Raw genomic sequence first — 139,997 nt, 5'->3', positions numbered from 1 at the left:
TTTGGGGGGTGGCTCAGTTGTTGAGCATCTGCCTTCAGCTCAGGTCATAACCCCAGAATCCTGGGATCAAGCCTGCATTGGTCTCCCTGCTCAGGGAGAAGAAGCTTGCTTCTCCCTCTCCTATTCCCGACCCCAGTTCCCTCTCTTGCTGTGTCTCCCTCTGTCAAATAATTAAAATCATTTTTAATAAAGAGGTTTTTTTAGGGGCTCCTGGCTGGCTCACTTGGTAGAGCACGCAACTCTTGATCTCAGCGTTGTGAGTTCAAGACCCATGCTGGGTGTAGAGACTACTTAAAAATAGTCTTTTTTTTTTTTTTTAGATTTTACTTACTTATTTGACACACAGAGAGAGCTAGTGAGAGAGAGCCCAAGCAGGGGGAGCAGTAGGCAGACAGGCAGAGGAAGAGGGAGAAGCAGGCTCCCTGCTGAGCAAGGAGCCCCATGTGAGGCTCCATCCCAGGATCCTGGGGTCAAGACTTGAGCCGAAGGCAGCCACTTAACTGACTGAGCCACCCAAGAGCCCCCAAAATAAAGTCTTTTTTTAAAAAAAGTTTGTTGTGGGGTGCCTGGGTAGCTCAGTTGTTCAGCTTCTGCCTTCGCCTTGGGTCATGCGTGATCTCAGGGTCCTGGGATCAGGCCCTCTCCCTCTCCCACTCCCCCCTGCTTGTGTTCTCTCTCTCGCTGTGTCTCTCTCTGTCAAATAAATAAAGTAAAATCTTTAAAACAGAAAAACAAAACAAAAGTTTGTTGGGATGCCTAAGTGGCTCGGTTAAGTGTCTGCCTTTGGCTCAAGTCATGATCCCAGGGTCCTTGCTCAGTGGGAAATGTGTTTCTCCCTCTGCCTGCTGCTAGCCCTGCTTGTGCTCTCTCTCCAAATAAATAAATAAAATCTTTAAAAAAAAAATGAATAAAATTTAAAATATTTTTAAAGTTTATTAAATAAACCTTCTTTCACATATTATGCCTTTAACATACTTATAGACCTCCTTACCTTAAAAAGCTTATGTACATAACTTCTCCATTGTTTTTTGTTTTTTTTTTCTTCACCAGGTAATTGTGACTGACTTGCAAAGATTGAACACATCAAAACCTGAAAGTAAATCACAATCATGTGAACCAAAAATAATGAATATGTAACATGGAGTGATAGCTTAACAACCATCCCAGCACAGTGTATTTTACTATTAAGGACAGAGCCTTAGAGACAAACCACACTGATATTTCTTCATTATGCAATGGCCTACATTATATGACTTCTTATTTGTCCCTGAATTCTAACAATAACCTCATGGCTGATACAAAATAATAGTGAAAGGGAAAATAGATGACACAAAAAGGAAAGATTATCATGAGATCAGCGTGATACTTTGGCCTCTTAATGTAGACCAGGTAACAATAACGCCTTTCTCAGCAAGTAATTTCTCAATGTTCTATCATTTGTAAGGGAAACAAATTCACTACTAACTTTCCCTGCTAAGTAACTACTTTTGAGTACTGTGTCAGCATCAAAACAATGCTGAAAATATAATCTCTCAATATAGGAGGGGAGGAAACTTCCGCCCAAATATTTACTCTGTCAAAAGGAAAATTGTTTTCGAAGAAATGCTGTTACCCAACAGAAAATCTTGGCTTCTTAAAATACAGGTATGTTCCCATCTCTTGCTTTAACTGAAGAAGTTGGTCTTCATTTAATCCAGTTTTGTGAGCATTTTATAAAAGCCATTGAAAAAGTTTGAGAAAGTAGTGACGTGAGATTTACTAAAATTAAACATTTACAGGGGCACCTGGCTGGCTCAGTAGGTAGAACATGTGACTCTTGATCTCAAGGTTGTGACTTCAAACCCCATCTTGGATATAGAGATTACTTAAAAATAATTTTTAAAAAATTAAAGGATGGGTCTATGTTTCTATAGAATTAGCAACTATAAATTTTTTGTAAGATCTTACTTTTAAGTAATCTCTACACCCAACATGGGGCTCAAATTCACAACCCCAAGATCAAGAGTCACATGCTCTATGAACTGAGCCAGCCAGGTGCCCCAGTGTCCTTTGGTATTTTATAAAAACTGTGTACACCCAAATATTATCTGAAATGTGACTTACTAATCCCAATAAAAGTATAATTTGATGAGTTTTTCTTCAATAGTTTGAGACGCTTCTAACAAACTCCAGTTTAGCTGCCCCTGCCCAAAGGAAGAAAAACTTGAGTCCTTAGCTGCTGCCCTTTGCAAACTTCCCCACTGGAAGGATTCTTTCCTTTCAGGAGAAAGAAAAAAAACAAAACAAACAAATTCTCAACCTATGTTAAACCTCTTTATCATTTTACATGTGGCCTAAGTGTCATTTTCCAGTGCTTTGTCTATGAGTAGCTGGTAGCTCTAATACTTTCCAGAATTGATTTGCCCTTAGGTACCAACTTGACTGAACTCTTAAGACTAGGATCCAGCAATTTTGGCTTTAAATAGGGAAAATGAAAATAGGAAAACCATAAAACAGCTGGCTAGCTCCTAGAAACAAGCAGTAAAGGTCACGGAACAAAGGTCACCCGAGTGCAAACTTAAGCATGCACAAAGAAACAGCAGCAAAGTGTCCTGAGCTCCAGTTGCCTTTCCACCTTAGAAATCTTGAAAACGGGGGCGCCTGAATGGCTCAGTGGGTTAATCCTCTGCCTTTGGCTCAGGCCATGATCCCAGGGTGCTGGGATCGAGCCCCGAATCGTGCTCTCTGCTCAGCAGGGAGCCTGCTTCCCTTCCTCTCTTTCTGCCTGCCTCCTTGTGATCTGTCTCTCTGTGTCAAATAAATAAATAAATAATCTTAAAAAAAAAAAAAAGGAAATCTTGAAAACGTACAGAACACACCAATGTTTATACTTGCTAACTTGGATGTGATGTTCATGAATGGGAGCCCAAGAATAATTCAAATTTCAGATTAAGGAAGAAATTAATTCAGATTAGGGAGAAATCAGAAACTCTGTAAATCCTCAAGCGAGGGATGGAAAATGGAAAACAAACAAAAAGAAAAATGGATGAAAAGGACGGTCCTAAGGAAGGACCCGGCCGGCGAGTTCCTGTCCGCGTTAGGGTAGCCGAGCGGACCCAAAAGAGGAAAGAAGCGGAATAAGGACCACGGGCGCTTTTCCGACCGATGGTTGGCGCGCGAGCTGCGGGTGACTTCGCCACTCACTACCCCCGCGCCTGCGCAGCTCGCTGACTGGAAGTTGCGGGAGCGCGCCAGACCTCACTTATCTAGGGGATGGGAGGGGCGGGAGGGGCGAGGTCACGTGACAGGGATTGCGGCGTTTCTGGCCCAATCCAGGGCATTTCGGAAAGCGCCCTTGCAGAGCAATTCGGGTAGCCCCGGTTCGACCAGAAGCTTGACCTCTTTTTAATATCCTGGCTGTTCGAGTCTCTTCTTGGATCTAAGAATCTGGTTTTGTGCAACTTTCTGTCGTGCGTCTTGCAAGTCAAATTAGGGGCACAGTCTGGAGTGATGGGCGCTTTTTATTTCCTTTTCTCCATAATTAGAGGGTCAGCTCTTTAACTTCAAGGCCTTTTACCGTCTCCCCAAGACGCTCAAATCCGATTCCTACTGCTGGAGACTCCAGCATCCCTGGAGGGCGTATTGTTGTAAAAATAATACTCTAAGAAAAGAAAAACTGGTTTATCTGTATCTCAAGGCTTGAGGATTGGGGAAATTAAAGTAAAAATTTTAAAAGGCAGGTGTTCCATAGGACTCCAATAGATAACTTACCTCAAAAACGCACCCCCAGGGCGCCTGGGTTGCTCAGTGGGTTGAAGCCTCTGCCTTAGACTCGGGTTGTGATGCCGGGGTCCTGGGATCCAGCCCCGCGTTTGACTCTCTGCTCACTGGGGAGCCTGCTTCCCTTGCTCTCTCTTTGCCTGCCTCTCTGCCTAATTGTGATTACTGTCTGTCAAATAAATAAATAAATGGTTTTTTTTATTTTAAAGATCATTTATTTATTTATTTATTAGAGAGAGAGAGAGAGCACAGGCAGACAGAATGGCAGGCAGAGGCAGAGTGAGAAGCAGGCTTCCTGTTGAGCAAGGAGCCCGATGTGGGACTCGATCCCAGGACGCTGGGATCATGACCTGACCCGAAGGCAGCTGTCTAACCAACTGAGCCACCCAGGCGTCCCAATAAATGTTTTTTTTTTTTTTAAACGCACCTCCATAAACCCCCCCCCTTTTAAAAAAGATTTTATTTATTTATTTGACAGAGATCACAAGTAGGCAGAGAGGCAGGCAGAGAGAGAGAGGAGGAAGCTGGCTCCCTGCTGAGCAGAGAGCCCCCAGGACGCTGGGATCATGACCTGAGCGGAAGGCTTTAACCCGCTGAGCCACCCAGGCGCCCCCCATAAGATCCCTTAATCTCAGTTTAAGCATTTAGGGATCTCTGAGTGGCTCAGACGGTTAAGTGTCGGCCTAGGGCTGTAGTCATGATCTCACGGCTCTGGGACTGAGTCCCTAGTCAGGCTCCCTGCTCAGTGGAGAGCCTACCTGTCCCTCTGGTTCTCCCCCTACTTGTGAGCTTGCGCTTACTCTCTCTCTCTCTCTCTCTCTCGTTCTCTCTCAAAATTTTTTAAAAAGGGATTGATATAAAAATCTCTCCGTCTTGTTTTCTTAGGCCTTCTATCAAGAATCTAAAGCAGCGATGCTGGGATAAGATTACCTGACGATGTTGTTGGTAAGCCCCAGAGGAGTGTGAAAGGAAACAAGGCCTTAGAGAAGCTCCATCTTAAGGCTAGAGCCCTTAAAGTGAAAAGGAAGTGGGGTAAAAGAAAAATGGTTTGAGGCTGAGTTCTAACGTTCTAATCCTTCACCTGCTGACTGCTACAGCTACAGCCCAGGAACCTTGGCAGTGGGGAACCAACAGTGCAAAAAGGAATCAACAGTATAAAAGGATAAAATGTCAAATAATAAAAATAAAATAAATATAAAATAAAATGTCAAATAAAATGTCAAAACAATTAAAAAAAAAAAAAAAAAGGATAGCACCCTCCACATTTCCTATTACAGAGAGCTTGGTAAAAATAAGCACCCCCTCGACCTGGAATCCTAGTCAGAAAATTTCACTCATTTCCTATAAATGCTAAATCCTTAACACAGCAGAAATGAATTCGTTCTTAACTCAGAATATTCTCGTAAATGGTATGAGGTGGGGCGAGTGCAGAACTAAAAATGCTGGACTTGCACTGACTTCTCTGCCAGATTTGCAGAGTGATTGTAATTGCTGCTTCCCTTGCAGATGCTAGTTTTCCCTGGTGCTGCTCTCATTGGTTCTTAAGTATAGTTGCTTCAACTGCAGTTCCTTCCAGTACACTTACAGGTTCTTCTATGAAGCCATCTTCCTCAGTCACAGCTGTCCATAGAAGTGATACTGAGCTCCCCTGAGCACACTGTGCTTCTCTGTGCTAGCTTCTCTGTACCAAGAGAAGACTGGGAGAAAATGCCTAGACACAGAGAAACTAAGTCACCTCAGGGAGCTAACTCCGGGGCTGTGGAATGAGTTTATCCAGTTGAAGTGGAAGCACAGATCATGGCTATCATCTTGCAAAATGGCGCCATCTGAAAATTTAATAGGAGAATCACAGAAAATAGGGAAGTGTTGGATGTCAGTTACTTCTTAACAGCTGGAATGGGTTGTTTGTGGTTTTGGGTTTTTTTCTCGCCAGCATTGCGTGCCTATTGATGGCCTGTGTCAGGACTGACCAGTAATGTGGATGTGTCCATTTGTCAAATGATGGCCTTAAGCAAAAATTTGAGTTATTTGTAAATATTCATACATTTGAATAAGTCATAGTTGCTTCTGGGGCGCCTGGGTGGCTCAGTGGGTTGAAGCCTCTGCCTTCGGCTCAGGTCATGATCTCAGGGTCCTGGGATTGAGCCCTGCATCGGGCTCTCTGCTCAGTGGGGAGCCTGCTTCCCTTTCTCTCTCTGCCTGCCTCTCTGCCTACGTGTGATCTCTCTCCCTCTGTGAAATAAGTAAATAAAATCTCTTTTTTAAAAAGTCATAGTTGCATCTGATTCTTAGAATTGCTCTTATGGGGTAACCCTGCTTCAGGCTTATTTCCTGAAACAGTGACTAGATTTGTATGAAATAAAACTATTTTACCAGTATATATGCTATTTTTAAAGATGCTCCTGGAGATCAACCCAGTTTATAACTTCCATTTTGTGGTATAACCTATTCTCATCCTTCAAGTTAGGACTGATCAACAGACTAACACAAGTCACTACCTCGGGCTGATTAGTACATGAAAGAGGAATGCAGTAGTAGAATGCTATTATTAAGTAACAGCTGTAGAAGATCATTGCATCCAATACTAGGAACTGAGGGGAAATTTTCAGCAACTGAGAGAATGTCACATGTTCCAAAGTCTCTCTTTAAAATACAGAAGGAATAGGGGCGCCTGGGTGGCTCAGTGGGTTAAGCCGCTGCCTTCGGCTCAGGTCATGATCTCAGTGTCCTGGGATCGAGTCCCACATTGGGCTCTCTGCTCAGTAGGGAGCCTGCTTCCCTCTCTCTCTCTCTGCCTGCCTCTCCATCTACTTGTGATTTCTCTCTTTAAAAGAAATAAATAAAATCTTTAAAAAAAAAATACAGAAGGAATAAACACTACTTAAGTGTTTTGAATCACAGTCTCACAGAATTGCTTCATTATCTACCACCTCCAAAAACATTTAGTGTAGTTCTATCATTTTCTTTAACCAAGGGGAAAAAGGCTTTAAATCTTTTAAGACGTAAAACACACGCACACAAAAATATTAATTTTAATAAACAATTTCTATAGTTGAGATATACTTCAATATTTTCCATATCTCAAGGAGCAGAGTTCTGTAATTAAAATACCTTTTCAATATTAAACCATAGGCAATCATGAAAACATTACTTAACATATTTGTGCCTTGACTTTGTAAGATACATTCCAGAGTTGTCTATAAATGAAACATGATGAAGATATTTTTTAATTTGACAGAGAGCACACAAGCAGGGGGAACAGCAGAGGGAGAGGGAGAAGCAGACTCCCCATTGAGCAGGGAGCCCAACAAGGGGCCCGATCCCAGAACCATAGGATCATGACCTGAGTCCAAGGCAGACACCTAGCTAACTGAGCCACCCAGGCGCCCCAACAAATGAAACATGTTAAAAATCAGTTTTCCGGGGCGCCTGGGTGGCTCAGTGGTTTGGGCTGCTGCCTTTGGCTCGGGTCATGATCTCAGGGTCCTGGGATCGAGCCCCGCATCGGGCTCCCTGCTCCGCAGGAAGCCTGCTTCCCTCTCTCTCTCTCTCTGCCTGCCTCTCTGCCTACTTGTGATCTCCGTCTTTCAAATAAATAAATAAAATCTTTTAAAAAAAATTAAAAAAAAAATCAGTTTTCCCTTGAAATACAAAAGACAGCAGAAAAAGTGTTGGTTCAGGTTTCAATCAAGGTGAACACGCAAGAATTGTTTGTATTATATTATCTAAGGATTCTGAAGAAAAAACTCTGCAATATAAATGACTTTATTTTTATTTTTTTTTTAAAGATTTTATTTATTTATTTGACAGAGAGAAATCACAAGTAGATGGAGAGGCAGGCAGAGAGAGAGAGAGGGAAGCAGGCTCCCTGCTGAGCAGAGAGCCCGATGCGGGACTCGATCCCAGGACTCTGAGATCATGACCTGAGCTGAAGGCAGCGGCTTAACCCACTGAGCCACCCAGGCGCCCTATAAATGACTTTAGATTCATTCGTTAAAACTATTGGTTGGGGTGCCTGGGTGGCTCAGTGGGTTAAGCCTCTGCCTTCGGCTCAGGTCATGATCTCAGGGTCCTGGGATCAAGCCCCGCATCAGGCTCTCTTCTCAGCAGAGAGCCTGCTTCCTCCTCTCTCTCTGCTTGCCTCTCTGCCTACTTGTGATCTCTCTCTCTCTGTCAATAAATAAAAAAAAATAAAAATAAAAAAAAATTTTAAAAAAACTATTGGTATACGGGGTGGCGGGGGTGCTGAGTCGTTAAGTGTCTGCCTTCGGTTCAGGTCATGATCCCGGGGTTCTGGGATCGACCCCCATGTTGGGCTTCCTGCTCAGCAGGGGCCATTCTTCTCCCTCTCCCCTTCCCCCTGCTGTGTTCTCTCAAATAAGTAAATAAAATCTTAAAAAAAAAAAAACTGTTTGTGTACAGCGGATTTATAATCACCATAGTTAACTGTAGATAAGTTACTTCAACTATAGTAACAAAGTTACTACTTCACACTAAAATACAGAAAGTACTGGCTCATTTGCCACAAAGTGAATGGAACTAGAGGTTATTACACTAAGTAAAGTAAGTCAGAGAAAGAATTATCATATGACCTCACTCTTATGTGGAATTTAAGACACAAAACAAGAGGATCATAGGGGAACAGAGGAAAAAATAAGATGAAACCAGAGAGGGATTCAAACCATAAGACTCTTAAATCATAGGAAATAAACTGAGGGTTGCTGGAGGGGAGTCGGGGTAATGGGGTGATGAACATTAAGGAGGGCATGTGATGAAATGAGCACTGGGTATTGTATATGACTGATGAATCACCGACCTCTACTTCTGAAACTAGTAATACATTATATGTTAGTTCACTGAATTTAAATTTTAAAAAATTTAAAAGTACTGGCTCAGTTTGCAACTCTGAAAGGAAAATTAAGGGAATCCAGAACTTTTTCTGCTTCTTGGACAAAAAAAAAAAAAAAAAATAAGGCAGATGATGGGTTAAATTATTATATTATAATACCTCTTGACATCCAAGTGTTTGAGAACTTCAAGCTGTTTTTTTTTTTTTTTTAAGATTTTATTTATTTATCAGAGAGAGAGGGGGAGAGAGCGAGCATAGGCAGACAGAATGGCAGGCAGAGGCAGAGGGAGAAGCAGGCTCCCTGCCGAGCAAGGAGCCCGATGCGGGACTCGATCCCAGGACACTGGGATCATGACCTGAGCCGAAGGCAGCTGCTTAACCAACTGAGCCACCCAGGCGTCCCCCAAGCTGTTTGTTTTTAAAAAGACTTTCAAAAAGCCCCCAGTGGTGGTGTTCAAGAAGTGAATGTCATACACTGAAACTAATAATTAACAACAAATCTTCCATTTATTTGAAGCAATTCAATTTCAAAACTTTAAGTTACAGCAGTCACAGAAAAAAATAAAACCAGGGAACGGTCAGAAACAATAAAAGAATAATCAGGAGTGCTGCATTTTTTTTAACACTGTCATGGCTTTATTCAAAACACAGTTGCACAAAAGTATTAACTTCAAAGTTTTTAAAGGAGAGTTTTGAGGAAATTTAACACACTATATACATACTGTCATACAAAGAGCATTAAAATAGGACCAAAAACTTCTACAAAATATAAAACCCACCCTTACTTATTTGCATGAAAATACCACCCACAAAGCTAAGTAAGTCTTAAAAAGTTATCTGGAGGCTCTAAATGCTGTTTTCAAACCAAAGAACTCTAATTTTGATTGCACAATAAGATGATTGGTAAGAAAGTCATTATATAGATTTCATTCTAAAAATAAGTATTTTATAGTCTGGCATATACAATGCAATGAGAATTCTTAGGGACTAAAACAGTGCTTTTTAAGTGTTAAAAAAGGAGTAAAATGTTAGCCTTTTGGAAATACCCGTCCCCCCCACTAAACTTATTCCATGAGTTTTATTTCAGTCACTTGTACAACTTTTTTAGTTTACCCACAAATAACTTTGTAATTTTTACTTTAAAACCCCAAGTCATACATCTGAAACTAAAAAAGAATCTCTTCACTCCGTAATTTAAATGTGTCCCAGTATAGAAGTATAACTTCAATTAATTTGCTGATACTAACTTTAAAAAACTCAGATATTCAAAACAGCGGAAAAAAATTAAGCCAAGATTTGAAAAGCAATTGCCTTGAACACGGAGCCTCCGCAACAAAAATGGGAATGTACTTGTCTACTTATATTATCATATTTAGTAACTGTAAAAAGAAACACACCCAGCCTAAATAGTTTTCTACTTTTAGTGGGTTTCCACTTGAAAACAAATCTTAATTTTAGCATTTAGTTTCAAATATTTTTCCAACTGTCCAGTGTATTCCAATTAAAAGTTACATCTGGTAATACCTTAAAACTGTAGGAGGAATAATTAAAGGTTCTACTCCGAAAAATTAGAAATACTTTGCAAGTGTAGTATCTAAACCATTTGGGAAGCTAACCTCCCCCCAGATTTGACCTGAATGTCTCACTAATTATCAACAGGCAATTGTTCTAACTTTTGTGGAACAGCAATGCTACTTATGAAAGCTTGCTCTGCTTTTCTTTCTTCGCCCTCTTAATACAGTCTGTACATCTTGTCAACCAAGAGAGTTACAATAACCAGAATCTGTTGCATAAAACTGTATTGATAATAGTATTCATAGCTCAGAAAATACTCAATTTCTTTCATTTAACTTGTTTAATGAGACCATCTGAAAAGGTTGCTGAGGTATAAAAGACTAAATAAAGGTCTTCCTGGAGAGCCATAAGTTCCCCAACTTGTTTTGGAGATAGAGGGAGGGGAGTGAAACAAGAAATGAAAGTGATCAGAAAGGAATTGCTGGGAAGAAGAAAAAGAATGCACACTTAAAAACAAAACGAGGGGCGCCTGGGTGGCTCAGTGGGTTAAAGCCTCTGCCTTCAGCTCAGGTCATGATCCCAGGGTCCTGGGATGGAGCCCCACGTCGGGCTCTCTGCTCTGCAGGGAGCCTGCTTCCTCCTCTCTCTCTGCCTGCCTCTCTGCCTACTTGTGATTTCTCTCTCTCTGTCAAATAAATAAAATCTTTAAAAAAAAAAAAAAAAAAAACGAAATTAACAACCGCTGACATGTCGTGATTTTCAGTGAGAAAAACAAAGGGCTCACCTGCGTATCTCTGAACTTAGTACAAGCATTTTTCCTTCAAAAATAAAATCTTATTAGTCACCTGGCTTAAAAGGTTTCAGAAGCCTCCACAAAAGCCTTGAACTATATTGTTGAACAGAACCTTTGCTATTTTGCTCCTACTTTCTATGTTAATCATGTGACCAAAAAAGCACCCAAATACCCATACCCCAAAAAAATAAAAACAAGTCATTGCCTTCAAACTAAAGATCTCTGGGCCACCTCTAAAAATATAACCAACTTATCAGTCAAGAGACTATTTTCATTTCATATTCTAGCTGGCTGTGATTTCAGTTAACTTATAAATATTTTTATAACCTTATGAATGAAATGCACCAAACTACGCCTGTGTAAAAGTGATCATGTTTTAATTATGGACTAAAAATAACTAATACAGTGAGCCTGAATGAGAAAAATGAAGATTCTAAATAAATTTCACAATGGGGACAATGAAAATTTTTTCTCTACATATGATATGATCATTAACAAACTAGTAAATCTTATTTGGAATGATAAGGCAAAAATAGTAAAACCACACTTTTCCTATAAAAAGTTACAGGTTATCTTCCGTAGGGATCGCTATGGTACATGAAGAAACAAAGAAGATGGGATCGATCACTCTATTGCACACCCAGGAACAATAGGGAAACTGGTCTTAGAATGATCTAGTCATCTTCTTCATCTCCATCATCTTCAGCATCTCGTTTCCTTTTTTCCCCTCGAAGACCTTCTTCTGAAAGAAGAATGAAAGAAAAATTTACGATGTATTTTTTACAAATGAATTATTTGTCAAATTACAGTTGTGAATCTATCTTATTGAAAACTTAATGGCATAAAAAATCATACATCAAGTTTCCTCTCTGAATTTCTTTCAATTTTGGTGTACTGAACAGACTTATAGACTTAGAAATCCATAAATAATGATAGCTTGCTGTGCACCCTTGTGGCCAAATCATGAAGTACCGACCAAGAACTAGGGGTCGGTCATTAAGAGTCATTAGCAATGGGGTGCCTGGGTGGCTCAGTGGGTTAAGCCTCTTCCTTTGGCTCAGGTCATGATCCCAGAGTCCTGGGATCAAGCCCCGCATTGGGCTCTCTGCTCAGTGGGGAGCCTGCTTCCTCCTCTCTCTCTGCCTCTGTGCCTACTTGTGATCTTTGTCTGTCAAATAAATAAATAAAATCTTTTAAAAAAAAAGTCATTAGTAAACTTTTAAATTTATTTTGAAAGGGCTAGGTAAAGAGTACTAGAGAGCAAATCTCAAAAGAACATTATCTGGGAGTTCAACTGCTCTTCTCTTAGGGACAAAGCTTCATTCATCCTCTTCAAAATGAAAGACCTTAGAAAATAATAAATTAAGCTCAAGGTTATCTCATCTCTTCATACCAGCTTTGAAAATAAATGTTATAGGCTGGGTGGGTTTTTTTAAATGAAATTATTGAATGCCTTGAGAAAATTACTTTTTTTTTTTTTTTTTAAGATTATTTACTTATTTGACAGAGAGAGAACACAAGTAGTCAGAGCAGCAGGCACAGACAGAGGGAGAAGCAGGATCCCCACTGAGCAGAGAGCCCCATGCTGGGCTCAATCTCAGGACCCTGGGATCATGACCTGAGCCAAAGGCAGACGCTTAACCAACTGAGGTACCAAGGTGCCGCAGAAAATTACTCTTTTAAAAAGGTTTTATGGGGCACAGTGACTTAGCCAGACATCTGCCTTCAGCTCAGGTCATGATCTCAGGATCCCGAGATAGAGCTCCACATGGGATCCATGCTAGGCCTGGAGCCTAAGATTCTCTCTCTGAGGGCACCTGAGTGGCTCAGTTGTTAAGTGTCTGTCTTCAGGTCATGATCCCAGGGTCCTGGAATCGAGCCCTGCATCAGGCTCACTGTTTGGCAGGAAGCTTGCTTCTCCCTCTCCCACTCCCCCTGCTTGTGTTCCCTCTTTTGCTGTCTCTCTCTCTCTCTCTGACAAATAAATAAATAAAATCTTAAAAAAAACAAAAAACAAAAATTCCCTCTCTCCCTCTCCTTATACAACCCCCACTACCACTTGCATGCTCTCTCCTTTCTCTTAAAAAAAAAAAAAAAAAAAAAGAAGAAGAAGAAGGTTTTACACCTGTCAAGGCACTCTATGTTACCAAAAGCAAATCAGGGGCCAGTAATAATTTGAATTATTATAAACACATTCTTTAAAGCATGTGAATAATAGCTCTAACTTTAATGTCAGGATTCCTTTTATGGCAAATGCAACTTACCCTCTTCTTCTTCTTCTTCCCCTTCTTCAACATAGTCATCATCATCTTCTTCATCCTTGAAAACCAAACATTCAGTTTGAGAATAAAAAGCCTTGACATACTTTTCACCATTTGGTAGTAATACATTCCAACAAAAGCAAAAAAACTATGGTTATTCTGTGAATGTTCTAACAACCTCTGCCTAACATATGTCTTTTTTAAGAACGCAACTAAATCTAGCTTATGAAAATAAGTTACATTTTAGACCAGCACTGTTAAAAAGAATTTTCTGGAACAATGGAAATGTTCTGCATCTGTGCTGTCCACACGTGGCCACTGAGCATTTAACATGTGATCAGCACAAGGGCGCCTGGCTGGCTGAGTCAGTAGAGCATGCAACTCTTGATCTCAAGGTTGAGTTCGAACTCCACGGTGAGTGGAAAGATTACTTAAAAATAAAAAATCTTTAAATAATTATAAAATAAAATAAGGGCGCCTGGGTGGCTCAGTGGGTTAAGCCTCTGCCTTTGGCTCAGGTCATGATCTCAGGGTCCTGGGATCGAGTCCCGCATTGGGCTCTCTGCTCAGCAGGGAGCCTGCTTCCCTCTCTCTCTCTCTCTGCCTGCCTCTCTGTCTACCTGTGATTTCTCTGTCAAATAAAGAATAAATAAAATCTTTAAAATAAATTAAAATAAAATGGGGCCAGTACAAATGAGGAACTCAATTTTTCATTTTATTATATTTTAACTTAAGTAACCGAAATGTGCCCAGTGGCTACTGTAATGGACAGAGTTAACATGACAATTTCAAAGAAAGGTTTCCTATTTTATAGAGTGAGACAGAAGTTACCTGAATCCTAGCCCCAACATAGTTACATGCATTGAATAAGTCACTTAATGTCCCTGGACCTCATTTTTCCAATCAATAAAAGAAAGTGTTCATCTAGAAAGATCTATAAGTTTCTCCTATACCTAAAAATCTACACTTCAAAATAGCAATGTCAATAAAACCACAAAACTTGATCTACAACTTTTACGGAAAGAGCTATTCTGGATAGCTAAGATGTAAACACAGCCTTGAAACATCATAACAGGTTTTTTTGTTGTTGTTTTTTGGTTTTTTACTTTAACCAATTGGGATAGAAATCTCTAAAGTGCCCTTCTACCATTTTATGCTAAACCTAACAAACCTTTTTCTTAAATAATCAGTCATAATCATTTGATCATGAACATAACACTAATTAGTATTTCCTGATTCCCTCAAGGCCTATCAAAATTATGTAGGATGGTTTTCTCCTTTTAAAAACGACCCTGAGGGTGCCTGGGGGACTCAGTTGGTTGGGCGACTGCCTTCAGCATGGGTCATAATCCCGGACTCCTGGGATCAAGTCCCACAATGGGCTCCCAGCTTCATGGGGAGTCTGCTTCTCCCTCTGACCCTCCCCCCTCTCATGCTCTCTCTCTCATTCTCTCAAATAAATAAAATCTTTAAAAAATAAATATAATTTATTATATTTATTATTTATTTATTTTATATTTTAAAAAATAATAAATAAAAATGACCCTGGCCTCTACTTTAAATTGTATCTTTTCCTAGTTTTCATGCCTTCTTTTTTTCAATTTCACTACTTCAATTTTAATCTGCTATGGATTCAGAAAATAGACTGTCAAGGGGCGCCTGGGTGGCTCAGTGGGTTAAGCCGCTGCCTTCGGCTCGGGTCATAATCTCAGGGTCCTGGGATCGAGTCCCGCATCAGGCTCTCTGCTCAGCAGGGAGCCTGCTTCCCCTTCTCTCTCTCTCTGCCTGCCTCTATGCCTACTTGTGATCTCTCTCTGTCAAATAAATAAATAAAATCTTTAAAAAAAAAAAAAAGAAAATAGACTGTCAAGCTTATTAGAGAATTGAATATAAGAGAAAATAGGTTTAGAATAACAGCTTGAACACTCACCTACATAGAAAGAAAATGTCTTTTGTTGCTATAGTTTGGCTAATCAGAGATCTTTTACACTTACCACCATGTTCTAAATAGTTGAGTTCTACCATATGTTTGAAAAAAAAAAAAGAACCAATCAAGGGTCTCCCCTCCAACCCCACAAAAGTTTAATGCTCCTTAAAAATACTTTTAAGTGGCAAATGTCAAGAACTCCTGGGTAGTTAGGGGAAAACTTGGACAACTCATCCTTTCATAGTATCCACAGCCCCATTTGTGTCTAGAAATACTAAACTGAACCTGATGTCCCAGCATGTAGGTAGAATCCTCTGAGAAACCTGACTGTAGGAAACTTGTATCAGAAAACAATCTTATAGAACCAATTCAAACACTGAAAAGCATTCTGTACCAGAACACTATCAAGATACAAAGAGGAGAAGGAATAAATGGGGTAGTCAGTAGCATAAAAAGGAATCACAATAAAAATCAGAGAGCCTATAGCTTTAAACTAAAGCAGAAAAGAAAGGAAGAGAGGGTAGAGGAGAGGGGACAGGGAAGGTGGAGGGAGGGGAAGGAAAAGGAAAGAAAGAAAAAAGAGAGAGAGAAAGAAAGATAAGGGACACATTTTAAACATCTCAAATCTGTGGAGAATGATAAATGAGGATGTTTAAGTATTTGTGATTTTTTAAAAAAACACCTGAGATACTAATCACATTTATACTTTGACAATTTAGAAAGCCCCAAGTCTCAAAATCTAATTGCTTCTCCGGATTTTGTTTTAAACAAAATATGCTCAGATTACTTGAGTCATGCTTTTAAGCCTTTCTTAAAATGGGAAGTACAGCTGACATACAGTATTATGTGAGTTTCAGGGGCACAACACGGTGATTCCACAAGGCTGCACCTTAAGCTTTTGCTCACAAGGACAGCTATCATTTAAGCCTTCAGTGTTTAGTGTCATCTATTAGATGATATCCCTCAATAAAAACAGCTTTCACCAGAAGCCTGTTCAATAAAAACTATGCTTTTCCCTAACTAATGGGAAAGAACTGTTTGCTCATTGTACTCTGTATAGTCCAGAGGGATTACAATTCCCAATTCTTCTAAAGTCCCCATCCCCATTTTTTTTTTAATTTTTTATTTTTTATAAACATATATTTTTATCCCCAGGGGTACAGGTCTGTGAATCACCAGGTTTACACACTTCACAGCACTCACCAAAACACATACCCTCCCCAATGTCCATAATACCACCCCCTTCTCCCAAACCCCCTCCACCCAGCAACCCTCAGTTTGTTTTGTGTGATTAAGAGTCACTTATGGTTTGTCTCCCTCCCAATCCCATCTTCTTTCATTTATTCTTCTCGTACCCACTTAAGCCCCCATGTTCCCATCCCCATTTTTAAAGAAATATACTACACAAACATAAAGCCCTTCTTTATACATATTAATTTCTGACCTCTGAAGAGTAACTGAAATAAAAATGATACTCAAAGCAAAAACAGCTACTCAATTCCCATTTCCATCTCCTTTTACTTTCTTTTTAAATCTCAACAGTCTCGGAAGCTTGTACTGACTTTCATCTTCTAGAAAATATGTTTAAAACGTAACTAATTAAAAATACTAAAAACATCATTAATATTCAAACCATTCATCATGTTTGAAAGCTTCTGGTGCGTGCTAGCCAGGTACTATACTGACCTGACGTTGTGGTTATCATCTCAGAGATTTTTTTTTTTTTTAAAGATTTATTTATTTATTTATTTGACAGATGGGGATCACAAGTAGGCAGAGAGGCAGGCAGTGAGAGAGGTGGAGGCAAGCTTCCTGCCGAGCACACAGCCCGATGCGGGGCTCAATCCGAGGACCTGGAATCATGACCTGAGCCGAAGGCAGAAGCTTTAACCCACTGAGCCACCCAGGCGCCCCAAGAATCTTTTTTATTTTTAAGATTTTATTTATTCACTTTTGCAACAGAAAGAGAGAGGGAGAGGGAAAGCATGGGCAGGGGGAGGGACAGAGGGAGAAGCAGATTCCCCACTGAGCAGGGAGCCCCACTGGGGACTCAGTCTGGGAGGAAGCCCCACCTGGAACTCAATCCCGGGACCCTGGGATCATGACCTGAGCCAAAGGCAGATGCTTAACCAACTGAACCTCCCAGGGACCCTGACTATGTCACTTTTAGTTAATGTTCCCCAAAATTCAATGGAATGATCAACACAAACATTTGCAGTTGCTTGAAAGTCATTTTTAAACTACTTAATACTATACAGACTTAATGAAGAATTCCTGACAAAGACAAAAGCCAAATAACATGAGTCTATTATTTTATTAAATAACTTAAAACTTAGACACCTGGGTGGCTAAGTCAGTTAAGCATCTGCCTTTGGCTCAGGTCATGATCCCAGGGTTCTGGGATCAAGTCCTACTTCTAGCTCCTTGCTCAGCAAGGAGCCACTTCTCCCTCTGCCTGCCGCTTCCCCTACTTGTGTTCTCTCTGTCTATCTAACAAATTAACTCTTTTATAAACAAACAAATAAACAAACAGGGGCAAAATATTCATGCTGCATGCTGATGTGTAAACTGAACAGGCTGATTTTCTCTAGGAATGCTTAAATGCTTATTGTACAGCTGCTGACTCACTAAGGCCCCAAACAAGTTTAAGTTCTATTTTTCCACATTAGTTTCATATTTAAAATGGTATCAGAAAAAAATTATCATTGATCAGCGATATTATCTATCTAACCAATGTAAAAGTCATTAGGAGAACAAATAAGAATACTAACAACTTCTAGTCTAAATAAGACATATTATTTTTGATAATAAAAAACTTGAATTATGAAAATAAAACTCAGTAATTTAAAAACATTAGGAGGGAACAGTCATTCCCAGGAGCTAAAGATCATTTGTTCAAGTCAACTGACACTTCCTGTGAGCTTACTATGTCCCTGTCAGTGTACCGAGATGCTGATATACAAAGACAGATGACCGCCCCCTTAAAGAACTCACCATCTAGGAGAAAGTGGCCAAATAAACAAGGTTTTACAAAAGTGCCTACAGGCAACAGAAGACTAACTGAGATTCAAAGGTAACAGAGGAAGGAGAGATTATCTATAAAAAGTTACACAAAGCTTCTATAAAAAGTTACAGAAAGCTTCTGACAACTCCAGAACTAAGTTTTTAAAGAGCTCACAAAGCATGATCTAAGTTTTTAAAGAGCTCACAAAGCACGCACAAAGGCACAAAGCGTACTCTCTCTCTCTCTCTCTAGTATATACATAAGTAAAATGTTACTAATGTGTACATAAAATCAGTGCACTTTCCTGGCTTCAACTATACTTATGTTTACCTTCGTAAAAAAGAAAACAAAGTTGATCAGAAAGCATCGGTAGAAAGTCATTTCAGATAAGAGCAAACAATGTATCTACAGACAGAAAGGCAAGAAGCAGCCTAGTATGACAATTAAATTTGGCATTGAGGGAGAAGAGGCTGGAGAAGGAAGCAGGGGCCAGATAATGATGGGCCTTATACACCTGGGTGGCAACAGGGAAACATTAAAGTGTTTCAACATTAAAGTGATACCATCACATCTGCATTCAGGCTAGGCAGGCACAAACCGAAACATGCAAGAGACACTTAAGTGGTGACACTGTATTCAGACAGGCCATTTGGAAAGCTACTACAAAACTATAAGCAAGAAATCATCAGGGCAACGAAAGTTTTCCCGACTGCCTACAATGTGCCAGTGACTAGACACTTGACATATATTATCTTGTTAAATCCTTCAAAGAAGCCTAATAGGTTGATACAATCTTTGTTTTACAAAGAAGGAAGCTGAGGGTCCAAAACTTTTATAAAATGTTTCCACCACACTTTGAATTCTGGGCAGAATGGATTTGAAAGATATCTGGGCAGTAAAATCAATATGCGTTTAGGATTATCTGGATACGGTCTGAGCTGGGGGACAGTGGGAAAAATGACAGGCAAGACAGATACACTCAGACCCACACGTTAGGAACAACCTTCAGACTTCTACACAACTCACTATTTATAGTACTTGGCCCTATGCCTAAATAATTAATTTTCAGCACACATAAAAAGTTCCTATTCACCTGGATTTCTTCTTTCATTAAGTATGAGAGGCCCACTTCCTCTTCTCCCTCTCCCAGCTCTGAGCCTGCTTCATCTTCATCCTCATCTTCATCCTCCTCCTCTTCCTCCTCCTCTTCTTCATATTCTTCAGGTGGACCAGCTTCATCTTCCTCTTCCTCTTCATCATCTTCATCTCCATCTTTAAAAATATTTTAAAAGATGAGCAAGTGGCTGAGCAATTTTTCTTGCAAGTATGTTGATCCTATCCACCCTTGCCCCAGTCACTTCAAATTCTTAAGCCTACGAGTAGGTAGAAAGTATCTCAGGGTGATTTTCTTTTTTTAAGATTTCCCTTTTAAGGGGTGGGTGGCTCAGTTGGTTAAGCGTCCGACTCTTGATTTCAACTCAGATCATGATCTCTTTTATTTATTTATTTGACACAGAGAGAATGAGGGCAAGCAGGGGGTAGGGACAGAGGAAGAGTGAGAAACAGACTCCCCACTAAGCAGGGAGCCCGAGGATGTGAAGCTTGATCCCAGAACACTGGGATCATGACCTGAGCCAAAAGCAAACACTTAACCAACTGAGCTACCCAAGCACCCCAAGAAATACAGTTCCTATTTTTTTTTTTACTTTTTTTTTTTCCTAAGATTTTATTTATTTGAGAGAAAATGCAAGCAAGCTAGAGCATGAGCCGGGGAAGGGAGAGGGAGAAACAGACTTCCCTGCTGAGCAGAAAGCCCAATGTGGGACTCAATTCCAGGACTTTGGGATCACGACCTGAGCCGAAGGCAGATGTTTAACCCACTGAGCCATCCAGGTGCCCCAAAATATGGTTTCTAAATACTGAAATATTTCCAACATACAGATTTTCATTGAAACATTACATGCACTAAAGTTTGTTTTACCTTGTGGACATTTCAAAACCACCTTCTCTTTCATTCTGTCATTTTCTATCAGATTTCTTTTTACAGTAAAAAATTTTCAACCAAGAGTAACAGTGTCCCATTACTAACAAGAGCCATTCCATCATTTGATCTGTTAGTCACCCATTTATCCAATAATATATATTCACCATCTAATTCTAGAACATTTCCATCACCCCCCACACCCTCCGCACTTCAAAAAAACCCATAGTCATTAACAGTCACTCCCCATTCTCCTCTCACCCAACCCTGGCAACCACTACTCTACTTTCTGTTTCTATGAATTTGCCTATTCTGGACATTTCAGACAAATGGAGTCACACAAAATGTGGCCTTTTGTGTCTGGCTTCTTTTACTACACAGAATGTTTTCAATGTTACAGCATGTATCAGTAGTTCATTCATTCTTATGACTAAATATTTCATTGTATGGCTATATTGCATTGTTTATCCATCAATTGACAGACCATTTGGGTTGTTTCTATTTCTTGACTGTTACGGATAACACTACAAAAAAGAACGATTCCTTTTTTTAAAAAAAAGATACTATTTAACAAGTTCCCACTTTTACCAGGTAGTGGTTAAACAAGTTTATATGGAATAAAATTTCACAGAGCTTGACAGTATAATAATCATTTAATTCCCCAAAGGTATCAGAAACCTGAAAGAAGAAATACAGGATTAGGGCTGTGGGTTTTCTAATTTTTCTTGTCTTACTGACATCTTTTTTTTTTCAACACCTAAATATCCAAGCCCAATCGAAATGGGCAGCAAGAATGATTACCTTCATCCTCCTCTTCTGAGTCTGGAGCTTCATTATCCTCCTGATCAAATCCATCTAAGTAGGTGATTTGCTGCAGCAGCTCAAAAATACTTTCTCTGTAATCTTCCAGATTTGTGATCTCACAGTTAAACAAGTCGAGACTTTTCAAATTTTTAAGATTTTGCTGGAAAAGTAAAAGGTTAAAACTTAAACATTTCAAGATTTTAAATACTATGTTCTTTCTTTTTGATTCATGAACCAGAAAATATATATTTGAAATCGAAAGAATGACTTGGGGGTTTTTCAAATTTTATGATGAAGAGTTTTGGTATCAATTATCTCTCATTTTTAAAAGATTTATTTATTTGAGAGACAGAGAGAGGGAGGGAGCAAGTGAGCACAAGGGGGGGAGAGAAAAGGGAGAAGAAAAGGCAGGGAAGCAGGATTCCCATTGAGCAGGGTAGGGAGGGGGCTCAATCAGATCTGGGACCTTGGAATCACACCTTAGCTTGAAGGCAGAAGCTCAACCAGCTGAGCCACCCTCGCACCCCACCCCAACCCCCAATAGCAATTCTCTTAATGAGGCCCTGTATGTAAACTCCATAAGAATAGGAACTTTGTTTTTTCACCACTGAATCTCTAGCACCTGGCTTAATGCCTTACTATAGAAGCCCTTTAATATATTTTGTTGACCAAGTAGGTACATAAATAGGCAACAACAATAATGTATTTAGCTTAAATCCAGTCAAGCTCATTGTCAACAATATCAACCTTCACCCAAGCTTTTTTAAATTGGAGCAACAATTTTTGTGAGTTTCACTTCATCTCATACCAGGAAAGAAAGGAGCAAATAAAATAACTAAAAAAAAAATCAAGAAGGAAGGAAAAAGAATAGAACTTAATACTAGGAAATTTAAAACCAGATATTCAACTCCTTAAGTTAATGATAAATAAATTTCTCTTAGATTTAAAAATTTATCTGTTTCACTTTAAGAGAAAACAGTAAAACATATAGATACATATAGATAAAAACCTGTAAGAAATTCAGAAGTTTCAAAGAGTGAAATATAAATCAGCAAAAAAACACAAGCAAATCTCAGCATATCAGCCAAAAAATACCAAGTTCAGAAACTTTCCACTCACCAAAGCTTCTACTGTACTGAGATCTTTGATTTTGTTTCCACTCAGATTGAGGTAGGTAAGATTAGGACATTTCTCTGCCAGGACTTCCAAACCTCCAGAAATTATATTGTCACTAAGTTCCAACTATATATTCAACATGGAGGAAAAACAAACAATGATGAAGGCTTAGAGCAAATCAGATTTTTTTAAGGTTTTTTTTTTTTTTTTAATTTTTTAAATAATCTTTACACTCCATGTGGGACTCAACCCACAATCCTGAGATCAAGAGTTGCAAGTTCTGAGTCAGCCAGGTGCACCCAGATTTTTAAAATATACCAATTTAAAGAAGAAAAACAACTGTCATTCTCTCTAGCTTCAAGAGACTGTCACAACTTATTAATTTCCAAATTCCTACCCATAATCACCAAATACTGTATTAGAACTCCTATATAATAAGCTTCTAACACAAGTTTGGTTCCAGATGTGTTACAGATAGATTTTATGTTTCAGAGAAAAACACTTGGTAGATATTAAACCCAAATTGATATCATAAAACAATTTCATTATTAAACTTATTTTTAAAAGCTGTATTAGAGCTGATTCTAAAAATCCTACATAACCCATTCTCTTATCTCTAGAAATTCAGAACCTTCTAATTAAAAAGCAGAATGGTTGTTTCATTTGGCCAAAACCTAGACATACTAGCCCTGGGCATCAAAACTATGATGATTTTGCACTTAATACCAACTTACCTTTCGAAGTTTATTTAAGCTGGGCAACCGGGCCAGTGAACTTAGTTCCACATTAGCCATACTCAGAAACTCTAGTTTTTTAAAAGTATCATTCAGACCTTCAATTTCCCCATTGACACAAAGGCAATTATCAAGGACTAACTCTGTCACCTGTAAGACAGAAAATGAATGATTCTTTACTTTGAGTCTGTTTAGCAAAAGACCTAGGTCAAGACACACTGGAAATGTGAATATTAAAACCATGAATCCCCCTCATACAGATCCTTTTCATTCTCTCCTCCCCCATTAAAAATTTAAATGCAATCTAAAGTCATCATTATAAGTTAAACTTTTAAATTTAAACTTAGACCAAGTAGTTCAATGCCTGCTCAAATGCCTGGTGCATAAAAAAATAAAACTTTGGGGACGCCTGGGTGGCTCAGTTAAGCCACTGCCTTTGGCTCAGGCCATGATCCCAGCATCCTGGGATTGAGTCTCACATCGGGCTTCTTGCTCCGCAGAAGCAAGTGACTCTGCCTGCCACTCTGCCTGCTTCTGTGTGCGCGCGCTCTCTCTCTCTGACAAATAAATAAATAAAATCTTTTTTTTAATAAATAAATAAAACTTTGAAAAAAAGTCCCATGTGAAACTTGCTTCTGCCCCTGATAAGAAGGATTCTGAGGGCATATATTTACGTAGTGAGGGGACACCCAGACTACTGGGAAAGGATTCAAGTGAGCTGCCCTAAAACAGCAGGGAGAAGAAAGGAAACTATTTTGTTCACATTAAAACCCCCTTATCTTTAGTTGATAAATGCCACCGTAACTCAAAAATACCTTGTTACCTTTCATGAAGAAATGTTAGAAAGCTCATTTTGAGAAAGCTGGCTTTCGGTGGTTACTTGTTCTTAATGGCAGGGCCAAACAATGTCACCCAGAACAATACATCCTTGACAAGATGTTATTTCTCCGTAACACCCTGGTAGCATTTTTGTGGACTTCTCCCCATTGCGGGGTGGACGGGGTAGTTAGGCTGCATCCCCTTATCACATCAGAGCTGTAGAACAAAGCCTCCTGTTTTGTTAGACTCAATCTAAGGGGAAGACAGGAGATCCTGTATCTCCACTCCCAGTGCAAAAATATGTTTGAGGAATTCTGAGGGCTAAAAACTAAACAAGGAATGCCACCTTCTTTATTTGAATATGACTTTGACATAATTATTTTAGAGACCAGAGTAGACATATAATCTCTGTTTAGAAGTAAGGAAGCCAAGGGGCGCCTGGGTGGCTCAGTGGGTTAAAACCTCTGCCTTCAGCTCAGGTCATGATCTCAGGGTCCTGGGATAGAGCTGAGATGGAGCTCTGTATCAGGCTGTCTGCTCAGCAGGGAGCCTGCTCCCCCCCACCTCTGCCTGCCTCTCTGACTACTTGTGATCTCTCTCTGTCAAATAAATAAATAAAATCTTAAAAAGAGAGAGAGAGAGAGAAGAAAGGAAGCCAAGGCCCAAAGGGTAAGAATGACTTGGCTAGGGTCACACACTTAGTATGACAGAGCTGTGCTTCCACTCTAAATTTTCTGATTCCTAGTCCAGGTGAATGGAGGAGAGAGGGCCAGCAGATTTGGTGTCAGAAAACCAGTTCTTCCACTTGAGTAAAGAACTTCACTGCTAGGGACACCTGGGTGGCTCAGTTGGTTAAGCAGCTGCCTTCGGCTCAGGTCATGATCCCGGCGTCCTGGGATCGAGTCCCACATCGGGCTCCTTGCTCAGCGGGGAGCCTGCTTCTCCCTCTGCCTCTGCCTGCCATTCTGTCTGCCTGTGCTCTCTCTCTCTGATAAATAAATAAAATCTTAAAAAAAAAAAAAAAGAATGGTTGTTCCTTATATCATTTAAAAAAAAAAAAAAAGAACTTCACTGCTAATTTGGATTCTAGAATAAAATCCATCTTACAAGTCTGTCTGAAAGAGAAAGGTAAATAACAAACACAAAAAGTGTTTTGTAAACGATAAAGAGCTATACAAATATAAGAGATAGTTATTACACCCTAAGGGAGGAAGGAGAGGCTGCAAAAAGTCAACGTCTGGCACCCCCCAAAATTGTAGAGGAAATTCCTATGGGTAGGTAAACAAAAGAGGGTGGGGGAGCAAATCTACTTTTCCAACCCAAGACATACAAAAAAGCATTCTAAATCTGTGCTCCTGAGAGGAAGTTTTTAAAGTTTGATTTTGTTTTCCTGCAGCCCCCGAAGAGTAGGCCCTGGAAAACTCCCAGCTCTCTCTAGATGATAGTACCGACTCTTTCCTTCTCCTTGCCTTTTGCTAATTTCAGGGAAACCAGAGACTTAAAAAAGGAAAAGAAAAGAAAAGAAAAAAGTATATAAAGACCTTGGGTTCCCACTCCGCGCACGTCGCCACAGCACACCAAACAGACCTACTCGTCTTCTGCCCTGGAGGGCACCGGCACCACCCTCACCCCTGTTGAAAACAACTACATCCCTAGAATCCACTTCTAGTGTTAATTTCAGAGGCCTCAATTAACAAGACTCTTGACGCTCTCATCTGCGGTCTGAAGTGCCAGGTTCCTAGCTGGCCAGCTGCCGCGCTCTCGGCAGTAGCCGCTCCGACCCACGGGAAACCCCACACGGGGCGGGGACTCCTCAAGAGAAAGAGGGGTCGCCTCCCCGCCGGCGTTCCCAGCGCCTCCGCCCCGGGCGGGGAGGACTGGGAAAAACCGAGGAGGGTGACCTAGAAAAGGAGGCGGAAACGCCTCCCGTCCGACCCCCGAAAAGTTGGCGGCGACCAGCTTCACGTGGCCCCTCCCAAACCTGTCTCTTTAACTAAGGGGACAGCAGCCAGAGAGCATCATTTCGTTTCGCCGAATCCATCTTTAAAGCACAAAACTACTACGACCCATTTGAGTTTTTTGAGACCTTCTCCAGGGATCAAATTCGGAATTGCGGCCACTACGACAGGACACGCCGAATATCGTGACACCGCGGGGGGACGAAGAGGATTACGCCTCGCGTCCCCTCCTCACCTCCAGTCTCTGCGGCGACTCCCAAAACTTACTCGCGGCGGGGAACCGACCGCTGACCCAGATTCCGCCCCACAGCGGTCAGCGCGCGCCGCTTCCCGGGGGAGTGGGCGCCGCCAGCAGCAGGCGGTCCTCAGACCGCCGGGGACCCCATCCCGCGCCCGGCGCGACGTCAGACACCCGGGCCTCGAGGAGGGGGGCACCCCCCCCCCAAAAAAAAGAGAAAAAGAGTTGCAGCATTGCACAAAAGTTGGACTAACTTCTCAGGCGACGATGGCTGCGGCAGGGGCAAGTGGGACTGGGGGGTCGCGCCCACGCCGCCGGCCCCGGGGAGGAGAAGGGAACCAAGCGGCGGAGCGGACCCCAGCACCCCGCTATCCGCCCCCACCAGGCCTGGACTCCCGATTTGTAGAGAGTCTAAAGAGGCTAAGACCCCCAGGCACACACAAAAACGCCCCTAGAAACTTAAACCCTTCGCCATTTTAAGTAGAAGATTTTAATGATTTAACACTTAAAATTAAATATCCCCCAACCCTAACCCCAGGTGGGGAATAATTCATTACCCCTCCGCACACACATACCCGGACCCCCAGAAACCCGATCCTATGAATACAGGTCTGTGGGGAAGGGGAGGGGGCTGAGTCATCTCACCTCCTCCGGGGCTCTGTTCCTTAACTCCAGGTTAATCCTCTTCTTCATCTCCATGTCCTCCTCCTGCTCTTCTGCTACTACTCCCTTCCCTTGCCTTTTCCTGCCTTTCCCACTACCCCAACCCTTAAATTTTAAAAGATCTGGAAATGAATGAAAAGAAAAGCAAATATAAACGCCCACCACCTCCAGATAGGTGTGGGGGAGAAAGAAGAGAATAGCAAATGGAGTCCAAGGAGTTGGGACTCTAACTCGGCTGCCCCCACCTCCTTGTCCACACACTCGCGCGCACTCACACGCACGCATACACACACAAGCACGCACACAGACGCGCGCGCGCGCACCCCCCCACACACATACACACACACAAACGCGCGCGCGCGCACACACACACACACACGCGCGCACACACACACACACACACACACACACACACCGCAGTTCCTTCCCCTTCAATGGCTGCTCTGAGACTGAGCCTCCATGACACGGCACCGCCAACCCCCTGGCCTACACTCCACCCACCTCCCGAATGTATTGGTTAATTCTTCAGCATCGCCCTGCTTCATTGGACTGCATAAGTGTCCATCAGTCGTCTGGGTGGACCTGAACCAGAAGCGCTGTATCTATTGGCTACAACCAAGCGCGCAGTTAACTCCGATAGGTTCGGGAGGGTGTTCGTCCTGGGGAAAGGATTTTGAATCCCAGTAGCCCCCCTTCTTTTCTTTGTGTGGTTGGCGCGCTTTCCCCGGGCGTACGGGCGGTTTTGATACCTGCTGGATTTGTTTTTTTCGGTTTTGTTTTTAGTGTGAGATGGAGGAAGAAAGCAACCTTATTATGGGCCCAGGTTGCAGGACTGATCATTTTGCACACAAATACGCACTAGCTCTTGGCTGTTTTAAAGCCCCTTGCAGCCGAGGTGCACGTGAGCTTTCGTGGCACTGCCCGGCTGGGGATAGGCTTCTGGTGCAGAGCCAGACGCTGGATAAAGATAGTATTTTAACTTCCAACATGAAGGACTGAACGTTTTTGAAAACAGTTGGGTGAAGTATATAAGTTAGGCATCTTTAAACAAAACTAGCCTGGAGGAATTGTTACTGAGGTAATTGTTGCTGTAATGAACACTAAACAAGACCTTGGAGGAAAAACAGTGCTGGACTAGTTCGCATGGAAATGGTACTGCAATGCCGCTCCTTTCTCATTTCCCTTTGGTTGGTTTCCATGGATATCTCTAGGTTAAATGTGCTTTTATATTTTTTAAGTCTTTTTTTTTTTTTCTTTAAGATTCTATTTATTTGACAGAGCGAGAGAGCACAAGCTGGGCGGACAGTGGGGAGATAGGAAGAAGCGTACTCCCCGCGGAGCAGCAGCCGGTTGTGGGGCTTGATGGGGGGTTCCATCCTAGGACCCTGGCATTACGACCCCAGCGGAAGGCAGACGCCCAACCATCTGAGCCACCTAGTCGCCCCTTAAATATGCTTTTAAAAGCCTATGAATGGGAGTTATAAAAGAGCAGGATAAAAAATGACTTTTTTAAAATTTTGTTTTGAGAGTCTAACTTCTTAGTTCTTTTTTTTTTTTTTTCAGCGTAACAGTATTCATTGTTTTTGCACCACACCCAGAGCTCCATGCAATCCGTGCCCTCTCCAATACCCATCACCTGGTTCCCCCAACTTCCCAACGCCCCCGCCCCTTCAAGACCCTCAGATTATTTTTCAGAGTCCATAGGCTCTCATGGTTCACCTCCCCTTCCAATTTCCCTCAACTCCCTTCTCTCCATCTCCCCTTGTCTGCCATGCTATTTGTTAATGCTCCACAAATATGCGAAACCATATGATAATTGACTCTCTCTGCTTGACTTATTTCACTCAGCATAATCTCTTAGTTCTTGCTTAAATTTGCTCTTTTCATTCCCTTAATCCATTTTCAAGATAAATGCCCAAAGGAATTCCAAATGATTTGGGGAGAAAGTGGGTGCGTTAGTCCAACCCCTCTCAGAGCAGGGTGCTTGCTTGCAGTTTTCATTTGTTTGGCGTTTTCATTTTCTCTGGTTAGAGACCGTAGCCTTTCAAAGAGACTCATCACCACTTTGCCACCACCCCTCCTCCTCCCACACAGAGACACCCAACTCCTCAATTAGGCTTACATTTAAAATGTAGATATTTGGTAGTTAGCATGTTAAATACTTTAGGAAAACAAAATAGTGATTGTCTCTCCTGGATAAGTGTTTCCTTTAAATTCTTGAAAAGGAAATTTTGTGAAGATGAAAACAGGGAGAGGGAGAGCTTTTGGTATAAAATGACATCTTTGCAGGGCAATTTGGTGTCAGTTAAGTTTATTTGTTTTCACACAGACTAAAGGAAGCCAGATAATAGGAAAACAAGGAAAAGGGATTGAGGAAGAGTTTTAAAAGGGAGAGGGGGGCAAAAGAGATAAAAACAACCCTGAAAATGTATTTTAGTACCAGCTTGGGAAGAAGTAGTGTGGTCTCATACCACTAGCCACTGGAACTCTGGAATGGAATCCCAAAGAGAGTTCTGAGTTAGGAGTCATAGACATATGAGTGATAGTTGGCCCTATGAGAAAAAAAATAAGATGCCCATAGAGAATATATTTAGTAAGAAGGCTATCAGTTAAAGGGGAGCAAAACATGATTGAGGGGAAAGAGGAGAGAGGGATTGTCTACCAAAGTAATGGAAGAAACTGAGAAACAGGTAGAAAAGAATGAAGTGAATTTGGGGTTGGATGTGGGAGACTGTATGAAGCCAAAGAGTTTCAAGAAAGACATTATTATTGAGGTTAAATGGTAGGACTTTTATATCAGAACACATTAGACAGAATGGGAGAGTATGTTGGAAATAATGAATGTGAAGATAGGCCATGAATTCATTTTACCCTTGGATAATAGTTTTGCAAAGTACACTGTAGCAAGCATAGACAGGGGTCCACCAAAGTGAGCCTTCCCCCCCCATACCGATGGACCCTACCCTCATGTCATCTCTCAATGCCTCACCTCAATACCTTGTAGCCCACCTCTTTCTAGTCTTTTTTTTTTTTTTTAAGATTTTAGGGAGGGAGAGTATGAGAGGAGGTAGGGTAAGAGGGAGAAACAGACTCTCCACGGAGCCAGGGAGCCAGATGTGGGCCTCCATGCGGGGCTCAATCCAGCGACTTCAGGATCATGACCTGGGCGGAAGGCAGATACTTAACCCACTGGGTCACCCAAGTGCCCCTCTTTCTAGTCTTAATCAAGAAGCCAGGATAAGGGGACCCTGAATGGGTTAGTCATTAAGCGGTTGCCTTCAGGTTGTGTCATGATCCCAGAGTCCTGGGATCAAGCCCCGCATCAGGCTCCCTTGCTGGGGGAGCGTGCTTCTCCCTCTCCCACTTCCCCTGCTTGTGCTTCCTCTCTCGATGTGTGTCTCTCTGTCAAATAAATAAATAAATTTTTTAAAAAAATTTACACCCAAAAGGACAGAGAGAGTGAGCAAAGAGAAGAAAGCTGATGAGAGAGTGCAAAAACATCTTTTTTAAAGATTTTATTTATTTATTTGAGAAAGAGAGCACAAGAGGGTGGGGAAGGAACAGAGGCAGAGGGTGAAGAAGCAGACTCCCTGCTGACCAGGGAGCCCAATTCGGGGGCTTAACCAGAAAACTCGGAGATCATGCCAGGAGCCGAAGGCAGATGCCTAGCAGACTGAGCAACCCAGGTGCCCCAAGCGCAACAAAATCTTAACATCTGGAAAGTGATGTACCATGTAGTTTAGAAAGGCTTGCTTACTCCTCAGGTCTTACTTCTTGTGAAAAGAGCTCAGGTAGTGTAACTGGTCTTTCTGACATTTTTTCACCCACCCTAAGTGGAATGTTCTGCCCTGCTCCATCCTCCTTGCTCTTGGGAGAGGGAGCCTGTTCCTCAGAACACAAAATTCTGCTTTGGTCCTCCACAGGGAACCCTGACTCTGTCCAGACTGTCTGGTTCTGGGCACAGTTAGCAGGCCCATTAACTCCCATACTAAAGTACACCTCCAATCTGGTCTCTAACAGTAATAAAGATGGTATGTTTACCTCCATATTTGCCTTATTGATTTATTTCTCGACTTGTTCAGGACCCCTGTATCAAAGAAGGAATGCCATTATTGGGATCCCCTTCAGAGATCCCGGTAGATTAGAAGTAATCAACTTAGAAAAGGAGAAAGTTGAAACCTAACAGCCTGCAGGAGATTGAGGTACAAACTAATTCACATTAGAGCTACACAAACATTTGGAATTTGGAAGCACTAAGAACCCTTGAAGATGAGGGTGAAGGGAGGACTGAAATAGATTTGGTTGAAGTTCATTATTTTTTTTTTAATTTTATTTATTTATCTCAGAGAGAGATGGGGAGAGAGTGAGCACAGGCAGACAGAATGGGAGGCAGAGGCAGAGGCAGAGGGAGAAGCAGGCTCCCTGCTGAGCAAGGAGCCCGATGTGGGACTCGATCCCAGGACGCCGGGATCATGACCCAAGCCGAAGGCAGCTGCTTAACCAACTGAACCACCCAGGCGTCCCATCATTTTTTTTTTTTTTCGAAGATTGTATTTATTTGTTTGACAGAGAGAGACAGTGAGAGAAGGAACACAAGCACAGGAAAACTGGAGAGGGAGAAGCAGGCTCCCCGCTGAGCAGGGAGCCCAACTTGGGGCTCATTCCCAGGAGGATGGGATCATGACTGGAGCTGAAGGCAGATGCTTCATGACTGAGACACCCAGGGGCCCCTGAAGTTCATGTTAAAAGTAACTGAATTCCTTCCCAGCTCTGACCCACAGAGGTCAAAATAAGGTATTCTAAACTCAAAGACACCTGCCATAAGTTAAATGTAATGAAAATTGGGGTGCCTGGGTGGCTCAGTGGGTTAAGCCGCTGCCTTCGGCTCACATCATGATCTCAGGGTCCTGGGATCAAGCCTCACATCGGGCTCTCTGCTCAGCAGGGAGCCTGCTTCCCCCCTCTTTCTCTGCCTGCCTCTCTGCCTACTTATGATCTTTCTCTCTGTCAAACAAATAAATAAAATCTTTTTTTAAAAAAAATGTAATGAAAATTGGCAGGAAAAGCAAAAAAATCTATATTTCAGTGAGAACTCACCGCCACAAACCAACCTCTTTCTGTCCTCCATCCATCATACAATTGGGTGTACCTTCAGGTTAAAAGTTAAGCTTTCCGGGGCGCCTGGGTGGCTCAGTGGGTTAAGCCGCTGCCTTCGGCTCAGGTCATGATCTCAGGGTCCTGGGATCGAGTCCCGCATCGGGCTCTCTGCTCAGCAGGGAGCCTGCTTCCCTCTCTCTCTCTCTGCCTGCCTCTCAGCCTGCTTGTGATCTCTCTCTGTCAAATAAATAAATAAAATCTTTAAAAAAAAAAAAAAAAAAAAAGTTAAGCTTTCCTGTCTGGAGAAACTGATCAGCCTTACAGAAAAGTCCAGAAGTATTGACAAAACAGTAGGAAATAGCCAGATACCTGTCCCATCCCCTCACAGTACCGTCTACCGGTCAACAAACTTCCATGTATGGTAACACACACCCCTTAAGTGCCTCACTCTTAAATGTAAATGGATAGGTAAGGATCACCAAATATTTTTCTCACATAAGTGAGACCAAAAATAAACAAACTGAAAAAAAAACTAGAGGAAAAAGAGAGAAGCAGAATACAATTTTTAAAAGAAAGCTTAAATTAGCATAATACAAGATAATGTATTTGTGAAAGTTTAAAAAAAAATAGTGCTATAGAAAAAACATTCATGGGACACCAGGGTGGCTCAGTCAGTTAAGCATCTGCCTTCAGCTCAAGTCAACATCTGTGAGTCCTGGGATTGATTCCCACATCAGGCCCCCAGCTCAGTGGTAGTCGGCTCCTCCCTCTCTCTCCCACTCCCTCTGCTCATTTCCTCCTTTCCCTAACTCATGCTCTCTTTCTCTGTCAAATCAATAAATAAAATATTTTTTTAAAAAGAACATATGTGGAATAAAGAGCTTATGAAAATTAAATAATGAATGCAGAAATTAATAATTTAATAGAGGTGACAAAGTCGAGCAAATCTCCTTGAAAGTAGAATAAGCAAAAATATGGAGGGGAGACTGACTGGCTCAGTTGGTAGAGCATGCAACTCTTGATCTTGATCCTGATGAGTTCGAGCCCCACATTGGGTGCAAAGATTACTTAAATAAATAGATAAATAAGAAACAAAAAGATGGAAAATAGAAGAAAAAGTTGGGAATATTAGAGACCAGTCCAGAGGGTTCAACATACAATTAATAGGAGTTTCAGAAGAAGAAAATATATAAAACAAAATTATCGGGGCGCCTGGGTGGCTCAGTGGGTTAAGCCGCTGCCTTCGGCTTGGGTCATGATCTCGGGGTCCTGGGATCGAGTCCCGCATCGGGCTCTCTGCTCAGCAGGGAGCTTGCTTCCCTCTCTCTCTCTCTACCTGCCTCTCCATCTACTTGTGATCTCTCTCTGTCAAATAAATAAATAAAATCTTTAAAAAAAAATTATCAAAGAAAAATTAAGGAAACATGGCAGAGCCAAAGTGCAAAAACTTTTAGGCAAATAAGCTCACAAAACAATCTTCCAAGAAATAAAAAAGCCCTACACCATGATACATTTTCATGAAATTATAGAACATCCAGGGTAAAGGAAATATATTCAAAGCTTCCTGAAAGAAGTCAGTCTAACTTCAGAACTGAAGGATAGAGAGTTCCATGAGGAATATTCCTTTTAAAAAATGATATGACCAGTTACTTGATACACTTGAACATGAAAGAGTTACATTTTCAACAGTGAGTTTAGAGATGAGTAAGCAACTATTAAAGCAAAGAGAAGAAGGAAGGGCATTATCAATTCAAGGGAAATTAAAAGTTGTACAAGAAAATGCACTGCTGTGAGTAAATATTGATGATTTTCTAAATGCTGACTTAGCTAAAATTATGATTCAATAACTAATCACTAGGGAAATGCAAATCAAAACCACAATGAGATATCTCACACCTGTCAGAATGGCTAGAATCAAAAAGACAAGAAATAACAAGTGTTGGGAAGGATGTGGAGAAAAAGGAGTCCTCAAGAACTGTTGGTGGGAATGCAAATTGATGCAGCCACTGTAGAAAGAGTATGGAGGTCTTGGGGCGCCTGGGTGGCTCAGTGGGTTAAAGCCTCTGCCTTCCGCTCAGGTCGTGATCCCAGGATCCTGGGATTGAGCCCCGCATCGGGCTGTCCGCTCTGCGGATAGCCTGCTTCCTCCTCTCTCTCTTTCTACCTGCCTCTCTGCCTCCTTGTGATCTCTGTCAAATAAATAAATAAATAAAATCTTTAAAAAAATTAAAAAATAAAAAAAAAAAGAAAGAGTATGGAGGTCTTTCAAAAAATTAAAAATCGAATTACCATATTATCCAGTGATTCCACTATTGGCTATCTACCCAATGAAAACAGAAACACTAATTCAAAAAGATATATGCATCCCTATGTTTGTTGCAGCATTCTTTACATAGCCAAGATATGAAAGCAACCCAAGTGTCCATCCATGGATAAAGAAATTGTGGTGTATGCAGTATATAATGTAATGGAATAGTTTTTATCCATTAAAACAAAGAGAGAGAGATCTTGCCATATCAACTATATAGATGGACATGGAGGGTAGAATGCTAAATGAAATGTCAGACAGAAAAGGACAAATACTGTATGATTTCACTCATATGTAGAATTTAAGAAAGAAAACAAAAGAGCAAACAAAGAAACCAAAAAAAAACAGACTTTTTTTTTGTTTGGTTCCCAAGTTTTATTCAAGAACTCATATAAAACATTCCAGATAGGGGCGCCTGGGTGGCTCAGTGGGTTAAAGCCTCTGACTTTGGCTCAGGTTGTGATCCCAGAGTCCTAGGATGGAGCCCTGCATCTGCTCAGCAGGAAGCGTGCTCCCCCTCCCCTCTGCCTGCCTCTCTGCCTACTTGTGATCTCTGTCTGTCAAATAAAATCTTTTTAAAAAAATATTCCAGGTAAATGAGTTTTAATCTCCATCTTCCTCCTTTTCCTCGCACTGATAAGTCTAGACGTAACAATTCTTAATTGCTGTTAGCAACTAGACACAACCAATCACGTAGATTATTTTTCAAATATTTTTCAGGAAATATTTCAAAAGTCTGCTGGAAAAAGACACCTCAAAAGGTAAAATAATCTTGCTCTTGTTCCCTTCCATGGTTACAACCCCTCCCCCAAGATTCCCAGCTTTTCTATTCACTTTGAATCTCTCTTGAATAAACTGCTCAAAAGGGGCAGCATCCATGATTCCATCTTCTACAGGGTGAGTGCAGTCACAGGGTAAACTTCAGAACTTGCTTCTTTTCTTGCCCCCTTCCCCACAAGCTTTTCCAGGGGTCTCAGTGGTGTCAGTGGAGGCAGAAAGGGAAGTGGGCATACTACACAGAGGCAAAAAGCTCACCAAAAAAAAAAGGGTGATTTTTAAAAAATATATTTTATTTATTTATTTGAGAGAGAGAGAGAAAACAAGCAGGGGGAGAGGCAGGCAGAGGGAGAGGAATAAGCAGACTCCCTGTTGAACAGGAAGCCTGATGTGGGGCTCCATCCCAGGACCCTAGAATCAATACCTGAGCAGAAGGCAGATGCTTAACAACTGAGCCCCCCAGGTGCACAAAAACAGTTTTAAATACAGAGAACAATCTGATGGTTTCCAGGGGGGAAGTGGATGGAGGGATGGGTGAAATAGGTGAAAGGGATTAATAATACACTTACCTTGCTGAGCACCGAGCAATGTACAGAATTGTCAAATCATGGTATTGTACACCAGAAATTAGTGTAACATTGTTATGTTAATTATACTTCAATTAAAAATATAATAACTGTGAGTGCCTGGGTGGCTCAGTGGGTTAAGCCACTGCCTTCGGCTCAGGTCATGATCTCGGGGTCCTGGGATCGAGTCCCGCATCAGGTTCTTTGCTCAGCGGGGTGCCTGCTTCCCTCTCTCTCTCTCTGCCTGCCTCTCTGGCTATTTGTGATCTCTGCTTGTCAAATAAATAAATAAATAAAATCTTTAAAAATATATAAAAAAATATATATATATACATATATTATATATATATATAATAACTATATCAGGAGGATAGGGTAGAAATGTGTTGGGGAGTAACACATGATGAGGTAAATCCTGATCTTTTGTAGTTGGAAATTAAAAGGTGATAATATCTGGGGCGCCTGGGTAGCTCAGTTGGTTAAGCTTGAACTCTTCATCTCAGTTCAGGTCTTGATTTCAGGGTTGTGAGTTCAGGTCCCACACTGGGCTCCACTCTGGTCATGGAGCCTCCTTAAGGAAAAAAAAAAAAAAAAAAAAAAAAAATATATATATATATATATATATAAAGAGAGAGAGAGAGTGAGAGAGAGAGAGAGAGAGAGGCACCTGGGTGGCGTCCTGGGATCCAGCCCCACATCATGTTCTCCAGGGAGCCTGCTTCTCCCTCTCCCTCTGCCTGCAGCTCCCCCTGATTGTGCTCTCTCAATCTCTCAAATAAATAAATAAAAATATTTTTAAAATTAAAAATATTAAAAATGTCTTTTAAAAGATAATATCTAAAACTGAAAAATCAGGGCACCTGGGGGCTCGGTGAGTTAAGGCCTCCACCTTTGGATCCGGTCGTGATCCCAGGGTCCTGGGATCAAGCCCCGCATGGGGCTCTCTGCTCAGCGGGGAGCCTGCTTCCCTCTCTGTCTCTCTGCCTGCCTGTCTGCCTACTTGTGATCTCTCTCTGTCAAATAAATAAATAAAATCTTTTAAAAAAGAAAGAAAGAAAGAAAGGAACAGCAGCATAAACATGCTTTTGGAAAATTTGGAGTTCTAGGGGTACCTAGGTGGCCCAGTCATTGCACATTTGCCTTCAGCTCAGGTCATGATCCCAGGGTCCTAGAATCCAGCCCCACAACAGGTTCCCTACTCAATGGGGAACCTGCTTCTCCCTCTCCTCCCCACTTATGCTATCTGTCTCTCTCTCTCAAATAAAAAAAATAAAACAAAATTTAGAGTGTTAGACTGCAAGACACCATTAAAAAGTTGCAATTATTGAGGAAATACAAGTTGGATATGAGAATAGAGTATTATGATTTTTAGCAATCTATTTGGCTTTTTAAACTATGTACCTATACTGCTTTGATAAAATTAAAAGTTAAATATAAAAAATTAACATGAGGTAGCAATTCCTGGGTGGCTCAGTCGAGTAAGTGTCTGACTCTTGAATTCAGCTCCAGTCATGAGTTCACAGTTGTGAGATTGAGCCTGCGCTGAGCTCCAAGCTGGACATGGAGCCTGCTTAAGATTCTGTATTTGCCCCCCTCTCTCTGCCCCTCCCCACTCCTTCCCCATCTAAAAATAACAGCAACAACAACAACAATAATGTACGAGGTATCAAACAACTGACTTGTGGATCTTATACAAAGAAGAAAATAAATTGAGTGTTTTAGCTATCTTTAAGCCAACATTTGCTTTTCTTATTCTGTAGTAAAAGATAAGAATATACATATATTTTGTTACAGAGGAGTTTACCATGCCAAAGCCAAACTCCCAGTTACAGGGTAGAGAGCTTATTCAATGCACAATGCCTGTTGACCGGATTTTGGTATTTTCTTCTGCCATGTGTTTGGATAAGTGTGTTCCTCTGTTTATTTCTCTTTTTTTCTTTTTTAAAGATTTTATTTATTTATTTGACAGACAGAGATCAAAAGTAGGCAGAGAGGCAGGCAGAGAGAGAGAGGAGGAAGCAGGCTCCCTGCTGAGCAGAAAACCCGATGCGGGGCTCGATCCCAGGACCCTGGGATCATGACCTGAGCCAAAGGCAGAGGCTTTAACCCACTGAGCCACCTAGGCGCCCCCTCTGTTTATTTCTTAATACAGTCTGGATTTTTGCCAAGGCTGTATTTGGGTTTCCATTTAACTTTAGTTCAATCATGTCAACAGCTTCCACAAAATACCAAAAACCAAGTCATAATAACCCAAGAGTTTAATGCAATCCTATGGAAATATATTGAAATTTGACAGAAGCTGAGTGAACTGGTGCAATGTGGTTCATTGAATTCAGGTTTTCTCCTGCTTGGTTATTTGAGCTGCTTTGACAAGCAGTATTTTGCATTAATATAAATTATTTTGGTGTTATGACTTCTTAGAATGTGGTGGGTTTACTTTCAATATATGTCTTTTATTTGTTGCTTTGTTTTTGTGCCTTTTTTTGTTGTTGTTTCTTCTTCATTGTTTCAATGTGTCTTCGAGCAGCTTGCTACACTCTCTAATGTAGACTTTACTCACCTTTAAACCAAAATTTCCTCCAATTGAACATATCTCTCACTTTATGCTGAAAATCCATGAAAAGATGGGATTTGTTGTATAAAAATTTAACCATGGTACAAGTGAATCTTATTTCTGCAAAATAGCTAAAAGGTTATGAGGGAGAGAAAAATACTAAATTTTTGCCTAGCCATGGAACACCAATTGTAGGGTCCTTTCTCTATCTCTCCAGAGAAAGAAGGAAAGAGTGACAACTTATGTATACACCATTGGAGGAATATGACCTTTAAGGAGGGCAATATTACAATAAATATAGAAGAAGAAAAAACTCAAAAGGAGCACACCCCAAATTAAAAAGAAATACTGCAACAGACCTATTAGGATGGCTACTTTTTGTTGTTTTGTTTTATGTATATACACATGCATATACATATATAGATATATCACAGACAATGCCCAATACTGGAAAAACTGGAGCTCTCACACATTGCTGGTGGAAATGAAAAATAGTACAACCACAACGACAGACAGTTTGGCTGTTTCTTACAAAGTGAAACATATACTTACCATACAACCATACAGCACAGGGTGTTCACTCCCACTGTTACTCCCACCCAAGAACAACTAAAACAATAGGTTCATTCAAAAACTCGTACCCCAGGGCACCTGGGTGGCTCAGTGGGTTAAAGCCTCTGCCTTCAGCTCAGGTCATGATCCCAGGGTCCTGGGATCGAGCCCCGCATCAGGCTGTCTGCTCAGCGGGGAACCTGCTTCTCCCTTTCTCTCTGCCTGCCTCTCTGTCTACTTGTGATCTCTGTCAAATAAATAAAAATAAAATCTTTAAAAAAAAACTCGTACCCCAATGTTTACAGTGGCTTGATTCTTGGTCGCTAAAAACTGGAAACAACCCACATGTTCTTCAACTGGTAAATGGATAAACAACTGTGGTACATCCATAGAGTAGAAAAATGCAGCAATAAAATGCAACAAATCTGATATGCAAGAACACGAATGAATGCTAAGTAAAGAAGGCAGACTCAAAACACTACATACTGTATAATTTAATATATAAGACATTCTGGGAAAGGCGAAATCATAGGGTCAGAAAACAGATCAGTAGTTACCAAAGGATGAGTGTGGGAAGAGAAGCTGACAACAAATGCACAAGGGAATTACCGAGCAGCAGGCATGATGAACTGTTCTGTCTTGATTATGATGGTCGTTACAGGAATGTATGCATTTGTCACAACACATAGAACTGTACGCTAACAAGGACGAATTTTACTGCATGTAAATAACACCTTCATAAACCTGACTTTTTTAAAAAAATATTTTATTTATTTACTTGAGAGAGAAACAGTGAGAGAGAGCATGAACGAGGAGAAGGTCAGAGAGAGAAGCAGACTCCCCATGGAGCTGGGAGTCCGATGCGGGACTCGATCCCGGGACTCCAGGATCATGACCTGAGCCGAAGGCAGTCGTCCAACCAACTGAGCCACCCAGGCGTCCCCATAAACCTGACTTTTTAAAAAGGATTGGGGACACCTGGGTGAGCAGCTGGTTAAGCGCCCGACTTTTGGTTTCTGCTCAGGTCCTGTTCTCAGGGTCGAGAGATCGAGCCCTACATCAGGCTCCACTCTCAGCATGAAGTCTGCTTAAGACTCTCTCTTGCCACCCCTCTGCCCACCTCCACCATGCGCGCATTCTGTCTCTCAAATAAATAAATCTTTTTTATTAAGGGTTGAGTTTAGGGCGCCTGTGTGGTTCAGTGGGTTAAGCCGCTACCTTCGGCTCAGGTCATGATCTCGGGGTGCTGGGAGCGAGTCCCATATTGGGCTCTCTGCTCAGCGGGGAGCCTGCTTCTCTCTCTCTCTCTCTGCCAGCCTCTCTGTATACTTGTGATCTCTCTGTCAAATAAATAAATAAAATCTTAAAAAAAATAAAAAGGGTTGTGTTTGAACTTTTTCATAATAAAAAGTTAAAAGAAAAAGCATAGACTCTCTTGCAATTCTAGGAAACAATGGGACGATGTGTAAATATGTATAAACAAGAATATTCTCATTGAAGTATTATTATAGATACAAACTGGGGGGAAAAAAAAAAAAAACTCTAAAAATCCCAGGGCAGAGGAGTGGTTATTTCTAACAATATTATGACGCTTAAATTGATGACAGAGAAGGGGAGAGTGGGCTGATAGTGAACTTCTTTGTCTCACTGTCTTCATTCTGAAGTATAAACATTTCCCTATCAGAAAATCCAAACATATCTGGTGCTTAGAGGAACTCCAGAAACACATGCAAGGTTACTATGTTCTGCTTAGTTAGAATATTGATAAATATAAGATTAGTAGGGGAAAAGGGAAATGTAAATTATAATTAAAGAATTTTTTGAGGGGCGCCTGGGTGGCTCAGTGGGTTAAAGCCTCTGCCTTCAGCTCAGGTCATGATCCTGGGATTCTGAGATCCAGCTCCGTATCAGGCAGAGAGAGAGAGGGCTGAGAGCCTACTTCTCTCTCTCTCTCTGCCTGCCTCTCTGCCTACTTGTGATCTCTGTCTTTCAAACAAATAAATAAAATCTTAAAAAAAAAGAAAGAATTTTTTGATACTGATAATACTCTGTAGTTCTAGTGAATATGAATATATACTGCATGTTATATACATTCAATAATTTAATATGTAGGTCTCATTTCTTTCGTAGCTAAAGAAAAGAGCAAGCCATCTGTTAAAGCAAAAGAAAGGGACACCTGGGTGGCTCAGTGGGTTAGGCCTCTGCCTTCCGTTCAGGTCATGATCTCAGGGTCCTGGGATCAAGCCCCGCATCGGGCTCTCTGCTCAGCAGGGAGCCTGCTTCCTTCCTCTCTCTGCCTGCCTCTCTGCCTACTATGGTCTCTCTCTCTGTCAAATAAATAAATAAAATCTTCCAAAAAAAAGTATAAGAAAGAGAAACAGGAAACATGTTTATGGACATTGAAGAATATTCACAAAATAATGTTAGAAAAAAAGGTTACAGACCAAATATGTGTATGGTATGGTTACATTTTTGTAAAAAGTACATTTATACACATAAATGTATGCATTTTTTAAAAAGATTTTATTTATTCATTTGAGAGAAAGAGCACACAGAAGCAGAGGAGAGAACTAGACGGAGAGAGAGAAGCACACTTCCCGCTGAGCAAGGAGCCCCATGCAGAACTTGTTCCCAGGACTCTGGGATCATGACCTGACCCCAAGGCAAACGCTTGACCTACTGAGCCATCCTGGTGTAGCAAAATGTATGCATTTAGATGTAACTTCATAGAAAAATGATTATAGAGGCAAGATGGAAGAGGAGTAGCAGACTGAAATCCCAGAAGTTCAGCTAGATAGGTATCAAACCATTCCAAACACCTACAAACTCAACAGGAGATAGAAGAGAAGGAGAGCAATAATTCTAGGAACAGAAAATCGACCACTTTCTGAAAAGGTAGGATGAGCAGAAAAGAGAATCCAAAGCATTGGGAGGATAGACCATGGCGGGAGGGACCATCTCCCAGCAAGCAGTGGAGCAGTGAAATACAAAATCAGAACTTTTGGAAGTCTGCTCCGCAGAAAGACACCACTCCAGAGGCTAAGCGGAGGTGGAGCCTTTGCAGGGATAGTATGGTCTCAGGTCCCATGGGGTCACAGAAAGATCAGGGGTGTATGAGTGTAGCAGAGCTGCCAGGTATCAGAGTGGGGAAGCCAACTTACAGAGACAGAGCCAAGGAGTGAGCTCTCAGTTGGGGTTACTTTAAATCATGATCCAAGGCACAGTCGGACCACTACTCTTCAAGCAAGGACCCCCCCAAGTGGCCAATCTAGGGAGACATACCTTCATCCTCTGGGAGGAGCAGTGCGGCAGGAATCTGCTGGGTTTGGAGACTCCAAATGGGGCGATGCGCCACAGATAGAAATGCTTGGTTAGAGACCAGGTGAGGTCAGAGCACAGCCAGAGACCAGGGAGATGGGAGTGATTGTCTGCTTTTCTCTGAGGGTGCACTGAGGAGTGGGGTCCCAATTTCTCGGCTCCTCCAGGCAGGAGACTGGGAAGCTGCCATTTTCATTCCCATCCTCCAAAAATGTACAGAAAGTGCTCAGGGAACCAAAGCTCCCAAAAGCAAACCTGAGATTACTTAGATTACTCTGTTCCTGGCAAGGGTGGTGCAGTTCCACTTTGGGCAAAGACACTTGAGAATCACTACAACAAGAGCCTCTCCTGCAGAAGATCAGCAAGAACATCTAGCCAAGACCAAGCTCACAGATCGAAAACCTCGGAACTCCAGAGCTCCAGGAAAGCAACTCATAGACTTCACTGCTTTTCCAATGATCCTTTCATCTTGCAAAGTTAAATTTTTTTAGTTTTCTTTTTTCCTTTTTTTAAAAATAATTTATTTTTTTTAATTTATTTGACAGACAGAGATCACAAGTAGGCAGAGAGGCAGACAGAGAGAGAGGAGGAAGCAGGCTCCCCGCCGAGCAGAAAGCCCGATGCAGGGCTCCATCCCAGGACCCTGGGATCATGACCTGAGCCGAAAGCAGAGGCTTTAATCCACTGAGCCACCCAGGCGCCCCAGTTTTTGTTTTTGTTTTTTTTTCTTAATCTATTTTTTAACTTTTCCTCTTTCCTCTTTTAATGTTTTTTTAACTAGTTTATTTTAATAATACCCTTCTTTAAAAAATCTTTTTAGACTTTCATTATTAATAGTCATATTTTATCCCTTCATTGTATTTAATCTTATTTTTTGTATACATATGGGGTTTTTTTTTTCTAAAAAAATTTTGGGATATAATTTCTTCTAATAGATCAAAATATACCCTAATCTAGCACATGGCTTTGTTCTAGTCTCCAGCCTGAGCACATTCCCTCCCTTTTTTTTTTTTTTTTCAACTAACTTATCAATTCCTTTTTTAGAATTTTTTCAAAATTTTCATCTTTACAGTCATGTTCCATCCCTTCATCGTGTTTACCCTTATTACTGTATACATATAAGTTCTTCATTCTTTAAAAAAAATTTTTTTTTCATTCTTTAAAATTTGGGGAGGTAGTTTCTTCTAAGGTAAGGGAGGTAGTTTGGGAGGTAGTTTCTTCTACACCCAAAATCAAGTGGGTGGCTCTGTTCTATTCACCAGTCTAATATATATATATATTTTTTTTTTCTTTGTTCCCCCTTTCTTCTCCCCCTGGTTTTGGATCTCCTTTGATTTGGTTAGCGCACATTTTTCTGGGGTCTTTGCCACCCTTTTAGTATTTCATTCCCTCGTTCATATATTCTTATCTGAATAAAATGACAAGGTGGAAAAACTCACCACCAAAAAAAGAACAAGAGGCCGTAATGATGGCTAGGGACCTAATCAATACAGACATTGGCAATATGTCAGAACTAGAGTTCAGAACAATGATTCTCAAGGTGCTAGCTGGGTTCGAAAAAGGCATGGAAGATGTTAGAGGAACACTTTCTGGAGAAATAAGAGAACTAAAATCTAACCAAGTAGAAATCAAAAAAGCTATTAATGAGGTGCAATAAAAAATGGAGGCTCGAGGCGCCTAGGTGGCTCAGTGCGTTAAGTCACTGCCTTCGGCTCAGGTCATGATCTCAGGGTTGTGGGATCAAGTCCCGCACTGGGCTCTCTGCTCAGTGGGGAGCCTGCTTCCCTCTCTCTCTCTGCCTGCCTCTGTCTACTTGTGATCTCTCTCTGTCAAATAAATAAATAAAATCTTAAAAAAAAAAAAATGGTGGGGCGCCTGGGTGGCTCAGTGGGTTAAGCCGCTGCCTTCGGCTCAGGTCATGATCTCAGGGTCCTGGGATCGAGTCCCGCATCGGGCTCTCTGCTCAGCAGGGAGCCTGCTTCCCTTCCTCTCTCTCTGCCTGCCTCTCCATCTACTTGTGATTTCTCTCTGTCAAATAAATAAATAAAATCTTTAAAAAAAAAAAAAAAAAAAAAAAAAAAAAAAAATGGAGGCTCTTGAGTGCCTGGGTGGCTGAGTGGGTTAAAGCCTCTGCCTTTGGCTCAGGTCATGATCTCAGGGTCCTGGGATCAAGCCCCGCATCAGGCTGTCTGTTCAGCGGGGAACCTGCTTCCTCCTCTCTCTCTGCCTGCTTCTCTGCCTACTTGTGATCTCGATCTGTCAAATAAATAAATAAAATCTTTTTTTTAAAAAATGGAGGCTCTTACTGCTAGGACAAATGAGGCAGAAGAGAGAATAAGTGATATAGAAGACCAAGTGATGGAGAATAAAGAAGCTGAGCAAAAGAGAGACAAACAACTACTGGACCCCGAGGGAAGAATTTGAGAGATAAGTGATACCATAAAATGAAATATTAGAAAAATTGGGATTCCAGAAGAAGAGAAAAGAGAGGGGCAGAAAATATATAGGAGCGAATTATAGTAGAGAATTTCCCTAATATGGCAAAGGGAACAAGCATCAAAATCCAGGAGGCACAGAGAAACCCCTCAAAATCAATAAATATAGGTCCACACACAGCATCCAATAATAAAACTTACAAGTCTTTTTTTTTTTTAAAGATTTTATTTATTTGATAGGCAGAGATCACAAGTAGGCAGAGAGGCAAGCAGAGAGAGAGGAGGAAGCAGGCTTCCTGCTGAGCAGAGAGCCCGATGTGGGGCTCGATCCCAGGACCCTGGGATCATGACCTGAGTTGAAGGCAGAGGCTTTAACCCACTGAGCCACCCAGGCGCCCCAAAACTTACAAGTCTTAATGACAAAGAAAAAATCCTGAAAGCAGCTTGGGACAAGAAGTCTGTAACATACAATGGTAGAAATATTATTTTGGCAGCAGACTTATCCACAGAGACCTGGCAAGCCAGAAAGAACTGGCATGATATATTCAGAGCACTAAATGAGAAAAATATGCAGCCAAGAATAGTATAACCAGCTAGACTATCATTGAAAATAGAAGGAGAGATAAAAAGCTTCCAGGACAAACAAAAATTGAAAGAATTTGCAACCACAAATAAGCCCTACAGGAAATATTGAAAGGGGTCCTAAAAACAAAGAGAGAACCTAAAAGTAGTATATCAGAAAGGAATACAGGGACACCTGGGTGGCTCAGTTGGTTGGGCAGCTGTCTTCGGCTCAGGTCATGATCCCATCGTCCTGGGATCGAGTCCCACATCGGGCTCCTTGCTCCGCAGGGAGCCTGCTTCTCCCTCTGACTCTGCCTGCCATTCTGTCTGCCTGTGCTCGCTCTCGCTCTCTCTCTCTCTCTGACAAATAAATAAATAAATAAAATCTTAAAAAAAAAAAAAAGATTAGAAAGGAATACAGGCACTATACAATAACAGTCACCTTACAGGTAATAAATACAATGGCACTAAATTCATATCTTTCAATAATTACCCTGCATGTAAATGGGCTAAATGCCCCAATCAAAAGACACATGGTACCAGAATGGATAAAATCCAAAATTCATCAATATGCTGTCTGCAAGAAACTCACTTTAGACCCAAAGACACCTCCAGATTTAAAGTGAGGGGGTGGAAAAAAATTTACCATGCTAATGGACATCAAAAGAAAGCTGGGGTAGCAATCCTTACATCAGATAAATTAGATTTTTTTTTTTTAAAGATTTTATTTATTTATTTGTCAGAGAGAGAGCGAGCGAGAGCGAGCATACGCAGACAGAGTGGAAGGCAGAATCAGAGGGAGAAGCAGGCTCCCTGCGGAGCAAGGAGCCCGATGTGGGACTCGATCCCAGGACGCTGGGACCATGACCTGAGCCGAAGGCAGCTGCTTAACCAACTGAGCCACCCAGGCGTCCCTAAATTAGATTTTTTTAAAGATTTTATTTATTTATTTGACAGACAGAGATCACAAGTAGGCAGAGAGGCAGGCAGAGAGAGAGAGGAGGAAGCAGGCTCCCCGCTGAGCAGAGAGCCCGATGCGGGGCTCAATCCCAGGACCCCGAGATCATGACCTGAGCCGAAGGCAGAGGCTTTAATCCACTGAGCTACCCAGGCGCCCCCAGATAAATTAGATTTTAAGCCAAAGACTATAATAAGAGATGAGGGTGGACACTATATCATACTTAAAAGAGTCTGTCCAACAAGAAGCTCTAACAATTTTAAATAACAATTTTAAATATCTATGCCCCTAACATGGGAGCAGCCAACTATATAAACCAATTAATAACAGGGAAATACAAAGCAAAACCACAATGAGATACCACCTCACACCAGTCAGAATGGCTAAAATTAACAAGTCAGGAAATGATAGATGTTGGTGAGGATATGGAGGAAGAGGAACCCTCCTACACTGTTGGTGGGAATACAAGCTGGTAAAACCACTCTGGAAAACAGCATGGAGGTTCCTCAAAAAGTTGAAAATGGAGCTTTCCTACAACCCAGGAATCACACTACTGGGTATTTACCCTAAAGATATAAATGTAGTGATCCAAAGGGACGTCTGCACCCGAATGTTTATAACAGCAGTGTCCACAATAGTGAAACTATAGAAAGAACCTAAATGTCCATCAACAGATAAATGGATAAAGAAGATGTGATACGCACACACACACAAACACACACACACACACATAATGGAATACTATACAACCATCAAAAGAAATGAAATCTTGTCATTTGCAACAACATGGATGGAAATACAGGGTATTATGCTGAGTGAAAAAAGTCAATCAGAGAAAAACAATTATTATATGATTTCCCTAGATATAAGGAATTTCAGAGGCAGAGTAGGGGGTTAGAAAAAATGAAACAAGATGGGATCTGGAGGGAAACAAACCATAAGAGACTCTTAATCTCACAAAACAAACTGAAGGTTGCTGGAGGCAGGGCGATATAGAGAGGGTGGCTAGGTTATGGACATTGGGGAGGGTATGTGCTATGGTGAGTGCTGTGAAGTGTGTAAGCCTGACAATTCACAGACCTGTATCCCTGGGGCTAATAATACATTATATGTTAATAAAAATAATTAATGAAAAAAGAAAATGATTATAAAATACCAAATATTAACACGGTTCTTCTTTTTTTTTTTTTTCTGAAAGATTTTATTTATTTATTTGACAGAGACACAGCAAGAGAGGGAACAGTAGTAGTAGGGGGAGTGGAGGAGAGAGAAAGGCTTCCCACTGAGCAGGGAGTCCAGACAGGAAGCCCAACTCAGGGCTTGATCTCAGAGCTCTGGGATCATGACCTGAGCTGAAGGCATACTTTTAGTGACTGAACCATCCAGGTGCCCCCTACATGGTTATTTCTAATTGAAGGAATTTCTAGCTGAAGGAATAGGACAAAGTGATATTACTTTTTTTCCTACTTTCCCTAAATTCATCAGGTACTACTTGTATAATTAAAAAATAATAAAGAGGGGCGCTTGGGCGGCTTAGTGGGTTAGGGCCTCTGCCCTTGGCTCGGGTTGTGGTCCTGAGATCGAGCCCCTTGTCGGGCTCTCTGCTCAGCAGGGAGCCCGCTTTCCCCCTCTCTCTCTCTGTCAAATAAATAAATAAAATCTTTTAAAAATAATAATAATAATAATAAAGAATTAATAATAATTAAAAAGGGGGCGCCTGGGTGGCTCAGTGGATTAAGGCCTCTGCCTTCAGCTCAGGTCATGATCCCAGGGTCCTGGGATCGAGCCCTGCATCGGGTTCTCTGCTCGGCAGGGAACCTGCTTCCTCCTCTCTCTCTGCCTGCCTCTCTGCCTACTTCTGATCTCTGTCTGTCAAATAAATAAATAAAATCTAAAATAATAATAATAATAATAAAATAAAATCTTTAAAAAATAAAAATTTTAGGGGCACCTGGGTGGCTCAGTGGTTAAAGCCTCTGCCTTCGGCTCAGGTCATGAACCCAGGGTCCTGGGATCGAGCCTCACATCGGGCTTTCTGCTCAGCGGGGAGCCTGCCTCCTCCTCCTCTCTCTTTCTGCCTGCCTCTCTGCCTGCTTATGGTCTGTCTGTCAAATAAAAAAATTTTTTTTAAAAATTTAAAAAATAATAATAATTAAAAGGAAAAGTGACAAGCCATTGCTAAGATCCAATGTTTTCTACCATTCTAGAGCCAGCTCCTAGTAATTATTTCCTTTGTTTTTATTTGTTTATTTTTTTAAGTAGGCTGCATGCCCAGTGTGGAGTCCAAAGTGGGCTTGAGGGACACCTGAGTGGCTCAGATGTTTAAGAGTCTGCCTTCAGCTCAGGTCATGATCCCTGGGTCCTGGGATCAAACCCTATGTGGGGCTCCTTGCTTGAGGGGGAGTCTGCTTCTCCCTCTGCCTGTTTTTTCCCCTGCTTGTGCTCTCCTTCTCTCTCTCTCTCTCATAGAATCTAAACAAAAAAGAAAGAAGGAAGGAAGGGAGGGAGGGAGGAAGGGGAAGACGAAAAAGTGGTTCCTGGGTGGCTCAATTTGTTAAAGGTCTGCTTTGGTTCAGGTCCTGATCCCAGGGTCCTGGGATTCATTCAGCCCCGCATCCAGGTCTTTGCTCAGCGGGGAGCCTGCTTCTCCCTCTCCCTCTGCCTGCCACTCCCCCACTTGTGCTCTCTCTCTCTCTTTCTCTCTCTGTCAAATAAATAAATAAAATCTTCTAAAAATTAAAAAAAAATGAAAAACCACAAAGTGAGGCTTGAACTCACGACCCCAAAATCAAGATCTGAGCTGAGATTTAGTCTGAGGCTTAACCAACTGAACCACCCAAGGGTCCCCCGTTTTTGTTTCTTTTTTAAGGAGGAAAAAGTCAATTTTTCCCAATGTGAATGGATTTATAACCACCCTTTGAAAGTACTACTTAATTAAAATATATGTAATACCCGAAATAATAAGTGCATTTGATAGTAGAACAGTAGAAAGAATACAGAATCTATGAGCTCATTAATAGCTGCATTCCACTTTTGCAGATGTTCCTTAAAAATTACTTGAAGTTGGAGTACCTGAGTGGCTCAGTGGGTTAAGCCTCTGCCTTCGGCTCAGGTCATGATCTCAGGGTCCTGGGATTGAGTCCCAAATAGGGCTCCCTGCTCAGCAGGGGGCCTGCTTCCCTTCCCCTCTCTCTGCCTGCCTCTCTGCCTACTTTTGATCTCTGTCTGTCAAATAAATAAATAAAGTCGTTTTTTTTAAAAAATTACTTGAAGGTTAAAAAAAAAAAAAAAGATTTGTTGGGTTTTGGACTTCCTTCTTCCAGCAATGCCTCCTCAGCTACTACAGGGAACTAACTGAGGCAGGAGCAACAGCCAGAACCAGAAATGTCCTCTATTAAAAAAAAAAAAAAAAAAAAAAAACAACTCTCTATTTTCCTTAAAGGTTTTTGGTATTGTTCTTTAAAGCATTTTAACATGCTTTGAGTGAGGGGTCAGTCAGAACCTGATTCTTTGTCCCAGAAATATTTCTATATGACTTCAGCCAAGTCACTTAACCTTTTAAGACTCACGTCCTTTTATTTTTTTTTAAGATGTTCTTTATTTATTTTGACAGAGACAGAGAGATCACAAGTAGGCAGAGAGGCAGGGGGTGGGGGTGGGGGGGGCGGGGGAAGAGCAGGCTCCCCACTGAGCAGAAAGCCGGATGCAGGGCTCCATCTTAGGACCCTGAGATCATGACTTGAGCCAAAGGCAGTAGCTTAACCCACTGAGCCACCAAGGCGCCCCTAGACTCCTGTCCCTTTCAAAAATGTGTTACTTTTTGATGAAAGTTACAAGATTTCAAGGGCGCCTTGGTGGTTCAGTGGGTTAAGCATCTGCTTTCAGCTTAGGTCATGATCTCAGGGTCCTGGGATGGAGCCCCGCATGGGGCTCCCTGCTCAGTGGGGAGTCTGCTTCTCCCTCTCTCTCTGCCTGCCTACTTGTGATCTCTCTCTCTCAAATAAATGAAATCCTGAAAAAAAAAATTACAAGATTTCAGGTCTGTCTTCTGTCTACAGTAGTCTCACATTGCATTTGTTGGGCAATGTGAACTGGAAAGAGAAAATGATCCAGAATTTTGACCACCCCTCTCCCAAATAACTTGGACTTTAATTCTTTTTTTCTCTGACTTCAATTCTTGAAATTCTTGTGTTTGCTTAAGAGGCTTCAGTACTCAAGTGTTAGAAGACAAGCATGTGATAATAAATGTGATCATCTACCAAATTAGAATATCTCTGCGTCTACATTATTTCATGGCACAAAGTTACTTGCTCTTTTATGAAATTGGATTCCATCTAATTGTCTCCTCATTGGTTCTCTTTTCTCAATAATTAGTTACCAACTGTTTTGCTTGAGTAAGTTCTTGTGTTGGTCATTCTCCTTTCTTTTTGCTTTTATTATTATTATTTTTTAATTTATTTGTTAGAGAGCATGAGGGGTAGGGAGAAGCAGGCTTGAGCAGGGAGCCCGATGCAGGGCCGGACCCCAGGACCCTGAGATCAGGACACAAACTGAAGGCAGACCCTAGGTGACTAAGCCACCAGGCACCACTCCTTTCTTTTTGATTAGCCTCCCTCCCACACTGAACTCTTGTATACCTACCACACAAACTCAGAGGGCTTAGTGGGCTCCTGTAAGGTGTTTTAGACTATTTAGGACATTTATTGAGCTTAAATATCTTTTTTTTTTTTTTTTTAGGATTTTACTTATTTATCTGACAGAGAGAGAGAAAGAGTACGCATAAGCATGGGGAGCAGGAGTCAGAGGCGCCCCTAAATATCCTTTTTATTTATTATTTTTTTAATATTTTATTTATTTATTTGACAGACAGAGATCACAATTAGGCAGAGAAGCAGGCAGAGAGAGAGGAGGAAGAAGGCTTCCGCTGAGCGGGGCCCAATGCAGGGTTCCATGCGGGGCTCCATTCGGGGCTCAATCCCAGGACCCCCGGGATCATGACCTGAGCCAACGGCAGAGGCTTTAACCCACTGAGCCACCCAGGCACCCCCTAAATATCCTTTTTATTTTTATTTTTTTTTTTTTATTTATTTATTTGGCAGACAGAGAACACAAGTAGGCAGAGAGGCAGGCAGAGAGAGAGAGAGAGAGAGGGAAGCAGGCTCCCTGCTGAGCAAAGAGCCCGATGCGGGGCTCGATCCCAGGACCCTGAGATCATGACCTGAGCCGAAGGCAGCGGCTTAACCCACTGAGCCACCCAGGTGCCCCTAAATATCCTTTTTAAAAGGACTTCTTAATAGGATGCCTGGCTGGATCATTTGGAAGAGCATGACCCTCTTGATCTCGGGGGTTGTAAGCTGGAAACCCACATGAGGTGTAGAGGTCATTTAAGTAAAAAAATTAATAATAAAATAAAAAGGACCTTTTAAGAAAGAACAAACCAAAAAGCTACCACAGTTAGACACTTGATTCTCTGACCTGCTCACATTTCAACTGCTTTTGAAAGGACAGGAGATGGCGCCAGAAGGCAGTGGAACACCTTTATGTTTAGCCAAGTCAGGCTAAGAATTGTGCTGGAGAAGTAGGAATTAAAACAGAAGAGCCAGAGTTTGAGTAGCTACTGAGGTGAAGGGAGTGGGACGTGGGAAGGCATTTTGTTTTGTTTTAACGTATAAAGGTCCTCTTAACACATACTCCAAATTAGCTTGGTGCAACAGAAATATCATAGTGGAGCCAAAGATCAAAATAAGGACAAGTTCCCTGAGGTCAGTGCTTGTCTCCTTTCTCCCTCCCACCCAGAAACCTTTGTCCGCTTAGGAAAGGCAAAAATCCCAAGTCCCACCAGCAGCAAAACACTTCCCTGAAACAATCACACACACACACACACACTTTAATTAAAATTTTAGAATTTAGGGGCACCTGGGTGGCTCAGTTGGTTGGGCCTCTGCCTTCTGCGCAGGTCATGATCTCCCTCCTGGGATCCATCCCACATCAGGTTCTCTGCTCTTCCCAGGAGGCTGCTTCCCCCCCCCCCCCCCCCCCCGGGAAGCTGCTTCCCCCCGCCCCCACCACCTGCCTCTCTACCTACTTGTGATCTCTCTCTCTGTGTCAAAATAAATAAATAAACTCATTAATTAATTAATTCTTGGTTTTATTTATTTTTTTAGATAAACCTTTTTTTTTTTTGTTTTTTTCAAATTTATTTGTCAGAGAGAGAGTGAGCAAGCACAGGCAGACAGAGAGGCAGGCAGAGTCAGAGGGAGAAGCAGGCTCCCTGCTGAGCAAGGAGTCTGACGTGGGACTCCCAGGCGTCCCCATTTTTTTTTTTTAAGATTTTATTTATTTATTTGACAGAGATCACAAGTAGGCAGAGAGGCAGGCAGAGAGGGGGGAAGGGAAACAGGCCCCTTGCCAAGCAGAGAGCCCGATGGAGGGCTCGATTCCAGGACCCTGGGATCTTGACCTGAGCGGAAGGCAGAGGCTTTAACACACTGAGCCACCCAGGTGCCCCTAATTCTTGGTTTTTAAAAAATTCCTGAGACAACCAGGAGGTGGCGCCTACAGGTTTAGGGGAAGCTGAATTAGAATTTCAGCTTCTGGAAGGGAACTCTGACCTGACTAGGTCATTCTGTCCAGGCCCACTCTTTACCCCCAGGAAATAAATGTCTCCACTTTTCTTCTTTTCTGTTTCTGTATTTCTCTCTATTAACTATCCTGATTCCCAAGATGTCTAGTTTACACTTTATGCCTTGTACTCTTCTTAGACGAGAGGGGAGGGGCTTTGGGGGAACCTCATAATATAAACTGCACCTTGGAAGGGAAAAAATAATTCTGAGGGTGATGATGAGAAAACGAAGGAAACTATATCTGCCTAATAGTTTTGCATCGCAGATCAATGAGGGTGGGGGTGCCAGGAAGGCATGGTGGCTCCTGCCTGGGCAGGCACTGATGAGCCAGGCGCATGCATTATTCTGTTCATTTGGCTTTTCTCCTGCTCCCTTATTTAGCTTCTGCTCCCTTTGTTTTGGCTATTTCTTGCTCCTTGGCGGAGGGACCAGGGCAGAGGGAGCTCAAATGGGCGCATCCTCAGGCGGGTGACTCTGGCGAAGGGCGCGGAAAAGAAAGAGGTCTCAGTGCCTGGCTGGAAATTATTTCACATTCTCTAATGGGGGATTTAGGATGTACATTCCGATCGGGATTTCTAGTCCCGTGGGGAAACAGGCACCAGCCCACATTCCTGAGACCCAGCAGCCGCCATGCTCTACACATCCAGCTCCCAGTGGTAGATTTCACTCAGTCCCACAGGTCGGGCCCCTTGGCTCTTTGTTGAGCGAGAGGGAAGACCCTGGGCCCCACTTCCAACTAGATCACATGGTCTCTCAGCTCCCTCCCCTCCCTTTCTCTAAAGTCCGCCTTTTTTTTTTTTCTTTCTTTCTTTCTTTTTTTTTTTTTTTTTTTTTACGGTGGTAATGATTGTTTCAGAGGTCTCATCCATCTCTCCTCCTGTCCTGGTCTCCCTGCCAAGGGTCAGTGTCCTCTTCAATGACAAAAGCCGCCCTAGATCTGGGCTCCCTGGGGAGGGAGGTGGCTGGGTCTGGCAGTTGGAGCCGCTGTCTCTCCATGGTGCTGCTGCAGCCCCTCCCCCGCTGGGCACACAAATGGGCTTTATACAGCAAACAAAACCACCCCCCCACCCAGGCCACACAGGCACGTGGACCCAGGCCTCACCGTGGGAAGGGGGTGGTGACAGGCGCATTAAGAGATCGCTCCAAACAAGTTCTCTTGCCTCACTTCTCTTCTTTATTTTCCACAAGCTGGGTTTTAGCCCTGGACTTCCTACCCTTCACCTGCACCCTGGGTCTCCAATTCCTATCTTGGAACTCTGGACTCTCCATTCCGAGGCAGCTCCGCTTCTGCAGGGGACAGGGAGCAGGGCTTCCCGCCCTCTGCCCCAGGCCACCCAGAGGAGTTGCTCCTCCGAAAAGCCAGACAGATCGGGAATGAGAGCACAGTGTCCCCCTCAGGGGCCTGGATTGGACCCCCAAGCCCTCCTTCCATGCCCCAGGCCTGCTCTAGGGGACACCCACCTGGCCAGTGCCCATGAGAAGAGCAGAGGAAGGAAGAGCTAAACCCCAGCTGCGCTCCTGAGCCAGGGCCAGGGCTCCCCGTGAACCGGCTGCACGCTCCAGCTCCGCATGCCTAATAGGCTATTTAAGGAGCTGTTCGCCAGCAACCCAGGCAGCACCCCACCACCACCACGTACACTCGTCCAGAGCCACCTTAAAAGCGGGAGGCAATTGTGAAGTCACCGGCCAGCAAGTGGAGTGAAGACTGTAGAGGTAGATTAAATAAGAGAGAGAGGAAGCGAGACATTTGTCCCAGGGATCCCAAACCCTACGCTATCCTGAAAACCAAATCCCCTGGAAGCCCACAGAGACACAGAGACAGCTAGAGAAAAAGAGATAAATAAAATCAGCTCAGCTCCAAGAAACTCCTCTCTCACTCTTTCCCGCTCTGTCCCTCCCTCCCTCTCTGTCGTCCCCCCCCCCACCCCCGTTTCTTGGCCAACCCTAGCCCTCTATTCCCCAAACTCCCAGTACCTGCTTCTTCCGGGGATACCATGTTGTTCTTCACTCTCCTGCTGGAGGTGATTTGGATCCTGGCTGCTGAAGGGGGTAGGTACATCTGGATATCTGTGTGTCTGTCTGTGCTGATGTCCAAATGCTGCCAGGTTTACTTAATGGAGTGGGGGGGGGAGCGGAGAGGGGGCGGGAGAGGGAGAGATATAAAAGGAAGACTAGGAGCTTGAATAATAATGGACTCCGGGATGTGGGAGAAGAGAGAGGAGTGGGGGAAAGAGCACTTTACTTCTTTCCCTTTTGCCTATCCAGCCTTGCTGTTTGTGGGGATGGGGGAGGGTTGGGGAGCTAGCTGGGGAACAGGATGTGGACACACACTGCAGGAATCTCCTTGCAAGCTACAGATTCTCTCCGCACTCTTTCCTGCACTGCCCTAGTCCCAGGCAACCCTCCTGGGCCTTCTTTATTTCTGACCTCCCTCAACTGAGGGAGCCAAGGAGGTAGGGCGTAAAAAAATAGAGAGGACTGATGGGGGTGGGGGGTATACCCTTGCGCCTCCTGACTAACTCAGACCCTGATCCTCACTCATGAACCTCATGGCCAATGTCCATGCTTGATTCTATGGAGCCTTCCCAGTATCTCCCTGAAAGCAGTAGCAATAATAGCATTGTTGGGCCTTTATGGCCTACAAAGGATTTTCAGAAGCTCCCAGGAGATAAGGAGAACAGGCCTCAGGGCTCCCAAGAGAGTCCCCAGGACCCCTACCCCTCATTTTTGTGTTACCTATGCCTAGCACAATAGCGGTACACAGTAAGTGTGTAATTAAGATCCCTTGAAGGAGCAGGGTGAGGGCAAGGGCCTGGAGAGCAGAAGAGGACTGCAGGGAGGATGAAGGAGTGAGGGGGCCCGCCAAATGGAGAGTTGGAAAGTACATCTGAGGGAAAAGAAAAAACCAGGGAAAGAAGAGGAAGAGGTGAAGAACCAGCAGGTCGAGGATTTGGCGGGAGGGGAAAGGCAAGGCTGTGAGCCTGCCACAGACTGAATGCGGAATTCAAGTTGACCGAGAGTCCCATGGAGCTGGTGAGGGAGAGGCTGCCTCCAGCCCTGCCCCTTGGGCTGCCTTTCAGAGTTGTCTGAACCAGGGGATGGGTGAGAAAAGAGCCCAAGGATGAGATCAAGGATATCTCAGAAGTCTGAGGAATTTGAGGGAGTGAGAGAGAGATCGGAAGGAATTTAGGATATTTTTCCTCCAGAGCTTGAATTTGAACTAGGGGGGAAAGCCTTCCTTTTCCCGCTGAAGCCCTTTGGCCCTGGGTGAGACTGGACCAGAAGCACCCCCTACCCCCACCTCAGGCTTTCCGCCTGAGATAGGACTGCACGGGAGCCTGGCATGTGACCCAGTTGGCAGCTCTCTGTTCCGCACACAATGCCTCACTTTCAGCCTGTGTCTGCCAGCCTGGCTGCCAGTGCCCACTCACGACCACCCTCAACGTGGCGTGGACCTGCCCCGACTCCCACCTTCCCTAGCCATCTGGGGATCTAGAGAGCCGAGGCTCCTGGTAATGGGCAAAGTTTCCTTTAGAGCTCCTAGAACACGAAGGACTTGAATGTTAATTCACAGCCAAGGGCCTCGCCCCAGGCCAGGACGGACGGGGTGCTTCAAACCCAAAGAATAACGGCTCTTCTCCCCTGGGGAGCAGCATCCGTCCTCCGCCCCCCCACCCCAAGCCTCCTTCCCCGCACACAACCTTCCTCCCCTCCCACTCCCCGGTTCTAGTCTCTCTCTTCCAAATCCTCTGTCCACACCCTCACCTCACCCTAATCTTCTAAGTGTCGGACTGGCTTGGCTCTGGCGGGAGCTAAGGGAGGGCGGGGCAAGCTGTACTTTTGGATCGGGGTTAATTTTAGTCTCCGGGCTCTACCTATTCCTTTCTCCTCCCCCCTCTGCTCAGCAAGCTCCCTAGCCGCGGGGCTGGTGATTTTAAATAGGGCCCCCGACCTTTCCGGCGAGGTGTCCGGTTTCAGGGCTTCCTTCGAGAAGTGCTCTGGGAGGAGGGTGGGGAAAGAAGAGAGGGAGAAGAGAGGGAGGTGGGGCGGCGCAGTGTCCGCGGGAGGGAGAGGGCTGGCGGCCACCCTACTCTCTCTGCCTTGCAGGTCAACACTGGACATACGAGGGTGAGAGCAGAACCCAGGGCCTTCCGCTACCCCTTTCGCACTGGGAACTCTTCACCTGCCGGGAAGACTTCTTTCGAGTGGGTGGGGAGTTGCCTTTAGCTTCCGACCCCAGCTTCTCCCTCCCCCAGACCCCCAGGCCCTATCTTTTACATATATGACTCCTAGACCCGGTTCTGTCAAATCCCACACCTCCGGATTCAGCAGAAAGGCCAGTGATGTCCTTAGTCAGTGTGTGTGGGGATGAGGGAGCTGGAGTGGAGAGGAAACCAGGTAGGGAAAGGAACACTGATCTTAGCTGCCCATCCACCACTTCTTGGCGCCTTTTCTGACCTCAGAGATCCTACTTAATCTGGAATCGAGACAGAGCCTGAGGTCCATCCAGGAGGCTGGCAGGATAGTTGGTGACCCTGACAGAGGCGGACTCAATTCCTTTGAATTTTTGACTAATAAGCAAATTCCAGAGTCAATGCAAAGTCCTGTGTGAGAGCGAAAAGAAGGAACGGAATCCCCAGGCCACTTCCTGGGGGGACCCCAAGAATCATTCATCATTCTAGGATCATTTTATTTCCCTAGCTTTCCTGCTTCGGCTCTAGTCCCACCTTTCCAGGCATGCAGGTTTTCTATCCATCCCTTTTCCTTTCATTCAGCTTTCTTGTCCCCAAACTACAGGTAAGTAAAAGCCACTACTCTTATCTATCAGAAAAGCGGGGGAATCATCACTGTCTCAGGGAAGGTGAAGGGTGCTGCTGCATCAAGTCCACCAGGGACCCCTTCCTCACATAGCCCTACACCTGGGGTCTTCACCAAAGGTTGGGGTGGGAGGGGGTTCCTGAAGGGTGGCTGGGGCTTGGAAGGCAGGACAAATGACCATGGTAATCTCCACCAGGCCCACATGGTCAAGACCACTGGCCAGCCTCTTACCCCGAATGTGGAAGCAATGCCCAATCCCCCATCAATATCCAGACAGACAGTGTGACTTTCGATCCTGAGTTACGTCCCCTGCAGCCCCATGGATATGACCAGCCTAGCACTGAGCCTTTGGACCTGCACAATAATGGCCACACAGGTAAAAAGCCCAGGCTCCACGGAGGGATAAACTCCAGTTCCAATCTTAGGAGTCAGGGAAAAGAAGCATTTGCCTAGCTTCTAAATTCTCAGAAGGCTTCATCTACAAATCTGGAGGTACGAAAGCCAAAGGTGGGGAGTGAATGTTTACAATCAGGGTGGATTTAGCATCATAACCTCAACTTGATCCTCACTGAGAAAGGGAAAGATATGCTAGGAAAGCGGTGGTAGGAAGGACTGGGTGCCACTGGGGAACGGAGGTAGAAAAGGCTGGCCCGAGTCTCCTAAGAAACAGTGGCATCAGAGGGGTATGAATGTCTCCACACTCCTCCCCCAACCCTAGCTTGCTCTCTTGTCATCACAGTGCAACTCTCTCTGCCCTCTACCATGTATCTGGAGGGACTTCCCCGAAAATATGTAGCTGCCCAGCTCCACCTGCACTGGGGCAAGACAGGATCACTGGGTGGATCAGAGCACCAGATCAACAGTGAAGCCACCGCTGCTGAGGTACCGGGGAGCAAAGCGAGGACTGGGACATAGCGACGGGCATGGTTGGTGCCAGGGAAAGGAAGAATCTGGAAACTGGGGAAAGTCATACTTGGAGAATAAGGCCAACCTTCGTGGGACAGGTTTAGGGCACTCTGGAGGTGGTGGTGGTGGCTAGGGTCAAAGCATTTGGGAAGGGGTAATGGAGAAACATTAAATGATTTAATTCCCTCTCCCCTCCCTCAGCTCCACATTGTACATTATGATTCTGATTCCTATGACAGCTTGAGTGAGGCTGCTCCAAAGCCCCAGGGGCTGGCTGTCTTGGGCATCCTCATTGAGGTCAGTGGCCCCCCAGACCCTCCCAGGTTTCTCTCCAATCTCTCTACACCCTCCGGTCCTATTCTCCCCATGTCTATTGCTACTTTCCCTAGGCTAGTCAGCAACCCACTCTGTCAATTTATTCTATATGTGAACATCATACTTCAAACGGGGACTCATTCCAAACTCTCTCCCTTTCCAGGTGGGTGAGACCAAGAATCCAGTTTATGAACACATTCTGAGTCACTTGCATGAAATTAGGCATAAAGGTGAGCCTGTGAGATTGGACCTCAGGGGTACTTGCCCAAAAAGGCCTATGAGGTCTAGGATGACAATGAGTTAGGGGCCAGAGGTTTTGCTTCTGGGAGCTCTATCTAGGTAAGCTGGGGTACAGTGAGGGAAAGAGGAGTCCTAGTCTGTTCTCCTCTAGATCAGAAGACTTTGGTGCCTCCCTTCAACGTGGGAGAGTTGCTCCCCCCACGGCGGGACCAGTTCTTTCGCTACAACGGCTCGCTCACCACACCCCCCTGCTATCAGAGTGTGCTGTGGACAGTCTTCAATCAAAGGGCTCAAATCTCGGTGGAACAGGTGAGTCGTGGAGAGGTGAGGCAGCAGGAACATAACCTCAGACCCTATCCTGCTCCACATAATAACAATTCTCCCCTCAACCCACCCTTCTACTCCTCAGCTGAAAGAGCTTCAGGAGACGTTGTTTTCCACGGAAGAGGAGCCCTCTAAGCTCCTGGTACAGAACTACCGAGCCCCCCAGCCTCTCAATCAGCGAACAGTCTCTGCGTCTTTCATCCAAGGTGACTGCACCGGGCTTGGAAAAGGAGATGGGAAATTGGGGGGCACAGCAACAGGAACTAGGGCCCCCTGGGAAGAAAAGAAAGGCTGGGAGGGAAAGGGGTTTCTAGGACTTGCTTGGACTAGGACTACCACCAGTCCCTTGAGTGCCAAGTGATGATCTCCCCCACCATGGAGGCATAGTGTGCTGCTCCCAGCTGGAATGGGGCACTCAAGTCCCACTGACCAGCGTCTTCTTCCCTTACAGTGCAATCCTCCTATACTACAGGTAAGACACCCTGAACCAAGTGGGGGCTGGGGGGGGGCGCACCACAGTGAACAAGGCAAAGTCTCTCTTAGGATGACACTTCCGTGTTTGTCTCTCTCAGGCGAAATGCTGAGTCTAGGAGTGGGAATCTTAGTTGGCTGTCTTTGCCTTCTACTGGCTGTTTATTTCATCGCTAGGAAGATCCGGTAAGGTCCTACTTTCCATTCCTTCAGTCCTTTCTTTTCTACTGAAAGCACTCTATTCTATCTGTAATCTGTTTCACCTAGGACACTAGTAATTTCCACGAACTATTCCCCCTTCCAGGAAGAAGAGGCTGGGAAATGGGAAAAGTGTGGTCTTCACCTCAGCACCAGCCACAGAGGCGTAGATCCCCTCTCCCGACCCCCAACCCCCGCCCCATTGCCAACATCATGGATGCCTTCCCCTTGTGCCAATCGGAGAGCTTCTAAAATGAGGTGCAGGGGCTGGTCAGAAAATACTCTAAGAGTAGTGGGCAGAGACACCTCCTTCCTCCAGACAGCCCCTACAGAGAGGCACAGACAGGCACTGGTTCATGGACTAAGCAGAGCCTTCGACCTCTTGAAGTGTACAGATCAGGACAACCCTATGTTGACAATGCAGATGGCAAATTGTGTTTAGCTGTGGAGGAAGTTGGGGATGTACCTCCCAAAGTCCTCCACCCCCTTTATGTCTTTTCCCCCAGATATAGGGCAGGACCTCCCCTTAGGAAAAAGAGCTGCTGCTGTTGGGGGTTTATTTTTCTTTCTTTCTTTTTTTTTTTTTTTTTCCTCAATATATCTGGAAATGAAAATTTCTAATCCCACCTCTGGTCTTCCTTTGGGGCTCTTGAGAGTGGAGGAGTTCCTTAATCCCTCAGGTGGCAGAGGTTAGCAAAGGACAGGGGAAAAGAAGCATAGGTAAATGACTCTTTTTACCCCAGTCCTGCAAGGGGAGATCTGCCTCTGGAAAATACTTAACCCAAAGTTCCTGACATGTGAGAGCACCAGCCCAGATTTCTGTCCTCATACCAAAGCTATGCTAGAGGGAATCAGAGGTTGCCAGATAAGGCAGGAGGTTGAATAAGAGATGTGGGAGGGCAGAGGTTTCGATTAACATGTTATCCCCTCCCTTAAAAGCCAAGTTCCCCCACAATTATAAAGTCCTTTTTATTAGTCAAAATCACAATCACCTTGATTAAAAGGATGCAATATGCCATCCTCAGCAGAAAATGGTACAGTTTATAGAAAACCTCCCCACCCCCCTTCCCATCCCCCAATTAAAAACTAGAAAAAAATCTGCCCTCCTTCCCTGTGATGTCATGGTAGTCTGACTTCTCCAGTGGCATTGCAGCTCTGGAGTGGGCCAGCTCACCGCAGCACCCTCCACTTCACCTTGGGGAGGGGAGGGATGCTGGTGGTCAAGGAGGTTAAAACATTAGTTCCAGTAATACCAGTTTCCCCAAACATGCACTTCCTTCTTTTCCCCAAGGCCTGGGACAAAGGGGAAAGGTGGATAGATATAAGCCCCACCATGAGGAGCAATTTGGGGAGAAAAAATATAGTTCAAGGAGGTTAGAAGAATTCCAACACACCTCTTCCCTCCCCCACTCAAAAAAGAAGAAAGAAAGAAAGAAAGAAAGAAAGAAAAAGAAAAAGGCAGTTTGGGGTCTTTATCACACCAAAAATGGTTCCCCTCAGACCTGAGAAAAAGACCAAGACGCCCAGTCTGGGGAGGAGGTACTGGGAAACTGAGAGCTCGTCTACCCTTGAGCTTCCATTAATTTCATCTCCACAGCAACGGCTAAGCTAGGTCCCTTTTCTTGGCAACCTGCACTGTCCAGAACTGGAGATGGAGAAATACAGGGCGAGGAGATCAGGAGGGCACCCCAGGCCTAGGGGTCCCCCCCACGTTCCCTCAGTCCTCGGGTGGGATGCGCAGGGCAGAATACACCATCACCCGACTGTCTTCCTGCCGGCGGCCTGCAGAGGGGAAGGGGGGTGAGTCTTGCGCAGGGCGAGAGCAGAGCACTGACACATGGGGAGTCCTGGACAACGAGGGGGGTCCCCAAATGGTGGGGATAAGTACAGATTCAAACCCACCAGTCACTGACTGGCTGAACCCAGGCTGCTCCTGGTGAAGCCTAGAGACTAAAGGTGACGAGTGGACAAAGCAAAACCCTGAAGGTGGTGGGATGGACCGACGAGGAGACAGAATGGTGGGCAATGGACCCGGGCTAGGGCTGGGCTCAGTCATGGGCAGTGGGAAGGCAGGTGGGATCTGTCAGGCGATCAGTCCAGGTAGTCAGTCCTTACACGAGAGGCTGCGCTGGATACTTCGGAGAGAACCTCCAGCTGTGATGAAGGCCCAAAGCCCCATGGAAACAGTGACTGCATAGATGGGCAGCAGGCTAGCCTCATACCAGGGGTTCAGGAATGTCTAGGGATAGGGTAAGAGTAGAAAAGAAGTTAGTTTCTCCCTCTGCCTAATCCCCACATTCTCTTCATGCCTTTCACCTAAACCTCCCCCCACCCCAGTTGGCTCACTCAACCCTCCCTATCCCCACCCCTCCCCCATCCTTCCCTTCAGGGTACCAACATCTTATGGTTTAAGAGGACTTTTGATTTTTAGCTACCCCAGAGGTTTCTCACCCTCCTGCTCCTCTCAGCCATTTGTATTACAGTTGGACTAATCCATTCAAACTCCTCCCAGAGCATCCCCGGAGCAGGTTATACGACTGATGCTGAGGTGAGAGACTTCTAGACACTTACCTTTCTGCTGCGCCTCTCTAGGTATGTTTTAAAATGTTAAGAAGTGAGAATCTATCACCCCTCCACCCCACTCACCATTAAAGTTTTTTCTCTCTAACTCAGTCCGGTATCCCCAACTCACCAGTCCTGATGTCAGTAGGTGACTCCCAACCACCAGGCCCAAAGCCCAGTACCGTCTCCTCTCACAGGCATCAAAGAACACAACTCCCCAAAAGGTATGGAGCAGGATAATGGCTGCTGTCAGAAAGGCTGCAGGGAGGGAGATGGGGATGAGCTACATCCCTCATCTTCTCCCAGCCTCCTGAGATGTTGAGCCAAAGAGGTCTCCCAGTGAAGGCTAATAAACCAGATCAAGGCCAAGGATGGATAGGGCAGGAAGGCAAACAGGAAAGCAGACCTTACCTGAAGTCAGGAAGTAATAGGGTGAGTCTCCATGGATGCCAACCACACCTGGCCCAAGTGCATCAGCCAAAATATTGATAACAGAGAAGACACCACTGATGATACCGAAGGAAAGACCAGAAACTGGGGGGAAGGAGGGTCTCATCAATGTTACAGATCTCTATAACCTGATTATCAGTGATCCCACCCCATTCCCAGTGGCAATTCCCCCACACCTACTCTCCCCTCCAAACCACTTCTCCTTGGAAGTCAAGTATGAAGGAAAAGCAGCAGCCACTTAGAACACGTGGATGTTTTTTACTTCCCCGGGAGAGGGGGCTGTCCAACTCCCTCCTCCAGTCCCTCTCCCTTGGCTCACCATAGGCCATCTGGCGGATGGAGATGGGTGATCTTCCGTCCTCACTCAGCGATGCTAACCCCTCATCTGCCTTCCTGGGATGGGGCAGGGTGGGGTAGGGTAGGGGAAATATGAGGGAGGGCAGGAATGCTCCTTTCCCTCTAACGTCCTCCCTTTAGTGCCTCCTCTTCCAAACCCACCACCCAGCATTTTACCCCACTTCTCATAGTGCAGTCCTCTGCCCTTCTCCCCTCGGAACCATCCCATCTTCTTACTTAAGCAGCTTGTAGTAGGCAAAGCGGAACACCTCCTGTAGAAGGACGGAGACCGCAGCACCAAAAATCAGGAGGCCATACTGGAGCCGGGCATCTGACCGGTCGGTCACATGGACCAAGATGAACCAGACCACAGAGGCCAAGAGCAAGGAGACCAGCCAGAAAAATGCCCTAAGGAAAGACAAGGGCAATCAGGTCAGGGTAGGAAGAGCCAGAGAAATCAAGGAGGGGAACCAATCAAGGCTGCAGCATGGAAAGTGGAAGTTAGACTTCCGGATGGTCAGAGAGACTGGGAGGAGATAGGATCGGTGTCTCCACCAAGGTAGTCATGTAGGGATCTGGACGCAGGGGAAGGGATAGAAATCTGATTAATGAGTCTTCAGAGAGATGGAAGCCAGAATGTACACGCGCAGTAGCGAGAGGTATCCGTTCCTGGATCCTCCCGGAGGCCGCCGGAGGTCAGCACAACCCCCTCACGAGTCTTGGCCTTGGGCCTCCTCTGACGTCGTCGGGAGGAGTATAGGAGGAATCTGTGCAATCCCTGGAAGGCGGAAACCAACTGCGGGAAAGGGCAAATCATCTACACCCCTGACTCGACGCTTTCCAATCTTCACCTCCGACTTGACTCCCCCAACTCAGGCTCCCAAGCTTGCCCAGCCCCTTCCGGATCTCTCTCTCTCTCTCTGGCGCCCTCCCGCGTCTCGTCGACCCCCTACTCACCCCGCGACCAGGATGATGACGCGAAGAGGGTCCCCAGCCACAGTGATCAAGAAAAGCGCAAAGGCTGGGCCGAAAGCGACGAAAGTGCATCCGAAAAACACTGCGGCCCCCATGGCTGGGCAGCAGGGGGCGGAGTGGAAAGCCTGGCCGAGAGGGGTGGATGGGGGCAGGAAGCCAGCTGGGGAATCCGCTTGGGGTGGCGACGCGACCCCGTGAGGGGCGCGGTGCAATGTCACCCCCGGACCCCGGGAAAGGGGAGGGGGGACACCGAAACCCCAGATACAGGTCCGCGCGACTTCCTCTACGGAAGCCGAAGAGGTAACAAACCCCTGCCGCAGCCCCATGGCCACCTCCCATCCAATCCCCACCCACCGAAGGCCAATGGAGACTCGGCGGGGGCGGGGCAGTACTACCTGCTGGGAGTTGTAGTCCTTCTGCCCTACTGAGCCTTCGACCCGCGTTCTGGGAGTGGCTCGGCAGGTCAAAGAAGGGTGTGGGTTGGGACCGGCCTGGGTTCCTGGGTCCCGTTGGGCCTTGCCTGCGGCTTTCTTTCGTTATTTTGTAGAAGAGTGGTAGCAATTCTACGTCTTCGTGAAGAGATGCAGGGGGGGGGCGGGGGCGGGGGGGGTCAGATCCTGTTGGAACCTAAAGGACAAATACAAAGAAGCACAGGATAGAGGGTGCAGGGAGATAGGGACGGGTATTGTTCTTACTTGAATGAGAGGAAATGGGCTAGAGCTACTGCCTAAGAGATGAAGGTTAGACTTAAAAGTAAGATTCTTTTAACAGGCTAGTATAGGAAACATGCAATTCAGTGGGTATATCGCTAATGAAGCCTTCATCTGTCATGACCAGTGAATCAGAAGAATAGGAGCCTGGGAAGCAATGTTAGGAAGAACGTTACCTGGGCTTTGGTGTTAAGATTCAAAGTTAAGACTGTTTGTAAAAAAGCAATTCAAGCTATGGGGTTGAAGGAAAATCACACACACATACACGTACACACAAACCAGCCAAGTCATACAGTTCCTTTTAGGTCACACTTCCTCCATTTATTTTCTGAAAATGAACCTCAGTGGTATCTTTTCCTTAGGCTGGTGGAATGCACAGTGGCTGTGTGTATCACAGTGAGAGAAAATTAAAGTAGGAGAAGAGGGTATTTTGACCTCATTTGGATGGGGCTAGGGTCTGCCTTTAGGAAGGATATTTAGGTAAAAGAGTACCAGGACGGGAAAGTGAGGACATCTGGAAAATTGTTTTTGAGAGACTATCAAAGTATCAAAAAACCACAGAAATTGTTCAAAGGGAACCAGGTTTCCTTTCCTTCCTGGAAATGACTTATGACTTAATGCATATGGGTACATCCACATAAGCATTTTACATTTTTTTTCCAGGAAATTCTTAAAAGGAGCTGAAGGAATAGGTTGTGTAGATTTACATGGAAAACACCATAATCAAGCAAATCCTCTCCCCAAAAGGCTCAGAGGATGGAAACATCCTGGCCAGTGCTCAAAACTCCAGTATGTCTTGCTTCTGAGCCTAACAGGCTGAGTCAGGGGAAGAGATAGGAGTGAGACAACTTTTCTTATCTCTCTTTAGAGCTATTACCACAGCACCTTCTGACGGAGGAGAGCAGGCACCTAAACCTGTCTTGTCCACAGGTGGTTCCACAGAGACCCTCATAGCACCTGGCTCTTAGTAGATGTTGAATAGAAACTTACCAACTTCCTCTTAAAAAACAACGATGCTCATCCCCTTGCCAGTAGACCCTGCGTTGCCTATCAGACCAGGCCTAGCATATACGTTTCTAAATGTTTCTTAGTTGAATGAAATGGAAAGGGGAAATACAAAAGCAGAGAAAACAGTGAGAGGACCCTCTATCCCTGTGGGCTGGAATAAGGGAGCATACCAAGTGACTGAAAGTGGGAGAAGGACGGGGGCATCTATACGGGAAAAGAGGCTGTTTCCTCCCTTCTTCCATCCTATATCCAGAAAGTAGAGAAAGAAATGAAATGAGGTCAGTACTCACTAGAGAGGAAATAACTAGCCTTGGCTGAGAGATTTTTATCAGAAGTAATGTAGTAAGTGCTTTGAGTATCAGACAATGATGTTGATATTGCTCCTGTACTTCATAATGCAAGATAGGCAGAGGAGAGGGAATTTTTTGCAGTCCAGAAAAAATGCCCATCCCTTCCTCACAACATTTTGCCTGTGAAGAGAGACTGTGCATAAGCCTCAAGTCTGCTTGGTGATTGTAAGTCAGGGACACTGAGAAGGAAGGGGATCTTGTTGTGAGGACTGAGGAGGGAAGGAGAGGAGGGGAGACAGGAAGTTCCTAGGCCAGCTGAGGTTTTTTGTTTTGGTTTGGCTTTTTGCTTGTTTGTTAGCTTGTCTTGGTGGTGGTCACCTCGGGAGTCCTGAACGGATCTAATCTAGGGCTGGGGAATTCAGTGCACCCATTCACCTCAAAACCCACTTTGCCTCTCTTAATCTGGGCAGATCTGGCTGACCAGTCACAACTGAGGATCTAGTCCGTCAGCAAGTGGGTGGGGAATTCAACCCCCTGGGAGAAGAGTTGCTGCAGCATTGGAGGAGGGCAGAAGGCGGGGTAAGTTTGGTGAGAAACTCTGTAATTTCCTTTTTTACTTTCACAACAATAGTGCAGAATCCAGAATGGATGTCCTCTTCGTAGCCATCCTTGCTGTGCAACTTATCCTAGGTAAGTTCACTTCTCTCCCTGAGCTCTTGGACTAGGTCTTCTATCATAAGTGGGGTGGAAGAAAAGAAAAATGAGGAGAGGGTGAGAGGCGCAATTTGATGGAGGGTGATAACACCCATCTGTGCCAGAGTCCAGTTGGGGGGAGGGGGAGGGACCTGGAACATAGAGCCAGGAAAAGGGGAAGAAAGCAGAGTCCTGTCAAAGAAGAGACAAGCTTATGTGGATGGAGTCCCAGATACTTGGAGGTCCTGACAAGAGTGACCTTAGCTCTCCATCACCAGAGTTGAGTAAGATGGAAAGGGACTCCAGAGAGGGTGGAGGAGAGAGGTGGGCTCCTGGAAGATGGTGCAGTCTGAAACTGGTGAGAGAAGCCAGGGTATCTTCTTTCCCAGAGGGCTGGAGAAAAACTGTTATATTAGTAAGGAAACAGAAATGGGGGGGCAGGTGGCCTTTAGGGTAGTGGAGAACTGGCTTCCCTCCGGGAGAGAGTCCCAAAAGTAGCTTGGCTCCTTCCCTCCTTTGTTTCCAGGCTGCCAGGTACTCTCATTGTTTCCTTTTCCTCCAGATTCCGGTGTCATTGCCTGGGGTTCAGGGAGAGCATTCAAGGAGCTTAGGGAAATGTGGAGGCCTGGAGTCCTTGATCTAATCATGCCAAAGCCACATATTTTTAGTCCTGGGAAGGAAGAAAAACTAATGCAGATGGGTCATTTAGTCCAGCTGACTCATTTAAAGAGAGCGGATGTTAAGTGGCTTCTTCAGAATCGTTCTGCTAGTTAGCGGTGAATCCGGAACTAAAACCCAAGTCCAAAAACCTAAGATTTGTGTTTGTGTTAATGTGTGAGACACACCAAGAAGAGAAGGAGGGCTCTCACAAATCCAATACGGTGTGTGGAATACTGGGGAGGCAATTTGAAGTTCTTCTTTCCTGGCACCTCTGCTTCCTACCTTTTTTAGCTTTAGCTCTCATTTTGGGTTTACAGAATGTGAAGGGATTTGTTTTCTCTCTAGGAGTTCCTAAGTTGAAAGGGCATGGAGTAACAGCCCTCATCATAGATATGGAGCCCCAAAGACTGAGAAGGGTTTAGAGGCAGTGAGATAGTAAAACCCTTGGGGGGGGGGGGGCAGAGAGAAAAGAAATTGATAGAGCTGAGGTCACCTTCTGGTATCCTTATCTTGCTAAGGAGTTCCAGATGCTGCCTGACTTCTGGTCCTTGTCCCCATAGGACAAGAATATGAGGATGAAGAAGGACTGGAAGAGGATGATTATTATCAGGTGGTCTATTATTACACAGTCACTCCCAATTATGGTGAGTATGTAGAAGGCTCTGAGCTATAGCAGGATGCACAGAGGTTTTGGGGAGATTTAGTTCTGAGACTTTGCCTTTCTCTTTGCAATGGGAACAACTAGATCAGAGAGAAATTAGGCTATGAGCAAAGCCCTTATCAAGCCTCATAATGTTATTTCTCAAGCTAGTGATTTTCAATTCTTTGCAAACCAGCTGAAACAATTTGAAGATTTTCAAATTTGTAAATTATTTTCAATACCAGTTTGAAAACATAAATGCAGATACATTCAAAAACATTCTTAACATTCAAGTTCATTAGAATTAGATTACACCAATAAATTTTGCAACTTGAGCAAGTAAAGGTATTCTGAGCAGTTTCTACCTCCTTCCATTTCTTGACCTACTGCTACCTTTTTCATTTGTCACTACTGATTTTTTTCTTCTCCCCAGATGACTTCAGTGCAAATTTCACTGTTGATTACTCCATGTTTGAATCTGAGGACAGACTGGTGAGCGACTTCTACATCTAAGATGGTCAGGATAGTTAACAGTTAAAAAAAGAACTGGGCAGTGTCGAAATATAAATGATTAGCAGGAATGCAAATGAGTTAGTGAAATGGAACTGGGAAAGAGGCCCAAAGCAGACATGTTAACCACAGTTGGGGAAGAGAATAAAACCAGAATTCAGGGGACGCCTGGGTGGCTCAGCTGGTTAAGCAGCTGCCTTCGGCTGGGGTCATGATCCCAGCGTCCTGGGATCGAGTCCCACATCGGGCTCCTTGCTCAGCAGGGAGCCTGCTTCTCCCTCTGCCTCTGCCTGCCATTCTGTCTGCCTGTGCTCGCTCTCTCCCCTTCTCTCTCTGATAAATAAATAAAAATCTTTGAAAAAATTAAAAAAAAAAAAAACCAGAATTCAGTAGGTTTGAGAAGACATTGAGAGTGAGGGGCACGCCTTGACTCTGGGGAATTGGTGATGGGATAGGGTACATAATCTATGCAAACGTAAGGTAGGGAGGATCCCTGAGCTTAAGTTTTGGTGGATGGGGGGTGCAGGAGAGAAGGAGTCTAAACAGAAAAACTCTGAGGATGTTGGATGGAAGCAATGATAACTCTGTGTTTCTTGATCCTACTGAGGGCAGAACAGGTTGGATAAGGAGGTAAGGGAAGCAGCAGAGACCACCATTAGCCATGAAACAGAAGGTGCACACACTCAGAAGCCGGAAACAGTGAAACCAATGACAAGGGAACCAGTAAGTGGGTTGGGGATGGTGGGGTGGGGCGGGGTGGGGCGGGGTGAGGGGGGCAGTGGTGGATCCCAGGGCTGGTGACAGAGAACAGAGGGAGGGCTGAAATAATAGGCTTCGGTGGAAGAAGGAACCAAATAACTAATATAGCAATGCAGGTGTCTAGCTCAGCTTGGCCATCACACCTCAATTCACACTTACAAAACATTTAGGACAAAATGAAGAGGTTCATATCCATGTTTAATTACATATATATCTGAGAGCATCTGACATAGGCAAGTGTTTTAGTCAGTGGAAGGACAGAAATCAGAATACACTGGCCTCAAAGACTCTTAGAAGGTGAGATATACTTTGAGGAATAGGTAAGCTTTTGAGTGGCAGTAAGTTATGAAAGTAGAAAAATAATTAGAAGGAAGAATGGCAGATGTAAGAGCTACATTGGTGAGGGGACAGAATATGGCATGTTTGGTGGATAGGTATGATTGAAGGAGAAGGTGTATGGGAAGGAACAGTGGGAAATTTTTTAAAAAATTAACCTTTACAAGTCTCCTAATACTTTCTTGGTAATTTCACATAGGGAAAGCAATAGGGCTGAATCACGAGAGAATTTGAAGTGTCAGTGGAGTGGAGAGAGATGCATGAGATTTACATCATTCTGGAAACAATCCATTAAAGGCTTGGACTAGGGAAATAGCATTTTGAATGAAGAGGAGAAAAATAAATATTTTGAAGAAAATGCAATGAGCAATAAATGAGGAGAGAGTTGAAATAGCTTACAAGTTTCAAATATGGATGTCTGGGAAAATGGCTGACCAAAAGGGGAACTGTGAAAGGTCAGAATGGTTTAGGACTGAAGTTATAAATTAGGTATTTATATAAATTAGGTATTGGCCAAGCTGAATTTATGGTGACAACCTTATGAGGGTGTTCTAAAGGTAGCTGTCCTAAAGGTAGCTGACCTACATCAGAGCTACAGTTCTAAGGGGCAAAGTCAGAGTTACGAAAGTAGACAAGCTCAACAGAGCCAGTACACAGAAGACCAAAGGCCAATGACTATGCCTGTAGTTAGCAGGAGGAAGAGGAATCAACCAAGGAAATGGAGAAGAACTGATTGAAGGGGTAGGCAGAGAGCCAAGTCTGTATTATAGAATCTAGAGGATAAAGTTTAATATAATCAATAAAAAGCAACGAAGAGGCCAAAGAAAAGGAGGTCTTTGGTAGCTCTAAAGAAAGAAGTTTTAGAGTGGTTAAGCAAAAGTTAAGTTTTTGTGGAGTTAGAGAGGGAGTACCTTGTGAAGAAGGTAAAGGAGAATATAGACCAATTATTTGAGAAATCTGGTAGTGAAAAAAGAGAAGCAACAGCCAGAAAGGGCAAGAGGATCAAAGTGTAGCCTAAATATAGTTGAACACAGATGGGAGGAATCAGTAAGAATGGAAAGTTGGTGATTGATGACAAGGACGAGGAAATATTTTAAGGTATATAGTAGGCTCCATTTAGATTGTAAACTCTCTGAAGAAAGGAGCAAGGTCTTTTTTTTTTTTTTTTAAGATTTTATTTATTTATTTGACAGACAGAGATCACAAGTAGGCAGAGAGGCAGGCAGAGAGAGAGGAGGAAGCAGGCTCCCTGCCGAGCAGAGAGCTGATGCAGGGCTTGATCCCAGAACCCTGGGATCATGACCTGAGCTGAAGGCAGAGGCTTTAACCCACTAAGCCACCCAGGTGCCCCAAGGAGCAAGGTCTTAATCACACTTAAATCCCCGCTGTAGCACCTGCGCAGTGACTAAGCATAGTGTCATGCACATAACAGATAAAAAAATACACATTGTTGAATGGAGCTGACCCTCCCTGGTATGCTCAGGAGGCTGAAAGGCACAGAGGAAAGGACTCCTCATAGTTAAGGGGAGGAGAGCTGGATCTTTCTCTAAGTTCAGAAGAAAGAAACACTGAGATCATATAAAGAGATGGCTATCCTTCCAGAGGGGGAGGAGGGATGATAGGAAGGATGACACTGGCCTACCGTGGGGGAATGTCTGTATTTTAGCAGAGTCCAGATCTGAACGATGCTGTATCCAGTCTGCAGAGTCCTGTTCCCCTCCTCCTGTCCTGGGCCCTCGTTCAGGGGGGGATGTATTTCATGTAGAAGGTGAGAGTGCAGCCACTGGCCTTGGGGGAGTCCATGAAGTAATTTTTTACAAATATCTCTGGCTAGTGTTTCCAGCCTGGTCAATCAATTCTCTGCTGCTTGAAGGTCAAGGGGTCCCCTTTAGAAAAATCCTCTCTAATTTTAAAGAAGTTTAGGAGATGTTGAGGCAAAGACTTTTCAAACGAGAGTCATTACTTTTTTCTGAACTGGGAGAACTTCAGGACCTCCTACAGCAGAAGCAGGTGAAACAGAAGAAACCTCTCCAGATTTCCTTGAGGAATTAAAGCTTGTTCCAGCCAGGAGGTAGTTTAAGATATGGCAGAGGGCATAGTGGGAGGTGCCCTACAACCTGGCAGAGTCAAGAGGCAAAGTTCAGAGGCAGAAGGGGTGGTGGTTGGTTCCCTAAAAGTAGAGGAGAGATGGTGGAGGCAAGAAGGAGGGAAGAGAAGCCTGTGTTATAGGAAAGGGATTTAAAATTGGGATTCTAAATAACTATGGGTGAAGAGATTTACCAGATGAAGGAATGAGGAGGGGAGGGGACATATCTTCCAGGAGATGAGGGAAATCTAGCCCAGAATATGAAATCTGGGGAGTTTTCATGGCGGGGATGGTGGGGGGGGGGCGAAGGGCTTCCTGAGCTTCCTGAGCCCCCTATTTTTCCCTTTTTCTTTGCTTTTTTAGGAGAAAGAAGGCTGCTACAACTCTTTTGATGGGGATTTGGGAAGAGGAAATTGGAAGATAAATAAATGAAATAACCTGGTTTCTGTCTACTCCTTCATAAGGGTCTGTTCTAATCTCACAATGCTAAAGAGAGCACCAGGATATGGGGATGGAAGGGTAGAATAGAAAGGGAGTTAGGTGGCAGTAGAATTAGAGGGAATAGTTAGGACTGTGAATAAACCTGAAATGTGAAGAATGGAGAAGAGCACCAACAGACAGTTAATTTCATCTAATTCTAATATTTTATTACACATGGTGTTGAGACAGTGTGTTTGGGAAAAGAGAGTTGAGGTTTTTGTAGAACACTTCTTTCTTTTTATAAAATAAGCACATTGTTAAACATATGTAAAATATTAAAAACTACTTAGAATAGATCTTAAAAATTCACACCCTCCTCCACTTACACCCCCAACCCCCAACAATTTGCCTTTTCCAGCGCTTAATTAGGGCAGGCAGGGACATACTTTAACTCTCTGTCCTCGAGACCCTAATCAGAACTGGTCTGCCCCCTTGCGGTCTCTTCGGTGCCACAACCTCAATCAACCCTCGGTCCCCGAGCCTCTCCCTCGCCGCGCTGTACTTTGAGTACTTGCAAGGGGCACTGAATAGTAAATTCCTGACTCTGTCATCTCCGGACTCGGCACCATCCCTCCTTCCAAGCCTTTCGAATCTTCTCCAGGGAACAAATAAAGGAAACGAAGGTGGACAAATGTCCACTAGGAAATCAGGGACCTACCCATACTCCGTTCCCTGCGCTAGAAGTCACAGAATTCAGGGCGCAGGGGCCGAGGGGCCCGGATAGAAAAGTCAGGAACAACCGAGTTCGGCTTTGACCTCTAGAGTCGTGGCTGGCTGGCATCTGAGCTGGTAACGTGCGTGGCGGGTTATGTAAGGAAAGGGCCAGAGGAGCCGCCCCAGTGGGAGTGCGCGAGAGGACGCGGTGTTCTCGGCGGCAGTCCACACCCTCCTCACCCAGCAGGGCAGGAGGCACCCAACTTGTAGGAGGAGGAGGCGGAGAGGATGAAGCAGAAACCCGAGAGTCACGAGGACCGCGCGACCCAGAGGGGGAGAGGATACACAGTGGGATACATCCATTCTCTCACTACACGTTGCAGACTCCAGTCGCTGATGGCTTCCACGTGCTGCCCTCGTGAGATGAGGCGCTCAGAGGGGAGGGGAGCAGCCGGCGCGGGGGGGGGGCTGCTACCGAGGAGGAACCCCGAGTCCCATATCGCAACACGCGAGCCGCAGATCTCACAACCAGTCTGCATACTCCAACCGCACGTCTTCTGCCCACCATCATCCTATTTAACGCCACGGGCTCCGCCCTTTTCCACTCTTTTCCTGTCCTCCTCCTTTTCTCATCACCGGGTCCTGTTCTCAGGCCGCATGTAGGGGCGGGGCACGGAATTATTCCCTTTCAGCCAATCGTCATCTACCTGGGTCTCTATTGGCCGAGCCCCTGTAGGCTGTAGCAAATTGAATGTGAACTTCGGTAACAAGAGTCACGTGCCACCGGCTAGACGGCCAATGAGGGTGCGAGGTCTGTGTACGCAGGGGTAAGGCACGTGCCCAGACGCACGTGTCGGGGAGGGGGAAGAGAAGGGGCGGGACCAGTGGGAGAGAGGCGGAGGTGGGCAGCAGAGACCCGCAGAGTTAGAGAAGGAGCAGGAGACTGCCTGGGCTGAGCGGACCCGCACGGGTGAGGAGGCTTGCAGGATAAGGAAGCGAACCGCGCGAGAGGATCAGACCCGGAGGGAGTAGGTTTTGGGACCGAAAGCAGATCTTGGTATTGGGAAGGATAGCATCACGTGGCAGACGCGACTGTAGAGGGTCCCGGCTCAGAGATCCCGATCAGAAAGATTGGGAAGAGGCGGGAGGGTCCTGTGGGGGTGGTCCCTACGGGGTCACTCGTCCCTACAGCTGTGTGGGTTACTGGGGATTTAGGGTTCTCCAGTAGCCTTCACTGCAGGGTCAGGCTGGGAACAGACCCGGTGAACAACTGTCAGGGGATAGTGTCAAGTCGGTTTTTACTCTGAACAGAGGGGAGGGAAGAACAGTCTGTATCATACTGAGAAACTGTTCTGCGGAGGCCAGAGGGTTAGTCCAGATTCTTAACTGAAGGGGGGGCGGGCAGGAGGAGGAGATGATTTTTTCTATTGTCTCTGAGACATGTAATGCTGGGGAGGAGAGAAGAGGTATTACCGTCCCACACAGTACACCCCAGTCTCCCAATCCATTTCCTAATTTCCAGGTTATGGTTACAAACTCCCTCGCTTTGCTCTTCAGTTGCAGGTTCCGATTTTTGGGTACTCCGGGAGTTGCTCTCCAGCCCCTGCTTCTGAACCTATGGATTCTCCAGCTAGCGTTTCCTCCTGTTCTTCCTACTCTCTCTCTTCCTCTTTTTCCACCTCCCCAGTGAACAGTGACTTTGGCCTCCTCTCCGATAGTGAGGGGGAGGACAAGGAGACCCATGACCCTATGTCCGACCCTGTCGGGCAAAGGGGAGGTTCTCGGCCCAGCCCTGGTCCTATCCGCTGCAGGCAACGGCCCAAGGTTTCCAGCAACCAACATACAGTATCTCACTTGGAACAACGGGGCTTGGCCTCTCCTTTGGCAGGATCTGGGGTCAAAAGATCAAGAGATGGTGAATTACAGCCCAACATAAACATCCAGGGTTGTACCACAGAAGGAGACCTGCTTTTTGCTCAGAAGGTAAGAGAAAGCAGGAGAAAGGAGACAATACTAGAATGACTTAGCATCCAGATTGTTAGTAAGGACCCTATGAAGATAATGTTGGTTCCCAGATTTGGAGGTGGGGAGGAATTCTCAGTCCTCTCATAGCCTTTGTCCTGTTTTCCTACAGTGTAAAGAGCTTCAAGGATTCATTCGCCCTCTCACAGACCTACTGAATGGGCTGAAGACGGGTCGATTTGAGAGAGGTAATTATCTGATTAGTTGCGATTCTGGGCTAGGTTCATCTCTTTCTCTTTCTCTCAATGTTTTAAATGTGTATTTCTCTTAAACCTTCATAGGATACATTATTACCTTTCTGCATCTGTGATTTAATTTCTTTAGGTGCATTTATTCTAACCCTGTTCTGTCCTTCCTTTCCCTGACGAAATTCTTGAATCTCAACCCCCGATGCCTTTCTCTCTCCCTGACCCCAGGATTGAGCAGTTTCCAGCAGAGTGTGGCAATGGATAGAATCCAGCGTATTGTAGGTGTTTTGCAGAAGCCACAGATGGGGTAAGTTCCCCTGGTTCTTTCCTCGGTACTTCGTTAAAAAGGAGATATCTATAATCCTGTCTTGTTGCTTTTTCACAGTTAATGGCTTTTTAAAGAAATGTCTTTTTCACAGGGAACGTTACCTAGGAACCTTGCTACAGGTAGAAGGGATGTTAAAGACTTGGTTTCCTCATATAGCTGCCCAAAAGTCATCATTGGGTAATAGCAGGCATCAGCTGACCAAGGTGAGAACTTGTAAAACTGAGGGGGGTGGGGAAATAAGGAAACAAAGTGTACCTGCAGAAATGGGTTCCTTCTTCTGTTTTCTCTTGAGTCTTTTCCTCTTTTCCAACAGGTTTCCTTTCAGGGGAGGGAATGCCTCACCTTCCTACACTGTCTTGATTCCTGTATGGTTTTTGTTCTGTTTTGTTCTGATCACTACAAAGAACTTCATGAAGTTTAACCCTATCCCTCATGTTGCAGCTTATCTGCTTTCTGCATAGATACAGAAGGCTTTTCACCTGGTCAAATGAGTGATGCAGGAAGAGTTCTTAGCTTTTCTCTATAAATCCTTTCTTCTCTGTTGCCCTAAAACTCTTTCCTTCTCCCTCTTTTTACTCCTACCCAAGTATCCTTGTACCAAATCCTCTGGAAGGGTGGGCTTCAAGGACTGGTCATTACAAGTATATCACTGGGAGGGGAGGAGGGCTGTCATGTGTGCATAGAAGGACCTGTGTGGAAGTGACCACACAGGTGGTCAAATAATAGGATATTTGTGCCTTCAAATAATAGGATATTTATTATCTCCGCGAATGACAGGGAGGGTAAAATCTCCTATAGATAATGGACAGTCCTTCTTGTATTCTATTAACCATAGTCATTATTGCTGTGGGAATAACTCACTTAAAAATAAGCAAGGGATCCTGGGTAGCTCAGTCATTAAGCATCTGCCTTCGGCTCAGGCCATGGTCCCAGGGTCCTGGGATCGAGCCAGGAACCCCGAGCCCCACACTGGGCTCCTGGCTCAGCGAGGAGCCTGCTTCTCCCTCTCCCACTCCCCCAGCTTGTGTTCCCTCTCCCACTGTGTCTCTGTCAAATAAATAAATAAAATCTTTAAAAAAAATAAGCAGGAGGATGTTGCCCGCATATTAACTTACATTTAAGAAACTCAACAAAGGGAAATTAAAATTTAAAATACAGAAATTGGTGAATGATGATTCCAACTAAAAATAGACTTTTAAGAAAGAAGCTCCAAAACGAATTATTTTAAAAACAGTGAGAACCTATGGGACTGTTTGTTTTATTTTGCCTGTCTGAATGTCCAGTGCCTGATATAGTGTGTGATACATAACAAGCCTTCAAGTATTGGTTCAGTAAATGAAAGTATAATTAGGTTATTAAAACTTTTAATCATTGCCTGGCAGAAAATGAGCTGTTGCATAAAACGAGGTATGTTTCCATTGCAAAGAGTCCCCAGGGAAAGAAAAGTTTTAAGCAACCAAGTGGAATTAATCTGAAAGCTCTCTCACATATTTTTTTTCTTCTTGTCTCCCCTTTCTAGCATTTTTCGAGCCACCACAGTTCCTCAGCTGCTTCCTCTCCTGCACCTCCCATGGAAAAGACGGACCAGACACAGCTAGGACATCTGCTGTTGAAACCAAAGCAGCCTTGGCATCTCACTGAATGGCCAACTATGCACCTGACTTGGATCCACACCACTCCAATTTGCAACCCCCCGCTCAGTTCCCCAGGTACCCTTTCCTTTAGCCATGGTCCTTTAGGCACTGGAGCCAGCATTGGTGTCATCCTTTTTGTCCAGCATGGAGTGCAGCCCTTCACCCACTCTGCCCCAGCCTCTCCAGTTCCACCCACTACAGCGTCTCCTGTCATCCCTGGTGATCCTAAGAAACTCTCTGGAGATGGACCTTATTGCCACCACTTGCCAGTAACTCTGCCACCAGACTGGGGCTGTACCCAATCTGGTCCTAGTCTACCCACCATGGTCAGAGAGATGACTGTGGGACAGCTAGAGCAGTGGAGAAGCCATCCTCCAGTTGCTCCTGATGTCCATTCTCTCAACCCCTAATCCAGGACTTGAGACTGTGGTTTCTGATTTGTGTAAATATATGTCTCTGTCATCTATTTTTTTTTAAACTTTTAATGTGTGCATTTGTGTTGAGAGAAATCCTTTTTGATTAAAGAAATTTTATACCTAAACAGTTTGTTGATTGAAGGAAGTTGCAACTTTCTGCTCTAAGTACCAGTATCGATCCTCTGAGCTGCAGAGAAGAAAGGGGATGGGAATGTTTGTGACAGTGAGCTCCAGCAAGTTATATATATATATATTTTTTAAAGATTTTATTTATTTATTTGACAGAGAGAGATATCTCAAGTAGGCAAAGAGGAAGGCAGAGAGAGAGGAGGAAGCAGGCTCCCCACTGAGCAGAGAGCCCGATGTGGGGCTCAATCCAAGGACCCTGGGATCATGACCTGAACAGAAGGCAGAAGCTTAAGCCATTGAGCCACCCAGGCGCCCATATATATATATATATATATATACATATATAGAGATTTTATTTATTTATTTATTTATTTATTTATTTTGAGAGAAAGAGAACATGAGAAGGGATAAGGTCAGAGGGAGAAGCAGACTCCCCTCCAAGCAGGGAGCCCGATGCGGTTCTTGATCCCAGGATTCCAAGATCATGACCTGAGCTGAAGGCAGTTGCTCAACCAACTGAGCCACCCAGGCACCTGAGCTCCAGCAAGTTAGAAGTCTGGATGGGATGATAAAAATTCTGTGGACAGGGCACCTGGGTGGCACAGTGGGTTAAGCCGCTGCCTTCGGCTCAGGTCATGATCTCAGGGTCCCGGGATTGAGTCCCGCATCGGGCTCTCTGCTCAGCAGGGAGCCTGCTCCCCCCCCCCTCTCTGCCTGCCTCTCCATCTACTTGTGATTTCTCTCTGTCAAATAAATAAATAAAAATCTTTAAAAAAAATTCTGTGGACAAAAATGATGACAAAAGTCCTCTCTGTGGAGAGCAAATGAGACTACAGCTGGTTTCCTAGGGACCACTCCTGGGATGGTTACAGGGTTTGGAATTGGACTTGTGTTTTCATTTAGTCTCAGAGACTAGTACCTTTCCCTTTTGTAGTCTTCCAGCTGGCCCAGACTAGCAGATTCTCCTCTGGGATAGCTCTCTGTTTTGATGAGAGCTGTTGATGCTTGTGGATAAATGCATATGTCATCTTCTGTGGGCAGAGGAGGGACACAAGAACCAGAACACCCTGGGGCGCCTGGGTGGCTCAGTGGGTTAAAGCCTCTGCCTTTGGCTCAGGTCATGATCCCAGGGTCCTGGGATTGAGCCCTACATCGGGCTCTCTGCTCAGTGGGGAGCCTGCTTCCCACTCTCTCTGTCTCTGCCTGCCTCTCTGCCTACTTGTGATCTCTGTCTGTCAAATAAATAAATAAAAACCTAAAAAAAAAAAAAAAAAGAACCAGAACACCCACTGTCATTTTCTGTTTCAAAGAGGAAGTGGTGCCCTAGAACTGTCCGAATGGGGAGTCTCCTCAGACACTGGGCCACATCTTTTTTCAAAAAGCTGCAGGAGGGGCACCAGCGTGGCTCAATCTGTCAAGCTTAAGCATCCGACTCTAGATTTTGGCTCCCATCATGATCTCAGGGTTGTGAAATCAAACCCCATGCTGGGTATGGAGCCTACTTGAGAGTCTCTCTCTCCCTCTCCCTCTGCCCTTCCCCCACTAAAATATATAAATCAATCTTAAAAAAAAAAAAAAAAAGGCTGCAACTAAATGTATGCAAGAGTAAAGAAAGCTACCGAGTGTTATCAGGAGGCAAACATGACAGTCTGTTAATTTATCTATATCTACCTTTCTCTGTATATCACACTGACTCATTTGTCCCAGTTTCCACCAAAACCATGTCTTCTCCCATTCTAAGCCTTGCAGTGTATCAGACTACTTGGTCATTTTAGTTATTGTTTATTGGCTACTTAGCATGTTTCTCACAGCTAGTTATACATCTTTCCCCTATTTCTCAAGTCCCTGTTCTCAGGGAACAATTGTCTTTGGTTTCAGAGAACATGACCTCCTTTCTATTTCATTTCATTTCATATTTCATTAATTTCATTTCATTCATTTTATATGGAACATGAGCAGAGAGAGGGGCAGAGGGAGAGGGAGAAGCAGACTCCCTGCTAAGCAAGGAGCCGCATGCAGGGCTCAATCCCAGGACCCCTGAGATCATGACCTGAGCCAAAAGCAGATGCTTAACCAATTGAGCCCCCAGGCTTGCCGCATGACCTCCTTTCTAAGGCAAACCTCTCCGTTTGTGCTCTGCATTACCTTTCTCCTCTGGAACTTTTGCTGTATCATTTATTCCCTCTTTATCTTGTAACTTCACATTGTTCTTGAATTATTTATTTTTTTCTCCTACATATAATATTTATTCCTCCCACAAGTGAGACCAGGTGTCCCCTTCTGGAAAACATCTCTTGAGTCTGATTGTCCTCCTTCTCCTCTTTTCCTCAAGGATCCAGGGATCCTTGGGATCCTAGGATCCAGCCCTGTGTTGGGTTCCCGGCTCAGCCAGGAATCTTCTGCTTCCTCTGCCCCTTCCTCATTCTCCACCCCGCCCCCCAACCTGGCTCGTGTTTGCTCTCTCTCTTTCTCTCTCAAATGAGTAAATAAGGGGCGCCTGGGTGGCTCAGTGGGTTAAGCCGCTGCCTTCGGCTCAGGTCATGATCTCAGAGTCCTGGGATCGAGTCCCGCATCGGGCTCTCTGCTCAGCGGAGAGCCTGCTTCCCTCTCTCTCTCTGCCTGCCTCTCCATCTACTTGTGATTTCTCTCTGTCAAATAAATAAATAAAATCTTTAAAATTTAAAAAAAAATGAGTAAATAAAATCTTTTTTAAAAATTAAAAAAGAAAAGATTTTATCTATCAAAGAGAGCATGCACACACAAGCAGCAGGGAGGGGCAGAGGGAGAAGCAGACTCCATATGAGCAGGGAGCCCAATGCAGGGGCTTGAACCCAGGATCCTGAGATCATGACCCAAACCTAAAGGCAGACAGTTAAAGCACTGAGCCACTCAGGAGCCTCCAGGATCAGGTATTCTAATGTAGCTTCCACCAAGTCAACAGTCCAAGCACAAAGTCTATTTGCTTCAAGCTCTCTGTAGCATTTGACATTCTTGATGCTACCTACTGAAACTCTCCTTCCTTGGATCCCATGACAGCACACTATCCTAATCCTCCTCTTACCTACCTGGCAGCAACTTCCCTATTCCTTAATGGCCCCACTTCTGCCTGCTCTAGAGAGTGGGTATTCCCTTAGGTTCAGTCCTTGATCCTCTACTCTTCTCTGACTATATTCTTTCACTTAAAGATTTCATCTCTCATGGTTTTATTGCCTCAACTTTGAAGACTTCTGAATCCCCATTTCTAGTCCCACTCTCTCCCCTGGAAGACATACTGAAAGTCTACATCTCTGCTGAACAATTCTATTTATATGTTATTGACACCTAAATACTGTTGAAAATTTCAGCATTTTAGAGCCAAGAGTTATCATTCACTCCCCTAATTTTTTATTTTTATTTTTTAAAGATTTTATTTATTTGACAGAGAGAGACATAGCGAGAGAAGGAACACAGCAGAGGGAGAGGAGAGGGAGAAGCAGCTCCCTGAGCAGGGTGTGCTCCCCACTGAGCAGGGAGCCCAATGTGGGGCTTGATCCCAGGACCCTGGGATCATGACCGGAGACAAAGGCAGATGCTGACACTTAACGACTGAGCCATCCAGGCACACCATCACCTCCCTAATTTTTTAGATGAGGAAATTTTGGTGGCTTGTGCAAGACAACACAACATGGGTATAGAACTCTGGGTTTCCAGTCTGGTGCTTTTTCCAGAAGTCACCGATCAAAATATTATCTTTCCTTTAAAGATGTCCTGTTCTTCCTTTTTATACGCTTTTTCTTCTGTTAACACTATCTATGCTACCATCGTTTTTTCTAGATAACTGAACTTCAAACTTTGTGCCATTGAGTCACCAAATCCTATATATATATATATTTTTTTTTCTTAAGATTTTATTTGTCAGAGGAGAGCATAAGCAGAGGGAGAAGCAGGCTTCCTGCTGAGCAAGAAATCTGATGCGGGGACTCAATCCCAGGACCCTGACATCTGGACCGACCTGAAGGCAGAGGTTCAACCTACTGAGCCACCCAGGGGTCCCACCAAATCCTTTTTGTTCCGTATTTGGAATGTCTCTCTTTTTTTTTTAAAGAGTTTTTTTTTTTTTAGATTTTTATTTATTTATTGGACAGAGAGATCACAAGTAGGCAGAGAGGCAGGCAGAGTGAGAGGAGGAAGCAGGCTCCCCGCTGAGCAGAGAGCCCGATGTGGGACTCGATCCCAGGACCCTGGGATCATGACCTGAGCTGAAGGCAAAGGCTTAACCCACTGAGCCACCCAGACGCCCCTGGAATGTCTCTTAAAATCCATTTCTTCCTACCCATTTCATTGCCACATCTTTGGCCTAAACTTTAATTATAACATTAGTCTCTCTTACTTTTAATCCCTTCTCACTGATACCAGAGTACTTTTCCTAGAACAGTGTTTTGCATGTCATTTCCTTTTTATTTTTTAAAGATATAATTTATTTGACAGAGATCACAAGTAGGCAGAGAGGCAAGCAGAGAGAGAGAGAGAGAGGCAGTCTCCCCGTTGAGCAGAGAGCCCCATGCGGGGCTCAATCCCAGGACCCCAGGATCATGACCTGAGCCAAAGGCAGAGGCTTTAACCCACTGAGCCACCCAGGTGCCCCTTCCTTTTTCTTTTTTAAATAAAGATTTTTTAAAATTTATTTTTATTTATTTGACAGACAGAGATCACAAGTAGGCAGAGAGGCAGGCAGAGAGAGAGGAGGGGAAGCAGGCTCCCTGACAAGCAGAGAGCCCGATGCAGGGCTCTATCCCAGAACCCTGGGATCATGACCTGAGCTGAAGGCAGAGGCTTTAACTCACTGAGCCACCCAGGCGCCCCTTAAATAAAGATTTTATTTATTTATTTGACAGAGATCACAAATAGGCAAAGAGGCAGACAGAGAGAGGGGGAAGCAGTCTCCTTGCTGAGGGAGCCTGATGTGGGCCTCGATCCCAGGACCCTGAGATCATGACCCCAGCTGAAGGCAGAGGCTTAACCCACTGAGCCACCCAGGTGCCCCCGTATGTTATTTCCTATTCAAATTGTTCAACAGCTCCTCAGTGCTTTGAGAAGTTCAAAGCCTTTAGTCAAAGTCTTTGTTTCTCCTTCTGTTCCCCTTCTTTTTTTTTTTTTTTTTTAAAAACATGCTTTTTTTTTTCTTTTAAAGATTTTATTTATTTATTTGACAGAGAGAGAAATCACAAGTAGGCAGAGAGTCAGGCAGAGAGAGAGAGAGAAGCAGGCTCCCGCTGAGCAAAGAGCCCGATGCGGGGCTCGATCCCAGTACACCGAGATCATGACCTGAGCTGAAGGCAGCGGCTTAATCCACTGAGCCACCCAGGCGCCCCTCTGTTCCCCTTCTTGATACCTCTGTTCACTTTTTTATTCACCCTTGATGAACAGTTAAGACTTTTTAACTCTAAACCTTTGTTCATGCTCATCACCTTGCCCAGCCTTTCTTGCTTCTGTCAATTAAACCCTACTCCCTTTTAAGAGACTAACTCAAGTCCTTCTACCAATTACTTTCTCCACTAAACATGATATATAAGCTGTCTTTGGCCCTTTATTTCAACAAATGAGACCATGCACATAAAGTGCCCATACAGGTTTTGGAATATAACAGATTCTCAAAAACGTTACTTTCCCTCTTCTTTTATTTTAAAAAAATTATTTTATCTCATTTGATTCCCATGACAAATTTTTTTCCCATGACAAATGTTGTGTGATTAAAGGCAACTACCCAAATCTACCATTGTTGCCCAGACCAGTCATATCTAATATATGTAAACAAATGAGCACAACTTCTAATAAGGGTTTATTTACAAAAACAGGAGTGAGGGGCACCTGGGTGACTCAGTCATTAAGCGTCTCAGGTCATGATTCCAGGGTCCTGGGATTGACCCTGCATTGGGCTCCCTGCTCCCCATGGGAAGCCAACTTCTCCCTCTCACTCTCCCCCTGGTTGTGTTCCCTCTCTCGCTGTGTCTCTCTGTCAAATAAATTAATATATTTTTTTAAAAATCCCTGCTTTAGGGGCACCCGGGTGGCTCAGTGGGTTAAAGCCTCTGCTTTCAGCTCAGGTCATGATCCCAGGGTCCTGGGATGGAGCCTGGTATCCAGCTCTCCGCTCAGCAGGGAGCCTGCATCCCCCTCTCTATCTGCTTGCCTCTCTGCCTACTTGTGATCTGTCAAATAAACGGATATTTCTTAAAAAAAAAAAAGATTTTATTTATTTGTCAGAGAGAAAGAGAGAGCGCGATAGAGCAGGGAGGAGTGCAGAGGGAGAAGCAGGCTCCCCGCTGAGCAAGATGCCCTGTGTGGGACATTTGTGCGCCTTTCTTTTTTTGTCTTTCTCTACTGTTTTCCAGTAGCCACTAGATCTGAATTTATGTGAATAACCACAGATGGATATGTTAAGTAACATATGAATAAAAGAAAAGCTGTTTCCACAGTGAAGAAATAAAGGAAATATTACTACTAGGTCTCACTGGGAGGCTAAATGGATAGTAGTCCTAAAAGTCTTCAACTCAGGCGCGTGGTTGGCTGAGTCCGTGGAGCAGAGGACTCGATCTCGGGGATGGGGGTTGGGGGGCTTGGAGGGGACGGGGGCGGGGGGAAGTGGGTGCGTTCAAGCCCCACCTTTGGTGTGGAGATTGCTTAAGAACAAAATCTTAATTTAAAAAAAGAAAGAAAGAAAAAAGAAAAGTCTTCGATTCTAAAACCTCAGGCGTTTCCTAATTCTTTGTTTAGTAATCTCACTTTATTTAGTGAAATGCCTGGACAGATGATGTTTTGAGAAAGTCATGTTATGTTCATTCCGTCTCTTTTCCTTAGTTTTTAAGCAGATGAGGGGCGTGAAGCTGTTTTTTCCGGAGAGCAGATCTCAAAGAATCTGGTCCTTTGAGAAAACAGGAAGCATGTTCAGGAAGCTTTGCCTATTTCTCTCATTTTCCTTCCAGAAACATAAGTGACTTAAATATCTATTACAGATTTGATAGGATTAGGGGTAGGGAATCGCGCTGACCTTCTGAGACCGAGAGATGAGAAAACGAGGAACCTGTTTTGGGCGAGTTTAAGGCAACGAATATCAAGTGTAGAGTCCGGGCTGGAGGTATTGGGGTGGAGGGCGTGGAGAAGCCATCAGCTGGAGCCAGGAAGAATGTTGCCATGGTTTCCAGGCAGTTTTTCTCCTTTCAGCCGGGATTTCTTCGCGTGGCGCAAGAGATTACGTATTTCCGCTTCCGGCCGCGAGCTACCTTTGCTGGGGCCGGTTCCTGAGGGCGTGGGGTGAGGATCTGAGCTTGGGGATGGGGAAAGCAAGCCGGGTGTAGCGGGAGGGGAAGCTTGCCTGAGAAAGATTTCGTACCAGTTCCCACCCAAAACCCTCCTGGGACGGTGAGCGGTAACTGGAGTGTACCCTGTGGCGCGTCCGGATCCTCCCGTGCCCGGCCACGTACATCTCCGTGATGACGCTCCGCTACCATCTCTTTTCTTCCCGATGCTAGGGTTGTATTGGCAAAGAGAGCTAGGCAGCCTTGATTATGATTAGCGTATCCTTTCTAGGACATGAAGACTTCCACGTGCCCCTGTGTCCCTTGTTCCCGGGGACGTTGCTTTTCCAGACCCTGAGTAAGCCACGCGGTAGAGTATGCATTCTGCTGTGTTTCTCTTTCTTACCTGGTCTCTATACTTTCCCTTTATTCATTATTCTTTAGGTGCTGCAGAGTGAAGATTTAAATTCCAAGGTCATGGCAAAACATCTGAAGTTCATTGCCAGGACTGTGATGGTACAGGAAGGGAACATGGAAGGTGCCTACAGGACCCTGAACAGGTAACCAGAATTGTGCCTAGAAAAGCTCTCCTGGAAAGTTCTTGGGTGGCTGTTTTCTCCCTTCCCCCGTCATAGATCGTTCTCAAACCTCTGGCAATCCAGGTATTCACAGTCTCTTGAAACTTTTCAGCGCCTTAGTTTATTATCTTTAAAATAGACTTTTCCCCCAAACCTGATTGTATGAGGTTTGTTTATACAGAGCCTGAATTCTCTCCCCCAAGACCTAAAGAACCCAAAGGGAAAATCAAAGTGTAAAGTTGTGGGGAAGCAAGGATGTAGTATATGATAATAGAAGGTCGAGGGTGGGATTGGTGTAGAGCAAGGCTAATGGCAAGATTAATTCAGATTTGGGATCTTGGAGAAGCAAGCAAGAAATGGAAGAGTGTATCAAGTTTAGGGAAAGGTTACAGCATAAGCAAAATGTAAAGATGGAAATGAACTGGGACTAGAAGAGCTTTTTGTTTTGTTTTGTTTTTTGTTCTTTAAAAGATTTTATTTATTTATTTGACAGACAGAGATCACAAGTAGGCTGAGAGGCAGGCAGAGAAAGAGAGGTGGAAGCAGGCTCCCCACTGAGCAGAGAGCCGGATGTGGGGCTCAATCCCAGGACTCTGGGATCATGACCGAAGGCAGAGGCTTTAACCCACTGAGCCACCCAGGCGCCCCTAGAAGAGCTGTTTTGAAAGGTTTTAAATGCTAGACTAAGAGATGTAGAAGGGCTGTAATAAAGAGTACCTTACTATTGTACATTCTCAGGCCAATAGTGCCTTAGTCTTCCCTTATCACTGATTGTAAGGATTTTGACTTTCTGGCTTACTTCATCATTTTCTCTCCCTAGTGTGAAAGAAACAAATCCTTGTGGAATTAGATTGTCAAAGAATTGTATGAAAGAGATCTTAAGAGAATACATGAGCTGTCCTTCTGCCTTAAGGCCAGTAAGGTGATAGCTTTATTACACAAGTGGAAATATAGCACATGGAAGTTATGCTTCTTGGATCACACAATTATTGAACAGTAGAGAGGAACATAAATCACACCTTTCTACTGCAGTGTTCTTTGCTTTATATCACTAAATTGCTTACTGGTTCCTCTGGAAATGTAGACACTTATGGCAGTCATTTTCCTGTTAAGAATCTGTATTTGTCTGGGTTTATTAGTGGGATTCTTGGGGACCAAGAAGGTAAGTAAAATGAAACTAGTTCTTAGCAAAGAGTTTTAGGTGTGGAGGGTTGGATGGCAGAAGACTATAGTAAATGAGGGCAACTATGCTGTCAAGCTGTGTAATTGAGAAGCACTTGCAGGCTCAAGATGGATCGTGTGTCTTTTATTTATTTATTTATTTATTTTTAGTTAGTTGGTTAGTTATTTGAGATAGAGAGTGACAGAGCAGGAGTAGGAGAGCAGAGGGAGAGAGAGAAGCAGGCTTCCTGCTGTGCATGGAGCCCCATGCAGGGCTTGATCCCAGGACCCTGGGATCATGACCTGAGCTGAAGGCAGACAGTTAACTAACTGAGCCACCCAGGCACCCCAAGATTTGTGTGTCTTTTAAAAGGATCTGGTCGGGGCGCTTGGGTGGCTCAGTGGGTTGGGCCTCTGCCTTCAGCTTCGGTCATGATCCCAGGACCCTGGGATCAAGCCCCGCATCGGGCTCCCTGCCTGGTGGGGAGCCTGCCTCTCCCTCTCTCACTCCTGCTTCTCTGCCTGCTTCTGATCTCTCTCTCTGTTAAATTAAAAAAAAAAAAAAAAACTTTATTTAAAAAATATAAATAAATAAAAATAAAAGGATCTGGTTTTAGGTCAGCCCCATTACCTCATTCTATGTCTGTGCATACTAGTTATATCCTTGCATAGAAGCTGTTCCCTAAAGGTAATCAGTTAAGTACCGTGTGGTAAGATATCCTATATCATTTTTTTTCTATCGCGGCTCATTCCCAACTCTTTTCCTATTTCAGACCTAGTGGCATGTCTGTGAGAGGCTCAAAATGTCTAATGACCTTTGTGTGCTCATATATTATAAGCACAAAATGAATGTCTTTATAGACTCAGTAGTGAATTAGCCAATGAGATGAAATGCTGAATTTGGGAAAAGGAAGTCTTGCAGATTCCTCCACCCTTTTTCTGATCTTTCCCCAAAGTCTTTGTGTGATTTATTTTGGTGGATTTAGAGGGGACTGTTAGCCAGGGTGATTGAGATGTATGTATTATTGACTGATGTCAAAGGCCAGCTATTACTTGATGGTAAAACAAATTTCTAAAGGCTTAGCTTAGGCTCCCCTAAACTACCCTGTTCCTAAAGTGCAAATAACACAAAAGCAAAAATTTGATTTTTAAGAAATGAGCTACTTTGGCAAGGAATAAAGGAACAGTTTGTGGTGCAGAACTATTTATTGAACTCTTTCTTATATTTGTATCAAGAAAGTAGCTACAACTTTCATACTTTTGACTGTAGTCATGGCTTGAATATAAGAGCACAGACACTCCTGCATCCCCATATCTGAGTGGCTCAGTCGGTTGAATAACCGTCTCTTGATTTCAGCTCAGGTCATGATCTTGGGGTCATGGGATTGAGCTCTAAGTTAGGCTCTACGCTCAAGGGGGAGACTGCTGGAGATTTTCTCTCTCCCTCTCCCCTACCCCCCTAACCCACCCCTTGCTTGCGTGAACTCACTCTCTGTCTCTCAAATAAGTCTATTTTTTAAAGATTTTATTGATTTAGGGACGCCTGGGTGGCTCGGTTGGACGGCTGCCTTCGGCTCAGGTCATGATCCCGGAGTCCCGGGATTGAGTCCCGCATCAGGCTCCCAGCTCCATAGGGAGTCTGCTTCTCCCTCTGACCTTCTCCTCGCTCATGCTCTCTCTCACTGTCTCTCTCTCTCAAATAAATAAATAAAATCTTTAAAAAAAATTTATTGATTTATTTGATAGAGAAAGGGAGAGAGAGCACAAGCAGGCAGAGCAGCAGGCAGAGGGAGAGGGAGAAGCAGGCTCTCTGCTGTGTAGAGAGCCTGATATGGAGCTTGATCCCAGGACCCTGCAGATACCCAACTGAGCCACCCAGGTGCCCCTAAAATAAGTAAATCTAAAAAAAAAAAAAAAAAAAAGCACAGACCCTGAGCAGATGGCCCAGTTCGGACAGATTTCAGCTCTGCCATTCATTAGCTGCATGATCTATCATAAGCTACAATGTCTCTCTCTCTGCCTCAGTTTCTTCCTCTGTAAAGTAGAACTAATAATAGTACCTACCTCTTGGGGATGGTGTGAGGATTAAATTAATTAATATGATTAAATTGTTTAGAAGAGTGCTTGGCACATAGTAGGCATTGTGTGTTAGCTATTATCATAAGCTGGAACTCATCATAAGGAAGTTTTAACCCTTTTGGTTTTGCTTGTGGGTAATTTATTTATTTATTTTGAATGATAAAGAATTTACATTAGCTGTTTTTTCCCTGTCTTCCTTGATCATTAGGTTATGCTCAAGGTGGCCTGGAGATGAAAAAGTGAGAAAATTAAGCTTTATTTTGTCAGGACAGTCCAGTTTGCTACTGATACTGGAATGACTTTTCTTATAGACTCTTTTTTTTTTTTTTTTTTTTTTTAAGATTTTACTTACTTATTTGACAGAGAGAAAGAGAGCACAAGCAGGGGGAGAGGCAGAGGTAGAAAGAGAAGTAGGCTCCCCGCAAAGCAGGGGAAGACCAATACGGGATTCAGTCCCAGGACTCTGGGATCATGACCTGAGCTGAAGGCAGTGGCTTATCCAACTGAGCCACCCAGGCATCCCCTTTTATAGGCTCTTATAGAGTGATACTTTCCAACAAAGGCTCTTCTATTTAGCCTATTGCTAATCTCATTTTGAAATAATAGCATTTATTCCCTCTGTATGGTCTGTTCTTTTTTTTTTTTTTTTTTTTTTTAAGATTTTATTTGACACAGAGAGAGAGAGGCACACAGGCAAGGGGAGAGGCAGGCAGAGGAGGAAGCCGACTCCCTGCTGAGCAGAGAGCTGATACAGGGCTCAATCCCAGGACCCTGGGATCATGACCTGAGCTGAAGGCAGATGCTTAACCCACTGAGCTACCCAGAAGCCCCTGCTGTGCTCTTTCATCTCCATTTCCAGTTAGAAAAGTTTAAAACCTGAAAAACAAAATATCTCTAATTTCCTGCCTTAAGGAATTCATCTTTCCATTGATGTGAGACCTGAATTAGGCCTTCTGTCTTCTGAGAGAAGACTTTTCCATTGTCTTTGTCTAAGATTGTTCTAATTAACTTAGAACCAAACCTCTATTTATCTGCATCTCCCCAAATCCAATTAATTTTTATTTTAATCAACATTAGTTTTTCTTTTGCTGTTTTTTTTTTTTTTTTCCATTTTATCTAATAATCCTTCCTGATTCCAGATGCAAGTGGGTGGCAGGTGAGGGAAGAATAAATAAGTGGCAGAAGGTGAGGCATGTTTGGATTCTTTCTGCCATCTGGCCTGGCCTGGTACTATCTCACTTCTTGTTCTTAGGAATCTGTTTTCACATTCCTCTCTGTCTTTTTTTTTTTCTCTCTCTCTTTTGTTCTTCTTTTTGTTAAACAGCAGCTCCATAATTCTTTCAATATTCTCTTTTTATAGATGAATGGCAGTTTATGCATACTTCTTTCCTAGGTATAACTAATAATTTTAGTCAGAAACCATAGGAGATTGGTCATTGTGAAACCATGTGGTTTTCAACTCTGACTGCCAGTTTAGAATTACTTGGGGAACCTTCCAAAAAAATTCTTGATCCCAGGGCCTAGCCTGAGACTAAGTCTGGGCAGTTGCGGCTGACCAGTATTTTTAAAATATACCATGAGGATGCCTGGGTGGCTTAGTTGGTTAAGCTTCTGCCTTCAGCTCCTGATCCCAGGTCCTGGGATTGAGTCCTGTGTCAGGCTCCTTGCTCAGCAGGAAGCCTCCTTCTCCTCCCTCTGCCTGCTGCTCTTCCTGCTTGTGCTCTGTCTTTTTCTCTCTCTCTGACTAATAAAGTCTTGAAAAATTAAAAAAAAAAAGTCCCATCAGATTTTAATGTTGAGCCAAGATTGTAATGACTTTCTTAAAAGCAGAGACCTGTGCATTTTCATTTGTATATCCCTTGCATATGCCAAAGTGGCCCATAGAAAGCTCTCAATAAATGTCTATTTAATGAATGTAGATATTTCTTTATCTTTTTCAGTCTCTTACTTTAGTATTTGTCAAACCTTTTCACTGAAGTATCCTTAACAACAAAGGAGAGCAAAGGAACTATAGGGGTTTTGCTACTATAAGCAAACATGGAAGCTCTTTAATTAAAGTTTTAAGTGATCTTTTTTTTTTTTAATTCATTGCCATTACATCTGCTAGGGCTAGCACCTCTGCCCCTATTCAAGTTAAAATTAGAGCTCTGGCAAATGCATCAAATTTATCCAGAGACTTCTGTCTCTGGATTATACCCTTGGCACACTGGCAAGTATCCTAATTAAGAAATGTGGCATTGGGGCACGTGGGTGGCTCAGGTCATGATCCTGGAGTCCCGGGATGGAATCCCACATTGGGCTCCCTGCTCGACTGGGAGCCTGCTTCTCCTTCTGACCCTTCCCCCCCGCCATGCTCTCTCTCTCACACTCTCTCTCCCTCAAATAAATAAAATCTTTAAAAAAAAAAAAAGAAAAGAAATATGGCATTACTGGGTGGCCTGGCTGGTTCGTACGGTTAAGTGGCAGACTCTTGATTTGGTTCATTTGCTCATTGGAGTCAGCTTGAGGATTCTCTCTCCCTCTCCCCCACCTCTACCTCTCCTGCCTGTCTCTCTCTCCCCTGTCTCTAAAATAAATATATAAATGTATACAGGAAAAAAAAAAAAGTGGCTTTATTTTTCTTCATTTCAGGGATTAAAATACCAATTTAGAAATAGCTTTTGGGGAAAAACTATATATTACTTAAAAAGGAAAGAATTTGATCAGAAAGAAGAGGAATGGTTGGAAAGAAAAATATATGAAAAGATTCAAGTCCTAGAGACTCAGAGCCTGGGGTGTGATTAACTCTTTTCAGCTTTCTTACAAATTTAGAAAATTAATACTGTGTGGTTGGGATTATCTAGGAAAGCAGTGCAAGATGTGCATGTTGTTGGGGTGCTTGGTGGCTCAGTCGGTTAAGCGTTTGCCTTCAGCTCAGGTCATGATCTCAGGATCTTGGGATCAAGCCCCACATTGGGCTCCCTGCTTACCAGGGAGTCTGCTTCTCCCTCTCCCTCTGCCCCTACCCTCAGCTTTTTTCTCTCTCTCTTTCCTCTCAAATAAATTAATAAAATCTTTGGGGCACCTGGATGGCTCAGTGGGTTAAAGCCTCTGCCTTCCATTCAGGTCATGATCCCAGGGTTCTGGGATCGAGCCCCAAATTGGGCTCTCTGTTTGGTGGGGAGCCTGCTTCCTCCTCTCTCTCTGCCTGCTTCTCTGCCTACTTGTGATCTCTGTCTCTCAAATAAATAAATAAAATCTTTATTAAAAATAAATTAATAAAATCTTTGAAAAAAGAATTAAAAAAAGAAAAAGAGCAGTGTATGTTGTTGGAAGGTGCCAGGTTGGAGCAGTGTTACAATAGTGATTTTTATAGTCTTTGGGGAGGATGCTTATTTTCTCAATTTACGTTCCGTCTTTAAGGAAGCTACATTTCTCTTCCTTTTAACTTGGAGTATTATACGCTATAAATTGTATTTTTTAGTTTCAGGGGGAGAAAATGGACAAATATTTTGCTCTTAGAATAATTTTCTAGGCAAGGACTTTTAAGCTTGAAAATGTGAATCCAGCTAGTTCTGGAGTATCCCAGTCTTCCTGTCAGTCAAACACAGTATTTTCTGTTGCACTTTTCTTAGTTTTCTCTGCTTTTTTTTTATATCCTCTTTGGCCACCTTTTCTGTATTACACTTCTTCTGTATTCTGTATTCTTTTTTTTTTTTTTTTTTTTAAGATTTTATTTATTTATTTGACAGACAGCGATCACAAGCAGGTAGAGAGGCAGGCAGAGAGAGAAAGAGAGGGAAGCAGGTTCCCTGCTGAGCAGAGAGCCCGATGCAGGACTCGATCCCAGTACCCTGAGATCATGACCGGAGCCAAAGGCAGAGGCTTAACCCTCTGAGCCACCCAGGTGCCCCAATGTATTCTGTATTCTTTATTATATCCCAGGCTTCTTATCTCTCCCAGCTTTCTGATGGTTGGTAGTTTAAAAAATTAGTTGAATGTCCTGTGGTTTTATTACAACAGTAGATAGGAGAGCAAGTGAGAGAGAGGTTGTTAAAGCTTTGGCTTGTTTGGAGCACAAAGGCAGTCTTGAAAAGGAAACAGGCTATGTGTCTGTTCAATGAGACCACCACAAAATGTTTGTTATATAACCAAGGGCCCTCATTCCTGCCCTGGGATGAGGACATGGAGAGTGGGGGTTGCTAGGAAGGCCTGTATGATTGTCTAGCCCCCAAGCAAGGAAAGGCAAGCACCCTGGAAGTGTGCCTAGTTGACCTCTTTTATTCCTGGTAGGCGAGCTTTGGGGCCCAGTGAGTCCTCATGCATACACGTTTTCCTGAAGTAGGCTGGCTATGCTGACATGTGAGTTTGCCACTTCCAACCTCCCCCAGCCTGGGCAGCTTAGCTCCTTTTACATAATCTGATGAATTTAACTAAAATTGGCAGCCGATTTCTCCTTCAGTGTTAGGTTGCCAAGCACCCGAACTCCAGGCTGATCTGTTTAGCCTGTTGGTCTGCTAGTCTCTGAACTACCTTTGGAAGCAGAAGCATCATTACTTCATCAGGTCTGCAAAGCTCTTGCAATTTTTTTTTATTAGAAATGAGTTGAGGGGTGCCTGGGTGGCCCAGTGGGTTAAGACTCTGCCTTCGGCTTAGGTCATGATCCTGGGGTCCTGGGATCAAGCCCCATATCTGCCTCTCTGCTCAGCGGGGAGCCTGCTTCCCCCTCTCTTACTGCCTGCCTCTCTGCCTACTTGTGATCTCTCTCTCTCTCTCTGTGTCAAATAAACAAATCTTTTTTAAAAAATGAGTTGAGTAGATGTCTCTACTGTAGGGACTTTGGAGCTTTTTTGGATAACTAAAAAGAGCTGGGTAAGTGTTCGCTAGAGTAGTTAGAGCCATCCAGGGAACACCATTTAGTTATCCCATCATTATATTGGGGACCATGATCTTTTCATTCTTTCCCTTCCTCCATTCTTAAATCCTTCTGTACTTTTTCTTACCTTGCTTTTTTTTTCTTTTTTTACCTGATCATACAAGCATTTACACAGGCATTTGCTAAGGTGATCAAATTTTTTTTTTTTTTTTTTTTTTTTTTAAAGATAGAGAGTGAGAGAGAACATGAGCAGGGGCACAGACAGAGAAGGAGAAGCATGTTCCCCACTGAGTAAGGAATCTGATGCAGGACTTGATCCCGGGACCCTGGGATCATGACCTGAGCTAAAGGCAGAGGCTTAACCTACTGAGCCACCCAGGCGTCCCACCTGGGAGTCTTTTAAAACATCTCCAGTGCATAATTCCGTGCTAGACCAATTAAATCAGAATCTTTGAGGAATAGGGCCCAGGAGTCAGTACTTTAAAAAAAAATTTTTTATTTGAGAGAGCAAGCTTATGTGCATGCACATGAGCACATGCGTGCGTCTGTGCAAGTTATGGGAGAGGCAGAGGGGAAATAACCTCCTAGCTGACTCCCATTGAGTGTGGAGCCCCGCCGCAGGGCTTAATCCCAGGACCCCAAGATCATGACCCAAGCCGAAACCAAGAGTTGGCTGCTCAGCCAACTGAGCCATCCAGGTGCCCCAGGAATAAGTACTCTTTTAAAAACCTTTTAAGGGATAATTCCATTGTGCATTAGTGTTGAGGCTCACTGGCAAAGGTTAAGGGGGTCGGGTAGAACCTCCTTAAGAAGGTGTAGAAAGAAGGTTTTTAGTCAGAATCTGGAGGGATACCAACATTCAAGAGTAAATTAAGGACTAACGTTAGCAAAGGAGACCTTTATGGGCCAGGATATGGAGTCTTTTAGGCTTTGGTGCCTCACTTCTCTATTGTAAGGTTCTAGTGTTGGGTCCACATGACTTCTGAGCATGACTGTGTTTCCAGTAGAACCTGAATTATCTGCTTCATCTGCTTCTCCTGCTTCTGGGAATTTCAGCAATTCCCTTGCCTCCTATTTTCCTACCACTAATACCTAAACAGACTGATTTATACAAATAAGATTTTCTAGTAGCCTATAGAGCATTCTTGATATTAAACAGCAAGAGCCTGGGAGAGGATCCCATAGGACAGTGGTTCCTATGTCTATTCACATTTGTAATTTACCTAAAGCTCACATCTTTTTTCAAGTTCATATTCATTCTGTAGTTGTTATCTTGGGCTTTATAGTATAACATAGCAGCAAGAAATAGGGCTTCCCACTGGGCAGAAGTAGCTGGTGGTTTCTCTTATTTTGATTTTCTTTTTCCTCTATCCCCCTTCTTCCACTTAACCTCCTTAACTCCAACTGTGTTTGTGACTTGCTTTTTACCTGTAATGAAAGAACAGGGTGAGCAGGAAAGGGGCCATGTAAACAATGCCAGAAATGGAGGGCGGCAGCAGCAGATGCCTCTAGATGAGAGGAAGCAACAAATTACAGAATGGAGCCAGAAGGATTGAGTAGTTTATAGAATAAGCTCCAGTGTCTTTGTGGAAGAACAAAGAGGTAAGTTTGAGTTAGATGTGTTATAAATCGAACAAGAGTACCAATGACCCTGCAATTGCACTGCTGGGTATTTACCCAAAGAATAAAAAAAGACAGGTTCAGAGGGGTACATGCACCCCGATGTTTGTAGCAGCATTATCAACAATAGCCAAACTGTGGAAAGAGCCCAAATGTCCATAGACTGGTGAATGGACATAGAAGATGGGGGTGGGTGGGTGGGTGTGTGTGTATGTTACTGAGCCATCAAAAAGAGTGAAATCTTGCCATTTGCAGTGATGTGGATATAACTAGAGTGTATTATGCTAAGTGAGAGAAGTCAGTCAGAGAAAGACAAATACCATATGATTTCACTCATGTGGAATTTAAGAAACAAAACTGATGAACATTTGGGAAGGAAGAAGAGAACAGGGGGGAAGCAAACCATAAGAGACACTTAACGATAGAAAACAAACTGAGAATTGATAAAAGGAGGTGGGTAAGGAATGGGCTAAGTGAAGAGCAGTAGGCGTTATATGTAATGTAATAAATATGTAATCATTAAATTCTCCTCCTAAAACCAATATTATACTATATGTTAACTAATTAGAATTTCTTTTTTTTTTTTTTTTTTTTTAAGATTTTATTTATTTATTTGTCAGAGAGACAAAGCACGAGCAGGGAGAGTGGCAGGCAAAGGGAGAAGCAGGTTCCCTGCTGAGCAGGCAGCCTGATGTGGGATTCCATCCCAGGACCCTAGGATATGACGTGAGCCAAAGGCAGACACTTAACTGACTGAGCCACCCAGGCATCCCAACTAACTAGAATTTCAATAAAAATTTGAAAAGGAAAAAATATGTGCAACAAGAGGAACTGCATTGTAACTGCATTGGGTGGGCAAGAAAAAAAAAACAGATTGAGCTCAATTTTATAGACCCTTAAAGATTAATAAAACATTTCTTCCTTCAGAGATTTTCAGTCTAATGAGGGAGACATTTGTATTAATAATTAATGGAATGGAGGAATGAAATAATTACTAGCTAGGTATACAATAATAGAAATGATTTTCTCTAAGACAAGAAGCCTTTTTGGAGAGGTGACATCTAGGTTTGGCATCAAAAAGAGGAGGAAAATTTTACTCAGAAGGTTGGCAACTGGACGTGGGGGTGGCATTCTAGTTTGAGGAAGCAGCATGAATAAAGACTTGGTACCAGAGTGTGTTCAGGGAGTAGTCAGCAGACTAGTGTGGTTGGAGCATGTGGTACATGGGGAAAATGGTGGGTGAGGCTGTTACTTAATACTCCACTCCCATTTGTATCATTGGTGTGAGAAGGCCTCTTCTCTCCTTGTGTTAATTAGTCCAGAAATATCTCAAGCCTACAGACTTCAGCTGTGTCCATTAAACTGTAGGGACGGGGCAGCATTTGCCACTAAGGCTGAAGCAGGAGTCACCCGCAGTGATTTGTTTTTCCTACTACAAATGAGTCACCCCATCTGAAGATTCTGAAATGATCCTTTGGTTGAAAATCACTGCCATAGAGAGCCACTGTTTATAAGGACTGTGTCACATTCTTCAGATGTGCTGTAGGAGAATAAAGGTTGAAAATATGACCCTGATTATAAACTCCCCAAGAGCAAGGATTGTGTCATTAATTGCTTTGGTATTTCGCACAAATTCCATTTGGGGCCTCGATAAGTAGGCAATTAATGCTGTATAACCATCATTTCACATCATAATTTTTATAGACGTCAGTTGTTTGATCAGTTGACTTCTGGCCATCTGTGAAACTGGAAAAGAATAATAATGAGCCCAGATTTCTAACTTCATCGCCTGCCTTTATACAGAATCCTCACCATGGATGGGCTCATTGAGGACATTAAGCGGCGGCGGTATTACGAAAAGCCTTGTCGCCGACGACAGAGGGAAAGCTACGAAACCTGTCGGCGAATCTACAACATGGAAATGGCTCGCAAGATCAACTTCTTGATGCGGAAGAATCGGCCGGATCCATGGCAGGGCTGCTGAGGCCTGTGGATAGTAGGCCCAGTATGAAAATCCCTATCTAGGTGTCCCCTTTCTCCAATCCCATTTTCTCTTACCTTTCTTATAATAAATTAAATCCCGTATAAGCAAGAAGGCCTGCATATATAGAAGGAATCCCATAGTTAGCAATGGACACTGTTCTATTGTGTGAAAGAGAAACTAAGTCAAAAAATAGTCTAGGAGGGACGCCTGGGTGGCTCAGTTGGTTGGACGACTGCCTTCGGCTCAGGTCATGATCCCGGAGTCCTGGGATCGAGTCCCGCATTCGGGCTCCCAGCTCTGCGGGGAGTCTGCTTCTCTCTCTGACCTTCTCCTCGCTCATGTTCTCTCTCACTGTCTCTCTCTCAAATAAATAAATAAAATCTTTAAAAAAAAATAGTCTAGGAGTAGAATGGTGGTTGCCAAGGGCTGGTTGGGAGTAGAGAATGGGGAATTCGTGTTAAGTGGGTACAGAATTTCAGTTGGGGAAGCTGAAGAAGTTCTAGAGACAGATGGTGGTGATACTTGCACAATAATGTGAATGTACTTAATGCTACTGAACTGTACACTTAAATGGTGAAAATGGCAAATTTTATGTATATTTAGCTGTAATAAAATGCTTTAGTCTAGGAGAGGTAAGGAACTTTTCTAAAATGTAGTGGAATATATCTATCATTTCCTACTCAATTCTTACAAAACCCAAAGCAAGACATTATTGGAAAAGCATCTGTTACTCTTTCCTGAACTGTCCCCTCCTACCAGCTGTTAGACAAAAGGAGAGGAGGCATCTACATATTTGGAATAAATTTTGCTACTGAAACACCCACCGATGAGACTAGAGTAATGGAATCCTTATGCAGAGGAATCCTTAAGACAAATCTGTTTTCTTTCTTTTTTTTTTTTTCCCCAAAGATTTTATTTATTTATTTTGACAGAGAGCCAGAGAGGGAACACAAGGTGGGGAGCGGGGGAGGGAGAAGCAGGCTTCCTGCTGAGCAGGGAGCCCACTGTGGGGCTTGATCCCAAGATGCTGGGATTGTCACCTGAGCCGAAGGCAGGCGCTTAACGACTGAGCCATCCAGGCACCCCATCCTTTAGTTTTCCTAAAGGAGTCTACTGAAAGGATAATGGAGAAGAAATAAAACAGTAGGTAGACGGTAGAAAAGAAGGAATGGGTGAGTGTTAAGGGATATAAGGGCACAGAGCCAGAAATATCTACAGCAGTGATTCTCAAAGTGTGGTCTTAAGATCATCAGCAAGAACATAACCCAGTTAATTGGTTGAAATGCAAATTCTGGGACCTACTTTAGACTTTCTGAATAGGAAATTGGAGTTAGAGCCCAGTAATCTATCTTAACAAGCCCTGCAGGTGATTTTGATGCCCGCTAAAGTTTGAGACTCCCTGCCCCATCCTACTCAAAAGTAGTTTCCAGGCAGAGGTCCCCTCTATCACCCCTACTTCTGCTCAGCAGGCACTCTTGGGTATGTGAGCCTCTCTGCTTCCTTTCCTGCTGTTTCCTTTGGCCTTGCTCCCCTGACAGCCACACTGCTAGTATAAGGAAAGTTGGTGCCAGCCCCTGTGGAACACAGTGAGTAGGTGGAGCAACTAGCCCATCTCTCCTCTCCCAGGCTCCAGCCCTCAGTATGATGTTGAAGAAGGAGGTAAAGGGCAGACTGCCAAGCACCAGGTCTCCAGATTACTAATGTTCAAACACTGCCCCCTTGTGGTATAGCTGCGTGAAATCTGATTTCTCTGGTCTTAATTTTAGTCTTTTCAATATCATTTCTCCTTTTCACAATTACCATACTTATTGACTAGGCAGGCCTGCATGAAGATATGCTGGAACCAAGCTTCCTTGCCTTTCAGTACTTGATCATCTTCCCCTCATGAGTAAAGTTCATGGTGAATAAATCATATCTTAGGGCAGAGCAAAGAAGTAGCTTAGAGGTAGATCTGGTCCTTGCACTCCAGAAACTTAAACTGCTGTTAGAGAAATGCTGAATACAGACTGTGTTCAATTTTGTTACCTTTGTTACCAATGTCAAGTTAGACATTGATACTTCTGAATCCCTTTTCAGTTTCTGAATTTGGTCTTTAATGTATCACTTTTGAGTGATATTGAGCCATGGCACTGGTTCACCTCCTGCCAGTTGCTGCTGCTGAAGAATGAAGGCCTGGCCTTTGCCGAAATGGCAGGGTATGTTTGTGATAGAAGAGCTAAGGCCTCTTTAAAAAAAAAAAAAGGAAGAAGAGGAGGAGCCGGCAGTATTCCTCTGAGATTACATTTGCTCCTGGGCTCCCTCCAAAACATCAAGTGGTGGCTTAAGATCTGGAATTTCCTTCATCTCCAAAATGATCCCCTGCTTGTTGTAGTCATTTTCCTGACCATTGCTCACGTACCCCAGCACAGTGAACAGTGATGGGTTTTAGCAGATAGCTAGTAGGGATGCCTCTTAGGTAAAGGGATTCATTCACTGTCTGCCTGAAGTCTACGGAGTTTGTGTTGTCATGGCAAGGAAAAAGACCTTCCACTCTCTGCTCTGAGAAGCTAAAAGGTATCTCATGGTCATCTAATGAATAGGAATTTCTGTATCCTTTTATCCCTGCCTTGGGTTCAAGAGAGAGGTGGTTTGGTGTTTGACCCAGTTGCAGTGTGATAGATGTGGTACTTCATATCCTGATCCCAGGCACCCATGACATTTCTTAGATGTCCACTGGATTTCCTCTGGCAGGTCCATTCCAGTCATAATTTAAGGATCTTAATGTTTAGTGCTCTGGAAACAGGTACCCCTTTAAAACTGGGACTCTGTTGTGGAACTCTGACATTGTACTCTAAAGCTTCCAGAAGTGCACAAGTATGAAATGAGAATTTGCCCCTATGTTAACTGAAAACATTAAGGAGTAGTAAGTCACTGAATACTCACAAGGTAAAGTAATTATGGAGTGATATGTTAAATATAGGTGTTTGAAGGGACACACTAGAAGTGTGTGTCTGTTATCTTACATACGAAGTTATTTACTTAGATCTGGATTTAGTCATGCTTTTGGCAAATTATTTAATATAAAATCTAGTTTCCCCTGTAAAATGAAAATAATTGTGTATAGGGGTTTGTGGTGAGGATTAAATGAGATCATGCATGTCAAATATACTCAGCATGGTTTCTGGCACATAGAACTTAATAAATGTTAGCAATAATCCCTCAGTTGTGCCAGGCAGAAGCCTGATCATTGCGTCCTCCTCCACACTCAGCCATCACTAGCATCCATTTATTCCCCATCTTGAAGACTAAATGCCACAACCCAAGTCCCAGCTTTGTTCTGGATTACAATAGTCACTTAGCCATCTTGCGTCAGTGTTGCCTGGCCTTCAAGTCCCTCCACCCTTAGTTCAGTATGATTTTCTAAAATGCAGTCTTGAGGGGTGCCTGGGTGGCTCAGTGGGTTAAAGCCTCTGACTTCGGCTCAGGTCATGATCTCAGGGTCCTGGGATCGAGCCCCACATTGGGCTCTCTGTTCAGTGGGGAGCCTGCTTCCTCCTTTCTCTCTGCCTGCCTCTCTGTCAAATAAATAAATAAAATCTTTTTTAAAAAATGCAATCTTGATTGTTTCACTTTCCTGCTTAAGGAGGTATTTGGTTCCCATTGTTTTCAAGATAAAATCCAAACTACTAGCATAGCATTTAAGGCCTTTCATGATTGAATCATGCTTTTCTGTCTAACCACTGTCCCCTCCAATGTAATTCTGGGACATGCTGTTTTCTCCGTCTGCCTGTTTACCAGCTCTTGGTTTGGATGTTCTCTGAGATGACTTCCCTGATCTCTATGCCAACTTTTCTTCTATTCTCTCTTATCAGCTTAATTCTGTAATAGTAGTTTCTCTCTCTCTCTCTCTTTTTTTTAGATTTATTTATTTATTTGACACAGATAGCACACACACACAAGCAGGAGGAGCAGCAAACAGAGGGAGAGGGAGAAGCAGGCTCCCTGTGGAGCAAGGAGCCCAATGTGGGGCTCGATCCCAGGACCCCAGGATCATGACCTGAGCCAAAGGCAGACGCTTAACGACTGAGCCACTCCGGTGCCCCAATAGTAGTTTATTTCTGTAATTTGTTGTGATGTACGGCTTAGTTGTCTTTCTCCCTCCATTAGATTTTCTGTTACCTGGAGGTTCGATCTTTGTTGGTGGTCGTGGTTTGTTTTGAACCACTGTATTCCCAGTGTCTGATATAATGCCAGTCGTCTAAATGTTTAATAAATGGGGCACCTGGATGGCTCAGGCGGTTGAGCAGTTGAGCATCTAACTCTTGATTGCAGCTTAGGTCATGAACATTGGGTCTTGAGATCAAGCTCTGTGCTTGGTGGGGCGTCTTCTTGAAGTTCTCTCCCTCTGCCCCTCCCCCCCAAAGTAAAGAAATCTTTAAAAAAAATAAATGCTCAACAAATATTTTTTGGATTTTTTTTTTTTAAGGATTTTATTTGTTTGACAGAGACACAGTGAGAGAGGGAACACAAGCAGGGGGAGTGGGAGAAGAAGCAGGCCTCCCAAACATCAGGGAGCCAGATGCGGAGCTTGATCCCAGGATCCCGGGATCATGATCTCAGGCAAAGGGAGACGCCCAATGACTGAGCCACCCAGGCACCCCTCTTTTGAGATTTTTTTAAAGGATTTTATTTATTTATTTGACAGATCACAAGTAGGCAGAGGGGTGGGGGGAAGCAGGCCCCCTGCCCAGCAGAGAGCCTGATGTGGCGCTGGATCCCAGGACCCTGAAACCATGACCTGAGCTGAAGGCAGAGGCCTCAACTCACTGAGCCGCCCAGGCGTCCGGAGAATTTTTTTTTCACGGTCATCTCCACACCCAGCGTGGGGTTTAAAATTTAAAACCCCTAGATCAAGAGTCAAATGCTCTACTGACTGACCAGCCAGGTACCCCTCAAAAAATATTTCTTGAACGAGCATACGACAGTAGCAATGATCAGTTGAGTTTTACTATGTGCTTGACACTGTACTAAATATTTCTTTATTGAAACAAAATATACATAACATGAAGTTTATAATTTAAACCATTTTTTAAAATTTATTTATTTGACAGACAGAGATCACAAGTAGGCAGAGAGGCAGGCAGAGAGAGAGGAGGAAGCAGGCTCCCTGCTGAGCAGAGAGCCAGGTGGCCGGGCTCAATCCTAGGACCCTGAGATCATGACCTGAGCCAAAGGCAGAGGCTTTAACCCACTGAGCCACCCAGGAGCCCCTAGACCATTTTTTAAGTGTACAATTTAGTGGCATCAAGTACTTGCACAATGTTGTGTGACTATTACAACTATTTCCAAAACTTTTTCATCACTTGAGACAAATTCAGTCATCATTAAGCAATAATTACTCACCCCTCCTCTCCACAGCCCTTGGTAGCTTCTATTGTCTATTCTAGGTACCTCATATATGTGGAATCATATAATACTTATCATTTTGTGTTTGGCTTATTTCACTTAGCATATTTTCAAGGGTTATCCATGTTGTAGCATATATCAGAAGGCCATTCTTTTTAATGACTGAATAATCCATTGTACATATGTACCACACTTTGTTTATCCATTCATTTAAAAAAATTTTTTTTAAGATTTTATTTATTTATTTGAGAGAGAGCAAGAGAGAAAACGCATACATGAGCAGGCTGGGGGAGGAGAGGAGAGGGAGAGGGAGAAGCAATCTCCCTGCTGAACAGGGAGTTGGATCTTCAGACTCCAAAGGCAAATGTTTAACTGACTGAGCCACCCAGGTGCCCCATTTTAAATTCATCTGTCAGTGGCACTTGGGTTGCTTCTACTTTTTAGTTATTTTGAGTAATGGGTGTGAATATGAGTGTTCAGATATCTCTTTGATACCCTGCTTTCAGTTCTTTTGGGTATTTACCCAGAAGGAAAATGCTAGATCCTATGGTAATTCTATTTTTAATTTTCTGAGAAACCACCATACTGTGTTCCATAACAGCTACACCATTTTACATTCCCTCTACCAGTACACAGGATTCCAATCCCCCCCCCCCAATTTCTTTATATCCTCACCAACACTTGTTATTTTCTGGGGGGAGATGTTTTGGTTGTTTGTTTTTAGTAGGTTCCACACTCAGCGTTGAGCTCAACGTGGAGCTTGAACTTGTGACTCTGAGATCAAGAGTCTGATGCTTAACTGACTGAGCCACCCAGGCGCCCCTGTTTTGTTTTGTTTTTAAATTTAATAATAGTCATTCTAATGGGTACAAGGTGAAATCTCCTTGTACATTTTTGTTCCTTGTGGGTTTTGATTTGCTTTTTCTCTGATGACTAATGATGTTGAGCATCTTTTCATGTGTTTATTGGCCATTTGTATATCTTTGCAGAAACGTGTATTCAAGTCCTTCACCCATTTTTGAATTGGGTTTTGGGCTTTTTTTTTTTTTTTTTTTAAGTTTTTGAGTTATAGGAGTTTTTTATATACTCTGGGATATTATTCACTTATCAGATATATGACTCACAAATATTTTCTCCTGTTCTGTGGATTGTCTTTTCACTCTCTTAATAGTGTCTTTTTTTTTTTTTAAAGAGCTTTTTTTTTTTTTTTTTTTAAAGATTTTATTTATTTATTTGACAGAGAGAAATCACAAGTAGATGGAGAGGCAGGCAGAGAGAGAGAGAGGGAAGCAGGCTCCCTGCTGAGCAGAGAGCCCGATGCGGAACTCGATCCCAGGACCCTGAGATCATGACCTGAGCCGAAGGCAGCGGCTTAACCCACTGAGCCACCCAGGCGCCCTTAATAGTGTCTTTTGATGCACAAAAGTTTTTAATCTTGATGAAGTCCAATTTATCTATTTTTTGCTGTTGTTACATGTGTTTTTGGTACCATAGCAAAGAAATCACTGCCAAATTTGATGTCGTGAAGATTTTCCCATGTTCCCTTTCATCCACAAATTTTACAGTTTGTGTCCTTAAATTTAGGTCTTTGATCCATTTTGTGTTAATTTTTGTATATGATGCGCAAAAGGGGTCCAGCTTTATTCTTTGCATGTGGATACCCATTTTTTTTCTGCACCATTTGTTGAACAGACTGTCCTGTCCCTATTGAATAGTCTTGGCACCCTTGTCAAAATATCAACTGGCCATATATGTGACATTTATTTCTGAGTTCTGTTTTGTTGGTCTGCATGGCTGTCCTTTATGCTGGTACCACACTAACTGTGTTTTATACATTGCATTTAATCCTCATAATAGCATTTTGAAATAGAGATTCTTTTTTTTTTTTTAAGATTTTATTTATTTAACAGACAGAGATCACAGGTAGGCAGAGAGGCAGGCAGAGAGAGAGGAGGAAGCAGGCTCCCTGCGGAGCAGAGAGCCCGATGTGGGGCTCGATCCCAGGACCCTGGGATCACGACCCGAGCCGAAGGTAAAGGCTTTAACCCACTGAGCCACCCAGGCACCCCTGAAATAGACATTCTTACTCTTATTTTATAATTCAGTAAACAACCTCAGAAAACTTAATTACCTGAAGGAATATAGCTAGTAACTGGGAGACTAAGGATTTAAACCCATCCATTTTCCAAGCATTAGAAATAAAATCAGTTCATAGAAAAACATTTCCCTCTGGGGAATTGAGCCCAGACAGTTAAAGACACTGAAACAGAATAAACTTAAAACTCTGCAGAGTTGGAATCATTAACCCATTTAGCAGACTTAGAGTGAATGTTCTGTGAGACATTGGTGTTAGGTGCTGTAGATACATACAATGGGTAAGCTGAGGCATGAATAACTTGAGCAACATGCTGGAGCTCCCTCAATTTGTTACTCAAAACCAAGCTTTATGGGCGTCTGGGTGGCTCAGTGGGTTAAACCCCTCTGCCTTTGGCTCAGATCATGATCCCTGAGTCCTGGGATCGAGCCCCGCATCGGGCTCTCTGCTCTCTGCACAGAGCCTGCTTCCTCCTCTCTCTCTGCCTGCCTCTCTGCCTACTTGTGATCTCTGTCTTTCAAATAAATAAATAAATCTTTAAAACAAACAAACAAACAGACAACACCAAGCTTTATTCCATGATGTCATGGTGCAACATCAGGGAAGATTTTTTTGTACTTGTTTAATCAGGAAAGTATTTTTCTTTTTTTTTTTTTTTTAAAGATTTTATTTATTTATTTGACAGGCAGAAATTACAAGTAGGCAGAGAGGCAGGCAGAGAGCCTGACGTGGGGCTCGATCCCAGGACCCTGGGATCATGACCCAAGCCGAAGGCAGAGGCTTTAACCACTGAGCCACCCAGGCGCCCCAGGAAAGTATTTTTCGTACTTGTTTAAAACCAGCCTTTTTTTTTTTTTTTTAAGATTTTTATTTATTTATTTCAGAGAGAGAGAGAGACACAGCGAGAGAGGGAATACAAACAGGGGGAATGGGAGAGAGAGAAGCAGGCTTCCCGCCGAGCAGGGAGCCCGATGCGGGGCTCGATCCCAGGACTCTGGGATCATGACCTGAGCCAAAGGCAGACACTTAACAACGGGGCCACCCAGGTGCCCCTAAAACCAGCCTTTAGAAACACAAGTCTTATCTTCCCTGGGAAATTCTAATAACCTCCCTAGAGAATAGCTGCATATTGTGGTGAGCCTATCATCTAAGAAGACATCCTGGAATTTTAGTTTCTGCAGTTTGTAATTGGATATAGCAGAATAGTTTGTTTCCCATATATGAAACTACCATAATATTGGATGTATTTTTTCCAAACTTTACTTTGCCCATATACATGCTTTCCAGAAGCAGTGGTTTAAAGGGTCAGTAAGGTGTAGAGCCTCATTCTGAAGAAAGGAAAAAATACAGGCTTACTGGTAGAATGAGAAAATCTGTTCTGTCAGGTCTTACTCATTTATCATTTGTTGAGCCTTTACTTTATTTGATACTCTCCTAGGTCCTGGAGATACAAAGACAATGTGACACAAAATGCTTTAAGGTATCTCCATTCCTTAGGTGAAAAACAGTTTATAGCCAGTTCTAAGGCCTGCAGGATCTGCTGCTGAAAAAACTTCATTCTTTAGTTCAACAAATATGAATTTATTTAATTGTGCCAGGTGCTATTATAGGCATTTAGGATATTTCAGTGACAATGAGTCCTCTCTTTAAGGAGGTTACATTCTACCAGAGGGAGTCAAATGATAAGCAATAAAACATAAACTAGTACTAGTATGGTAGGTGGTGATAAGTACCATGGAAAAAGAAAAAAAGAAACTTGGGACTCTAGAGTGCCAGACAGGCTTTAGAATTGAATGGGGTGATCAAGGAAGGCTTTACGTAGGCCATATTTGAATAAAAATCTGAAGGGGATTGAGGGAACAAATCCTATATCTGGGTTAAGACCAATCCAGGCAGAAAGCATCAAGTCCCAAGGCCTTGACGTGAAATTATCCTTGGCATGTTGAAGAAACAAGGGATTGGGATTTTGGAGCTCAATGAGTGAGGGAAAGAGTGGTAGTAGATGAGATCACATAGGTAATGGCGTGGGGCATTTTGAAGGGCATTTTACTCAGTGAAATGGAATGCCAAGGGATGGTTTTAAGCAGGGGAATAATAATGACCTTTCCGATGTGTTTACATGGTCACTATAATACTTGCCATTCTAGTACTAGATAATTTGCTTATTAGCTTATGTGATGAGACTAACGGAGGGTAGGGGGAAGCAAGAGAGAAAGCAGGAGGCTACTAAAAAAATCCCAGGCATAGAAATGAGAATAGTGAAGGTGGTGAGAAGCAAATGGGTCTGTATATATTTGAAAGTAGGGCCAATGGAACAGGAGTCCAAGAAGATTCTGAGATTATTGGCCTGAATAACTGTAAGAATAGGGTTGCCATTGACGGAGGATGAAGACTATGAGCTGTTCTTTTGTGGGGGTGGACGAGTGGGGGGAGGGTTGGAATCAGGAGCTTAGTTTCATCATGTGAATTTGAAATGTCTGTTACACATTTATGTAGGCAATTGACTATCATTGTATATAATGTAGCTTTATTGAACTCTATGAGAGGCACTGTTTTAAGTGCATTGCCCTCAGCCATTCTTGTAGTCCTAAGAGCAGCCCCATGAAGTGGATTTTTTTTACAGGTGAGGAAACAGGGCTTACGTAACATGCCTAATATCACAGCTAAGGAGAGAGGCTACAATACAAATCTAGGCAGTCTGACTTTAAAGCCATGGTCTTAATCATTAAGAACTATGGATTCTCAGAGGATGCCTGGCACTGAGTAGTGGGCAGTCAACAAGTATTACGTCAGTGAATGAATAAAACAAAAGGCACAGGGGCGACTATCTTCAGAGTCCTTCTATGTTCGTCATTCTTCTTGGTGGTCTCTGGCACCACGCTCAAAAAGGGAGAAAGATGAAAGGGGTAGCTAATGCTAGTGACAACGACTCTCAGATGGTTTCGTTTCTACCAGAAAGGCCCCGTTTAGCGCGAACGCAGAAGCTCCGCTTTTAGCGCATTTATTCACGACATGAGTACTGCAAGCAGCCCAGTTTCTGCTTCAGACAACATTAACTTCGCAGTACTCTAGTTACCAGATTTCGCTGGAGAAACTTAAAGAGGTAGGAACTTCCATGTGCAATCTTTACAGCTCCAGCACGCATGCGCTCCGCCGAGGGGAAAGTGGTTACCACGGCTGCGCGAATCGGTGGCCCGGCCCTTCCCCGTCACATGTCGGGGGACCGCGGCGTGGCGGCGACTGTGGCGGTAGCGACGGCAGGTCGTAGGGCGGTCGGAGGGTTTCCGGTTCCGGTGTAACGTTCGGGCTCCGTCTCAGGGGCTGAAGTTTGTGAGGTGAGTAGTGGCCCCGGGCCCTGGGAGGGTATCCTCCGGTCTGAGCGGTGAGGGCCAGGGCTCAGCCCAAGGGGAGGACCGAGGCGGGAACGTTCAGTGGGAAGAAAGCCGAAAGAAGTACAAGGTTCTGAGGGAGAATGGGTTGGAGTGAGATTGTGGGGAGGAAAAGGGCGGGGGCGGGAAGGGGACGGAGTGGGGAGATTAGCTTTAGGATGAGTTTGGGGAGAACAAGGTGGAGTAGGGAGCTGGTCGGAGATAGGAAGAGGGCAAGCAGAAGAATAGGGGTTGCAGCGGGGGAAACTCAGCTTATAGCAAAGAAGAGCACGGAGTAAGGAAATTTCTTCAGAAGATTGGATTCTGCTACCTGCTCATTCAGAGATCCTCTGCCTTCCTCTTCTTCCACCCCCACCCCGCCCCGCCCCAGCCACTTACTGTTGAACATTGGATTAGTGACAAAGCTGGTTACTGTTTGAAACTTTTATTTTTGCCCACTGGCTGTTTCGTTTCCTAGAGGATTGGATCGAAGTTGAATGCATTTGTTAGCATGGTACTTGGACACACATTTCATCTGATAAAGTGATACCTCATTTGTTGCTTTGGATTTTCACATTGCTTACACTTTCCAGCCCACGATTGAGTTCTTGTGGAATATAAGATCCATTAAAGCGAGGATTGTCTGTTATGTTCACTGTCCTGTGTATCCTCAGCACACAGTACACTACTTGAGACCTAGTAATTATGCAATAAGTATCTGTTGAATGAGTAAGGATGCTTTAGGTGTGGGGATGGGCCTCATTTTGTAAGATGAGTAAACTAAGCCACAGAGGAATTATTTGCTCCAAAGCTGGTAGAGTTCAGTGTTTCAAATGTTCAGGGTGAATTCTTTCTTCACTCTCTTTGGTGTCTGAGTATGCTTTTTTTGAGTAATGCACATTTAATATGTAGAGATTTATAGGCCCTACTGCTATCTCATGAGAGTTGAATAGAGCTGCCACAGAATTATTCATATAACATGTCCCCGAGTCATAAAATCTTTCACTCCTATTTTCATGACTTTAAACTGCTAGCTTCCTATGGTTATACCAAAATTAAATATGCTGTTTAGCAACAGGTCTTACAGAGGATAAACCTGCCAAGAATGTAGAAATTAATCAGACTATCTTTTAGGAGAAAAGATGTCTTAAAACATCTTGAAAGATTGACTCCCAGAGACTCTGATTTGTAGCACTGCTTGGAGGAAGTTTGCTTGGAAATTGAGGTCAGTGCTGTTTATTGACTTTAGGCACTTACAGAGAAAATTAGAGAAATAAATTTCTCTGTACTCATGAGCTTTGCTATTTAAATGGGAGAGCAGAATGTAAACATGAGTAATGTTGAAGAGTTATACTAACTTGCATTAAATAACAAAGGTTTGTTGTAGAAGGTCCTTTGTGATAGTGTTTTCTCTGCTAAACTAAAAAGTAGAAATATAAAGATGAAAAGGGAGAGAGAGAAGGTACATCCAAAATGAGGGTATTCTTTTCTGAGCCAAAGGATTAATCTTACGAAGTCAACTGAAAGATCCTATAGAACATGAGAGAAAATCATCTGGGTACAGAATTTCCACAGGGATGAATATGACTATAGAGAAATGTGACGACATTCTTAAGGATTAGGAGCTTTAATTAATTAGCTAATTAATTAATTTTAAAGTAGGCTCCACACTCAGTGTGGGGTTTGAATTCACAGCCCTGAGATTGAGAGTCACTTGCTCCATCAGCTGAGCTAGCCAGGCTCCCCAGGATTATGAGCCTTTTTTTTTTTTTTTAAATCATAGCTGGGGGAAGGCCTGTGGAAGAGGGAGAAAGAGAATCTCAAGCAGGCTCCACACCCAGCATGAACCCTGGCATGGAGCTCAGTCGCATAACCCCAAGATCGTGAATAGAGCCTAAATCAAGAGCTAGATGCTTGGCCAACTGGGCCACCCAGGCATCCTTGATTATGAACTTTAATGTACAATGACTGACCCGGATAAGTCCTCCTTTTTTTTTATTTATCCTTTAAAGGAAAGGAAACTTACAGGTCAAGGCTGGGTTAAGGAATGCCTGCCTAGGAGAAATAGAAAAGCCGGTCTCTGGGTGGGCTTTTCAGTCTTGTTTTCAGGTTATATGTTTGCCACCAACCCTTGTTATGACAGGACCAAAACAGAAGCTAAAACTCTGACTAGATGACTAGATAGACTAGATTATTCCCAGGGTTTCCTTGTTTATTCCACAAATTTACTGATGCACTGATACTTAACTGAGTTAGGGTCACAAACAGAATGTGACTCTTTCTGCTTTGAAATATGGGTTTTTGGGGAAGTATTTGGCTTGAAATGAAGTACAGGCACTTGCCTGATTGAGAAGAGGGATGGAGATGTCATTCATGATATACTAAACATTGCCTGGAATGGTCTTTTCCTACCCCCTAACAGAGCTTTTTCCTGGTTTCTTTTTAGGTGCAGTACTGAATCCCATTTGAGCTACCCCCTTTTTCCTGAAGAATGGCACTGTCTAAGAGGGAGCTGGATGAGCTGAAACCATGGATAGAGAAGACAGTGAAGAGGGTGCTGGGCTTCTCAGAGCCCACAGTGGTCACAGCAGCACTGAACTGTGTGGGGAAGGGCATGGACAAGAAGAAGGCAGCTGGTATGTCCTTTCATGAATCTTTGGATTTAACATATAGTATGATCCCAAACGCTGCTTTGAATTTCCCCAAATTCTCTGTTGGGAGTATCTGAAAAAGATTAGGCCACATTTTATTTTCTCCTGCATTATAATGCAAATAGCCTAAGTGACTAATTTTGCATTTTTTCTGGCTTTTTATACTACTCCTTTAACCAGTATATTGAATTGATTAGGTTATATTTACTTAAGAAAGATACTAAGGTATTCAAGGTAGGTATGTTCAGATTGAGATTGACATCTAAATACATCAAAGTCTCTGAAAAATAAAAACATGAAAAAAGTTGAGGATGGTAGAATTTGTTTATGGTAGTCTCCTATAGCTTGCTCTTTGGGAAGAGTTGGGATGATTATTCATCATAAACTTTTTTTTTTTTTTTTTTTAGATTTTATTTATTTAAGAGAGAGCATGAGCAGGGGGGAGAGGGAGAGGAAAAAGCAGATTCCCCACTGAGCAGGGGGCCTCCTGACCTGGGACTCAATCCCAGGACCCTGGGATCATAACCTGAGCTGAAGACCGGTGCTTAACTGACTGAGCCATCCAGATGCCCTATTCATCATAAACTTCGATGCTCAACCTGAATAGTTTGCTCTGGCTGTGCTACTTCCTACTGTAAAAAAATTCTGACTGTACTTTTACCTCGAAAAGTAAAGTCATTCAAAGTAAAAGGATTTATGGGAATCCTACAAAGAACTTGGGAAGACCTTTCCCTCCCTCCTGGCGATAAAATTTCAGTGTTGGTATCTGTTATATGCCTACTGTTGGATTAAGCACTCTTACTTTTTCAACCCTATCACCTCTTTTTTTCCTGTCAGACCATCTGAAACCGTTTCTTGATGATTCTACTCTCCGATTTGTGGACAAACTATTTGAGGCTGTGGAAGAAGGCCGAAGCTCTAGACATTCCAAGTCTAGCAGTGACAGGAGCAGAAAAAGAGAGCTGAAGGTAGGTTACAGTTAACTATCCGATGAGCTGGGGAGTGTTTTGAATGGTAACAAAGTTGCTGAGTTTACATGCCCCACACTTTGATATCCCCTATTAGAATACATAATATTCAAGAGAGGTACTTAGACATTAAAGGAGAGGTGTACTCGTATTATCACCATTTTATGGTGATGAACTACCTGAGTTCATGGGTTGAAATACTCCAAAGAAACAATTGGTAGCTTTGTCCTTTTTCATGTACAGTTAGGAGGTTTTGGTTCTTATATTTCCTTAGGTCTCCTCCACCCTCCCCCTTGCTACTACCTATAAATTGATTGTCTAAGGTTTTATTCTTTGGATTACTTGGTAACTAATAGAGTGATTCAGAATATGACTCTGCTGCTATAGACCTCATTGTTGCACCTTTGAGAGGTTTCTCTGGAATGGACCTGTAGTTGGAATACCTAACAAAAACTATTATTTACTATATGTCTTGAGAGGCTACTGTTTGCTATATAGCATTTTTCTGGTCATCAGGCCCCATGAGTGGAGTGCTTAAAAGGACCATTATTACTGTTTTACCTCCTTCACTTTTTATTCAGTGACTGCTGATTCATCGTGCCATCTTTCAATATTAGCATCTTCAAGTGGCTGATTTCTCTCTTTTCTGTCTCTTCCATTAAGATACTCTTTTCTGTGAGTCCCATCAAACCTTCCAAAGTGCATTTGAAACCTTAGCTATCCTGTTGCTTTTCCTGAGGCACAAAGGCTGAATAAGCAATGTTGGCTCGGTCCCTGGCCAGGCTGTGGTACCAAGAGAAGTAGAGAATCGTGTGCCTTTTATGTTTAAGGCATTGTAAGGTGTTCAGAGGAATGAGAAATAGCCCTTGCTTTAAAGGAATTGGCAACTTGGGGGTGGGAGGGACGTAACAACAAAATACAGTCGCAAATTATAAAATCTAAGTAGCGGTTTCCTATATATTTTAGAGTTGACTATAGAGTCAGACTGACGTTGAATTTGTTTGTTGAAGGGGAATGCTTGATCCACAGTATACACAGATCTGTGGAGCAAAGTTAGTGCTATAATAGGGCATGTGGCTGTGTAAGTTCTGAGGCATGCTGTGAGTGAAGTCACTACATTGGGTGGGATTAATGAAAACGGTTTCTTGAAGGAGGTATCTAGATAGCCTTGGGATATGGGTCCCATTTTGGTCCATTCAGGTCCCCACCCCACACAATATATTATGGGAGAGTCCTTTTTCTTGAACTGTAGGAGTTCCAGGAAGCGCTCGCCCTTGGCCGAGGATATGTCCTTGCAAAACACGAGCCCTCCTAGTGAAGAGGGGATGTCACCCAAAGCCTACCACCGGTGTGTACATTTGCTTTTTCCCGTTGTCCCTTCCAGTTGGCCACTCTTGGTCCTGTTAAATTCACCTTGCAAATTAGTCAACATATTTGAGTTCCCATTGTTTGATGACAACAAGTGTTATTGGGGAATACTGAAGAAGAAAGAGAAAACCCCTGTCCTGGAAGAGCTTAGACTCTAGTTGGGAGAAAGTACTATCATTAAAAGACTTAACACTTGGCAAGGAGAATATCAGCAATGTAATTTTATGTAGCATGAGCCCAGGTCTTAAGTGCTAAGAGGATATGAAACAACAGTTTGATCAGAGTGGGATGAGTTTATGAGGAAAACTTCCTGGAGGAGGTGAGTTTCAGGCAGGATTTGGAATAGGGGTGTGGAAAAATTGAGGGAAATCATTACAAATGTAGGCAATAGCTTTTGTAAAGAGCTTGAGATGGGAACATTTGTAAGGACACGGAGATGAAATTTGCTTGGCTGGAGTAGGAGAATGATGAAGTTGGGTGAGATGGTCCATTTGGTGGAGGGACTAGAAGACTCTAGGAAAAGCCACAAAATGCTGATAGGGACTAGGTTGATTCTTCCCTTCTCCCATGGGCAGGGAGACAACTCTTCTTTCGTCTTGGGTTTCCTTAGGAAGTGTTTGGTGATGACTCTGAGATCTCCAAGGAATCATCAGGAGTAAAGAAGCGACGGATACCCCGTTTTGAAGAGGTGGAAGAAGAGCCTGAAGTGATCCCTGGACCTCCCTCAGAAAGTCCTGGTATGCTAACTAAGCTCCAGGTGAGTAATTAGGAACTGAAAGCAGTGATTTTATGAGTTGAAGAAGCAAGAGATGCATAGGTCCAGATTTGTTGTGACCTTAATTTGGATTAATGTTTAGCATCGGGGAAGACTATTGAAGTTGTATTTACTGAGCTCCTGTTATATGGCAAACAAGCTATATTACATACATCATTTGCCTAGTTGTGTACCTTGTTGAGTCATTGAGAAAATTACTGAAATAATCAGAACTCAGCTTGATGGCAGAGGAGAATTTCCAAATATAATGCTGAGACAAGATGATATAATCCACTAAAAATAGTTTCAAGTTGACTTTGTCAGGGTGGTAGGGGCGGTTTGTGGGTTTTTTTTGTTTTTTCCTTTGATGTTATTTGTTTAAAGAGAGCGAGCTCACACAAGCAGGAGAGAATCCCAACCAGACTCTGTGCTGACCAGAGTCCAGCACAGGGCTCGGTCCAGGAGCCAAACCTAAGAGTCAGATGCTTGACCAACTGAGCCACCTAGGCACCCCGACTTTGGGTCGTTTTTTTTTAGTAGGAATTATCTGGGGGCGCCTGGGTGGCTTAGTCAGTTAAGCGGATGCCTTTGGCTCAGGTCATCATCCCGGGGTCCTGGGACTGAGCTCCATGTCAGGCTCCGTGCTCAGCAGGGTATCTGCTTCTCCCTCCTCCCTCTTCTCTGATTTATTCTCTTTCTCTCTCTTTCTCATATAAATAAGTAAGTGAAGTCTTTAACCTTTATAAACAGTAAATATTTCTTGTGCCATTTAAAATTTCTTAGAAGGGAAATAGAATATATACATATATGTGTATAGATGAGTAGATTAATTTCTTTTTCTTCTTTTTTTTTTTTTTTTTTTTTTTTAAGATTTTATTTATTTATTTGACCGAGATATCACAAGTAGGCAGAGAGGCAGGCAGAGAGAGAGAGGAGGAAGCAGGCTTTCTGCTGAGCAGAGAGCCCGATGCGGGACTTGATCCCAGGATACCGGGATCATGACCTGAGCTGAAGGCAGAGGCCCCAACCCACTGAGCCACCCAGGCGCCCCTCTTTTCCTTTTTTTTTTTTTTTTAAGGTAGGGGGGTGCAGAAGGAGATGGGGAGAGAGAGAATCTTTTTTTTTTTTTTTTTTTTTAAAGATTTTATTTATTCATTTGACAGACAGAGATCACAAGCAGGCAGAGAGGCAGGCAGAGAGAGAGGAGGAAGCAGGCTCCCTGCTGAGCAGAGAGCCCGATGTGGGGCTCGATCCCAGGACCCTGTGATCATGACCTGAGCCGAAGGCAGCAGCTTAACCCACTGAGCCACCCAGGTGCCCTGAGAGAGAGAATCTTAAGCAGACTCCACTCCCAGGGTATAGCCTATCACAGGGTTTGATCTCATCACCCTGAGATCATGGCCTGAGCCGAAATCAAGAGTTGTACACTTAACCAATTGAGCCACCCAGGTGCCCTGGAAAGAAACAAATGTTGGTGCTTTATAGAGAATAGGGGGTGGAAGAAATAATATACCTTTTTGTACTTTTTTTGCATTTTGAACTATGTAAACATATTACCTACTCAAAAAAATGTTTAAAAAAAGTGAATTTTAAAGGGGCTCCTAGTGGGCTCAGTGAGAAGAGGACGCAGCTTGGGGTTGTGAGTTTGACCACCATGTTGGGTGTAGACATTACTTAAATAAATGAAACTTTAAAAAAAATAAAAATAAATTTCAAAAACCATGAAGCACCTTGGCAGCAAGGTCTCTTTTTTGGAAAATTCAGAAAGAGTTACTTAATTGTATTTTCAGAGCTTATCATTTTCATATTCTTTAGGACAAAAGGGTTTTACAGAGGCTAGGAAACAGGTCTTTGGTTTGTCATCTCCAGTTACCCAAAGCAGGTATTCATAAAAAGTATGATAATGTGGGGCACCTGGCTGGCTCATTCGGAAGATCATGAAACTGTTTTTCTCAGGGTCCTGAGTTTGAATCCCATGTTGGATGTAGAAATTCCAAAAAAATAAATAAATACACTTAAAAAAAAAAGTATGGTCATTTGTGTTAATTCTGTTAGGAGTTTTGTTTAAATGCTCATAATAGTCTCGTAACGTAGGTACTGTTTTTACCCTATTTAGATACTTGGAGTTTTAGAGATTAAATTCCATATCCAGGGTCACACAAGCATTAAGTGTCAGTTAAAATTCGGGCTTGGGTTTCTCTTAACCTGAGGCTTTTTTTTTTTTTTTTTTTTTTAAGATTTATTTATTTTGAGAGAGGTAGGGGAGAAGCAATGGGAGAGGGAGAGGGAAAATCTCAAGCAGACTCCCTGCTGAGCATGGAGGCTGTCGCAGGGCTCCATCCCACAGGGATTATGACCAGAGCCAAAAACATGAGTTGGACACTTAACCCAAGTAATCATCAAATTATGTTACTACCTAACATGCCAGTCCTTCAGTAGGATGATGGGTTGAAAAGTTTCAGTGCTCAGCTATATAGGCTTATCTTTACTAAAATTTCTAGCCAGTCGTATAGGCAGAATATGATGGGTTCATTCAAACATTTTAGTTCTCTATACCTAAAAGCCTTTTGTGTTTAGAAACCCATACAGGAGAAATAAAAAAGAGATTTTTAGGTGCCTGGGTGGTTCAGTTGGTTAAACATCTGCCTTTGGTTCAGGTCATAATCCTGGGGTCCTGGGATCAAGCCCCAGGTCAGTAGGGAGCCTCCTTCTCCTTCTCCCTCTGCTGCCCACCCTGCTTGTGCTCTCTCATTCTCCCTCTGTCAAATGAATACATCTTTAAAAAAAAAAAAGTTAACAGTTTTTTTCCTTTTTTCCCCCATCGAAAACAGATCAAACAGATGATGGAGGCAGCTACACGGCAAATCGAGGAGAGGAAAAAGCAGCTGAGCTTCATTAGCCCCCCTACTCCTCAGGTACTGTGAAAAGAAGACTCTTTAGCAAAGATTTCTTGCTGTCTACTCATTTGAGAGTCTGGAAGGTGACTGCATGTTCCACCCTACAATCTACCAGTCTGTGTGTGTCTTTTTGTGTGACCTGTCTGCCCAATTCTTCTGATTCTGACTTCTTTTTTTCTGTCTCACAGCCAAAGACTCCTTCTTCCTCCCAACCAGAGCGACTTCCAATTGGCAACACTATTCAGCCCTCCCAGGCTGCCACTTTCATGAATGATGCCATTGAGAAGGCAAGGAAAGCAGCTGAATTACAAGCCCGCATCCAAGCCCAGCTGGCACTGAAGCCAGGGCTCATTGGCAATGCCAACATGGTGGGCCTGGCCAATCTCCATGCCATGGGCATTGCTCCCCCGTGAGTATCTATTTCATGGAACCTCTTGTTATTGCTGGAGAAGCAATAAATACATTTGAAAGTTAAAAACAACAACAACAAACAAAACCCCTGAAATGTTACCGATCCTCTTCTTCCAAGAAACCTACATCATTTCTTAATTTTATATTTCTTACATATGCTTAATAAATACTAGATGAATTCTTTTAGCTTCCTTGTTGCAGAATTTATCTTCTTTTTACAATTGGTAGAACTGAGGGTAAGATTATTTATCTATTGTTGTAGCTAGGAATAGAACCAGGTCTCCTGGTTCCTAACTCAGCCAAATCCATTAAATCACAGTGAGTGATCCCAGATCTCAGTGTTCCCTACACTGGGTAAAGATAATAGCCTTTATTTCTATCACCTACAATTGGTTTGGCATATTATATCTGATTCAGAAATTTAGAAGTGAAATAGGTTTGCAAATTCTTATCAATGTAATGTATACATAAATTCATTTCATCTGATTGTCTCCTGTACTCAAATATTTAGTTTGATGTTTTCAATCAAGCTGTTACTATTCACTGATGGGCTTATATTCCCTAGAATTTTGTAACCTATTCTCTCTGTTGGGTTTGATTTGTTTTCTTTTGTTTTTATTTGCTTTATTTATTGTCCCATATGGCATTTATTTCTTGGTGGGCTGTTTCTCAGGAAGGTGGAGTTAAAAGATCAAACTAAACCTACACCACTGATTCTCGATGAGCAAGGCCGGACTGTGGATGCAACTGGCAAGGAGATCGAGCTGACGCACCGCATGCCTACTCTGAAGGCCAATATTCGTGCTGTGAAGAGGGAACAATTCAAACAACAGCTAAAAGAAAAGCCATCTGAAGACATGGAGTCTAATACCTTTTTTGACCCCCGAGTCTCAATTGCCCCTTCCCAGCGCCAGAGACGCACTTTTAAATTCCATGACAAGGGCAAATTTGAGAAGATTGCCCAGCGGTTACGGACAAAGGTACCTAGTTAAGAATATAACCCAGAACTAGAAGTTATGAAGGGGAAAAGGAAATTTAATACAGTCCTAAAATACTATCAACTCAGTTCTCTTAAGTTTTAGCAATTAGATACACAAGTAATAAAACAGTGACTTAATTTTTAAAATACTTCATTTATGCCTGGAATCCTTGATTTTTTTAGCTGATTTATCTTCTTAATTACACTCTGCTTATGTGGAAATAAAACTGAGTTTGAAAATTCACATACAAACAGTGGAAGGAAACAATTCAGAATACTCTGAGTGACTGAGGAAAGCTAGCCTCGTGTTAACATTTACTGCAGATAAATTAACTCCACATGTGGAGAGTTGGATTGACTGTATCTTCAGTGAGTTTTGCTCTTGTTTTCATCCTCTAAGAATGGTGTTTTCATGAAATTCCATTTCCGTGTATTTGCTATAGGCACACACTGTGGGGTGAAGCGGGTGGTGCTGAGAGTAGTTGTATGTAAATCAACTAAGGATAAAATAAAGTGGAAGTTTCTTCTAAGCTTTCAGAAATTATGAATTCTTTGCATTAGGCATAAAGAGTTCAACAAGAGAGTTAAAACAAGAGAGTTTTTCATATCCCTGTGTTCTATAACTCTAGTTTATCTTCAGGTCTTGTTTTATCTTGTCTTTAGGCTCAACTGGAGAAGCTGCAGGCAGAGATCTCACAGGCAGCTCGAAAAACCGGCATCCATACTTCAACTAGGCTGGCCCTCATTGCTCCCAAAAAAGAGCTAAAGGAAGGAGATATCCCTGAAATCGAGTGGTGGGACTCTTACATCATCCCCAATGGCTTTGACCTGTGAGTTTGTTAGATAATACCTTTTGATAAAGCTGGAGTTTTATTGGGAGAGGTGATATTCATGCATTAAGTAAAATTTTAAAATCCTGGGGAAATAGGTAACCATACACAGACTCATGTTTTTGTGAAGAATATATTGTATAGGTTTTTTTAAATTTTGGGTGTTAATATAGGAAGGAACAGGCACAAATAATCTAAAAGAAAAAGAATGTAAGTTTTATATTTGCTTTTGTTATACGTAGTTATTTATTTTCTTAATTACATTTTCTGCTACTTATAATAGGTTTTTATATTTCTTAAAGATCCAGTCCTGAAGTAGTGGAAGGATTCTTAATTGATGGGGGAGAGAATGGTAAATAAAGCATTTAGGAAACATTTGTAGAACTTTAATTATATCTGCTCTGTAATTCTGATACATGGCTTTAGGAGACTGTGTCCAGGCTTTCCCCTTACCCTTTCTTTGTCAACCACTGTCCCAGAGAGTTACCATTATTAGTTGAAAGAATGTGACATCTATCAAGGATGTTAGTGTAGGAAAAAGGTTGAGAATGACTGGTGTGGAGAATATGTTCAACCTTAGTAGGAGCCAGTTTTCTCATCTTGAAAATTATATGTAATATAATTACATGTTGTAGATAAGCACTAAAAAGTGCTAGAACATATAACAGAGAGTTCATTTTTCATTGTGTTTCTGAGACTCCCTCTCTCTTGGAATTGTCTCTACCCACATATCCTGTTTTCCTTTCTTCCTCCAATTTTAGTACAGAGGAAAATCCCAAGAGAGAAGATTATTTTGGAATCACAAATCTTGTTGAACACCCAGCCCAACTCAATCCTCCAGGTAATGTATAGCTTACTCAGTTAAGGCTCTAGAGAAGTACTATCCAACAGAACTTCATGTGATAATGAATATATTCCCTACCCGTGCTGACTAGTATCGGCTGTCCACTTGTTACTACTGAGTACTTGAAAATGGAGTTGCACTAATACAACTGAAAGACTAACTCTTAAATTATGTTCAATTTTAATTTCAATTTAAATAGTATATGTGTGGGGCGCCTCGACGACTCACATGGTTAACATCTGATTCTTGGTTTCAGGTCAGGTCATGATCTCAGGGTTGTGGGATCAAGCCCTAGCCCTGTGTCAGGCTCTGTGCTGGGTGTGGAGCCTGCTTAAGATTCTCTCTCTCTCCCTCTGCCACTCCCCCTTGTATGCATGCACGCGCTCTCTCTCCATATATATATAAATAAGTAAATCTTTAAAAATATGTAGGTAGGCAGATAGTGTATGGGTGTGGCTATTAGCTACGGTATTGGACAGTGCAGCTCTAGAGCAGTGAGCCCTACTCCAGAGGTGGTTTCACTGATGCGTGTAACAAATTGGGTTTTAAAAAATCATTCTTGGGGGGCGCCTGGGTGGCTCAGTGGTTAAGCCGCTGCCTTCGGCTCAGGTCATGATCCCAGGGTCCTGGGATCGAGCCCCGCATCGGGCTCTCTGCTCAGCAGGGAGCCTGCTTCCTCCTCTCTCTCTCTGCCTGCCTCTCTGCCTACTTGCGATCTCTGTCTGTCAAATAAATAAATAAAATCTTAAAAAAAAAAAAAAAAAAATCATTCTTGGAGCACCTGGGTGGCTCAGTTGTTAAGTGTCTGCCTTCGGCTAGTGCCCTGGGATTGAGCCCCACATTGGGCTCCCTTCTCAGCAAGCCTGCTTCTCCATCTCCCTCTGCCTGCTGTTCCCCCTTCTGTGCTCGCTCTCTGTTTTATTTCTAAATAAATATAATCTTCAAAAAAAATCATTCTTGGGATGCCTGAGTAGCTCAGTCGGTTTAGCATCTGACTCTTGATCTCGGTTCAGGTAGGATTGTGTGTTTAAGCCCTATGTTGAACTCCACGCTGGGTGTGAAGCCTACTTAAAATAAATAAATGAGAAGCATTCTTATCTTCGACTCCCAACTCCGTTCTTGTACACCATTACTGAATACCTGCCCTTCTTCAGTCTCCTTTGTCTTTACCCATTCTCTCTTTCATTTTTGTAGCAAAAGTCTGTTGCCTCACTCAAAAGAGAGATAAGTTTTAGTTGTGGCTCCTTTATTACCTAGCTGAATCCCTTGGGTAAATCACTTAGATTTACTTGGAATTTTCTCACATGTAGAGATAATATTAACTATTACATCTTCTTCAACAAGAGTTATGCAGATCATTAAAGATTTTACTTATTTATTTTACAGAGAAAGAGATCACAAATAGGCAGAGCAGCAGGCAGAGGGAGAGGGGGAAGCAGGCTCCCTGCTGAGCAGAGAGCCCGATGCAGGGCTCGATCCCAGGACCCCAAGATCATGACCTGGGCAGGAGGCAGAGGTTTAACCCACTGAGCCACCCAGGCACCCCACAGATCATTAAAGATTTTAATACTTGCATCAGATTTGGGATGACTAAAGGAGACAATACCTCAATTAGTAAATTGGAAAAATAGGTTGAGACCTTGAGGTAATACAACGTATGGAAATCACTGAATATTACTTAGTAAGAGTCTACTTAGATGTCATCAGTGTGGATCATTGGAAGACCATAGGGATTGTGTTTGTTTTAAAAAGTTAAGAGGTTGGGGCACCTGGGTGGTTCAGAGGGTTAAAGCCTCTGCCTTCCGCTCAGGTCATGATCCCAGGGTCCTGGGATCGAGTCCCGCATCAGGCTCCCAAGTCAGCAGGAAGCCTGCTTCTCCCGCTCCCATTCCCCATGCTTGTGTTTCCTCTCTTGCTGTGTCTCTGTCAAATAAATAAATAAAATCTTTAAAAAAAAAAGAAAGAAAAGAAAAGAAAAAAACGAAATACAGGGGAGCCCCACGTCAGGCTTCACACTCAGCAGGGAGTTTGCTTGAGATCTCTCCCTTTCCCTCTCCCCCTCCATCCCCTCACTTGCATGTGTGCACACACTCTCTATAAAATGAATAAATCAATCTTCAAAAAATAGTAAAAAGTTGAGGGTTTTCTGACCTGGCTGGCTCAGGTCAGAAGAGCATGTGACTCTTGCTTTCAGGTCCATGAGTTTGAGCCCCACTTTGGATATAGACATTGTTTAAATGAATAACCTTTAAAACTAATAATAAATAAAAATTTGAGCAAACCTGCTTTGGGAGTCTCAAGGATTTTCCCCAATCCCTGTAACTTCAAAAGTATAAATTTCATCATCGTGGCCCCACCTACCCCAAATCCTCAGACAAGGTAACTAGAGCAGCTCTCACTTTCTTTTCTATATCGGCCACTTTTCAGTTGATTAAAGCATTCAACTCCTTCAAGAAAAAACACGTTAGATCACTCTCATGAAAGATAAGAATGCTTTAAAAAAAAAAAAAAGTAACATACTAGGGCCACCTGGGTGGCTCAGTTCTTAAGCATCTGCCTTCAGCTCAGGTCATGGTCCCTGGGTCCCAGGATCAAGCCCCACACTGGGCTGCCTGCTCAGCGGAAAGCCTGCTTCTCCCTCTGCTTGTATTACCTCTCTTGCTGTCTCTCTATCAAATAAATAAAATCTTTTAAAAAAATGTAACATGCTACCATTATCACAACATAAAAATAGTAAGAATTAAATTTCTTTTAATGTGATCGATACTCACTTACATTCCTCTGATGGGTTTGTTGCTTTTATACTTTCATTTCTCTACCTGGCAGTTGATAATGACACACCTGTTACTCTGGGGGTATATCTTACTAAGAAGGAACAGAAGAAACTTCGAAGGCAAACAAGGAGGGAAGCACAGAAGGAACTACAAGAGAAAGTCAGGCTGGGCCTGATGCCTCCTCCAGAACCCAAAGGTATGTATCTTAGAGCCAGGGAAGAAAGGGTGGTGCATTTGTTTATCTCTGTAATTCTATAAGAACTTTCTCACCTCTCTATATTTGGGTGCTTTCCATTTCTCGGACTCATTCATTGATTCTTTTCTTCCTTTCCTAAATTTTCTACAATTTTACTAAGACAGGTCAGCATATTCAGAGGTCATTTAAGGCTTATGAAAATATATAACACTGTGATCTTCCTGAAAGAATAATGGTCTTGAAATACGTGAAGATAGCAGCTGCAGAGTGTGCATAAATTTGTTTTGTACATAATTCTTAATATCTGACAAACAAAGATACTGTTAAAAGAAACCTTCACTCCTGTAGTTCCCATTACCACTCAGTAATCTTTTGAGTGAGCACTGTAGGATCTTTAACTAAATGCTGTGATCAGAGTGAAAAATACCAAAGAAATTAAGTTCCTTATCTTTCATAAATTTTCAAGCAGTTTAAGTAAATGTATACCAACTATTTAGATTGTGTGTCATTCCACAAATGCTGAATTAATTGGATGGGCTTTTCAAGGTAGGGATTTTGAGAGGAAATGAACTTTGAGCAGAGATTTCAAGTAGGTAAACAGTATGAATTGAGGTGACAGGTTATCTCAGCTGGAGAATTAATTTTTTTATATCCTCTCTCCACGTGCAGTGAGAATTTCAAATTTGATGCGAGTATTAGGAACAGAAGCTGTTCAAGACCCCACGAAGGTAGAAGCCCATGTCAGAGCTCAGATGGCAAAAAGACAGAAGTAAGTGCCATGGGATTGGGTGGAAACCCAGGGCAAGTACCTTTCCCAGACTCTTCTGGGGGGATCCATATTTGGAGGGAGGGGAGAGTCCTCTGTTGCTCTCTCTTTCCCTCAGCTTTGCCTCTGATCTTCAATGCCTTTCTCACTTGTGGATGTCCTTCCTGTCACGACAGAGCGCATGAAGAGGCCAACGCTGCCCGAAAACTTACAGCAGAACAGAGAAAGGTCAAGAAAATTAAAAAGCTTAAAGAAGACATTTCACAGGGGGTACACATATCTGTATATAGGTAGGTGTCCAATCTGGGCCAGCCTTTGCCTTAGAAATACCAAAAACTTTCCAAGTGCTTGAGGCAGAATCACTGTGGACAAAGCACACATCAGTCTCTGCTGTCTTCTATGACCCCAACGTGAATCTGGAGCTGGTGAATCTTTTATAATGAGGGAGGTTTAAGGACTTAATTGTTGATCTCTGAGGCTTTTCAATGAACCAGTACTAGTTCTGAAGAATGAATGAATGAATATACCTGTTGAAACAAACTTGTGAACTAAGGATCATCATCCTTTGTTGAAATATAAAATAACCTATTTCTCCAGGAAGCATTAAACCAGAAACTATATTCTTATTCTCACTTATTGCAGTAATCCTCTTATTTCCACTCCAAAGTATATTTTAAACATTGTAAATATTTTCTACCTTCCTGTTGATTTAATGTTTTCATTTTATTCTTTTATGTTGAGTGCTTGTGTATCTTCCATTTTTTAAAATGTGCTCCTTTTTAATAACTAGCTCTTTATTATGAAAGTACTTTATTAGAAAAGTAGTGAAAGCTTATTAAAATTTTTTTTGATCTAATACTATAGAAGGAAGGCCCTTACTGAAAAAATCCCCTTCCTACTCTCTGATCCCTTGACACCACCTACTGTAGGTAATTGTGACTAACGGTTTTTTGTGTAGCTTTCTAGAAATTTTCCATGCATAGCATTCTGACTACTTTACGTGATAAGTATCTAGGAGGCAGAGTTTGTTGATCTTTATTTATTTATTTATTTATTTATATTTTATTTATTAATTTGACAGAGAGAGAGATCACAAGTAGGCAGAGAGGCAAGCGGGGCGGGGGGGGGGGGGAGCAGGCTCCCTGCCGAGCAGAGAGCCCTATGTGGGGCTCGATCCCAGGACCCTGAGATCATGACCTGAGCCGAAGGCAGAGGCTTAACCCACTGAGCAACCCAGGTGCCCCTGCTGATCTTTATACTGTCAAGAACAGTTAGCTTACACATATTTTTGGATGATGGCAAATACCTCTCCTTTCTTAGAGAACATTTCAATTACTTGCTGTTTGTTGTAGGGTATACAGTACTGGTCTTTAAAGCATAAGACAGTGGAATTACTTTGATACTCATTGATTCTAGCTTTTAAGCATTAGTGTATTTGCTTACTTCAAAGGGCTTTGTTTTTAGAGAGAAAACCATTTTGGATCCATCTGTTTATTTGCCATTCCATTCAGGCAGCAACTGATGCTAAAACAAAAGCCGTAACTAAACTTTCCCTTCTCCAGAGTTCGAAATTTGAGCAACCCAGCCAAGAAGTTCAAGATTGAGGCCAATGCTGGGCAGCTGTACCTGACAGGGGTGGTGGTACTGCACAAGGATGTCAACGTGGTAGTAGTGGAAGGGGGTGAGTCTGAAAAAACGAAGGGAGACCGTCCCCATGCAACCCTAGGCCTTGAAGTGATAAGAATGGTGGGAAGAAAAGAAAGAGTTTTAGAGCCATACCTGGCTGTAATATCCTGGGCCTCTGTTTCTGTGTTTATTGGAGTAGAAGGACCTAAGATATGGTTCCTGGGATTTCTTCAACTACCACATTAAGGTCTGCGTCACAAATGTGCTTAGAGGCTCTTTCTATGTCATCATCTTCCGCCTTTCTGGCAAAGTTCTTCTCCTCTGTTTCCAGGCCCCAAGGCCCAGAAGAAATTTAAGCGTCTCATGCTGCATCGGATAAAGTGGGATGAGCAGACGGCGAGCACAAAGGGAGATGGTGAATGGGGGTTCAAGGGGATTCAGCGGGGGTTGGGGGTGGCTCTCTGTCCCGTCAGCCATTCCTTCCCAGTGAAAATTGCTCACGCTAGATAATGTTTAGGAATTTTAGAAAGACCCATTTGGATTGTGAACATGATAGGCATTCATACAGTATTTATTATGTGGTGATGCTTGTGACTGTTAGTTATTCTTCTGCCTGACCTTTCTATGAGCTGCTTTCCCTGTCTGCCTGGTTACTGGCTATGGGAGTGTATTGAGTTTGTGAAAATGTAGCAAGCTACGAATACTCTCTTTTTTAAAGATTTTATTTATTTATTTGACAGAAACAGAGCATAAGCAAGGGGAGTTGCAGCAGAGGGAGAGAAACCAGGCACCCCACTGAGCAGGGAGCCTGATGGGGGGCTTGATCTAAGGACACTGGGATCATGGCCCAGGCCAAAGGCAGACGCTTAACCAGCTGAACCACCCAGGCAGCCCAAGCTATGCACTTATATGTGCATTGTCTTAAGTATTTTTTTTTTTTGTGGGGGGAGCTTTTTAAAGGGTTGAAGGCAGAATGTATATACACTTTTATTCTTTTGCCTGACTTTATATATGTATAAAATATAAAAATATAGATTACATGTATATTTTGAATATACATGTCATGAATCATCATGAATCATCAATATTCATTCTTCCCTTCTTTGGAAACCTGGGTTAGCATTTAACATGCACAGAGAGCCTTACTTTTCTTAATTTTACCTAACTTTGGACCTCTTAAATTTTTTGTTCTTAAAGTATTTTTGTGCCCTACTTAAAGTACACTTTTTTACTGCAGTTGACCTATGTTTTCTTTCGTTTTGCAAGGTTTCTAAGATATTTTAATTTAGTTTATCTGCCCTCCTCCACTAGATTAAAAACTCCTTGATAAGGTACTCTATCATGTTGGCATCTGAAGCCTGGCTCTCAAAGTGCTTAAGACAAGTTTTTAATTTTGTTTTGTTTTTTAAGATTTTGTTTATTTATTTGACAAAAGCAGAGTACAAGCAGGAGAAGAGGCAGGGAGAGCTTCTCCAGCAGGCTCCTGAGCAGAGAGCCCAATGTGGGCCTTGATCCCAAGACCCTGCAATCATGACCTCAGCTGAGGGCAGACACTTAACTGACTGAGCCACCCAGGTGCCCCTTAAGACAAGATTTTATTGTTGATTACTTGTCTTTTTAATTTTTCTCCTTATTCCCAGTACCTGGGCAGCTCTTGATATATAATAAGTGCTCAGTAGATGTTGAATTAATTAGTATCTCTGGCTCTTTGGAGCTTTCAGTCTAATTTGGGGGAAATAAAAATAACAGAAGAAATTTGACCCTGATACATGGCAAAGAGGGGGACAACATTTAAAAGAATTGGGGTAGACTTGAATACTCCTTGTTTAGAACCTAAATCTTGATCTCTAGTCTAAGTCTAGAGCAAGATTTAGCTATATTGTTTTTTCCAGATGATGAGGAATCTGATGAAGAAGCTGTGAAGAAAACCAACAAATGTGTACTAGTCTGGGAGGTAGGTGATCTTCTGTTACCCACTGAAGCAGAACTTTAACTAATTCCCGGTTGTTTATAGCATTCTAGAGGAGCAGTGGAATGATAAAACTAAGCGATGACTGATTCCTTAAGCAATTTAGGTTTCTTTTTGGAGATCAGTGGTAAATATTTGGCAGCAGATTCTTCCTGATTATATTTCAGTTAAATTGATAAGTATATAGTGTATTTCACCTGAGAGCGGGGGAGAGTATGGAAAACTGTGGCAAGAATATAAATGCTCAGCCAAGTTGTTTATTTCATAGTCCTGGATATGAGATGTGGAAAGGGGGAAATGGATTATGGGATTTTTTTTGGTCTGAATATAATGAAAGAAGTACTAGACTTAAGAATATAAAGTTGGGAGACTGGGCAGTACCACTCCCTAGCTGTTCAACTGGACAAAACACTTAACATCAATTACTGTTGGTTTGTCTACAAAATGTGGATATTATTTTCCCTTTCTAGTTGTCAAATTTTTTCTGAGCAGAATTAGATTACTATGAATAGTGCTCTGTAAAATGGAGCTTGTTTATGGTTATACAGTTCCCTCATTTCTGAAATCTTAGTGAACCAGTGTACGTTATGAAGAATGAATTAATGAATATTATGCTTATTCAGGCCAAAATGTCAATTAAGGATTGTTCATTATTTGAGAAGCATAAAATACCATCCTGTTTTTTCAGGAAGCATTAAAATTTTCTTTCTTGAATAATTATATCCTTATCCTGATGTGTTTCAGTAATCCTTTTATTCCCACTCCAAAATACATTTTTTACATTGTAAGTATCTTCTGCCTTTGTGTTGATGTAATGTTTTTATGTTATTATTTCATATTGAGTATATGTAGATCTTCCATTTTTTTAAAGTGCTCATGTTTAGTAACTAGTTTTTTATTATAAAAGTATTATTTCAAAAGTGGTAAATGCTTATTAAAATAAATTCTAATAACACAGAAGAACATTTACTGAAATGGTCTCCTTCTAATCTCTGATTCTTTAAGACCACTCTTTATAGGCAGTTGTTATTGTTCTTCATATATCCTTTGTCTTATCCCAGACTTGTCCAATTTATGCATACAAATTAGAATAATAACCACCTGCATATTTAATAAATATATTTAATAATATATTAAATAAATATATTTAACAAATATATTTAATAATAAACCCCACCTGCATATTTAAGATCGTAACCCCTTCATCTCTTCCCGTTTCTCCTCCATTTATCTCTGAGAATCCACAGGAATTGTATCTCGGGTTCAGAAACAAGCCAGGTTCTACTCTAGCTTCTTACTGGAATTTCATCCCTGAGAGTCTCTTGAGATAGCACTAAAGTGCATGCCAAAGTGACTGCCATTGCTGCTGGCGCCTTTGGCAAGGTTGTAGTTACACACCCAGTTCTGTATGGTTTTCTGTTGTAGTTCTCCTTGGGTAGCCCCCACTCTGCTCCCATTCCCCTCTTCCCCTCACCCTCATATTGTTCTTGGTCTGTGGGCCCCAAAGCCTCCTGCTTGTATATAGGGTCCCACTGAGTCTTGGTAGAAGGAGTCCTTTCAGCCTTTGGTTCTCTCCTTTAAGGCCCAAATCTAGTTCTGGAGGCCTGGTGGGTTAGTGGTTCATCCCATCTCACCCTCCATAGTCCTTCCTGATTTGCTCTTTAACCCAGGTACCAGAGCACAGAATTCCTCATCCTTTGTTCATCAAAAAAAAAAAAAAAAAAAAAAAAAAAAGAACTGTAAAACAACAGCAGCAACAACAAAAACAACCCCTGAAGCCTTTTATGCCTATAAATTCATGAAGACTTACACAAATATCCAAGGGAGTGGAAGTTGGAATAGCTTTTACTGTAAAATCATGCTCACTAGGCACATTGCTACACAAATGTTACTAGGTTTTAAAGATTCACTTATTCAAGGTGCGACTCCTGGCTCAGTCAGTTGTTTCTGCCTTCAGCTCAGGTCATGATCTCATGGTCCTGGGATCAAGCCTTGCGTGGCGCTCCCTGCTTAGTAGAGAGTCTTGCTCCCTCTCTCCCTCTGCCCCTCCACGCTACTTGTATGCAAACAACAGCCCTGCTTTTCTCTCTCAAATAAATAAAATATTTAAAAGTAAATAAAGATTTATTTATTAGAGAACATGTGTGCATGTGCACATGGCGGGGTAGATAGAGAGGGAGAGAATCTCAAGCAGACTCGCTGCTGATTGCAGAGCCCGATGCGGGGCTTTATCTCACAATCCTGAGATCATGACCTAAGCTGAAATCAAGAGTCAGATACTTAACTGACGGAGCTACCCAGGCACCCCAAAAATGCTACTAGGTTTTAAAAAAGAGTATTATATCTGATTTAAATTAGAAATTGCAATGTTTTGGGGCACCTGGCCAATTCAGTTGGTGGGGCTTACAGCTCTTGATATGGGGGTTGTAGTTTGGAGCCCCACGCTGGATGTAACAATTACTTTAAAAAATAAAATCTTTTTTAAAAATTACAGTGTTCTTAACTACGGATGTCTCTTTCCCAGGGTACAGCCAAAGACCGGAGCTTTGGAGAGATGAAGTTCAAACAGTGCCCTACAGAGAACATGGCTCGAGAGCACTTCAAAAAGCATGGGGCTGAACACTACTGGGACCTTGCACTGAGTGAATCTGTGTTGGAGTCCACCGACTGAAACTACTGCGAGCCCTTGCCTCTCCCCTCCTGCCTTTGTCTCTTCAGTCCTCTTATTCCACGTCCCAACCCTATTTGTGTGTGATCTCAGAACTGTGCCAAGCTGACATTGGGTCAAAGGGAAAACACCTTAGTCCCTTCCCCAGTCAGCCTGGTGCTGCCCTTTATTCCCCTTATGTGCATATGATTAAAGAGTTATTTTTAAAGTTGGTATGATATTTTTCACACATTTATAGGTATTGGAGTTTGGGTCTTCAGGTGATCTTTTCTCCCAACTTCTGCAATTGCTGTGGAAAAAGAAAATTTTGTCATTGTTATTTGTGTATATATTGAATGGATGAATGGATGGATGGATGGCTGAATGGATGAATATGTATTTTTGATGTCTGATGGAAATTCCTCACCTCATCTTGGAGCAAGAATGATAAATACTGTTTTTCTCCAGCAGAGTAAATAAAGGAGGAGGTGTTCAGTGGGTAAAAGAGGGTGGAACAAATCTGTTAACCTTCAAGAGAGTCACAAGGCAGACTACCTCTGGTCTTGGCTGTAGTCTTAACAGGAAGCCATTTCCTTAAACAGGTACATAGATGAGAGATATGTGTTGTGGGTGAAGTGGACACAGGAAGAGTCCAAGGAGGATGTTCTGGGTCAGTTTGCAAAATGGAATAGGATTCAGGAATTTAGCCTATTTCCTCTCTTTACTAATTAAAAAAATAGAAAATCTTTTTCTAAAAGGCGTGTAGTTTGTTTTTTCTTTTCCAAAGAATCTGACTAGATGTGGTTCTTTTCAGAATGTACTGTTTGTGGTTTGATTTTAGGAGTATTTAGGTCAGCATCAGTATCCATTGAAGTCCATAATTCTTACCATATATACACTTCCAATTCATGTTGCCTGTTGAGAACCTAATGGGTACGAACACAAGAGCCATTAGAGCTCCTATAACTTGCTCTAGTTGGAGTTTACCAGGAAGTGGTGTTGAAAAATGGATACTTGATTAGAAGTTAAAACATTCCTTATTACAAAATTAACCCTTTATTAAAAGTTTTATGTGTTCAGGTCCTAGTTAGAGTTCTAATTTCAAAACAGTATGAGAGAGCTTTAGGATAAAAAAGGTAGAAGGAGACAGGAACTGCTAAAGGCCTTAAGGAAAACCTAATATGATCTCTTTTAGAGATAAGTAAACTATAACCCAGACAGGTGAGGTTAACTAATTATTCCTGGAGCAGGATGAAATCTGAAAAGTTCACCAGGCCTCAGCAATGAACTGGGTACTTGCTAATAATCAGCTCTGTATCTGTGAGATGGGAGCCAGAGAATTGAACTTGTTTTTTGATACTTCTTGATTTAAGCATATCCAGGGGAAAAATTCATTGTCATAGAAATAAGTGCTTTTGCTCTTATTAAAGGATTTATCACAATAATGTGTGTAAATAATTTATATACTACTTTAAAAATGTATTATTTACATAAGGCCTTAAAAGGAATATTTATACTCATACACAATTTTTCATTGTAAAGTATAGTGAGACTTTTTTTTTTAAGATCTTCTTTATTTATTTATTTGTTTGTTTGACAGAGAGAGAGAGGGGTCACAAGTAGGTGGAGAGGCAGGCAGAGAAGGGGGGAAGTAGGCTCCTTACTGAGGAGAGAGCCCAATGCAGGGCTCAATCCCAGGACCCTGGGATCATGATCTGAGCGGGAAGAGAGGCTTTAACCCACTGAGCCACTCAGGCATCCGAGTATAGTGAGACTTAACCATGCCTTGAGCAAGTCTTTTTTTTCTTTTTAAGATTTTATTTGACATCACAAGTAGGCAGAAAGGCAGGCAGAGACAGGGGGAAGCAGGCTCCTTGCTGAGCAGAGAGCCCAATGCAGAGCTCTATCCCAGGACCCTGGGATCATGACCTGAGCGGCAGGCAGAGGCTTTAACCCCCTGAGCCACCCATGTGCCCCTTTGAGCAAGTCTTTAATCTCCCTGTGCTTCACAGTGTTTGTGTTGTCTTTAAATTTTTTGACCCCATCCATACTGTATTGAGCATTGTGTTCCATAAGCATTGCCTCTTTTATCAGAATAAATTTAAGATAGAAGTAGATTTTAGAGATGAGGAATTTGAGGCTTAGAGTAAGTAATTTGCTCCAAGGTTCTGGCTAGTAAGTAACGGAGCTTAGTTTGAACCCAGGTTCAAACTCCAAACTCCTAGCCCCTACATACGCTGCTTCATTTGTGAAATAAGGGGGTAGGACCAGCTGTGTTCTTTCAAATGAATGTTATTCCCAGAGTAGTTCCTATTTAAAATGCATTGTGAACTTTAGCAATGCCTTTCATAATGTTTGAAATTATGTATATTATGTCAGATATGTTAATGTCCGTTGTTTGTTCTCCAGAGTTCTGGTAAAAATTTTAAAAGTCATTTGGAATTTATAATAGGGAATTAAGTGAAACATCAAGGTAGAAAATAGCTTTCTTGGTTTAAAAGTGAATATAAAATAACTGGACTATTTACTCCTCCCTGTATGTAGCTTACCTTGATGAATTTCCAGAATTATCTTTTTTTTTTTTTTTAATCAGTTGTTTTTTTTTTTTTTTTTTTAAGATTTTATTTATTTACTTGACAGAGAGAGATCGCAAGTAGGCATAGAGGCAGGCAGAGAGAGAGAGAGGAGGAAGCAGGCTCCCCGCTGAGCAGAGAGCCCGATGCGGGACTCGATCTCAGGACCCTGAGATCATGACCTGAGCAGAAGGCAGCGGCCTAACCCACTGAGCCACCCAGGCGCCCCTATCTTTTTTTTTTTTTAAAGATTTTATTTATTTGCCAGAGATAGAGTGCACACAAGCAGGCAGAGAGGCAGGCAGAGGCAGCGAGAGAAGCAGGCTCCCTGCCGAGCAAGGAGCCTGATGCGGGACTCGATCCCAGGACCCTGGGATCATGACCTGAGCCGAAGGCAGCGGCTTAACCAACTGAGCCACTCAGGCGTCCCTAATTTCCAGGATTATCTTGAAAATGTTAATATCCTAGGACTATAGGTACCAAATAATTATTTTTGAATAAGGCAATTCAGTAATAACTAACACGACCATTTTAAAGTTTTCTGGGTGCATGTCATTGTTATTGTTAGGGTGCAGTTTTGCATGTTATTCAATGCAATATTCCTGGAGATAAGAAAATACAAATAATTTCACTCAGGGCAGAAAATGTTAGTGCACAAAAGAGGCAATTTAAGATAGCTCTTGAAAGATGGGTAGAATTTTGATAATAGGATGTTTTAGGCAGAAAGAACAGAATTAATTGCAAATAGAAAATTACAAGATATATTTAAGGAAAAGAACAGTTGGGAGCCCAAGGAACCATGGAGGGGAGGCATTTGAGATTATACTGGAAAGTTAGATTGGAACCATTGCGGAGAGTCTTAAAAGCCGGGACTTTTACTTAACAAACAAGGAACACTCCTTAACAAGGAACACTTTTTTTTTTTTTTTTTTTTTTTAAGATACTTATTTGAGAGAGCACTCACAAGTAGGGGAAGCAGGAGAGGCAGAGGGAGAATCAAGCTCCCCTTTGATCGTGACCTGAGCCAAACGGCAGCCACTTAACCACTGAGCTACCTAGGTGCCCCAAGGAACACTTTTTTTGTTTTGTTTTAAGGGGAGGGGAAAAGATGTTCATCCGATAATGGTATATAAGTTGAAGAGATAGACTGAGAAGCTAATTGTGATGCTCCTGTGCTGATATCATAGTTTATTGGAATGGTAATGATAACCATAAGTAGTAGAGGGCAAAGGGAATGGAAAGCAAATTCATACAAGAGTTGTGGGTTTTTTTTTTTAAGATTTTATTTGTCAGACCAAGAGAGCACAAGAGGAGCGGCAAGCAGAGGGAGAGGAAGAAGCAGACTCCCTGCTGACCCTGGGATCATGACCTGAGCCAAAGGCAGATGGTTAACTGACTGAGCCACCTAGGCGCCCCCATACAAGAGATTTCTAGGTATAGATCTATAGGATTTGATAACTAGATGGAAGAGGTGGAAACAAAAATAACTAGAATATCCCACTTGAATATGTCTGAATGCAGGTGATAAAATTTAATCTTTAAGAGAGGATAAGGAGATAACAAAAGGGCTAAAAATGGAACTGTGGCAAATAGGGTGTGAAAACTGGCAATGGGCAGAGAAAACCATTAATTTAGTACAGTCTGATTAGGGATTGTACATTTAACAGAAGCAAAAGGAAATAAGTTTTAAGAAAAGTTTAAGTGTAATAATAGCTGACATAATCATCAAACCTTTTCTGACTCAGGCACTATTCGAACCACACATTCATTAACTCATTTAATAATTGTAGCACCCGGAGATAAAGAAATTTACCTAAAGTTGCTGCTGGTAAGTGGCATAGCCTGAATTTCAGCAGTCTGGTTCTAGAGGTCTTGTTCTTAGCCATTACACTCTCTAGCAGAAAAATGGGAGGTGAAGCCTGCAATAGTACACGGGAATTGGCAGTTAGCAGATAATTAGTGCCTTTGAAGTGGGTGTTTCCTCAGGACCTACTACAGTGCCCACTTATTTCACTGAGAAAATGAGCAGCTGAAGAGAATTTCTGCACATTGTGACCAAGAAATCTATCAATATGGGGCGCCTGGGTGGTTCAGTGGGTTAAGCCACTGCCTTCGGCTCAGGTCATGATCCCAGGGTCCTGGGATCGAGTCCCGCATCGGGCTCTCTGCTCAGCAGGGAGCCTGCTTCCTCCTTTCTGCCTGCCTCTCTGCCTACTTGTGATCTCTCTGTCAAATAAATAAATAAATTCTTAAAAAAAAAAAAGAAATCTATCAATACCTGAATCTCTTACCTACATTATCTACTTTCCTATTAAAAAGCAAAACAAAACTGTGAACCTATCACTTGATTCTATCCTCTCCCATCTATTCAAGGAAATCAATCCAGCCATTGTCCCATCTCTATTCTGTATCAATATTTAACCCCCAATTTTCATTTCCATCAGCTATAATTATTTCCCATCGTAGAAAAAGGACTGATGCCTTGATTTCACATTTCCCTTGGGCTTCAATTACATTTCTCTGCTGCCTTTCTTCCTTTTCTTTTTCTTTTTTAAATTAGGCTCGGTACCCAATATGGAGTTTGATCTCATAACCCTGAGATCAAGAGTCACACATTCACCAACTGTGTGAGCCAGGCACCCCTCATTTTATTTCTTGAAAGAGTTGTCTATATATGATATCTCCACTTCTCCCATTCTCTGTAGAACCCTCTCCAATCACTTCACTTCCTAGAAACAGTCCTTGTCAAGACCATCGATGATCACCATGTTGCCAAATCCGTGTTTGTCTCAGTCCTCACCCAACCTACACAGCAACAACTGACATAATTTTTTTTAAGAATTTTATTTATTTGACAGACAGAGATCACAAGCAGGCAGAGAGAGAGGAGGAAGCAGGCTTCCTGCTGAGCAGAGAGCCCGATGCGGGGCTCAATCCCAGGACCCTGGGATCATGACCTGAGCTGAAGGCAGAGGCTTTAACCCGCTGAGCCACCCAGGCGCCCCATGACATAATTTTTTTAAAGATTTTATTTATTTATTTGACAGAGAGAGAAAAGAACACAGGTAGGCAGAGAGGCAGGCAGAGGGAGGGGGGAAGCAGGCTCCCCAATGAGCAGGGAGCCCAATGCAGGACTCAATCCCAGGACCCTGGGATCGTGACCTGAGCCAAAGACAGTTGCTTAACCAACTGAGCCACCCAGGTGCCCCAACAGCTGACATAATTGAATGGTCATTCCTTCTTGACAAAATTTCATTACTTTTTTAAGAACATTGTATTTATTTGTCAGAGAAAGAAAGAACAAGAGAGCAAGCACACTCAGGGGAAGCGGCAGGCTGGGAGAAGCAGGCTCTCCCGCTGAACAAGGAACCCAATGAAGGACTCAAGGGATCACTATCTGAGCCAATGGCAGCCGCTTAACGGACTAAGCCAGGCAGGTGTCCCTTCATTACTTCTTTCAGAACATTATTCTCTAGGTTCTCCCTTCAGTGGTCATTCCTTTTTGATCTCCTATACAAGTTGTTCGTTATGTCTTAGTCCTTGGACCTCTTTTCTATCTACACCCACTCATTTCCTAGGGAACCTTAACCATTTCATGGCTTTATTATCAATAACTCTTTTTAAAAATACAATTCTTAAAGTTCTATGTATGGGGCTCTGGGATTGAGACCCGCATTGGGCTGCCTGCTCAGTGAGAAGTCTGTTTCTCCCTTTCCCACTCCCTCTGTTTGTATTCCCTCTCTCTTTCTCTGTCTCCCTCTCTGTGTCAAATAAATAAACAAAATTTTAAAAGAATAGTAAAGATTTATTTATTTATTTTAGTACTCTCTACACCCAACGTGGAGCTGGAACTCACAACTCTCAGATCTAGAGTTGTTGCATGCTCTTCCAGCCAGTCAAGCTCCCCTAAATACTGATATTTTAAAAAATTCAACGTACAGACTTTAACAAAAGTAACAGAGAAGGTCAAACAAGTACTTATATTAAGAGAAAAACTGACTAGAAGGAATTTTATCTTATTATTTTATTTTTTAAAAGATTTTATTTATTTATTTGACAGAGATCACAAGTACGCAGAGAGGCAGGCAGGGGTGGGGGGAAGCAGGTTCCCTGCCGAGCAGAGAGCCGAATGCCTGCTCGATCCCAGGACCTGGGATCATTACCTCAGCCAAAGGCAGATGCTTAGCCCACTGAGCCACCCAGGTGCCCCTATTATTTTATTTTTTAATCAGCAAGAGAGTGAGTATACACAAGGAGAATGGTAAGCAGAGAAGCAGGCTCCCCGCTGAGCAAGGAGCCGGATATGGGACTCGATCCCAGAACCTTAGGAACATGACCTGAGCTGAAGGCAGCCACTTAAGCAGCTGAACTACCCAGGCATCCAGGAATTGTATCTTTTTTTGGGGGGGGCGCCTGGGTGGCTCAGTGGGTTGAGCCGCTGCCTTCGGCTCGGGTCGTGATCCCAGGGTCCTGGGATTTTTTTTTATTATTTTAAAAAATTAACATATAATGTATTATTAGCCCCAGAGGTACAGGTCTGTGAATCGTCAGGCTTACACACTTCACAGCACTCACCATAGCACATACCCTCCCCAATGTCCATAACCCAGTCACCCTCTCCTTAGCCCCACCCCCCACAACCCTCAGTTTGTTTTGTGAGATTAAGAGTCTCTTATGGTTTGTCTCCCTCCCGACAGGAATTGTATCTTAAACGCCTTATAGTAACCTACTTGATGCATTTAACTGAGCTCTGTTCCTGTGAAGAATATAGATAGCTCATGTACAGGTATGGAGGAATGATTTATACATTTTTACCTTTGCACAGGTATGGATGAACATTTGTACATTCACCTTATATACATATACATTAAATCTGAAAAATATTTAATTGATGATCACCAGATAAACTTCACTTCTGTTGATCTTTTGGAAGAGGTCATCTAAAGACAAGAATATGTGGTTCTGGCTCATGAATCATGTAATGAGCCCAGTCTGGACTGTATTAGACACCAAGTCTCCTCTACTCTTCTTCAGACATCAGATAGATTTTTGGTACTTGTTTGGAAAGTTCTCTGGGTAACATGCTAGGTCACCATTTATCATAAAAAGATACAATTCAGGAACAGCCAGATGAAGAGATACACAGGGCCACATATGGGGAAAGGCGCAGAGCTTCCATGCCCTCTCTGGGTGCCTCTTTCCAAATCTCCACAAGTTCACCAACCTGGAAGCTCCAATACTAACAATGCTTTTTTTTTTTTTTTGAGATTTTATTTATTTTATAGAGACACAATGAGAGAGGGAACACAAGCAGGGGGAGAGGGAGAGGGAGAAGCAGGCTTCCCGCTGAGCAGGGAACCCGATGCGGGGCTCTATCCCAGGACACCGGGATCATGACCTGAGCCGAATACAAACCCTTAATGACTAAGTGCCCCCCTTTTTAAGATTTATTTTTATTTATTTGGGAAGAGAGAGTGAGAGCAAGTGGGGACGGCAAGGAAGAGGGAGAGAACCTCAGACTCCTCACAGACGGAACATGGAGCCCAGTGTGGGGCTTGATCCCAGGACCCCAAGATCATGACCTGAGCCAAAATCAAGAGTTGATGCTTAACTAACTGAGCCTCCCAGGCAACCCCCAACACTAGCAATTCTTTTTTTTTTTTTTTTAATTTTATTTATTTGACAGAGATCACAAGTAGGCAGAGAGGCAGGCAGAGAGAGGAGGAAGCAGGCTCCCTGCTAAGCAGAGAGCCTGATGCGGGGTTCAATCCCAGGACCCTGGGATCATGACCTGAACCGAAGGCAGAGGCTTTAACCCACTGAGCCACCCAGATGCCCCACAACACTAACAATTCTTAAATTGATGTTTCCTACCTAGATCTTTCTTGTGAACTTCAGACTTTTATATCTAGTGCCATTTATAGATCTGATATCTCAAACGCAAGCTGTCCATAACTGAAATCCCGACTCCTATTCATTTCTCACATGACTGCTCCTCCATCTTTCTTCCCTGGTCCATCTGAGAAAACGTTTATTTCCTGCATTTTCAACCAGGGCAGTGTCACCCCACGAAAGGGAAAAATTTGGCTCTTGCATGATGAAGAAGTCTTAGATATTATAGTGGTTTAGATATTATATATAGATATAATAAATATTATATATAGATTATATTTAGATATACATAGATATTATATATAGATACTACATATAGATATAGATATAGATACTATAGTGGTAACTCACTAAAACTCAAATATACCCAACATCTTTTCTTCAAAGATTTTGTTTACTCTAGAAAGAGAGAGAGAGAGAGAGAGAGAAACTGTGCACAGAGGGGAGGGGGAACAGAGGGAGAGAGAGAGGGACAAGCAGACTCTGCACTGAGTCTGGGGTCATGTTAGGGCTTGATCCCAGGAACCTGAGACCATGACCTGAGCTGAAGGCACACACTTGACCAACTGAGACACCCGGGCACCCCTTACCCAACACAAACTTATTCCTTACTTAATTTCTCTATTTTTTTTTTTTTTTGGATAGGACAAAAACAACAATAACATTGAGTTCATGGAAGAGATACAAAATTATGCAAGGTCAATGCTACAAAATTTTGAGGCTGTGACTGGAGAACCTTCCCTTAATTTTGAAGTTCTGAATACAAGGAAATGGCCTATACCCAATTTTTTTTGACTGTCATGTAGTGCCTTGTGAATATCATTTTTGATTCTGAGTGCTTTTGTGTATGACTTGGGCTTTGAGGAGCAAATAAAAATAGTTTGTATTTTTTATTTAACTTTACCTTTGTTATTCAGTTCATCATTAACTCTGTCAAACGCTGAGAAGGAAAAAATGTCAACAATATCTGAACAACTAGCTAGTAATTTTCTGTCAAATAAAAATTTAAAATTCATTAAAAATTTTGAAGAAGCAATTTTTCAATTGTTTTGCTGGAAATATAAACAATTTTGAAGGATTTGTTTATTTTTTAAATATTTTATTTATTTATTAGAGAAAGAAAGAAAAAGCAAAGCAGGGGGGAGCAGCACGGAGAGGGGGAAGCAAGCTCCCCACTGAGCAAGGAGCCTGATGTGGGAATCCATCCCAGGACCCTAGGATCATGTCCTGAGTGGAAGGCAGATGCCTAACCAACTGAGCCACCAAGGTATTCCTATTTTCATTTTTTAAAAAGATTTTATCCATTTATTCAACAGAGAGAGACAGTACAAGAAGGGGGAGCAGTAGGCAGAGGGAGAGGGAGAAGCAGGCTCCCCACTGAGCAAGGAGCCCAATGAGGGCTTATCCCAGGACCCCAGGAACATGACTTGAGTCAAATGCAGATACCTAACCAACTAAGCCACCCAGCCACAATTTTGAATGATTTAAAAAAGTGATTACATTGCTATTATGTATTTGTGTAAACCACTAATTTGCATATGTAATGGCCATAAATTATAATTTATGTAAGTAAATAAATTATTACATTAAAGTTTACTCAGCAAATGCAGTTATAAAGATTTTAAATACTAATAGCTTAAAAATTTTTTTAAACATTTTTTAAAACTTTTTTTAAAAAAGATTATTTATTTATTTATTTGACAGAGAGAGATCACAAGTAGGCAGAGAGGCAGGCAGAGAGAGAGGGAAGCAGGCTCCCTGCTGAGCAGAAAGTTCAATGCAGACTCGATCCCAGGACCCTGAGATCAGGACCTGAGCTGAAGGCAGTGGCTTAACCCACTGAGCCACCCAGGCACCCCAAAGATTTTATTTATTTATTTGACAGAGAGCACAAGCAGGGGGAGCAGTAGGTAGAGAGAGAGGGGAGAAGCAGCCTCCCTACTGAGCAAGGAGCCAGATATGGGACTTAACTCCAGGATCCTGGGATCATGACCTGAGCCAAAGGCAGACACTTAACCGACTGAGCCACCCAGGCACCCCAACTTTAAATTTTTTAATTTTGGGGCACCTGGGTGGCTCAGTGGGTTAAGCTTCTGCCTTCAGCTCGGGTCATGGTCTCAGGGTCCTGGGATCGAGTCCCAC

The 139,997-nt window shown here is 43.1% G+C and overlaps 7 protein-coding genes and 1 long non-coding RNA gene across 21 annotated transcripts; 5 read left to right on the top strand and 3 right to left on the bottom strand.

Moving 5' to 3' along the window:
• Nucleotides 1-9,096: 9,096 nt before the first annotated feature.
• On the bottom strand, nt 9,097-26,921 carry ANP32E (acidic nuclear phosphoprotein 32 family member E). Of its 2 annotated transcripts, none has more exons than XM_082686016.1 (7): nt 26,404-26,921; nt 22,744-22,893; nt 22,013-22,135; nt 20,891-21,053; nt 19,202-19,380; nt 13,177-13,235; nt 9,097-11,658 (listed from the first exon to the last, which is right to left on the bottom strand). In XM_082686016.1, exons 1-7 carry the CDS (start codon nt 26,704-26,706, stop codon nt 11,619-11,621), a joined length of 1,017 nt encoding a protein of 338 aa, XP_082542142.1. In that variant the 5' UTR covers nt 26,707-26,921; the 3' UTR covers nt 9,097-11,618. The 2 variants fall into 2 exon arrangements, with proteins under 2 accessions (XP_082542142.1, XP_082542143.1); XM_082686017.1 differs by having other exon boundaries at nt 13,181-13,235; nt 26,404-26,472.
• Nucleotides 26,922-53,577: 26,656 nt separating this feature from the next.
• Nucleotides 53,578-60,886, top strand: CA14 (carbonic anhydrase 14). 4 transcript variants are annotated; one of them, XM_082686019.1, is made up of 12 exons: nt 53,578-53,886; nt 54,122-54,222; nt 56,281-56,301; nt 57,188-57,367; nt 57,731-57,873; nt 58,099-58,194; nt 58,376-58,442; nt 58,604-58,761; nt 58,862-58,982; nt 59,228-59,248; nt 59,349-59,433; nt 59,552-60,886. In XM_082686019.1, exons 2-12 carry the CDS (start codon nt 54,168-54,170, stop codon nt 59,613-59,615), a joined length of 1,011 nt encoding a protein of 336 aa, XP_082542145.1. In that variant the 5' UTR covers nt 53,578-53,886; nt 54,122-54,167; the 3' UTR covers nt 59,616-60,886. The 4 variants fall into 4 exon arrangements, with proteins under 4 accessions (XP_082542145.1, XP_082542146.1, XP_082542147.1 ...); XM_082686020.1 differs by lacking the exon at nt 56,281-56,301; XM_082686021.1 differs by lacking the exon at nt 57,188-57,367.
• APH1A (aph-1 homolog A, gamma-secretase subunit) lies at nt 60,401-64,127 on the bottom strand. The gene is made up of 7 exons (XM_082686015.1): nt 63,751-64,127; nt 63,031-63,201; nt 62,777-62,850; nt 62,419-62,541; nt 62,138-62,265; nt 61,561-61,684; nt 60,401-61,227 (listed from the first exon to the last, which is right to left on the bottom strand). Exons 1-7 carry the CDS (start codon nt 64,092-64,094, stop codon nt 61,163-61,165), a joined length of 1,029 nt encoding a protein of 342 aa, XP_082542141.1. The 5' UTR covers nt 64,095-64,127; the 3' UTR covers nt 60,401-61,162.
• A 1,743-nt stretch (nt 64,128-65,870) lies between these two features.
• LOC309842097 (uncharacterized protein C1orf54) lies at nt 65,871-71,902 on the top strand. Of its 7 annotated transcripts, none has more exons than XM_082686041.1 (7): nt 65,871-66,001; nt 66,408-66,466; nt 67,690-67,773; nt 68,203-68,261; nt 68,892-69,002; nt 71,041-71,142; nt 71,824-71,902. In XM_082686041.1, the coding sequence occupies exons 2-6, from the start codon at nt 66,421-66,423 to the stop codon at nt 71,137-71,139; spliced, it is 399 nt and encodes a 132-aa protein (XP_082542167.1). In that variant the 5' UTR covers nt 65,871-66,001; nt 66,408-66,420; the 3' UTR covers nt 71,140-71,142; nt 71,824-71,902. The 7 variants fall into 7 exon arrangements, with proteins under 7 accessions (XP_082542167.1, XP_082542170.1, XP_082542172.1 ...); XM_082686044.1 differs by having other exon boundaries at nt 65,901-66,001; nt 71,044-71,142; XM_082686042.1 differs by lacking the exon at nt 65,871-66,001 and adding an exon at nt 66,119-66,289.
• A 1,569-nt stretch (nt 71,903-73,471) lies between these two features.
• On the top strand, nt 73,472-77,307 carry CIART (circadian associated repressor of transcription). Of its 2 annotated transcripts, none has more exons than XM_082685998.1 (6): nt 73,472-73,564; nt 74,152-74,577; nt 74,729-74,804; nt 75,033-75,111; nt 75,224-75,335; nt 76,652-77,307. In XM_082685998.1, the coding sequence occupies exons 2-6, from the start codon at nt 74,212-74,214 to the stop codon at nt 77,174-77,176; spliced, it is 1,158 nt and encodes a 385-aa protein (XP_082542124.1). In that variant the 5' UTR covers nt 73,472-73,564; nt 74,152-74,211; the 3' UTR covers nt 77,177-77,307. The 2 variants fall into 2 exon arrangements, with proteins under 2 accessions (XP_082542124.1, XP_082542123.1); XM_082685997.1 differs by having other exon boundaries at nt 73,472-73,622.
• Nucleotides 77,308-84,052: 6,745 nt separating this feature from the next.
• On the bottom strand, nt 84,053-84,540 carry LOC309842119. Its single transcript, XR_014299501.1, has 2 exons — nt 84,339-84,540; nt 84,053-84,212 (listed from the first exon to the last, which is right to left on the bottom strand). It is a non-coding gene; the product is annotated as an uncharacterized lncRNA (long non-coding RNA).
• MRPS21 (mitochondrial ribosomal protein S21) lies at nt 84,532-96,970 on the top strand. Of its 2 annotated transcripts, none has more exons than XM_082686061.1 (3): nt 84,532-84,601; nt 85,030-85,145; nt 96,682-96,970. In XM_082686061.1, exons 2-3 carry the CDS (start codon nt 85,063-85,065, stop codon nt 96,860-96,862), a joined length of 264 nt encoding a protein of 87 aa, XP_082542187.1. In that variant the 5' UTR covers nt 84,532-84,601; nt 85,030-85,062; the 3' UTR covers nt 96,863-96,970. The 2 variants fall into 2 exon arrangements, with proteins under 2 accessions (XP_082542187.1, XP_082542188.1); XM_082686062.1 differs by having other exon boundaries at nt 84,600-84,709.
• A 10,529-nt stretch (nt 96,971-107,499) lies between these two features.
• On the top strand, nt 107,500-129,619 carry PRPF3 (pre-mRNA processing factor 3). Of its 2 annotated transcripts, XM_082685952.1 has the most exons (16): nt 107,500-107,677; nt 110,157-110,346; nt 111,199-111,329; nt 113,308-113,454; nt 116,283-116,366; nt 116,537-116,757; nt 117,433-117,739; nt 118,402-118,568; nt 119,330-119,409; nt 122,239-122,382; nt 123,052-123,151; nt 123,325-123,438; nt 124,711-124,829; nt 125,106-125,189; nt 126,667-126,728; nt 129,268-129,619. In XM_082685952.1, the coding sequence occupies exons 2-16, from the start codon at nt 110,202-110,204 to the stop codon at nt 129,412-129,414; spliced, it is 2,052 nt and encodes a 683-aa protein (XP_082542078.1). In that variant the 5' UTR covers nt 107,500-107,677; nt 110,157-110,201; the 3' UTR covers nt 129,415-129,619. The 2 variants fall into 2 exon arrangements, with proteins under 2 accessions (XP_082542078.1, XP_082542079.1); XM_082685953.1 differs by lacking the exons at nt 107,500-107,677; nt 110,157-110,346; nt 111,199-111,329 and adding an exon at nt 112,582-112,677.
• Nucleotides 129,620-139,997: the final 10,378 nt, after the last annotated feature.

This window comes from Mustela nivalis (assembly GCF_964662115.1).
Source record: "Mustela nivalis genome assembly, chromosome: 10".
Lineage (NCBI taxonomy): Eukaryota > Metazoa > Chordata > Mammalia > Carnivora > Mustelidae > Mustela > Mustela nivalis.
Note: the sequence above shows the minus strand (reverse complement) of the source record. Positions and strands in the feature narration are given on the sequence as shown.

Excerpts from the sequence above, each read along its gene's own strand:
- CA14 (XM_082686019.1), top strand. The coding sequence starts at position 54,168 with ATGTTGTTCTTCACTCTCCTGCTGGAGGTGATTTGGATCCTGGCTGCT. Across the intron at positions 57,368-57,730 it reads GCACAATAATGGCCACACAG|TGCAACTCTCTCTGCCCTCT; the intron begins GTAAAAAGCCCA and ends TTGTCATCACAG. Across the intron at positions 57,874-58,098 it reads GTGAAGCCACCGCTGCTGAG|CTCCACATTGTACATTATGA; the intron begins GTACCGGGGAGC and ends CCCCTCCCTCAG.
- CIART (XM_082685998.1), top strand. The coding sequence starts at position 74,212 with ATGGATTCTCCAGCTAGCGTTTCCTCCTGTTCTTCCTACTCTCTCTCT. Across the intron at positions 74,578-74,728 it reads ACCTGCTTTTTGCTCAGAAG|TGTAAAGAGCTTCAAGGATT; the intron begins GTAAGAGAAAGC and ends GTTTTCCTACAG. Across the intron at positions 75,336-76,651 it reads GCAGGCATCAGCTGACCAAG|CATTTTTCGAGCCACCACAG; the intron begins GTGAGAACTTGT and ends TCCCCTTTCTAG.
- PRPF3 (XM_082685952.1), top strand. The coding sequence starts at position 110,202 with ATGGCACTGTCTAAGAGGGAGCTGGATGAGCTGAAACCATGGATAGAG. Across the intron at positions 113,455-116,282 it reads GTATGCTAACTAAGCTCCAG|ATCAAACAGATGATGGAGGC; the intron begins GTGAGTAATTAG and ends CATCGAAAACAG. Across the intron at positions 125,190-126,666 it reads GGCGAGCACAAAGGGAGATG|ATGATGAGGAATCTGATGAA; the intron begins GTGAATGGGGGT and ends TGTTTTTTCCAG.
- APH1A (XM_082686015.1), bottom strand. The coding sequence starts at position 64,094 with ATGGGGCTGCGGCAGGGGTTTGTTACCTCTTCGGCTTCCGTAGAGGAA. Across the intron at positions 62,851-63,030 it reads GCCTACTACAAGCTGCTTAA|GAAGGCAGATGAGGGGTTAG; the intron begins GTAAGAAGATGG and ends GCCCCATCCCAG. Across the intron at positions 61,228-61,560 it reads TATCCAGCGCAGCCTCTCGT|GCCGCCGGCAGGAAGACAGT; the intron begins GTAAGGACTGAC and ends TCCCCTCTGCAG.
- LOC309842097 (XM_082686041.1), top strand. The coding sequence starts at position 66,421 with ATGGATGTCCTCTTCGTAGCCATCCTTGCTGTGCAACTTATCCTAG. Across the intron at positions 68,262-68,891 it reads TTGAATCTGAGGACAGACTG|AACAGGTTGGATAAGGAGGT; the intron begins GTGAGCGACTTC and ends TACTGAGGGCAG. Across the intron at positions 69,003-71,040 it reads AACCAATGACAAGGGAACCA|CAGAGTCCAGATCTGAACGA; the intron begins GTAAGTGGGTTG and ends TCTGTATTTTAG.
- MRPS21 (XM_082686061.1), top strand. The coding sequence starts at position 85,063 with ATGGCAAAACATCTGAAGTTCATTGCCAGGACTGTGATGGTACAGGAA. Across the intron at positions 85,146-96,681 it reads GCCTACAGGACCCTGAACAG|AATCCTCACCATGGATGGGC; the intron begins GTAACCAGAATT and ends GCCTTTATACAG.
- ANP32E (XM_082686016.1), bottom strand. The coding sequence starts at position 26,706 with ATGCGTGCGTGTGAGTGCGCGCGAGTGTGTGGACAAGGAGGTGGGGGC. Across the intron at positions 21,054-22,012 it reads TCAGTACAGTAGAAGCTTTG|CAAAATCTTAAAAATTTGAA; the intron begins GTGAGTGGAAAG and ends TTACTTTTCCAG. Across the intron at positions 13,236-19,201 it reads TAATGAAAGAAGAAATCCAG|GATGAAGAAGATGATGATGA; the intron begins GTGAATAGGAAC and ends TTGGTTTTCAAG.